Source organism: Xenopus laevis, chromosome 8S, assembly GCF_017654675.1.
Source record: "Xenopus laevis strain J_2021 chromosome 8S, Xenopus_laevis_v10.1, whole genome shotgun sequence".
NCBI classification, from domain to species: domain Eukaryota; kingdom Metazoa; phylum Chordata; class Amphibia; order Anura; family Pipidae; genus Xenopus; species Xenopus laevis.
Genome location: NC_054386.1, coordinates 84,786,841 through 84,908,736, shown reverse-complemented (window position 1 = coordinate 84,908,736; position 121,896 = coordinate 84,786,841). Strand labels below are relative to the sequence as shown.

The 121,896-nt window shown below is 39.2% G+C and overlaps 3 protein-coding genes across 6 annotated transcripts; all 3 read left to right on the top strand.

Annotated features, from left to right (window-relative positions):
* Window positions 1–10,377: 10,377 nt before the first annotated feature.
* On the top strand, window positions 10,378–27,279 carry cyp2a6.1.S (cytochrome P450 family 2 subfamily A member 6 gene 1 S homeolog). Of its 2 annotated transcripts, NM_001086141.1 has the most exon segments (9): window positions 10,434–10,633; window positions 11,299–11,461; window positions 12,982–13,131; window positions 13,719–13,879; window positions 14,868–15,044; window positions 19,312–19,453; window positions 22,620–22,807; window positions 26,351–26,492; window positions 26,864–27,279. In NM_001086141.1, coding segments are annotated over 9 exon segments (1,491 nt in total). In that variant the 5' UTR covers window positions 10,434–10,450; the 3' UTR covers window positions 27,049–27,279.
* A 4,561-nt stretch (window positions 27,280–31,840) lies between these two features.
* Window positions 31,841–64,586, top strand: cyp2a6.2.S (cytochrome P450 family 2 subfamily a member 6 gene 2 S homeolog). Of its 3 annotated transcripts, none has more exons than XM_041575312.1 (11): window positions 31,841–31,856; window positions 38,827–39,138; window positions 42,783–42,945; window positions 46,061–46,210; window positions 47,925–48,085; window positions 50,585–50,761; window positions 52,224–52,365; window positions 54,457–54,644; window positions 61,009–61,150; window positions 62,963–63,216; window positions 63,656–64,586. In XM_041575312.1, the coding sequence occupies exons 2-10, from the start codon at window positions 38,959–38,961 to the stop codon at window positions 63,142–63,144; spliced, it is 1,485 nt and encodes a 494-aa protein (XP_041431246.1). In that variant the 5' UTR covers window positions 31,841–31,856; window positions 38,827–38,958; the 3' UTR covers window positions 63,145–63,216; window positions 63,656–64,586. The 3 variants fall into 3 exon arrangements, with proteins under 3 accessions (XP_041431246.1, XP_018088811.1, XP_018088812.1); XM_018233322.2 differs by lacking the exon at window positions 31,841–31,856 and adding an exon at window positions 34,097–34,221; XM_018233323.2 differs by lacking the exon at window positions 31,841–31,856 and adding an exon at window positions 34,210–34,342.
* Window positions 64,587–83,652: 19,066 nt separating this feature from the next.
* Window positions 83,653–97,401, top strand: cyp2a6.11.S (cytochrome P450 family 2 subfamily A member 6 gene 11 [provisional] S homeolog). Its single transcript, XM_018233324.2, has 9 exons — window positions 83,653–83,984; window positions 86,023–86,188; window positions 87,967–88,116; window positions 89,602–89,762; window positions 90,842–91,018; window positions 91,400–91,541; window positions 93,800–93,987; window positions 95,531–95,672; window positions 97,158–97,401. Exons 1-9 carry the CDS (start codon window positions 83,802–83,804, stop codon window positions 97,337–97,339), a joined length of 1,491 nt encoding a protein of 496 aa, XP_018088813.1. The 5' UTR covers window positions 83,653–83,801; the 3' UTR covers window positions 97,340–97,401.
* The last annotated feature ends 24,495 nt before the right edge of the window (window positions 97,402–121,896 follow it).

Here is a 121,896-nt window from a genome sequence, read left to right as displayed (position 1 = left end):
ATATTTATACATAGTTATCATATCACCCCTTAAGCGCCTCTTCTCCAGCGTGAACATCCACAATTTGGCCAGTCTTTCCTCATAGCTAAGTCTTATCTAGATAGGTACACATAGGCCAACAGTCTGACTTGATGCTGGCCTAGGGGCAAAACAATAGAATGAACCTGATTTGGAACAGAATGTGAGTGGCCAAATTGTGCAAAATTGAGTTTGCTGTATATGACTTTACAGGCCCGGATTTACAAATGGGGTGCCCCAGGCTGTCTCTGCTCATCTCCCCCTCTCCGTCCGCGTCCCCTTCCGCATCTTTCTCCCCTTCCCCTCTGCGTTTCCCTCCCCTTCCCCCTCCCCTTTCTCTCCCCTCCCCGTCCGCCTCATCTTCTGCTTCCCCTTCCGCGTCTCTCTCCCCTCCGCCTCCCCTTCTGCTTCCCCCTTTGCATCTCTCTCCTCTCCCTGTCCGGCTCCTCTTCTGATTCCCCCTCCACGTCTCTTTCCCCGCCTGCGTTCCCCCCCCCTTGTGCGCAGCGTGCGCGTATACACATTTCTTGAATATGCGAAGTTGCGCATGCGCAACTGTGGCTGGGCGGCATGCAGTCCCTGAATTTCTGCCGCCCTAGGCCCAGGCCTTTGTGGCCTTGCCAAAAATCAGAGGCCTGTGACTTTAGGGAGGATAAGTAGGTGAAAAGGAAATTGCACATAATCTTGTCTGTGTTAAAGAGATGTGTTCTTGGTAGTGTGTGCCTAGAAAAGCTATGTGTAAGCTAAATAAAGGAGTTTATAAAAAGCATTAAAACATGATTTTTGGAAAGAAGCAGAAAGCAGAAAAAGAATGAATATAATATTGGACTAGGCAAAGTAAATAGAAATGGCGCTATCTGGCCCATAGGAGTGGAAAAGATGTTTAGTAACTTCTAGAGGGAGAGCAAAAGAAAGGGTTGCAGTGGAACAGCAGAGGGCAGCATAAGAAAAGAACATAGAAGAAAGGCGAGAGACCCGAAAATGTGTGACCTAGAAATTCCTCAGTGCGGTGGATGAGTCTGAGAACGAGGGTTTGGATAAAAGAACAAAGTCTGGCAGTGAAGACCAAACTATTCATGGGGAAGGCTGCAAATTTATGGGGGGAAGGGTGGGGGGCTGACAACACTGCAAGCCATTGTTCTAGAATAAGGTTGGTGGGACCTAGTTTTGGTACACAAACCCTAGCACATTACATGGCACAGCAAGGTATACACATAGCAGACAGGAAAATGATGAGGTTTTTGTACTCGCATGAACCTGTTTGCATGAACTGTGTATGAATCTTGGAGAGAATATAAAACCTTTTGCTGAAATGGTATTATGTTACATAATTCAATATTATTATTGTAGTTTGTTTTTGTTTTTTTAGCTGACCTGAGCAATGCAGTAACTAATTCAAAGTTTGCTACAGGTCTAGAGATGCATAGCAACCAATCACATATACCAGTGAATATTTCCTGCTGACTGGTTGTAAGTAAGTTTGCCACAATAAATTCCTTTTCTATAGAAATACATTTTTTCTGTGGAAACTTAGCAGAGACATATCAGAACAAAGGGAATAGTGTAAGTAAGCTATATCTTTGCAAGGTACATTTTTCTTATGCAAACAACACTATTTAAATAAGCAATAATAATAATAACCAATGAAATGACATCAGTTTGAACAGTGATGTTCAGCAGTATTAACTAAGGCTCATAGCATAAGGGATGTATTTTCTGCTGGTGTATTTCATAGAACAGAAAGGCACCCAAGTCTGACGGAGGAGCCTGCCACTATGTTAACAGAAACCACCTGTCTCCAGCAGCCAGAAAATGTGCATTTGAGCATTTTTTTGGCTAAAATCCACCTGTCACTGCTAAGGACAGTTGGTTTCCATTAAAACTAATGACACGCTCCTTGGCTGGTTTCAGGCGCTTCTTTGCTGGCCATGACTAGAGTATGACTTGATGTCGCTTCCACTGCCACACCCCAGAAATACTTACAATTCACATTTTTGGGTAAAAAGCCGGGTTGGAACTAGGAGTAGGCAGAGTAGGCACGTGCCTAGGACGCAAAGCTTGGGAGGTGCCAGGCACATACCTTTTACTGCTGCCTACCCCAGTCCAGTTTACAGAGTCCTGCTCTTTCCAGTTCTGCACTGGTTTGTGCGCATGCGAGTGCGTATGGGAGGGGGAGTGCGTACCTGAAGGCGGCCAGTCAGTGTACATGCACGTTCGTGTGTGGTGGAGGGGGCGCTGTGGCTGGCTGGGTTGCCTGGAGTGCCCGGCCCTGGTGAAAAGGCTGCAGCTTGCTTTATTAATAACATTGCATTAACTTATTATAAGTTTACTCCAAAAACATACCAACGTTATAACACTGAATAACATCTGTGTAAAAACCACTAGCCATATAACAATTAGCAATAGTCACAATAACTTCGAAATACCGTTCATAATCAAAACCCGTTAACCAGCCTAAGACTAAGCCTCCACCACCTACTTCCTCACCTACTGTGCCTCCTTGCCCCTAAGCCTCGCCCCAGGCCTATCCAACACCAACCTCACTTTACCTTACAGTGCCCTTTTTTCTTTTACACAGTAGGGCAGCCCCACTATGCCAATGCTGCGACATACCAACCCCCCCCATCTCCACAAGGTGGGAGGGACGCTGTTTGTTTCGAGGCAACGCGGGTTCCCACACTTTTCCTTGCCTATTTAAAGGAGAAGAAAACCCAAAAGTTAAAAAAAACCCTACCTTACATAGACCCCCTCCCTCCTCCGCCCCAGCCAAAGTGTTACCCGGGCAAATGGCCCCAAGTCTTTACTTACCCCTCTGTGCAGATTTTTTCCGGCGGAGTTCACGGGCGCCATCTTCTTCTTTTCGGTAATCTTCGGAATGAGACCGGCGAAGCAGCCCATACGCAGTTGGAGCACTTTTCTGTTCTGCGACAACGGTCTCATTCTGAAGATTACCGAATCGGCTACACTACAACTCCCATAATGGAGCTCCCCACCCCTCCCCTCATGTGCCCCTTCCGCTCCACCTGTCCCAGGCTTGCTTTATTGGGCTTCTGAAATGCTGGTGGAGAATACATCCCATGTGCCACGAGCCTAAGGGATTGATCATACAACAATCTTTTGACTTTATTGTAATCTGATCTATTTGGACTGAATCAGTAGAGCTTAACACTGAATATCTATGAATTGCAACCACACCTTCTGAGTGCTGTGACAAGTTACGCTCCCCATAGACGCGACGATTCTTCTTGCCGAACGACCGATTTTAGGGAAGTCCGACCAATCCTTCGAAATTATCTTGCGGTTAGTGGTATTCGAACGATTGTACATCTTACGATTTTTCGTCCGACATCTGTCAGGAAATTGATCGGCCAGGTCAAAAAATCTTTGATGGTCCCAGTGCAATGTATCTATGTTTGCAGGGCCAAGCAGGCAGCTCCCCTTTGTTTTCCCGGTAAATTGGTCTTTTTAGTTGATGGTAAATTCGTACGATCGTACGATTGTTCTGAGAAGATCGTGGTCTCACGATCAGGATCTGATCTTTTAAAAATCTCAACATCTATGGCCAGCTTTAGATCTGACTGTCCGAGTAACAGCAATATGCTTCTTCATGTTTACTAAGCCATATGGATACACATCTGACATCCATGCAAGCCTTATTCATATGCAAAAAAAAAGGTAACAATGTCAAACCCAGATTTGTGGGAAGGCCACAAAGTCCCAGTTGTTAGGGATGGCTAATAATGCTTCTAAACTTCTTTTTCATACACCAATTGGAAATGTTATTTGCAACAGTGCACCCCTTTTCCATTGGTGTGCTGCCGCTACTTCTTCCATTAAGGCATCATAATGGCAATTTAATAGAAGAAGAGAGAAGTGGTACCATGAAAAGAGAAGTGGTGCCATGACTGTCGGATGTGGCAACGGGTTTCGTGCCTCAGACAGCAGCAGCCCTAGAAAAGCCCCTGAATAAATATTTCACAGGAAGATTGTATATATCTGAGTCTAAATAAACATTCTGTTTTTAGATGTTTAGATGTTTTTAGAAGCGTATGGAGCACCTCTGATCCAGGTGTTCCCAAGAGATCTCATTTGCACTAATGTCATCAGGATCACACCAACACACTAGATACCAAGACTTCTGGAGGGACATCACTGCCAGTATTTGCCTTTCTGCTTTGTTTGCTGCAAAACATATTCTTTGAGTTCTCTAGTGCCAGCCGTACTGTGTTTCCAGTTCAGCTTTCTTCTTGATCCTCTTAAAAGGTTGTGGCCCTCCGTTTCCCTGACAAAAAGGAAGCATTAAGGGTAAACTATATCCTAAACATTGCAGGTCTTTACAAAATATATTACTGAAAATATCCCATATGTAAAAAAAATGTTTCATTCAAATAAAAGTTTTTTATGTATTGTTTTCTTATCATAAAGTACCATTGGATAATCACATTTTCACAATTTACCTTGCTTCTAGACATGGGCTCATTAAAGAGGATGTTCACCCTTATAATATTGTTTTATTAATAAATATATGTGGCCATTTAAGCAATATTTACAATTTGTTTTAATTTAAAAAATATCTATATTTTTTACATAGCTGCCTGGAAAGGTAGAACTGCATTGATCCTTAGGTCTCTTCTGTTTGCCCAAGCTATGGAGATAACTGACAACTTGGCTGTGTATCAGATGAATGACTAGCAGGATGGAAAAAGAAGGGTCATGTGCACTAGTGAGTATCACCTGTGCCTCACACGTGGGGGAGAGTCATGTAACCGGTCGATTTACCAGAGTCCCAGCCCCAAAACTAGCGCCACTCACTCTTCCACCTATAACAACTAGTGATGGGCGAATGTATTCGCCAGGCACGAATTTGCAGCGAATTTGCGAGATTCGCCGCCAGCAACTAAAACTGAAAAAACGGACGCCGGTGTCAAAAAAACGCGCTGTTCGCAAATTTTCGCCGTTTCACAAATTTTGCGGCGAATCGAAACGGTGCAAATTCGCCCATCACTAATAACAACCACCTTTTGCTTCTGGAGGAGCCCTCTGCTATTCAGGTGCTGCCAGATTGAGAGTTCTGGGCAGGTAAGGGATCTGAACATTGTAATGGAACACGGAGTGTGGTCAAGGGACAGGCCGGGTCAATAGCAATCAGGAGAAGCAGTAACGATTCAAGAGACGAGAGTAGTTGAGGTCACAGGCCCGGGTGAAACACACCAATATCGCAGTACAAAGCAGGATCCAAGAGAGTAGTCAGTACATGGGCTAAGGTCATGCAGTGGACTAGACAAGGTCACGGACAGGCAGGGTCAGGAACAGATCAGAGACACTAGAAATCGCACCCGGGAACTATTGAAAATATACCTACGTTGGGCAGTGTGTTATTGGCCATGGCCCCAATTTTGCCGCAAGCATTATGATGTCGGATGCAGCACTCTCAGCAAACCCGGAAGCGGCGCAAGCACACGTCATTTAGGATTCGGTGCTCGACTAGGAAGCATCACAGGAGGAAAGAAGAAGTGGCAGACATCCCCACTGAGAGTGTGGTGGGGTCCCTGCAGAGAGTATGGCGTGCATCCTCACCGCACTACCACTGGACCGACAGATATTCTCACAGGTTGATAGATATAGGAAATTCATCTTTAAAATATTTGCCTTTTATACAAAATAAATCGTTCATAAAATAAATGGAGAATGCCTTTACTGAGCAGGTATTATGTATACGCAGGGTGGAACTAGGGGTAGGCAGAACAGGAAAGTGCCTTGGACACAAATCTAGGGATGCACCAAATCCAGGATTCGGTTCGGGATTTTTCAGCAGGATTTGGATTCGGCCGAATCTTTCTGCCCGGCCGAACCGAATCCAAATTTGCATATGCAAATTAGGGGAAGGGAAATTGCCTGACTTTTTGTCACAAAACAAGGAAGTAAAAAATGTTTTCCCCTTCCCACCCCTAACTTGCATATGCAAATTAGGATCCAGATTCGGTTCGGTATTCGACCGAATCTTTCACGAAGGATTCGGGGGTTCGGCCGAATCCAAAATAGTGGATTCGGTGCATCCCTAGGCATACAAGTTACTTACATGTGAATGGTCCGCATCTACCCTTGTGGTGGCCCTCCGTCGACTGGACTCTGCTACAGACACAATGACAACGTCCAAAGTAACAATAGTAAGACGGGAGCCTTAACAACCACGGGTAGTGCTTGAATAAAAAAAGTCTTTATTACCAAGCATCTTTAAAAACACAAACAGGTATCCTCCTGGAGCTCTTTAACTAAACCATAACGTGTCTAGTCACCTGACGTGTTTCGTGCCTCTCTTTGGCACTTCATCAGAGGTGCATCCCTACACAAATCTAGGGGGCGCCAGGCATGTACCTTCTCTGCTGCCTACTCCTATTCCAGTCCCCTGTCTCAACTCTCTTCATTCCTGCTGCTCTGTTCCCCTGTAATGGAAGCCACGTCTGTTCATGCACGCGTCTTTGTGCATATATGCATGTTTGTGTATGCTTGCACATTCATTCACTTGCGCGTCAGGGGTTGGGAGGCGACGCAACATCCCAGTTACATAGGGTGTCCTTGTTGTAATGGGCCTAATACAGAACTTGGCAGGGTGGTTGGGATTACAGAATTCGGTAAGGTACTTGAAGGGTCATATAATGTGTTTGCTGAGCCCAAAGTAAAACAGAAGTTCTGTAATCACTGCAAATATAAAAGAAAAAATTAAGTGGAGCACTATATACAACAATATATTCCAATGTTTAACATAATAGTTGTGCTGGACATATGTTATTCCTATTGTTTTAGTTGATTTTATTTTTAATTCTCCTGCAGATCTATATCACTCAAGTGTCTGACCTTTTATATATTGGTAGATGACATTTTCAAAATGGATAGACCAAGATCTGTCTTGGGATCGCAGGATGGTTTGTTAAAACTCATCATCAGCCTGAAATACATCTTTAGGGAGTCACAAATGTCCCAAATCAGCCGAAACTTCTCATTATCTTGCCTTAGGGCAGTGATCCCCAACCAGTAGCTCGTGAGTTGCTCTTCAACCCCTTGGATGTTGCTCCCAGTGGCCTCAAAGCAGGAGCTTATTTTTGAATTCCAGGCTTGTAGGCAAGTTTTGGCTACATAAAAACCAGCTTCACTGCCAAAAAGAGCCTCAATGTAGGTTGACAATACACAGGTGCTACTAAATGGCCAATCACAGCCCTTATTTGGCACCCCAGGAAATTTTTTCATGCTTGTGTTGCTCCCCAACTCCTTTTATTTCTGAATGTTGTACACGGATTCTAAATGGTTGGGGATCCCTGCCTTAGGGATAGGACACACCTATGAGCTAGGATGGTAAGAAGTGCAAACTGCACCCTGGAGCACCATTTATATCTGTAAGCTGCACACTATGGGTTTTTTCCAATCTTTTTATTTTTTTTTGTAATACATATGTTACAGTTGTCACAGAATATTGTTTACAACAAATAGTAAGTTGACATATAAGATTACATATTAAATATGACAGTTCTTGGTAACATAAGGAAAACAAAAAAAGAAATAATCAAACAAAACAAACATTTGTTACAATACATAATTTCTTGGCTCGCAGAACCACTTCGTCATATATTCCAAGGATATTGTTTACTAAATCTCGAGACATGATTCAACTTACCCTGCATAATGGTGCAACAGTAAGGGGCATGCATGTGAGTATGTGCATAATATCTAGTGCGTAATAGCCAAACATTGGAAACATATTTGCAAATTCCCTGCAGATTTTCAAATTCAGTGCTGTGTGAGAGTGTGCATTACCGCCACCTAGTGGAGTATATTCAATTTACAGCATTCACAAGACCAAATTTTCAGTTATTTAGACTAAAACTAACTGTAATAAAGTGTTATTCACTTAAAACAAATGGGTTTCATTTTATAAAAATGCTTTGCACTGATGGGGAGATTTAGCACAGATGCTATACTCAGGCAATGAAGGGGTAACATTTATTCTGATGCTTTGCAGGATTAAGAGGTCAGTGCAACGTCTGCACCTTTCTGGTCCCATCTGTCTCTCTGCTCTGATGGCTGAGGCTGAGCCCAGGTATTCCTTGTCTGTTCACCAGGGCTATCTCAGAAAATATGGTAGGTGTGCTATTTTACTGTATACAGAAAACTCATGTCATCAGGGCAGGTCTCCTGCTGTGTGTGTGTTGTTGTGAGTGTCTATGTTTCTTAGGTGTGCAAATACAAATTATTAAGTACATTTTAACCACTCCAAAATGACAAGAAATAAATAATAGAAGCATATTTTTACATAATAGAAGTACAAACATACAGGGACAAATATGGAATTTTAATATATACACAATAACTTAATACAAGCAGCAAAAAACAGTTTATTCAGAATCCTCAGCCAAGGAGAGCTCTAATCCTTATCAACATGGCAACCAATATAAATAAAATAACTAATATGTGGGTAGTTTGTAAATAGTGTGTATGAAAATGCAGGGAATGCACCTTGACACAACCACTGATATACAAAATTGTATGTGGGTATAAATCTGTACGGACCAATTTATTTGTTGGTTTTTTTCTGGACCTCTTACAGAACTATGAAGAATATGATTCTAACATATTAAATGTAAGCAAATGCTTTCTCAGAACTATAAAAATAAAAAATTAATGTAAATGACCCTAGCCAGTTGGATGTTTGTATAAAGTAAACTGCTGTATTTAGCTGTATTCTGATTTCCCCTAACGTATATAGAGATGTAAGTTTTAGAAAATAATGTATTTCCTAAAAAATAATATAAATGATAAATAAACCCAATAGGATTGTTTTGCCTTCCATAAGGATTCATTATATTCTAGCAGGTATCAGGTAATACAGAGAAATTAGCAATTTATTTACTTAATTATAACAGTGTTATTTTGACTAAGAAATGTAATTAGTAACATAAATATATTAAGCCAAAACATTATTTTCTAAAACCAAAGGAGGAAAAGGCGGGCATAATTATATGTGTTATGGCAGCTAAATGGTTTCTCCCATCATAAACTGCAAAATAAGACAAATTACCCCCAAATTAAATGACATAACAGCTGGGGGCAGATTTACTAAGGTTTGAATGGTAAATTAGAATTTTCGAATTTCTTCTTTGGTCAAAACTCACAATTTCAAATTTAAAAGCACCAACTCAAATTTGAATGTGAGATTTATCACACCTCGACCCTGGAAACAGTTCTTCTAACTTGAATATTCACCACCTAAAACCTAGAAGTCAATGGCAGAGGTTCCTTGAACTATTTGAAGATGTTAATAGTAGTGATGAGCCAAATTTTTGTGGCCACACTCTCTAATTACTAGGGATGCACCGAATCCACTATTTTGGATTCGGCCGAACCCCCGGATCATTTGTGAAAGATTCGGCCGAATACCAAACCGAATATGAAACCTAATTTGCATATGCAAATTTGCATATGTGATTAGTTATCACATATGGAGGGCCCCAAGGGGGTGTGGGCTTGGGTGCGATCACACCCCTGTGTCTCTGTCTCTGTTCTAAATTGAGCACAGGGCGCCTATTGGTGCAGGCCAACTCTTGAGCTATCACCTCTAAAGGGGGAGGTAGTGCCAGGGTTTCCACAGCCAATCACTGAGCATCAGAACCAGAAAATGTTTTTTGCAATTACATCTGATGTGCACTGAAGTTCAAGCACAACTGAATATGTTTTGACACATCAGCCAAAATTGCATCAGGTGCAGTTTCCCTTGGTGACCTTTGTAATACTAAAATTATATAAATACATTTCCGAATTACACTCACAGCTTTTAAAAATGGACACACAAGTATAAAAAGTTCGCACAAAAATTTTTTTGCACACATACTGTAGCCAAGAGGGAATTATATTGTCCAACATGCTGATTAATATACCTACATCCGGTAGTACTATCGATTGGTCGAATAGTCGAATGATTTTTAGTTCGAATCGTTCGATTCGAAGTCGTAGTCGAAGTAGCCAATTTGATGGTCGAAGCAGCCAAAAAAAAACATTCGAAATTCAAAGTATTTTTTCTACTATTCCTTCATTAGAGCTAAGTAAATGTGCCCCTGAGTGTGGAAACTTTTTTTGTCCCTCTTTTTATTTCCAAAATGTTGGGAGCTATGAAAAATCCTAAGTAAACGTAATGGAGTGCAAAGATATCTGCTCGGCAGTAGATGCTCGCATTTAGGACAAATCGGCTGGCCGGTAAGGGTTAAAACGTCAGCTTTGCTGTAGGTCACTTTTTGTTATGCAAGATCTGTACATGTAACCCTACACCCAATATAGACACACCTCCGCAGCTCTCACATTGTGTGTTCTGCATTCTTAAAGTGTTAAAGGTTGGTTCACAATAAAGACACAGAGAAAGAGCTTTTGGAACGTTATTAATGTTAGCATGGTAATGGATTCTGCTGGGACGATTCTTCTCAGTTTTTGTGTCATTCTCCTGCTTTATGTATTAGTCAAATGGGGGGGCAGCAGCAAACATAAACATCTGCCCCCCGGACCAACGGCATTTCCATTGCTGGGCAATTTTTTACAGGTCGGCTTTACAGAAGTTCCTGCGTCCCTTGTTCGGGTGAGTTTGGGTTTAGAAGTACAGTTTGCGATACAGTAAACTAGACATTTATATAAAAGTTTGCTCTGTCTTTGGCTTTGAATTACACATATACTGCATTTATAGGATGTTAGAATGCTCATTGTTTCAAACCATATTTCCGAAGCAAACATGCACACGTAAAACCGATGCGTGCTCGTTTCGACGCACATTTGCGTTTTTTTTTTAATGCGCGTCTTTTACTTTTGATGATATGGGCCAACGGGGCCCACAAGAGCCGGGCCCACCGTGTTTTTTCCAGGAGTCCCGCCAGCCCAGTCCTACCCTGGTTGTGGCATAAATATTAAAATGATACCGTAAATCCAGGGGCGTAACTACAGAGGTAGCAGACCCTGCGGCTGCAGGGGGCCCAGGAGGTATAGGGGCCCTGTCTGAAACGTTGCCGATTTGTTCGGTCAGAGCCCATGGCTTAATAAAGGCTTTTTAAAGAAAAGAAAAACCGTGAGTGGTGCCATCTACGATATAAAAATTTGGCAAACAAGGTCCTAATTCCTATACAACTTAAATAAATATTGGTTAAACCTCTAGACACTTTGGGGGCCTGAAAAATAATTTGCTGTGGGGCCCAGTGACATATAGTTAAGCCACTGCGTAAATCTTATACTGAGACTTTGTTTTCTGTTCAGCTAAGTAAAACCTATGGACCTGTGTACACCGTGCATCTGGGTGGTCATCGATCAATCATCCTCACTGGGTACGATGCTGTGAAGGAAGCATTAATTGACCACAGTGATGTTTTTAGTGACAGAGGAGATGGAGGGGTTTCACAGATGCTATTTAAAAATTATGGTAAGAGAACGAGTATTTTCAATCTATTTCTTCTTATTTGTTGTAGTTTTTTTTCCTGATGCTGTATCCATAAGCTGTTTTTCATAATGAAAGAATAAATAATCTTTTCAATACACATAGGGGCACATTAACTAAGTTCGAGTGAAGGATTCGAAGTAAAAAAACTTTGAATTTTGAAGGTTTTTTTGGCTACTTCGACCATCGAATAGGCTACTACGACTTCGACTTCGATTGGAACGATTCAAACTAAAAATCGTTCGACTATTCGACCATTCGTTCGAACGATTTTTCCTTCGATCGTTCGATCAAAGTATTTGCGGTAAATTCTTCGAATTCGATATTTGAAGTCGAAGGATTTTACTTCGAGGGTCGAATATCGAGGGTTAATTACCTTAGTAAATGTGCCCCCTATTGTCACCATAAAAATCTTCAGTGGTTTTAATATTATTTGTAAATGTAACTGCTATTGAATGCAGTATGTGTCTGGCTGTTTATATTTTTGGTTCTAACTGCAGAAACAATGTACTGTAGCAGAAGCCAACTGAACTGGAGGAATACTGACTTTTACCACTCCGTTGTCCAAACCAATGAATAGAAAGGGATAAACAAATTCTGGTTTCAGCTTCAGTTACATTTACAAATGGCTTTATGCTAGCCCATAAATTCCATATTCCATTCAAATAAAAGGTAAAATCATATTTATATAAATGGTAGCAATGCTCAGCAACAGTGCAGCTGCACCACCTGGCAGCTAAAGGGTTAAACATACATCAGAAAAACAAAGCATGTAAAGCATATCCCACTTACCTACTGTATATGGGGGGAATGTAACGTTGCAAAGAGAAAAACAAATTCACCAATAAGAATAAAAAAACACATCTCGCAATGTAATATTGTTCCTCAAACTGTTATTGCATTGCGCATTGCGAATTCTAATTGCGCACTCTTAAGAAGTGCTTGAAGGTGCCGTAATCTTTTGGAGCAAACGACTTTCAATAAGAAGTTTTATAACATTTTCTGCTCATTGGCGCAAACTATAAAATTCGCAAATGGTCTTCCACTGTCGGAAGTGGTCTGTAAACAGTTTCCGCAAAAGCTATATTAAAAAGCAAAATTTTTTGCGCAAAGGCATAACTTTTCGCATTGCGAATAGTTTTTCCTTTACCGACTTTTATTACATTCCCCCGTTTGTGTATTAACAAAAAAAAATTCCCTTCTCATACAGTATACAGTATATTATGTATGAATATTAAAAGACTCCTTAGAGTATAATAGGCCACAGGCCTGTTGCTCATTAAACGTTTCTAATATTCTTATAATACACAAAAGCATATCCACGTAGAAATAAGCACAAACAACCCATGAGATTTAACGTATAATATGTAATAACATCGCTTAAGAGAAAATGAATATGATTGCCTCATGGAACAGTTTCACTGTTTCATTATAAATGACATTGTAATGGGTCTTTAATCACAAGAAGGTTCCTTTCATTTATAATATGTATTTGCGCATTTTAGGTGTTATTCTGAGCCACGGAGAGAGGTGGAAAACAATGCGGAGATTTACTCTTACGACTCTAAGAAATTTTGGGATGGGGAAGAGAAGCATTGAAGAAAGGATACAAGAGGAAGCCCGAAGCCTGGAAGAAGCCTTTCTAAAGAAAAAAGGTGGTTAACATTTGCAGTTATAATAAAGGGGATATAAAGCCAAGAGATGTAATTGTTCAAAGTTTTCCAAAGGTACCTTTACACAAATGTCCTGTGTTTATTAGTTCCTGAAATATTAGCAGTTTTAGACAACTGCCATTAATGTTCAGTTTTAGACTGCTAATAGCAGGCTTTCAACTTTTTTGTCAGAGTACCAGTGACCATATCTATGGCTTTCTTTGAAATTCCTAAAAAATTTTAACCCTAGGGTTAAGCCAAAACCTGGCATTAGAATTTTAAAAATGCAAGTAACCACTAAAAATAGAAAACAAATATAAAAGGTTATACAGTGTATAGTGTATAGTGTATATATATATATATATATATATATATATATATATATATATATATATATATATATATATATATATATATATATATATATATATATATATATATATATATATATATATATATATAATGCTGTCATGAGCTAAAGTTTGGCTGAGCAAATGTTTCCTGTGCTGATGTCTCAGAAAGGTTCTACTCTCATTTTACTTACCCTTTAAGTCAAACCACTGACTAATTTTTTTCATCAATGAAAGCAGATGAACCATTTGATCCAATGTACCTGCTGGGACTAGCTGTCTCCAATATCATCTGTTCCATTATTTTTGGGGAGAGATTTGACTATGAGGATGGGAAATTTATGACTCTACTTATGTACCTTAGAGAGTTTTTCCAATTGCTGAACTCTTTCTTTGGAATGGTATGTACAGTATCTCTTTATTCCTTTATCCATCTGTATCTCTGTTTATAAATCTATCTACTCAACCATCCATGTATCAATCTGTATATATTTCTATCACTGATGTACTATGATCTACCCACCTGTGCACCCACCAAGCTATGCATGTACCCACCTACCTATTAAACCACCCATCACTCATCCACCCAACTAAACACCAATATTCTCATATAAATATCTACCCATGTACCATTATAACCTATTCACCTACCCATCTTTCCATATGCCTACCCATCTACCCACCTTCCCACCACCAACCCACATCCACCTATACACTCACCCACCTATGCATGAACCTACCTACCAAGTACCGATCAACACACCTTCCCATCACACCAACCCCCAACTACCCCCCATCAAAACTACAATCAACCTATTAATATACTTACCCACATGGCCACCAAACCAACTACTTCCAATTTATACACTTATGTGGCTCCCTGATCACCCACCAAACCACCCACCCACACATCTATTCAGCCATCTATACATATACCCACTTGTCTACTCACCCACCCACCTACACATGTACCCACACATTTATCCACCCATCAATACCAACTCAGATACCTGTCTACCTATGTAACCATGAACCCATCCATCTATTCACAATATCTAGTTATCTACCTACCCATTCAATTGCCCACTCACATACCCATCTACCTATCCAGCTACCACCTATTTACCCATCTGCCCACATCGCCACTCATCCTATGCATCTACCCACCTATTCATCCACCCACAACCTACCATTCTATCTACTCGCCAAACTACCCATTCATTTACTCACACCTCCACCTTCCCATCTACCCAACCAAACATCTCCCCCAACAATCTTCCCATATTTTCACCTACCCATCCACCTAAATAGATACCCATCTATTCTTCTTACCAACACACCTGCCTTTATATCTTACTCAAATAACAATATTGCAATTTTTTGTTACAGCTTTTCAATTTCTTTCCAAACATGTTTTGCTACATTCCTGGCCCCCACCAAAAGCTTTTCATGTATTTTAATAAACTAAAAGAGTTTGTGAGGGATGAGGCAAAATCTCACAAAGCTACGCTAGATGCAAACTGTCCAAGAGACTTTATTGACTGCTTCCTGATAAAAATGGAGGAGGTGAGTGTTTGTGGAAGTTTGATTAGTTGAAATCTTTAACTATAATGAATATAGCTGTTCCCAGACTTTATACTGACTGGCAATATATGTACCATCTACTGTAATTTATAAGGCTATTTAAGACACCAAGTTCCATGACCATATCAAAACACAAGGTTAATAAAAAGCCTAATAGCCCATGCTACTGTTTGTGTTGAAAAATATGGGAGAATGTGTGCTTTGGAGTTGTAGTTTAGAAGGCTGGGAATTTCTTTCAAGATGTGCTGAAGATGTAGTTCGGCAAGCTGGATATCCTTTTCAGAGAATGCTAGGATCCGTAGTTTAGTAGGATGTCACTCTTTGTAGAGGGATTATGGGAGGTTAGACATAGTGCTTATGTGAGGGGCACTGGAATTTGTATCCGTCCAGGCCATGATTATCCCATTATTTTTCTGAGGGCACCCACCTTGCAGTATTCTGGGTACAGGAGTATAGAACCCTATGACATGAGCACTATTCCCACCACTTCTGCTGCCAAGTATTTTAGGAATGCATGGCTTATATAGGTAATAATGTAATCATAAATTATAAGGATATTATAAGTCAACAAGGAGTTCCATTTCCCTTTAGGAGAACAAAAGCCTTAAGATGAATATGACTAGAAATGGCATATTTTATATACTGTATTACTGGATTTACTTCACCAAGCGAAAGATTCAGCATCGCCTCTGAAGTTTTTTCAGTGCATCCGGTGGGCTCTAGGACCGCTCCTGGCTCTGCCCCTCCCACTCTTCTCCTCTATTCTCGCACTGCTGCTGCTGCTACTGTGTGAGTGTCCCAGCTAAGCATGGAGTACTCAGTGAGGTAATTAAGCCCCCTGCAGTGGGGGGAGGGGTTCCCGAAGGGGGCAGGGGGGCAGCCCAGTCCTGTCCTGTAGGGGGGCAGTGCAGTCCTGTCCTGAAGGGGGGGGCAGTCCTGTAGGGGGGCAGCCCAGTCCAGTCCTGTAGGGGGGGGCAGGCCAGTCCAGTCCTGTAGGGGTGGAATGTGCCACACTAAGTTCGGGGAGAGTTATTGCAGGTGAAAAGGCCAAGGAGAAAGGCCCTGACAGAAGTCTGCAGTTTTCTCTGCTAGACTTTCCCATGACTTACTTACTCTTACTGACAATTACAGGGTCTTTACTGAGTCCATATTAACAGAGACTGTCCTGGGCCCCTCTGAGGTGAAGTTATGGGTAGGACAAGTGGCAAATCACCTAATGAGGTACAAGGAGTGAGAAGCAAATACGCACTTACACGCAGTTTATAATATCATATCAACACCTTTAAAGGGGTGGTTCACCTTTGCGATAACTTAGTATGATGTAGAGAAGGATATTCTGAGACAATTTGCAATTGGTTTTCATTTTTTATTATTTGTGTTTTTTTTAGTTATTTAGCTTTTTATTCAGCAGCTCTTCAATTAGCATTTTAAGGAATCTGGTAACTAGGGTCCAAATTCCCCTAGCAACCATGCACTGATTTGAATAAGAGACTGGAATATGAATAGGAGAATCTGAATAGAAGGATCAGTAATAAAAAATTACAATTGTAGCCTTACAGAGCATTTGTTTTTTTAGAAGGGGTCAGCGAGGCCCATTTGAAAGCTGTAAAGAATCAGAAGAAAAAGACAAATAAATATGTATTTATATATAAAAAAAAAAATAATGAAGACCAATTGAAAAAGTTGCTTAGAATTAGTCATTCTATAACATAATGAAAGTTACCTTAAAGGTGAACCACCCCTTTAATAGCAGTGGAGATAATGGCTCCTCCTGGATAAAGTCTCAGTTTATTTTTGTGTTTTGTGAGGCGGGATCATTTGAGACATTTCATTTAATTCCATTAATTAAAAATTACTCTAAAGTGCTAATGTTGCTTTACTGTAATATAGGGATATTAGAAGTCACTGAGGGATTCTGTGACCATATAAAGGTACAAGGCTGCAGGCTGATTTATACAGGGAACTCTGAGTATCACTCATGTATTATAAGGGATAATGTACCCCCAAGGCCACCATCAGGGGGGGGACAAGCGTACCGGGCCCGGGCATGGAGGGGGGCCCAGCAGCGATGCATTTTTTGAAGATCCGGGCCCCCCTTACGAGCGCCCGAGCCGTACGTCTTGCCTCTTGCGTTGCTGAATGTGGAAGTGCCGAAAAGCCGAAGCCGATGCGCCGAAAAGACCCGAAGTCACGGAAAAAGCCGAAGTCCCGAAGCGCCGAAAAGACCCGAAGTCACGAAGCGCCGAAAAGACCCGAAGTCACGAAAACAGCCGAAGTCCTGAAGCAGCGCAAAGACCCGAAGTCACGAAAACAGCCGAAATTGAAGTCCTGAAGCGGTGAAAAGACCAGAAGTCACGAAAGGAGGCGAAGTTGAAGTACTGAAGCCATGAGTTCAATTCTACTGAACACCAGTTTGTGTGTTTTTTTTTGTTTTAATCCCCTGGCCACCAATGTATTATTTTAATATTCTATAGGCCCCTGCCACCAATCTTTTTTTTTGGCGGCCCCAATTTTTTTTAACTTGTAAGGGGGCCCCTGCCACCAGGTTTTTTCTTTCAAAAAAATTTTTTTTTTTTAATTTTTTTTGGGGTCCCAATTTGTTTTTAACTTATAAGGGGGCCCCTGCCGCCAATGTTTTTTTTTTTCAAAAAAAATTCTTTTTTTTTCAAATTTTTTTTTGGGGCCCCAATTTGTTTTTAACTTATAAGGGGGCCCCTGCCACCAATGTTTGGGGGTTTTTTTACATTTTTTTTTGTTGGGGCCCCAAGTTTTTTTTAACTTATAAGGGGGCCCCTGCCACCAATATTTTTTTTTTTTTTTTGGGGCCCCAATTTTTTATAAGGGGGCCCTGACCATCAATAGCTTTTTACAACTTGTGTGGGGGGGGTTACTTTTTTAGCGCTAATATCTGTGTGGTCTTTTAACTGCGATGTGGAGTGGGCGGGATATGGGGTGGAGCTTGGTCGTCAGTGTGGGCGGGGCCCAGGGGGCCCCAAAAATTTTGTTGTGCGGGGCCCCTTGATTTCTAATGGCGGCCCTGTGTACCCCGTACTGTAAATGATAAGGATATTAGAAGTCACTGAGGTGTTCTGTGACCATATAAAGGCACAAAGAATTACACTTAAGTGAGAAAGCAGCTCTTTATGCACACAATGTTTTTTTTTAATTTTACCCCAATATATGAGTGGATGTGTACAAGATCATCACACGTTTACATGTGGGCTGCTTAGATTTTTTTGCCCGGGCTGCTGAGTATTGCATTTTAGGGCTTGTCGCATAAACTATCATATAAACTGATGCCACAGCTTACTGAATTAAATTCTGATGTTAATTGTGTTGGTTTCTGAGCTGCCATGTACCAATAATCTGAATGATTTACATCAGCCTTATATTGTGACATTCATATTGTATAAATTCAGCGTATTGTGCATCACTCCTTAAACTAAAGAAATTAACAGCAGCACAGAGCATGTGCAGTGAATCAGCAGAAAATAAGATAAGGAGCTACTACATCTTTGGAGGCACAATGGCTAAAAGGGCTGTGGTTGCCTCTGGCTGGTACAGAAGCCCAAAGCATAATGTACAACATTTCTACCCTACTTCTTAAGTTTAATGGGTTCTGTCATAATTTCTATGATGTTGCTTTATTTCTAAATTGCTGTTTACACTGTAAACAATTCACTCTACCGTATAAAATGTTATTCCTATTTTTTCAAGTTTTAATATTAGTGTATAGGCAAGCATATCAGGTCATTGTCCCTGTGCTTTCAGAAAGAGCCAGCACTTCACAATGGAACTGCTTTCAGACATGCTTTTGTTTCTCCAACTCAATGTAACTGTAGGAGTCGCAGTCAAATCAAATCAATAAGGTGCCACACTTACACACAAATTCGCCCATCACTGCTCCTGATGCTGCTCTCTGCATTGATCTTGTGATTTTTTTTTTGATTTTTTTTGTTACATTAGTGTATATTACCAGTGCACCATTTGCAGCTATTAGGCTTGGCTCTCAGATGTTTGGGAGTCCTGTACTATACATTGCCACTAAACAGTTAGTATGCTTAATTTTTTGCCTGCAAATAGAAAAACTCTCCACTGTGGAAAATGAAAACATGGAGAATTATGGCACTTTTGCACTTGAGAAATTAAGTAAATGAGGCTTATGATAAAGCTCAATACAATTTAGCTGTTCTGATTTATGAACTCCACAAAGACAAATGCACAGATTTGTCTTCTTGCCTTTCCCCAGGAAAAAATTAATCCTAACAGTGAATTTCACAATGAGAATTTGTCTGGAAACATCATCGATTTGTTTTTAGCTGGGACAGAGACCACAAGTTTGACACTGAGATATGCCTTACTTATTTTACTCAAGTACCCAGAAATTCAAGGTAAGCTATTTCTTTGTGAATCACCAGCAAAATCCTCATATCTGGGTATGAGAGCCCCAAACCGCTAGCCAAGGGTGGTGCAATCGATAAACGTATGGCCAGTAGTCAGATTTGTTATAGGGGACATATAGCATATATTTCACGATGCATTAAACCATGTAAAATAATGTAAAATAGAAGTAATAGTTTTTATTTAAATACCTTTTGGGTCAAAAACGTCTGTATTAGCTTGAAAACTGTGCTCAGCCCTCCCCCTTCGCAACTTCCTGTCTAGAAGTTTCCAGTATGAGGCTGTGGAGCCGCTGGCACCTTCTGCCTAAGTTACTGAGCAGCAGCCAATAAGGGAAGAGTGGGCGTGTTTGTGATGTCACACAAACTGCAGACATCAGATCACCCTTTCCTTTCCTTGAACTGCTCCTGTTCCTTTCTCTCCTGCTCTCTCTGCCCTGTTCATTTAACCCCCTCCCTGCACTACTTTTTTCTCTCCCTCCCTTCCCTGTTCATTTAACCACCTCCCTGCACTGTTCGTTTCTCTCCCTCCCTGCCCTGTTCATTTAACCCCCTCCCTGCACTGTTCGTTTCTTTCCCTCCCTGCCCTGTTAATTGAATCCCCTCCCTGAAGTGTTCATTTCTTCCCTCTCTGCCCTTTTTATTTAACCCCCTCTCTGCAGTGTTCCCTTTTCTCCCTCTCTGCCCTGTTCATTTAACCCCCTTCCCTGCAGTGTTTGTTTCTCTCCCTCTCTGCCCGGTTCATTTATCCCCCACTCTACAGTGTTCATTTCTCTCCCTCTCTGCCCTGTTTTTTTAACCCCCTCTCTGCCCTGTTCATCCCCCCCTTCACTGCTTGTTCCTCTCACTTCCCCTGCTATAATTGGTACAAAAAAGAAATGCAAACTGCTGTTTAAATAAAACATAATCTGCTACTAAAAGTATTGTATTCTTTTCAGCTGCATTAATGCTCTCGCAACTCCCTGCACCTGATCATAAACTGTTCCAAAACAGCTGCATTTATTGCCTTGCAACTAGGGATGCACCGAATCCAGGATTCGGTTCAGGATTCGGCCTTTTTCAGCAGGATTCTGATTCAGCCAAATCCTTCTGTCCAGCCGAACCGAATCCGAATCCTAATTTGCATATGCAAATTAGGGGTGGAGTGGGAAATTGCATGACAAAACAAGGAAGTAAAAAATGTTTTCACCTTCCCACCCCTAATTTGCATATGCAAATTAAGGTTCGGATTCGGTTCGGTATTCGGGGGTTCGGCCGAATCCAAAATAGAGGATTCGGTGCATCCCTACTTGCAACTCCCTTCACCTGACCTTAAACTGTTCCAGAACAGCTGCATTTATTCCCTTGTAACTCCCTGTATGTGATCATAAATTATTCCAGAACAGCTCCAATTATTCCCTTGCAACTCCCTGCACCTGGCCGTAAACTGTTCCAGAACAGCTGTATTTATTCCCTTGCAACTCCCTGTAATTCAGCATAAATGGTTCCAGAACTGATGAATTGATCCCCTTGCAACTCCCTTCACTTGATTATAAATGTTACAGAACAGCTGCATTTATTTCCTTGCAACTCGCTGTGCCTGACCATAAACTGTTTCACAATAACAGCTAAATTTTTCACTTGCAACTCCCTGCACATTATCATAAAATTGTTCCAGAACAGCTGCATTTATTCCAATGCAACTCCCTGCACCTGGCTGTAAACTGGTCCACAAAAGCTGCATTTTCCCTTGCAACTCTCTGTAGCTGATCATAAATTGTACCAGAACAGCTGCATTTTTACCTTGCAACTCCCTGCACCTGGTCAGAAATTGCCCCAGAACAGCTGCATTTATTCCCTTGCAACTAACTGCAATTAAACATAAATTGTTCCAGAACTGCTGCATCTATTCCCTGGCAACTCCCTGCACCTGATCATATACTGTGTCAATATGCAGGAAAACAAACCTACAGCTGCTGTTCTGGAATTTCATAACAGTTAATACTAATGTACACTGTTTGAACAACCTTATCATTTAATAGAGGCAGGGAGTTGCACAGTGTATAACAATGCATTATAGACAATGTCCAGCTGGGCAGTTACATTTGTGACTGATGCCTATTTGCTGTGGAACACAGGACAATACTGTTGTACTTTAAAGGAAAACTATACCCCCCAAACAATGTAGGTCTCTATAAAAAGATATTGCATAAAACAGCTCATGTGTAAAACCCTGCTTCATGTAAATAAACCATTTTCATAATAATATACTTTTCTAGTAGTATGTGCCATTGGGTAATCATAAATAGAAAATTGCCATTTTAAAAAATAAGGGCCGCCCCTTGAGATCGTAGGATTCACTGTACTCACAAACATACCAACAAACCATACATGTTAGGTCACATGAGCCAATTAACAGACAGAGTTGTGTCTTTTGCTTCCACACTTCTTCCTGTTACAGTTAGAGTTGAAGTATTTCTGGTCAGGTGATCTCTGAGACAGCACAGAGACCATCATGAAATGGTGGCTCAAGGCAAGAGATGTAAAAGGGCAATATTTACTTAAATATATATTCCAGTTTGGTAAGATTCTTTAATATGTCACTTAATATGATATGAACTATCTGTTGCTTAAGTGTTCATTTTGGGGGTATAGTTTTCCTTTAAAAGAAAATATTACTATGACATGTATTACATTTTGTATTAAACTTCACATCCATTGCTTTATGTTGAGCATTTAAGTTATATTAAGTGAATGATCAGGCAGCAGCACAAGACAGTTATGCGTAGGCTGGGAACACACAGGACAGAGGATGGGAGGGGAGGAGTAGGAGTGTCTCTTCAACCTCCTACGGGAAGTGGTCACATCACTGACAGGCAAAAATCACAGGCTAGTAAAGAAACAAAATGTGGACGCACTAGGTACATATCCACCTGACGTGTTCGGAGGAGCCTCAACCCGAACCCGCTGGTCAGCGCATCTGGAGGTAAGATTAGATGCCCGACCAGCGGGGCGGGTTACAAAAATATTATACTGGCCTCCACTGAAGGATTTTTTGAAATAAACATTGTAAAACACACACAATCTATTTATACATTTGGTAGAATATCCTTATAGAATGATATTGTTTAACTGGGCGTTTGTGTGTACATTTTTAAACAAGTTTGGTCTTCTTTAGAAAAGGTCTATAAGGAGATTGATCAAGTTATAGGCCAAGGCCGCTGCCCATCAGTCGAGGACAGGAGCAAGATGCCATATACTGAAGCTGTAATCCATGAGGTTCAACGATTTGCAGACATTATTCCACTTGGATTGGAACATGCAGCCAGCAAAGACACAATCTTTAGAGGATATTACATTCCCAAGGTGAGGGACTTGTTTACTGAGTTCTACAAACATATATAGATTACAGTTGCTGGCTTTTAAACTATGCACAGATAACAAAGCCTGTGGACCTTGTCCTGTTTAGCCCAGAGGTTATGGTGTCCATGATTTCCAAAAAGAATTTCAGATATTGATTCGTCAGATCACAGAACAGTTTTCCACTTCACCTCTGTCCTTCTTAAATGATCGTGTGCCCTGAAAGGTGGTTGTGTTTCTGGATCATGTTTATATATGATTGATTTCTTCTTTCCAAGTTTTAACTTGCATTCATGGATGCAACAACAAGCTGTGTTCAAAGACAGTGGTTTTGGGAAGTATTCCTGAGTCCACGCATTGATTTCAACTACAGAATCATAATCATGAGAGCCAGTATTGACTTTCAGCCTTGTTCATTGCCTACAGAGATATCTCTGGATTCCCTAATATTATATACTGTAGAATATGAAATCCACAAATTCTTTACAATTTTATGTTGAGGAACTTTATTCTTAAATTGTTGTAATTTGTGGCCACAGAGTGGTGTACCCCTCTCCATCTTTACTCCTATCTGGGATCCACTCTTTTTATACCCAGGCATGTTACTGACCTATTGCCAATTGCTGAGATGTTCTTCTGGGTGTTTTTTATTATCAGCATTACACAACTTTTCCAGTCTTTTGTTCCCAACTTTTTTGAAACATGTTGCTGGCATCAAATTCAAAATGATCATATGTTTTTCAGAAAACAACATTTCAGCATGTAATATGTTGTCTTTGTACTATTTGCAATTTAAATTTTTTTCATTTTTTACAAAATGGTCCAACTATTTTTGACAAGGGGTAGTACATTTCTAGATCTGGAAAACATCTATGATCTGCAAGCAAACATTGTCTCAATTATACTTAACAAATGAAAAAAACTTGCATTTTAGCAAAATTAGCTTTTTAGCACTTTAAAAATCTCTTTTTAGCACCTTTTATATACCACGACTCCCTTGTCCCGTTAGTCCCACCTAGGAGACAATAAAGATATTCAGGTAGGATCAAACAGGCCACAACTTTTATTTACAAATAACAAATCATATTTATAAAACAGTTAAACAATAATAATTGTGAGAGCATAGATAACACATGTGACCTTCAGAATGCTTGCCAAACCACTATGGGCTGCCCGCCAGGCTGCCATCTTTTGCAACAGTTGGAGTTGGATCACCTAGTAAGAGTGGGCAACCAAATATATCACTCTTGGGACCCCTCGCTTAAGGAGACCATACACCATTGTTGCATTTGGGCTTTTGTTTGTCTTCAAGCTTTAAAGGAGAACCCTTAATTAAAAAAAAAAAACCCTACCCTACACAGACCCCCCCTCCCTGCTCCCCCCTCAGCCTAGCTGTTACCCCTGGTAAATGCCTCTAACTCTTTACTTACCCCTCCGTGCAGATACAGGACATCGGAGTTCACAGACGCCATCTTCTTCACTTTGGTAATTTTCAGGAAGAGAGAGACGCATATCACAGAATGTGCAGTTGGAGCAATCTTCCGTTTCGCGACAACTGCACATGAGCCAAAAGTCACAGAAATTGCCGAAGTGCCTGAAGAAGACCAGAAGATTACCAAGAAGATGGCGCCCCTGAACTTTGATGCCCAAAATCTGCACCGAGGGGTAAGTAAAGAGTTAGGGCCATTTACCAGGGGTAACAGCTAGGCTGGGGGAGAGCAGGGAGGGGGTCTATGTAGGGTAGGGGAGTAGGGTTTTTTTTTAATTAAGGGTTTAGTTCTACCTTAAATATCACAAAACAAACCTCTGCTCACCACCCCAAGCCAACCTAAAGGAAAGGTATGTGGGTAGGATGCTGTGCACGATGCTGACCTGAACAAAAAGGCCTCTGTTCTCTGCTGCACTAACTAGTACCCCCTGCAAGCCTCAACATGCTGACCTTCCCTTGGCCCTGTACATCAGTCCCTCTACCTGCTCCATAGCCTGTCCCACTAGCATTTGCTTCATTAAGCCAGTCCTTGCCTGCTACCCCATATGGACCAATTCCACCATACATGTTTGCCTATCCCACTTTTAAGCCCAATCAAGACACCATCTACCTATGATGTGCTCCCAGTCTTATATCAGTCATTTTGCACATAGCTGTCCAATGCAAATTGTTTACTAATAGGGATACAGTTATGCTGCTTTAAAGAAGACTTATGAGAGTGTTCTGGAGTGATCTTCCTTTCCAATGTGCAACCCCTGTTGGACACATGATGAATGGAAAATGTGCAGTAAGCTTCACTATACAGGTATCTGGGATCTGTTATCCAGAATGCTCATAACCTGGTGTTTTCTTGGATAAGAAATATTGCTTCATTTGGAAGAGGCAGATTTATCAAAGGTCAAAGTGAAAATTCAAATTTCGAATTTAATTTTCAAGGTTTTTACGGCCAAAACTGTCAAATTCTATTAGGGAATTATTAAATGGCATGTAAAGGCAAAAAGATAAAATACCGTTTTTACTTTCTTTAATGAAAAAGAAACCAATCTCCAATATACTTTAATTAAAAAATGTGTACCGTTTTTATAAGAAACCTGACTGTATGCAGTGAAATTCTCCCTTCATTTATTGCTATGGATAGGAATTGTCAGACGGTCCCTAACTGCTGAGTAGGGAAACAATCATACTTATGAACAGCAGGGGGAGCCTCCGCCTTACTTCCCAGCCATGCAGAACTCAAGCAGCTTTGTTTTTGACGTTCCTTAAGCAGCCCAGATCACACTGAGCATGTGCAAAGTCTTTGTCTTGCAAAGATGTTTAACAAAGTTACAAGATGGTGACCCCCTGTGGCCAACTTTGAAAGCATAAATCATTTGTTTGATTAGGCTTGTGGTGCAGCAAGTTCATGTTTATGTTTAGTATACAAAATACAGCATTTCTAGCCTTATTCTATTTTAGACTTTACATGCCCTTTAAAATTAGATTTGAGTTTTAAAAAAAAAAAAATCAAAATTTATCATACATTGGCTCTTTAAGAACTCGAATTTGACTATTCGCCACCTAAAATCTGCCGAATTTCTGTTTTAGCCTATGGAAGACATCCTGGGATAAATTTAGAGTTGTCTGCAATCCTCCTGACATTCGAGTTTTTTTGTTGGAGAATAAAATTTGATTCAAATTTGAATTTGATTCAAGTTTGCGGGTCGATCCTCCCTCGACCATGAATTCGAAATTCGACCCTTGATAAATCTGCCCTAAGTCTTCTAAAATAATTTCAGCATTAAATAAACCCAACAGGAGTGCTCTACCTCCAATAGATTAATTATATCTTAGTTGGGATCAAGTACAAGCTACTGTTTTATTATTACAGATAAAAATACAATCTATTATTTGATTAACACAGAGTCTATGAGAGATGGCCTTCTCATAATTTGTAGCTTCCTGGATAAAGGTTTTCTGGATAATGTATCCCATACCTGTATCTCTGTTTTTTGTTTTTTTTAAAAAGTTGTTCAAAATGCAAAGCATTACTTTTAACATGTTTTATTCTTTTTCTATTGTAGGGAACTTTGATATTTCCAGTACTAACCTCTGTGCTTAAGGATCCTAAATACTTCAAAAATCCGGATCAGTTTGACCCTGGGCACTTTCTAGATGAGAATGGCCTCTTTAAGAAAAATGATGCTTTTCTCCCATTTTCCTCAGGTAGGAACAGTAATTGAGTTGGATACCTCTGCTGAGAATTTTCAAAGGTGTTCTATGAGCATCACCATTATCTTTGCAGATGTCATATAAATATCCCAGAAAAATATACCATAACATTCATGAGGAATACTGTTATGGGATGATCACATATATCACAAAGTTTGCCCATAAGAATTTATTTTTATTTTGCACCATATATAGTTAGAGCTTCTTCTTAGATTTTGAATATTCTTTAAAATGCATATAAAGGAAAAAATGGAGAAATGCACAGCTGAAAAAGTCTAGTTTACATATGCATTGATGTTAATCTTGGTGTGATATCGCCTTGGTATGTTTGACTTTAAATAGTATCCTCTAACTTTATCTTCTAGGAAAACGTATGTGCGCAGGGGAAGGACTGGCTCGGATGGAGCTCTTCATATTTCTTACTGCCATTTTACAGAAATTCATTTTAAAATCCACTGTGGATACAGGAGATATTAAAATTACCCCAGAACCTAACACCAATGCTTCACGACCGTGGCCCTACAAAATGTATGTCGTCCCTCGTAGCTGAACCATGATCTGATGAAGACAAGCACTTTAGCATCACCAATGATCTACTGTATATTTTCCAGCTATAATGATAGTCTAAATAATGCACACTTTATGAAATATGATCTCCCTTGTATGAGCCTTTCTAGAAATCTTTATTTTGTTTAGGTTAAAAAAAGGTCTGTCACCCTATAAGATAATTCCAAATACTTTTTTATTTCTGTTAACAAAATAAGCTTTACCTATGCTAAAATGAAAAAACAGTCATACCTTTATTCTTCCAGGCAGGCTCAGATTTGTTGTCGTTAAAGGGATACTGTTATAGAAAAAAAATTTTTTCAAAATGAATCAGTTAATAGTGCTGCTCCAGCAGAATTCTGCACTGAAATCCGTTTCTCAAAAGAGCAAACAGATTTTTTTATATTAAATTTTGAAATCTGACATGTGGCTAGACATATTGTCAATTTCCCAGCTGCCCCAAGTCATGTGACTTGTGCTCTGATAAACTTCAATCACTCTTTACTGCTGTACTGCAAGTTTTCCCCCCAGCAGCCAAACAAAAGAACAATAGGAAGGTAACCAGATAGCAGCTCCCTAATACAGGATAACAGCTGCCTGGTAGATCTAAGAACAACACTCAATAGTAAAAACCCATGTCCCACTGAGACACATTCAGTTACATTGAGAAGGAAAAAGAGCAGCCTGCCAGAAAGCATTTCTCTCCTAAAGTGCAGGCACAAGTCACATGACATGGGGCAGCTGGGAAATTGAAAAAATGTCTAGCCCCATTTCAGATTTCAAAATTGAATATAAAAAAATCTGTTTGCTCTTTTGAGAAATGGATTTCAGTGCAGAATTCTGCTGGAGCAGCACTATTAACTGATGCATTTTGAAAAAAACATGTTTTCGATGACAGGATCCCTTTAAGATAAGCTTTGCATTGTTCCTAAATCTCATGTGCCAGAAAGAAGGACATAATACACTCACCAAGTGTAGGATTTGTCAGATTATATGAAGTTTAGTGATGAGCGAAAAATGTCAGCCTGTACAGTCCGTTTTACCAAATCTGTCTGGTTATGATAGTTTGAACACATTTCTGGGAGTTTTAGTGCAATGTTTTATGTTATAACAGTTTTGTTAATGAAAGTGAATTGCCCTAAGATTTTAGTCTCAGTTCTCCCAAGGGACCTGCTTATTATAAATAGTTACAATAGTTTCTTTGCTTATCTTAGATTGTTACAAACGTACCCAAGTACAGCTGCTGACTGTTCTGGGCTTTATACCAAAAAGCCACTTTAAGTTTAATTAAGTTTCAGGAACTTTGTACCTTTTTCTCGAGTCCGTGCAGGAGATCAAAGAGAAAGTCTGAACATTTCAGAAAGAAACCCGTGACTACAGGCTGAGCTGTCAAAATCGGGACTGTCCCGCAGAAAACGGGACAGTTGGGAGGTATGCCACAGCTGCTGTTATACTGATGGCATCCTCAGCTGAGAAGCCAAGCCACCCTGCTACATGGGTAAGTTGGGAGGCTAAGGCTATGGACACACAGGCTGTTGTCAGTGGCTGTTTTCTGCCTGAGTAATTGGGCTGACCTCAGCATGTTTGCGACCACACACAGGCTGATCAGATTCAAATCAATGGAGTGGAGGCACTGAGCAGATCTGCTTTTCTCAGCCTGCAAAATTACTGAAAAAGCCTGTGTGTCCATAGCCTAAGTAAAAAAGTGTGGTATGGCCATCTCTCCTTAAAGGAAAACTATACCCCCAAAATGAACACTTAAGCAACAGATAGTTCATATCATATTAAGTGGCATATTAAAGAATCTTACCAAACTGGAATATATATTTAAGTAAATATTGCCCTTTTACATCTCTTGCCTTGAACCACCATTTCGTAATGGTCTGTGTGCTGTCTCAGAGATCACCTGACCAGAAATACTACAACACTAACTGTAACAGGAAGAAGTGTGAAAGCAAAAGACACAACTCTGTCTGTTAATTGGCTCATGTGACCTATAGTGATGGGCGAATTTGCGCCGTTTCGCTTCGCCGGAAAATTCGAGAAATTCCCGCGAAATTCGCCGGCGGCCGTTTTTCGACGCCGGGGGCACGTTTTTTCGACGCCGGGGCCCGTTTTTTGCGCCGGCGTCCGTTTTTTCGAAAAAAAATTTGCGGGCGTTTCGCGAATTTATTCGCTGTCGGCGAAACGCGCAAATTCGCGCCTGGCGAATAAATTCGCCCATCACTAGTGACCTAACATGTATGGTTTGTTGGTATGCTTGTGAGTACAGTGAATCCTACAATCCCAAGGGGCGGCCCTTATTTTTTAAAATGGCAATTTTCTATTTATGATTACCCAATGGCACATACTACTAGAAAAGTATATTATTATGAAAATGGTTTATTTACATGAAGCAGGATTTTACATATGAGCTGTTTTATGCAATATCTTTTTATAGAGACCTACATTGTTTGGGGGGTATAGTTTTCCTTTAATTCTTGGAGGAAATCAGTACTGAGAGTTGTTTATTCACCCATGGAGAACAGTGCCACGGATAGCGCAGGAAGTGCATTTTGAAACATATTTAATAATTTGGGCAATATGATCCTGTTTACCATATTAACCCCTTCTCATTAGGTTAAGTGGGAGTTGGGCCCAAATGGAAATTTTGTGACTAATATCGCTGACCAGGGGGTTTACATTTAAGGCACAGTACTTAAGGTCCCCATAGACGAAAAGATTTCTCTTGCCGAACGACCGATTTTCGTGCGGTTAGTGGGATTCAAACGATCGTAGATCTTACGATTTTTCGGCCGACATCTGTCAGGAAATTGATCGGCCAGGTCAAAAAATCTTTGTCGGTCCCAGTACAATCTATCTATGTTTGCAGGGACAAGCAGGCAGCTCCCCTTTGTTTTCCTGGCAAATTGGTCTTTTTAGTTGATGGTAAATTAGTACGATCGTTCCGAGAAGATCGTGATCTCAGGGTGAATCAGCATCCCCAAGTATTTGAATTGTTTTACCTGGAGAAGTGGCAGGGCCGGACTGGGGGTAAAAAGCAGCCCAGGCAAAAAAATCTAAGCAGCCCACATGTAAACGTGTGATGATCTTGTACACATCCACTCATATATTGGAGTAAAATTAAAAAAAAACAAAAACATTGTGTGCATCAAGAGCTGCTTTCTCACTTAAGTGTAATTCATGTCAAATATGTTAAAGATTCTGCAGCCTTATGCCTTTATATGGTCACAGAACCCCTCAGTGACTTCTAATATCCTTATCATTTACAGTAGGGGGTACATTATCCCTTATAATACATGAGTGATACTCAGAGCTCCCTGTATAACTCAGCCTGCAGCCTTGTGCCTTTATATGGTCACAGAACCCCTCCGTGACTTCTAATATCCTTATCATTTACAGTAGGGGGTACATTATCCCTTATAATACATGAGTGATACTCAGAGTTCCCTGTATAACTCAGCCTGCAGCCTTGTGTCTTTATATGGTCACAGAACCCCACAGTGACTTCTAATATCCTTATCATTTACAGTAGGGGGTACATTATCCCTTATAAAACATGACTGATACTCAGAGTTCCCTGTATAAGTTAGCCTGCTGCCTTGTACCTTTATATGGTCACAGAATCCCTCAGTAACGTCTAATATCCCTATATTATAGTAAAGCAACATTAGCACTTTAGTGTAATTTTTAACTAATGGAATTAAATGAAATGTCTCAAATGACCCCGCCTCACAAAACACAAAAATAAACTGAGACTTTATCCAGGAGGAGCCATTATCTCCACTGCTATTAAAGGGGTGGTTCACCTTTAAGGTAACTTTCATTATGTTATAGAATGACTAATTCTAAGCAACTTTTTCAATTGGTCTTCATTATTTATTTTTTATAAATACATAGTTATTTGTCTTTTTCTTCTGATTCTTTACAGCTTTCAAATGGGCGTTGCTGACCTTTTCTAAAAAAAACAAATGCTCTGTAAGGCTACAATTGTAATTTTTTATTACTGATCTTTCTATTCAGACTCTCCTATTCATATTCCAGTCTCTTATTCAAATCAATGCATGGTTACTAGGGGAATTTGGACCCTAGTTACCAGATTCCTTAAAATACTAATTGAAGAGCTGCTGAAAAAAGAGCTAAATAACTCAAAAACCACAAATAATAAAAAATTTAAACCAATTGCAAATTGTCTCAGAATATCCTTCTCTACATCATACTAAGTTATCGCAAAGGTGAACCACCGCTTTAAAGGTGTTGATATGCTATTGTAAACTGCGTGTAAGTGCGTATTTGCTTCTCACTCCTTGTACCTCATTAGGTGATTTGCCACTTGTCCTACCCATAACTTAACCTCAGAGGGGCCCAGGACAGTCTCAGTTAATATGGACTCAGTAAAGACCCTGTAATTGTCAGTAAGAGTAAGTAAGTCATGGGAAAGTCTAGCAGAGAAAACTGCAGACTTCTGTAGGGCCTTTCTCCTTGGGCTTTTCACCTACAATAACTCTCCTGAACTCAGTGTGGCACATTCCACCCCTACAGGACTGGACTGGGCTGCCCCCCCTACAGGACTGCCCCCTCCCCCCTTCAGGACAGGACTGGGCTGCCCCCCTTCAGGACCCCTCCACTGCCTCACTGAGTACTCCATGCTGAGCTGGGACACACACACAGCAGTAGCAGCAGCAGCAGCGAGAGAACAGAGGAGAGGAGTGGGAGGGGCAGAGCTAGGATGGGAGATATGACGGAGGAGCGGTCCTAGAACCCACCGGCTACACTGAACAAATTTCAGAGGCAATCAGCGCAGTGTTTCAGGTGAGAATCGGCCCACTTAAACAATATATCGGGCGACCCCTCTGGCAAATGCCCCAAAGACACAGATTGTCAGTCCGGGCCTGAGAAGTGGTATAACCTGGCTCTGAGGTCCATGCTGGGATATGCCTGTTGATGAGTCCAGATGCTCTGCCAAAAAGGCTGACTATGTGTAATATCCTATTCAGCGACTGGTTCAAGTCTTTTAAATATATGATTGTCATCTGCATATATGGAAATAATTTCCTCTAATGTGTCAACAGTCCAGCCATGTAGGTCAGGGTCACTTCGTATCATTGAAGTGGTTCAATTGCAATAGAAAATATGTACGGGGATAGAGGGCATCCCTGTCTCGTGCCCCTAGTTAGTGGAAAGGGAGAGAATATCCTGCCATTAGTCTGGATCCTGGCTGTGGGGTTTTTACTGTATATAACAAAGTGGCCCTTTAAAAAAACTGAGGCCCACAGCCCATATGCTCCATAGCTGCCCATTTTAGAGAATCAAAGGCCTTTCTGATGTCAAGTGCTGCTATTACGCCAGTATTTCAGGTGAGGGTTAAGTTTTCAATATAACCTGCATATGTTGACAGAGGTAGCATTTCCTGGCATAAAACCAGTGTGATCCTGGTGAATAAATGTTTCTATGACCTGCACCAGTCTTAACGCAAGCATTTTTGCTAAAATTTTAGTATCCAAGTTAAGTAGGAAAATTGGCCTAAATATAGCCCCCAGTTTTGGGAATTGGTAATATAAGGGTCTGCTGTGTAGTTGGAGGAAGGTGGCCACTAGTAATAGCTTCTTGTTACACATTTAACAATCTAGCTGCTATAAACACCTGATGGCATTTGTAAAATGTTATGGCAAAACTATCTGCCTTACCTTCATCATCAGAGATAGGGCTATCCAAGAACTGCATTTGTGAGACTGGGGCGTGTGATGTCCTGAAGGATCTGCATGGGTTGGACCACCTTCTATCTTCCCTCACTGTCTTACTCTCCTAGAGAGTACTATAACAATTATATTCCTGACACTCACTAGCCTCATTCACAGGGTCCCTGCTCCCGACTTCCACACTAGAGATTCAGGTCCCTCTAGTGCAAACTGGTTTACTGGGCCTTGTTGTACCCAGGCTCCCTGGAAACATCCAGCTGGATCAGCAACCAGAAGCCGAAAAAGGAAAACCCTCCCCTTCTCACCCACTATACCAAAGTGTGACAGGAAGTGGTCACAGCACCTCTTGGCCAATAACTGGGATATGTAAATTAGCTACATGGGCATCTGCCCAGCAATGAGGGAGAATGTAGGGATTTAAAGCCATAGGGGCACATTAACATACATATTTCTTCATACATAATTTATGCGTATACTGTATTTATGTACATCACTGTTTTTACGCATATACTGTATTTATCAGTGTAAGTGTAACTTTTCTTAGTACTGGAGATTCTGCTTCGGTAAGTATGTGGATACTAAGGTTATATATAGAATTTATACCACCTTTACACCCACATTTTTTTTATTATTATTGATCAATCTTTTTCCCCTTGGAATGCGTGTAAATTGCAAATATTTCTCCAGGCTAGTGGTATCCCACCATAATCTAGCTTCTCTATTCATTCCATTTTCCAGGCGGTACATTTTTGTTCTTAGTTCTCAATCTGTATTTATAGGGTTGATTCCCTCCAATGTAAATACCTCTTCAAGATCAATTGTTCTCTTTCTCCAATTATTTAAAATCTCCATAATGGCTATGCTGCACAAAACACCAGGTGGGTACAAAGTAAAACAGATAAAATTTTCTAAGAAGTGAGTGCGCTCCTCTCTTTTATAGACAACAGGTTCACTTATACTCAGGGCTGGAACTAGGGGTAGGCAGACAAAGCTGGGGGGGCGCCAGGCATGTACCTTCTCTGTCGCCTACCCCATGTCCGGTCCCCTTTCTCCTAGACTGTCGCTGCTTTCTATTTGACTAATCCGTGCATGCGCGCATGAGCACCAATTTACGCATGCACGCGCTCAGCCGGCACCTCGGCCGGCCAGATTGCATAGGGCGCCTGGCTCTGCTTATACTCTCAAGGTACACAGGAAGCCTCTGAGGAAGTGTATTGTACCTAAAACGCGTTAGTCCATGCCAATGAGTCTTAAATGTAAGTCTGGATTTATCATATTGTGTTGAATTGATTAAAATCTTATGATTGTATTCCGATTCTTGTGCTGTTTTGAGTGCTGCGAGTGTAGAGAGTACTAGGACCCTGCAGACACTTGGAGGAAAGTCAAATGGGAGGAGGGGAAGCAAGCTACAGATCTTTGTTTGGAGGAAAGTGATACTGCTGGGAACTTATACAAGGTGGAATTTCTCCGGACTCAAAGTAAGTTGCTTAATAGCATGCAGGGCTGCTGCGCTATGAACGTGATTTTGTTTTGGAGGGATCACAGGTGGAGAAGCAGGACTTGCTCACCCACCACTACACTTATACTTTGTTTTCAACTGTAAGTATCCATCATATTCTCACGCACTGTAACATAGGCCTGGTTGTATCAGGGCGTTATAGTTTTAATCAACATGGGGATGCTGGGAGGACTGGCTCCTAGTCTGCTTTCTAACATTCACTGGCTTCTTCCGGAGTATTGAAGTGGTATTGGGTGCCTTCCACAATCCTAAGGTTAGCAGGGTATAGGAGGGCATATTTGTAGTGAAAGTCCTGAAGTCTTCAACCATAATGAAGGTGCTCCATTTTTATTTGCAGAGCAGTCAAACATACCTCCCAACTGTCCCTTTTTCGGAGGGACAGTCCCTCTTTTGACAGCTCAACCCGCAGTCCCTCATTTGTACTGGAAAGTCCCTCTTTTCTCTGCACTGAACACCCAGGAAAAAAAAACAAAGTTTCTCACTTAATTGGCTTTTAGCAGAGAGCCCAGAACAGCTAACAGGTGCAAATAAGATTTTGTAACAATTTTGAGACACAAAAACACCGTTTAGATAAGGAGAAATATTTTCAAACTTTCATAACCTGCCAAATTTTGTAAAACGAACATGGTAATTAGGGGGTGTGGCCACAGAAAGGGGTGTGGTCAAAACATTTGCTGCGCTATGTGCGGAAAAAAATATTTTGTCCCTCTTTTTACTTCCAAAATGTTGGGAGGTATGCAGTCAAATACTCCTAAAAAAAGTATTATAAATTCAGCACTATTGTGCTGTAGCTCCTCTCTGCTCTGTGATGCTCTGAGTATGGAGTCTCTATCCCAGTAATTTAAAAGACGCAACAGGAAAGGCCTTGGCAGGGTACCAGGTTGTGGGTGGGTGGGGCAGTTACTCTGCTCGACAACAAAGTGCTATGAAAGGACGTTTGCATTAAAGTGCTCCTAGAGTCAGGCTTTGATAAATTTGAATGTGTTGTCACCTTCAGAATGATCTGATTTTTGTAATCCTCCAGCAGCTCCACTTGTTGCTTGACTTGTTGTGTTAGGCTGCATAGCTGGGCCGATACTGGGGCTTGAGATGCGGACCTCCATTTCTCTGACGTGTTCACGGATCATATGGACATCTGCTTGCAGGAGTGACAGGTCAACTTTAAGCTCCTCTATTTGTGTGGAAGATTCAGGTGCCTTGTTGAAATGCCTCTGAGGAAGGCGGACCCAGGTCGCCATCTTTGTCAGTAGGCCATGGTGGAGTTGCATTCAGCTGGTCACTCCTTCTGGTAAACTGCTCCAGGATTATTTGCTTTGGTCCATATTTCCCCATTCTGGGAATGTAAGGGGTGCCAGTGGTGGGTTTATCAGTGCTGTTAGTTGGGGTTTAGGAGGTCTTCAGAGTCAGAGTGCTATCACAGTGGAGCGCTAGCTCTGCACATCTTACTCCAATGCCATGCAGGACATGTTACTCCTAGTTGGAACGCAAATACGTTTCATACATGTCACTTCATGTGTTGTGGATGAAACACATTCGCGTTCCAACTAGGAGTAACGTACTTACTCTTCCGCATGCTGCAGAGTGTATGGCGGATGTGATGTCACATGCCATCGATGAGTCGAAGGGAGGTAATGTGGGGATCTTAAAGGTACCGGTATTTAAACTACATAAATGCACGCAATCATTCTGCCCTTTTTATCCTTTGTTGTACTTTATGGATTTTTCCCTGATGAAGACCACTCTGGTGGTCAAAACACATAGGGCCCATTGCTGATTTGTGAGTGTTTTGATGGAAATAAATTTTGACCTTTTTATAACTGAGTGTGCAATCCTTATGTTTGATTTTGGATTTAAGGCACAGGGAGGCTTCATATGGTCGGTCTCCATCGGATTAGTGCCTTAGCATCAATTAGGATGTGCGCCTTCCAAATTATAGTCACTTGAGTGGTTAAATGCATAAGGATAAAGATGCTACTCAGCGAGTGGATAGAGGTAGAAGGTTTGTGGTGGGGGCTCAACAGTCTCTGTCTTCTGAACCCAATTTATATACAGAGATTAAAGTTCTTCAAAAATGAGAAAAAAAACAAAAAACAATGGCCATTCAGCTAGGCCAAATTGTGAAAGCAAGGGCCTGGATGATAATTTAACTCATTAACACACAGCATAGGCAGGCACTCAGCCTCTACTTGCAAGAGTCCCTGAGAGCCAAAATCTCTTAATTTACAATGAGGGTCCGCATACCTCCCAATCCTCTTTTGACAGCTCAAACCTCAGTCCCTCGTTTTCGTGACAATATAGGTGTAACGCTTTCCTGGCCTATCCCGCCAATTAGGGGTTAAGGGTGTCCAGCTAGTGTATGAGCATGGGTTACACTGTGAGACTACACTCAGGGCGAAGCCTTCGCTAAATGGAAGCTTCCCCTTTATGATGGTGTAAAACTACAACCCACAGGCTAATTAGTGTGAAAGATAGAATAATGGACGCCAGGAGGTTCTTTAGATAGTGAAAACAAGTGAGATGGTTTATTAGCACAACAATATGCAAAGCAATTGACCACAGGTTTACTCACGCAGGAGCTGTAGTAGGAGTTAGCATATCACAGAGGAGAAAGGATAGCATTGATGATGATGCAGCATGTACAGATGTCACTCCTCAAGTCAAACAGTAGGAAGAATATCTCACTCCCAAAGACCAGCGACCAAAGTGAAACAGGATCGATCAAGTAGGGGTCAGGCAGTGCTCTGCTAAACTGAATTCCCTATCACTGAGTTCCCTACACTAAAGGCACCTTAAAAGCCTTTGGGAGGCTACTCCCTGCTATTCTCCTTGTTGGAGCACAGAACTGCTCATGCTACCTTAATCTGGCTATCTCTCTCTCCTAGAGAGACTATTACAGATCTGCCCTAATAATAGCTAATCCTCATTCACGGGATTGCCTGGTTCCCGACTTCAGCACCAAAGGTACAGGTCCCTTTGGGGTAAATGCTTACTGGGGCCTTGGTGATCCCAGGCTCAATGGGAAACACCTAGCAGCACAGACACCAGGAGCCAAAGAGGAAGAGGCCACTCCCTACACAGCACTATATAGCAGTGTGGCAGGGGAGTGTCATTACACTCTTTGTCCAATAGGTGCAGTTGTTACACTTTACCAGTTAGAAGGGCTTGGCCCAATAACAAGGGAAAAGAGAACTTAAGCAAAGGTAGGGGATTAACTCTATAGGAGCCTAATAGATCCTATAGGTCCCTACATAGGTATCACTTCTACAATACTTTTTATATTTGTTTTTTATTGTTGTTATTTTTGCTACTGGCTAACACGGTGCCACAGTTTTCGTTTGTACTGGAAAGTCCCATTTTTCTCTGCACTGAACAGCCATATAAAGATAACAAAATTTCTAACTTAATTGGCTTTTGGCAGAGGGCCCAGAACAGCCACATCTGCAGATAAGATACTTTTGTAACAATTTCGAGATAAGCAAATAAGTAATTGTAACAATATAAGATAACAGGTCCCTTGGGAGAAGTTAAGCTGGCCATAGATGTTGAGATATTTAAAAGATCAGATCCTCATCGTGAGACCACGATCTTCTCGGAACGATCGTACTAATTTACCATCAACTAAAAAGACCAATTTGTCAGGAAAACAAAGGGGAGCTGCCTGCTTGGCCCTGCAAACATAGATAGATTGCACTGGGACCAACAAAGATTTTTTCCTGACAGATGTCGGCCGAAAAATCATAAGATGTGCGATCGTTCGAATTCCACTAACCGCACGATAATTTCGAAGGATTGGTCGGACTTCCCTAAAATCGGTCGTTCGGCAAGAAGAATCGTTGCGTCTATGGGGAGCTTAAAGCTCACAGCTTAAAGGGCAATTTACCTTCATTAGCAAAACTGTAATAACTGGGGAAAAAAACACAGAAATATGTTCAAACTTTCATAACCTGCCAAATTTTGTAAAACGAACATGGTAATTGGGGTGTGTGGCCACAAAAATGGGTGTGGTCAAAAAATGTGTCCCTGTTTTTGTTTCCAAAATGTTGGGAGATATGGTCCCACAGCACCAGGAACTAAAGAGCGTCCGTAATAATGCAATCAACCTGACAATAATATGTTAGTCGGAAAAGACTGAGAATTCACTATAAATGTGTGTAGGAGGTGTGTGACAAGCAAAGATGATCACTTGTTGCTGACACTGGCCGAATACCTAGGTGGAGTACACAACATATAAAACGAAGTGTAATATGTAAGATCCAAAGATTGGGGATGTATTTTATATTTGCTGTTGATGCAATCTAAAAAAAAATATTTGAACAGACATGGAAAAGGTTATTGCAGTCCTGACATGTAATCTGAGGAAATATTAGGCTTTTGTATTAGGAAGAAGGAAGTTTCTGTCAGACATCAGCGATGTCATTTAAAGAAATAAGAGAAACAGGACAGAAAGCATTCTTGTTGTCACATGTCTCTGTTTACACGTACAGTATAGTCTGTGTGCCGTTATAAAGCATGTGACTAGTGTATTGCTGTTTGTAACTCCAACGTTTATGTGGTTTCTATGTAGGTAAAAAGGTTAAACACACCCTCGTTACCAGTCACATGCTGGGTGGGATTATTGCACTACAAGCGACAAGTAAACAGGCTGCTTTCATTATATACAAGACTTCCTGGGTGAATAAGAATTCTGTCTGCAACAATGGACCTTGGAATTACTTGGTCCCTAATCCTAATGAGTATTGTCAGTTTCCTCATTTATTCCTTCACATGGCGGAGAAGACTAAGGGAAAAAAACATGCCTCCAGCACCACCCCTTCTACCACTGCTGGGTAATATGCTGCAGATAAGTGCCAAGGAATTCCCACAATCTCTAATAAAGGTGAGTTATTGTATGACCTGCCTTCTGCTCATGCCATAGTCTCTCAGTAATGTATTTGTAATTGTTTTCATTCATGACTGAAATAAAATACAAAATGTTATTTATTTTTAGGAAGTGTGATTTAAGCATTTTGCTTCTATGTGACAAATTCTTTTATCTGTAGAATATCATTGACCCCTACGCAATATTTGTTTGCAGTATCTTACCTGTGCTGGAGGTATAGCTGCCTTAAACTCAAATTGCTCTTAAAGGGCACCTGTTAGCCAAAAATATGATTAGTAGATTGAAATAAAATTGGCTTCTGCACCAGTGCTAGGACACTTGCACTGTCCAGGAGCTCCCAGTGTGAGCAACCATGTCATGCAGAGCGCATGTGCATAATGAGCAAATTGCAGCATTTGCCCATTATGCACAAGCAAGTGCCACAGTATGGATTTCGAACTGGGAGCTCCCTCCTAGTACGGGTGTCCTAGAGCTGGCAGGGGCAATTACTATTGAGAGGTAAAAAACTACTGTTACTCCCAATACGAGTGTGGGCTCTATTACCCCACACCTATAATTGGGAAAAAAAATTTCAGCCAACAGGTGCCGTTTAAGAAAAATATGTCAGGGAGACTATACATTAGGCACAGTGAACTTATGAGAGCTCATCTATAAATAAAAGAATGAGGGGAAAGCTCAAAATCACATGCTAAATTGCTGTCAAATGCTATCTTGCATCTAAAAAAAATCACACATTTAAGCAATTTATGGCACTGTGCATCACAGCTAAAAAACTAACACAATTCACACTCACATCTTAAAAATGCCACTGCAGCCAGTGCATTTTTGTAGTTGCCTGAAATTACTGCATTTTGCGCCAAGTTGGTAAATGAGCTGTGTTGGTGCTATATGAATTTTCTAGCAAACACACAGATACATGACTTCCAAACCTGCATTCTGTTTGGTAGGCAATATTGAGTCTGGGACTCCTACAGCTCTAATCATAGGAAGATTCTTGTTGAGGGGGCATGATGTTGGAGATTAGGCTGGTATTAGCTTTCTGATTCATTCCACACATGTGCAGTTTGGTTGATGTCAGGGCTCTGTATAGATAAGAGATATGGGGAGTATTACTTACACTCTTCAGGTGTTGTTGCATACGGTGGTGCTATTCCTAAGGGCTATTCCACACGGGGAGATAGCGACGCGTTTGCGGTCGCGGCGACAAAGCGCCGCGACCGGCGCAGGCGACAGTTTTGTATGGGCGCCTATGTAAAAACGCCTGTGCTAACCACACGAGGCGATGCGCTTTTCAACAGTCGCCTGAAAATGCCTCGCCAGGCTTTTTCAGGCGACTGTTGAAAAGCGCATCGCCTCGTGTGGTTAGCACAGGCGTTTTTACATAGGCGCCCATACAAAACTGTCGCCTGTGCCGGTCGCGGCGACTGTCGCGGCGCTTTGTCGCCGCGACCGCAAACGCGTCGCTATCTCCCCGTGTGGACTAGCCCTTAGACGTGGGGCCACGTCCACATTCAGCAAAATTTCACAGGAAAGGCAAGCACTTCACTTCTTGCTGTGCAAATAATCCTTTATTTTAGCCAGTATTACCACTCGTACAGAACAACGTTTCGAGGGGTTTGCACCCAGGCCCGGATTTATGGCGAGGCCACATAGGCCCGGGCCTAGGGTGGCAAAAATGTAGGGACGGCATGCCGCCCAGCCGCAACCCTGCCCCCATAGTGCTCCCGTGATTTAAATTGCGATCTATGTCGCTTCACGCAGCCGGCGCTAGGACCATGTAGTGCCGGCAGCGGCGGGGGGGCATGCGCAACAGAAGAAGTCGGCGCTTGGACAATGCGGCCTTGGGGCACCGCAATTTGAAATCTGGCACTGTTTGCACCTCCCTTCGTCAGGGCTCTGTGCAGGCCAGTGAGACAAGTTTCCAGTAGGCAATGGCCTAGTGCCTTCATAGAAACAGATATAGTTACCAGCTTGCACACCCTGGCTCTCCAAATCGTATATTGCCCGGTGCCTGGCTGAGAGGGCTTCGGAAACCCACAAACTTCCAGAACAAATAATTCCACCGGCTTGCAGGTCTTTAGTTGCAAGCAGGGACAACCCTTGCTGTATTTTTATTTGCGTGATGCAACGTTTCGGGGTGATCCCCTTTGTCAAGCAGTTCAATATTTTGTTCACTATGTTAGTACAAACCTTTAAAATGTATAGCTCATTACACAGTGAGTTGTATTTAAATATATCTACAGTACATACTGTATATAAATATGTATACGTGTATTGATAAACTATTAACTTTTGTTAAGGGAAACAATGTACACAAAAACAAAATTGCTTCTGAACACTTTTGCAATTTGCATTATTATTTTTTTAATTAATTAGCAGATTATAACTACTAATATTGTAATTTTACAGCAGGAGCGCTACCTGCTCTTCTGTACAGCTGGCTGGCTGCCTGAAAATTAAGTTACTGATACAGGAAGCGTTACACTATGATTAGAGTTCAGATTTTTCTTAATGGAGTAACTAAATACCAACAGGCTCTCATAATGGTATTTACAAAGTTTTTTTATCTCCGGCACACCACTTACTTGTATTCATAGGGTGCATTAAGTCCCAGGCTGCGTCCAAGTCAAGCAAGACTATTAGCGGAAAGAAGCACACCACAATAGAGTCCTGCAGCGGGTCAGGTACCCGCGGGTTACCTGCAAAAACCTGCAGTACCGTGCGGGTTGAGGGGAGAAGTTCTGGGTGTGGGTAAAGACGTGGTTCTGCGGGTTTGCATGTCGCGGGTCTTCTCAGTAGCTATATTTACTCCTTTTTTCTGGTCACGGCTACTTTCGATGACGTCACTTCCGGTTTACAATGACAGCACTTCCTGTTTTACTCCTTTTTTTCTGATCATGTCTACTTCCGATGATGTCACTTCCGGTTTAAAATGACAGAACTTCCTGATTCTTGATGGTCAGCGGGTCCGGGTTGAGGATAAGGTACTTGCGGGTAGGGTCGGGTAGCAGTTCGAAGCGGGTAAGGTTGCGGGTCCGGGTTGCAGATTGCAGGTTGCGGGTCGGGTACGGGTCCCAAAGAATGGACCCGCGCAGGACTCTACACCACAATACTTTGGCTCCTGCCTTTTAAAACATTTATTACAGCAGTAATGTGGCACAAGCTTTTGGGGAACAACCACTTATTCCCCTTGATTGCACCAAAGGAAGGCATACACCCATTTCAATATAGGCTCAATAAATAGGGCCTGTGTTAAACCTTGTAAATCTTTTCGAATCCTATTTGTAATTAAGATATATTTGTGGTTTTTTTTCCTGCATGAAACCACACTTTCGGAATTACTTCTTTCAATTCGCTGTTGCTACAGATGAAACTGTTAAAATATAGGCAAATGTGGATTTATTTTTATTAAAAAAAAAAGGTTTTTATCTTCAACAGGTATTAATTGTGCACATGTTAAAGTTATATACAAGTGTATACTTCCCCTTTTATTGTGATTGGAAAAGTCACAATCATATATCACTACACATATCACAAAAAGGTATATCATAGTAAATACACTTTTACCCCCAAATAAATAACTAAGATACAGGTGAATTGTGTTACTACAGCTTTAGTGTTGACTGTGCTTTTTTCTGCAGTTGAGTGAGAAGCTTGGGCCAGTCTTCACCGTCTATTTGCCCAATAACCCTGCTGTGGTATTGGCTGGTTATGATTGTATAAAAGAGGCACTGCTGGACAACAATGAGTGTTTTGGAGCGAGAGGGAAGTCTCCACTTGGGTATCTATTATTTAAAGATTATGGTAAGTATACTCTCAAGATGACACCATTTATATAAAAAAGTTTGATGGACAGTGGCACAAAAGGTGGTCTACAAAACTCTGCACTAAATACTGTATGCAATATTAACTTCCGGAAGAACTGCATTATACAGTATGAGGAGTACTCACACGTGGCACATAATAAAATGAAATGCAAAGACACTTTTTCATGGTCTTAAAAATGAAACATATAGTGCACATAGCTTCTTTCACCCACTGTACCCACAGTGTCCGTGCCCCTCTGTATCAAAGGCACCAAAGCATCGCCACATCAGCTTATTGTTTTCCACATACATTGCTTCTCTAGACACGAGAGCCAGTAAAATCACTGCATAGACATTGTATCGTCCCCAAAAGCTTAGACCCAATGCACAGGATTGAACAGCCACAGTCCACTGTGCAGATTTTCAGACAAGTCTTAGTACAGCGTCTACAGTCAAGAATGTCCCTTCACAGTGCCATGTATCCCATAATGCCCCAGCCACTGTGCACTCATAGCCAATAATGCCTATTACCATCACCCCCAAAATGCCCCAATAAAATACCCCCCTGTTCTTAGCTCTATTTAATTACAATATTGTAGACAACTGTGCTTCTTTATCCTATGATCCAGAAACCAGAACTCTCTCCATTTGATCACCAGGCAGCTGCTCCCTCCTTGTTGACATGACATACATTACCTATGGCACACCAGGGAGATAAACAACATATGGGGAGTGGGGGAGGGGACTGCAGTACTGGCATATTATACATATACTGCAGAGAAGAAACAAGTCAGTGTTTACCCATATTGTAGCTGCACAACTGAAGATTCCACCTGTGGAGAATCATATTGCTAGGCTGTGAAAGAAAATTCTTTATTGAACATTCATAATTTATTTTTATCCATTGTATTGGGCATTACTGTGTTTTCAAAAGTGACTAACCCTATGTGAATAGCCTTATAACATCATCAACATACAGAATTTTTGCCAGTTCAGCTTATATATTGAAATACGTATTCCACTTACCTTTAAAAATGTTTAGCTCTGGATAAGGGAAAATTGTATCATACTTGGCATGGTTTACCGTGACCTTAGCAAGGTCAATACAGGGGAATGTACACGTGCCCTAACTACCTTTTGCTTGTTGGTACCACACTCCTGCAAACAACAATACAGAATAGCTTCAAGAAGCAGCACCCAGCAGTAAAGCTATTCCCAAAGCAGAGAAGATGTGCAGCAGCCATGAGACCAGCTACAACCTGCCAGCATTTAGGTAAAAAAAAATTACAGCACCTTACCAAAGAATTATGGTAGACCCTAATCATGCAGAGATTAGTGGAACACTGTAAAGGGCCTTCTTCAAGCCTATCATAGAGCCAACCTCTGAACCATCTTAAAATAACTTACATTCTGACTGGTCTACCACATAAAATAAACTCAGAGAGCCCTGTAGGAACACAAGGCATATGCTATTTAACAAACGTTTTAGGCACTGCAGCACACAAAATACCAGATTAGAATACTGCTAGATTCTAGAATCTCTACAAAACTCAGAGGAATGAGTTGGCAGCCGATTATAAATCTTGGTTATACCATGGTCCAATAATTACTACAGGTCCAGTAAAATTTATGGATACTTTCCATAGCAAGTGAAATGTTTCAGTACATAACACAGGACTGAAGCAGGTTCTCAGAGGTTACTACATGACTCTGCACTAACTACTATAACACAATGCAGAAAAGTTCAATTCAGTGGGGCTCATTTATCAACACTGGGCAAATTTGCCCATGGGCAGTTACCTATAGCAACCAATCAGTGATTAGCTGTTTGAAAGCAGCTGCAAGTAGAACAACAAATGCAGCAATCTGATTATTACTGCCCATGGGCAAATTTGCCCAGTGTTGATAATTGAGCCCCAGTGTGTCAGCGAGTAACCATAACATAGTTCTGGCGCCATACCCTGTAAGTTCAGGTAGAGACGGGGCGACCCCTAGCTGAATACCTAATTACATTCAGCTGAAGATGCCCAGGTATGTAACAAACAATCAGACAACTTACCTCTCTAGTGCACTACACCATCCCAAAGTTTAAAGACTATGGGGTGGGGTTTCAGTCCCATTTGCCCAGCGGGACAGGTAGGCCAGGGGGGAGGAGGGAGGGGAAGCAACACAGGGGAGGGGGGAGGGTTTTTGCGCCCACTGGGTTTCCTTCTCCTTTAAGTGCATTTGATTTTTCTGATGCTAAACTCGGTTGCCTTACAGTAAACAGACTAAAGGTGGCCATAGACGCACAGATAATATTCTACGAAACAAATTTTCGTACAATATTCTGTGTGTGTATGGTGGGGAAAGATCCGACCGATATCGGCAGAAGACTTGGATATTGGCTCATCGTTCGGGCTGGACTGAAAATTTTGATTGGGTGCACCCAAACATTGGCCATTGTTAGTGCTGAATATCAGATACAGAAAGAATTCTATTGTTTCTATCAGTATATCTGATGATTCACCTCTAAATGTGTGTATTGAAACTAACGCTCTTTCTTGGAAAGATCTTTTTCAAGAAAGATTGTAATTGTTACGTCTATGGCCACCTTAAGTCCTGTACTTATTGTCTGGTCAGTGCCAGTAACCCCTATCAAAAAATCAACGGGCAGCAATTACTAACTGTTGTAAAACACTCATCTGGTTGTTGTAGGTGGCCACACATAAAACAAACCTACTTACCTCTTTTGTTCTTTTGGGAAATGAATCACTTTATTGATCACATATTTTACTGCATTTTACTTTCATTCTTTCTGCAAAAAGGTTCAATATCTTGCCCTACTTTGTTTTCTCTTGCCTTTTGCTGAAAAAGAAAATCATATGCCTAATAAATATAATGTATACACTGAATTATTGCATTTTTTTTTTTTTTTACAAACATTTGTCTTGAAAAGAAATTATAGTGTTTTAAAGAGGACCTTTGCCCGTAAACAGTTGCAGAGGTCTCCATGAATAAATGTACAGATAAACATTAATAATAAAATAACCCCCTCTGTAATTCTTTACATCTATTTACCACATACTTACTGCATTTAAAAACCTGATTATGATTGTTTGTGATATTCACAGGAGTGTTATCCAGCAACGGGACACGGTGGAAGCAACTGCGACGCTTTTCACTCAGTTGCCTAAGGGACTTGGGGATGGGAAAAAGGAGCATCGAAGAACGCATACAGGAGGAGGCAAAGTACCTTGCTGAAGAACTCAGACAGCATGCTGGTAAGGGAAGGCACTTTTAAAATGTGGAATCCTCTCCTATAAGTTCTAAATTCCAAAGTTTTTGAAAATAAACTTTGATTACTATGTGGCTGATTTAACAACGTCTGAATTTTTTCAGCAAATTTGAATTCAAATGTTTTGTTTTTTTTTCATTTAAACTCACAAATTTGAATGAGAGTTTCCAAAAATCAAATGTTCGAAATACATTAAGCGCAAATAATTAAAAATGTAAAATTGTACCATCTTAACGCATACAGTCATGTACAGTAGAAGTCAATGGCAGTTGAAATTTAAGCATTTTGTTTTTTAATTTTTAAAAACTATTTTGTTATAGACCCATTGAAAATCAATAGCAGAATACAATTCAATGCGTTAACATTTTTTATTAAATAAACATTTGTGTGTTGCAAAATTGAAGTTTATTTGAATTTAAAGGGATACTGTCATGGGAAAAAAAAAATTTTTCAAAATGAATCAGTTAATAGTGTTGCTCCAGCAGAATTCTGCACTGAAATCCATTTCTCAAAAGAGCAAACAGATTTTTTTATATTCAATTTTGAAATCTGACATGGGGCTAGACATTTTGTCAATTTCCCAGCTGCCCCTGGTCATGTGACTTGTGCCTGCACGTTAGGAGAGAAATGCTTTGTGGCAGGCTGCTGTTTTTCCTTCTCAATGTAACTGAATGTGTCTTAGTGGGACATGGGTTTTTACTATTGAGTGTTGTTCTTAGATCTTAGGCAGCTGTTATCTTGTGTTAGGGAGCTGCTATCTGGTTACCTTCCCATTGTTCTTTTGTTTGGCTAATGGGGGGTGGAAAGGGAGGGGGTGATATCACTCCAACTTGCAGTACAGCAGTAAAGAGTGATTGAAGTTTATCAGAGCACAAGTCACATGACTTGGGGCAGCTGGGAAATTGTCAAAATGTCTAGCCCCATGTCAAATTTCAAAATTGAATATAAAAAAATCTGTTTGCTCTTTTGAGAAATGGATTTCAGTGCAGAATTCTGCTGGAGCAGCACAATTTTTTTTCCCATGACAGTATCCCTTTAAAACAATTTTAAAATTGACACATTTAAATTTTGATATACAGGCATCCCCTGGTCTCAGATGCTTTCAGATGCACAGGTTGGAAAAACTGATTTCAGAGTTATGTCAGATTCTTAGTCCCAACTAGTGATGGGCGAATTTATTCGCCAGGCGTGAATTTCGCCGCCCGCGAATAAATTTGTAAAAGTTTGCCAAAAAAATGGATGCCGGCGTCCGTTTTTTTTCGCCAGCGAATGTGCACCGGCGTCCGAAAAACAGACACCACATCAAAAACGAGACGCCGGTGCCGTCTTGCGAATTTTATACAGTTTCCCGAATTTTGGAGGAAATTCGCGAATATATCAGCAACACGCGCCCCAAATTCGCCCATCACTAGTCCCTACAATTTGTTAGGACTATAACAATTAATACAGCCTTTACAGCATTTAAATGTATATAGAAAATATGAATAGTAGAAAATGTGGATACTTATTTTTTTCTGGGAAATAATATAAGAAATTAGGGTCCATTTTCAAGTGCGGATCTGGTCATGGAACTTTTGTGGCAGTCATTGCAATGAAACTGCGCCATTCGTTAGGTGCAATTGGTGTTATAGAAAACCTAATTTATTCAGGTACTTGCATGTGAAGTGGTGCAAAGCTAAATTAATAATTTGTATTTCCAGATACTCCAATTGACCCCACATACCTGCTAACCTTGGCTGTGTCAAATGTCATCTGTTCAGTAGTGTTTGGAGAACGCTTTGACTATAAAGATGAGAAGTTTATGACTTTGATTTCTTTGCTGAAAAAAGTCACTTCTGATTTGTCCTCTGCATGGGGTATTGTAAGTAGAGCATATTTATTTTCCATGTTGTACGATAAATAGTTTTGAGTTGAAGGAAGCAGTATCCCCGAGTCCTTTTTGAATACTGGACTCCTATGTAATACACCTTGTCCTCTATCATGTACCTTAAACATATATGTAAAACATTCTGGCTTGGGATGCACCGAATCCAGGATTTGGGATTAGGCCAGGATTCTGATTTTTTCAGAAGGATTCAGATTCGGATGAATCCTTCTGCCCGGCCGAACCTAATCCGAATCCTAATTTGCATATGTAAATTAGGGGTGGGGAGGGAAATCGCGTGACTTTTTGTCACAAAACAAGGAAGTAAAAAGTGTTTTTCCTTGCCCACCCCTAATTTACATATGCAAATTAGGATTAGGTTCGGTATTCATCTGAATCTTTCGAGATGGATGCGGGGGTTCGGCCGAATCCTAAATAGTGGATTCGGTGCATCCCTAATTCTGGCTACATTCTGAATTGAGAAAGTTAGTCTGACGCAACATCTTCAAGGAAAAAGAAAATACAGCAAGTCCAGTTGAATTGACTTATTACTATAGATATTTGGAACCAACTCTGAGGAACTTTATATGTCTTACAGATGCAGCAACTGAGTTAAAGGGAGCCATAGAACAAACATCTGCTTCAGGGCAAACCCTAGTTTACAGGAATCCCTGATGCACAAATGAAGGGCCATGAATAGAAGTTATTATACTGTGCCTGTTTGGGCACAGGCTTTATTAAAGGGATCCTGTCATCGGAAAACATGTTTTTTTCAAAACACATCAGTTAATAGTGCTACTCCAGCAGAATTCTGTACTGAAATCCATTTCTCAAAAGAGCAAACTGATTTTTTTATATTCAATTTTGAAATCTGACATGGGGCTAGACATATTGTCAATTTCCCAGCTGCCCCCAGTCATGTGACTTGTGCCTGCACTTTAGGAGAGAAATGCTTTCTGGCAGGCTGCTGTTTTTCCTTCTCACTGGGACATGGGTTTTTACTATTGAGTGCTGTTCTTAGATCTACCAGGCAGCTGCTGCTATCTGGTTACCTTCCCATTGTTCTTTTGTTTGGCTGCTGGGGGGGGAAAGGGAGAAAGGGAGGGGTTGATATCACTCCAACTTGCAGTACAGCAGTAAAGTGTGATTAAAGTTTATCACATCACAAGTCCAGGGGCGCGCCGCCAACGAGGCGAGAAACTCGCCTCAGGCGGCACGCCGGAGAGGTTTCCAGGGGCGGCAAAAAGCCGCTCCTGGTACCTTTAAGAGCCGAATCTCTGGTTTTTAAACCGGAAATTCGGCTTTACTAATGCGAGAGAGCGCAATAGCGCTCTCCGCATTAGAGTTCCTGCCTCCCCTCCCGACTGGTAAACCGGGGAGGGGGGCGGCATTGCAGGAGCCGCCTCAGGCGGCGTTTTCCCCTGAATCGGCTCTGCACAAGTCACATGGCTGGGAAATTGACAATACTGTAAGTCTAGCCCCATGTCAGATTTCAAAATTGAATATAAAAAAATCTGTTTGCTCTTTTGAGAAATGGATTTCAGTGCAGAATTCTGCTGGAGCAGCTCTATTAACTGATTCATTTTGGAAATTTTTTTTCCCATGACAGTATCCCTTTAAGTTTCACACAGTGAAACAAGACTATTAATCTCAGAAATACAGCAACATTGTACAGAGTAACACCAAGAAATGAGGCTTATTTATTTGCTGCAAAAAACCTTTCCATAGGAGATGCTAGATCATAGAATGCGGGAAGTGGAAGCAACAGGTAGCCAGATTTTTAAAAAAATCAGTGTACTTCAGGGCATTTACATGTCAGGCGGTTATGTAGATTAACCATGTGGGGGTCTCCCGTTGACTGGACTCCGCCTCAGCCCAATTCAGTGGAACTCAGTTGAACAGAAGATGAATGGGGGATTTCCCAAGCCACGGGTTAAATTCAAAAAAACTTTATTGTCAAGCTTACATTGAAACATACACAAGTATCCATCATGAGACTTTTTCCTAAACTATAACATGTCTGATCACCTGACGCGTTTCATGCCTCATTCTGGCACTTCATCAGAGGTGCCCCAGTTCATCTTCTGTTCGACTGATTTTTTTTAAAAACCAAGCTTCCTTGATTGGTTGGAGGTGAAGACAGAGGCTGGAATGCAATAATTTTCAGACTGTTGGAATTTAAATCCCCATTGTTGGTCCAAGATGTTGATTGTCAAGCATTCTCTTAGTTCACTACAAAGCTGCATATCAATAATCAAAGTGCTGTGTGTGTTTAAAGAATTATATTGTGTACACCAAGCAGGCTGGTGCATTTGATGACACAAATAGAACTCATTAATAATATAAGCCAACCCATCTCCAGCTAACTCAAAATATATAACTGGATATATTATATTATAGTAAAAATAGTATAAGTTGTGTATAAAATGTGCAGGGTTATAAAACGAATGCATGAATACAAAATATTTAATATTATATTTTTTATTTTTTTTGTAGCTTCTCAGTCTATTTCCTAAAACCTTGTCCCGAGTGCCAGGCCCCCCACAGAGGATTTTTAGAAACTTTGACAAACTGAAGGCATTTGTGGCAGAATCTGTGAAAATCCACCAAGAAACACTTAATAGTGACTGCCCACGGGACTTCATTGATTCTTTCCTGATAAAGATGGAAAAGGTAAAATAATAGCCAAATCATCATTTCAGCTCATTGATTCAGAGAGAAAGTGTTAAAAGGTACCACAGACCTAGGGACATAATTTATTTAAAAAATTCAAATTTTTTTAAATTCGGGTGAATAGGATCGACCTACAAACTTGAATCGAATTCAAATCAATTTAGTTTCAAGTTATTTCACAAAAAAAAAAAAAAAAAGGTTTTCTTCAAGGAGCCTATGGGAGGTCCCCCATAGACTAAAACACCAATTGGGCAAGTTTTAGATGGCGAATAGTCGAATTTGAATTCTTAAAGGGACAGTACATGATACATTTTGAATTTTTTTCAAACTCAAATCTAATTTGAACTATTCCATAGTCGAACTGCACTAAAATAAACCTGAAATTAGAATTTGAAAATTCGACCCTTGATAAATCTGCCCCCTAGTAACTAATCTGTTGTAGTGAATACAACCATACAATAAATACTACTATTTGACTACTTTAGTCCAAATTAGATTTGAGTTTGAAAAGAATTCAAAATTTACAGTACATGATACATTTTGAATTTTTTTCAAACTCAAATCTAATTTGAACTATTCCATAGTCGAACTGCACTAAAATAAACCTGAAATTAGAATTTGAAAATTCAACCCTTGATAAATCTGCCCCCCTAGTAACCAAACTGTCGTAGTGAATACAACCATACAATAAATACTACTATTTGACTACTATAGTCCAAATTAGATTTGAGTTTGAAAAGAATTCAAAATTTACAGTACATGATACATTTAGAATTTTTTTCAAACTCAAATCTAATTTGGACTATTCCCTAGTCTGCCCCCTAGTAACCAAACTGTCGTAGTGAATACAACCATACAATAAATACTACTATTTGACCTCAGTGTACAAAGTTGGTTTACAAATCGAATTAATGCTGTTAAAATCAGATGCACTATAGCAAATTAAAAGTGCTTGTATTTGGTTCTAGTATAAATAGTAAAGGGGACATACAGTACTTGCAGCCATTATAGGCTCTGGTTGTATAAACAAATACAACGTGTGGAGTTTCAATAAAATATAAGAGCCTTAGCAGTCTATGCATAAATACGAGATGCTTCACAGTATGCTAGGTGAATAATATTCAATATGGCATAGAAACTTTGTGCCTCTATAACTGCTTGGACCAGCTGAATGGATATTGAACTTTGGAGGGGGGTTGCTGGCAGGCAGCATATTATAAGTAGGTCATTGAAAGCTGTACAGGGTATAAAGGTCAGGAATTTTATTGCTTTGGTTGATCCCTTGGGCAGTTGCAAGATGGCCTTATACTTTTGGTATAAGGGAGGATGACCTAGGGCCAGGAGCATGTGCTATCCGAAGTGATTGCAAACTGAACTGTATCATATAGGGCAGCATCTAGATAGATGAAAAGTGCTGTTGTTTGTTTTACCAACACATTTTCTGTTATATTAAAACTCACAGGAAAAGAACAATCCACAAACCGAGTTTCATCTTGACAACCTACTTGGGACTGTACTTGACCTTTTTATTGCTGGGACTGAAACCACAAGTGTAACTCTGAAATACAGTTTTCTCATGTTGCTAAAGTACACAGAGTTTACAAGTAAGAATCAATTTATAATACAAAAAAAAATCACAAAACTGCAGACTCCTCACAAAAATGCAATTGTAATACGAGTTGCTACATGACCCACTGATATTAATTATGAATTCTGCACCTACTACAGGCATGGGACCTGTTACCCAGACCTGGGGTTTTCCTGATAAAGGATCTTTCCGTAATTTGGATCTTCATACCTTAAGTCTACTAGAATATAATTTCAACATTAAATAAATTCAATAGGATTGTTTTGCTTCCAATAAGGATTAATTATAACTTAGTTTGGATCCAGTACAAGACACTGTCTTATTATTAAAGAAAAAAAGGACATTTTTAAAAAATTTTTTGGATAAAATTTACTCTATGGGAGACAGCTATTCCATAAACAGAGCTTTCTGGATAACGAGTTTCCAAATAGCGGATCCCATACCGGTACTGTAAAATTTTATAGATGTACTGATTTCTACCACATTCTTTTTACTGAACTTTACCATTACATTCATATATCCTAAAACTACAGCTCGGGGTATACATCTCCAATCCAAGAGCAAATTAGAGGCAACTGAAACTAAAGAGGCTCTTCTAAACATCATAGAGACTAATAACACAATTGAAGAACATTTGTCGAAAAACAGCACAATCTGGAACAACATAGGCAATGCACAAAAGTGTAGTCCAACACAAGCTCATTTAGGCTTTTAGATTAAAAGGTGTCTGAACAGCTCCATCAGGCAAGACTTGAAAAACCTTCAAATACTATTCAGTCTCAGAAACTCAGTTAGTTTACTGCTGGTGGACAGGCTAGAATCGAACACTCCTGAAAATACAATACTTATCAGTGCCAGGGCACCTAGGCGACCTGGCCGATTATGTTGGCTAAGATGTGTGTGTGCGCATTTTTGGAAGAGCGCACAGCCAGAACAGAGGAATAGCTGACACAGGTGGGGGGGACACAAGGGTCCAAACTAGGAAATGGTGGCAGAGAAAGTACCGCGCCTGGTGCCCCTCCACCTTTGCACTCTAGGTACGTGCCTCTTCTGTCTATACCTAGTTCTGGCCCTAGTACTTATTCTTTACCAATCAAAATTAATACCAAAGACATATAAAAGTTTTCGAATTTAACTACTTTAGGGACTGTTCAGGTATATAATCTTTAAGAAACCTTTTAAAGAAGAACTAAACCCCGCTTTAGCCAAAAGTCCCCACTGGCACCATACGCTGGGCCCCCTGCCTCCCCCCTGCATAGTCTTACCCCTGAATTGTGTCCCCTCTAGAAATACTGACCACACATGAAGAGTCAGCGCAGCGGAGCTCACGGGCGCCATCTTCGGCACTTCTGTATTCTTCATAATGTGTGCGCCGAATAGAGAGAATACAAGCAAAGAGCACCGTCTAGCCACCCAGATTTGCATTTCTATGAGAAGTTGCATTACTTGACCAAGAGATTTCCAGACCCACAGGTTATCTACTCAAATGTAATAGGCTAACATATCCTAATTTCAGATGCGATCCAATAAGGAAACATGGCACTAAAATCTAAACACTTCATGTTGGTGGTGTATTTTTGTAAAGATAAATGCTTGAAAAAAGTCCCAGAATCTTGACTTAAACATTGAGAACGTGTGAATTGTGAAAAACAGTACAAGACCTGGAGTGATCATTTAACTCACACTCGTCAATCCTTTCCAATATACAGTACAAAGAATATTTACATCCAATTCACTTTTTTTTTAAAATGCCAATATTTTCTGTGCAAATGTTTCTTCATATATCACCTGCTTCTTTGCAATTGCAATTTACATTAATTTTATATTTTAGGCATTTTCTTAAATATATGAATTTTTAGATTTCGAACACCAGGCTTTTGGCCAACTACTTGAACTAAAATAGATTAAGCCAGAAAGACAGTAAAATTGACAGTTGCCGTCTTGGCTTTGTTATAAAGTTACAGTCTTTATTTTATGTTACAATGAACATTTTAAACATTTTATATATATATATATATATAACTGATACGGTCTGTCTAATGAAAAATGGATTCACATTTAAAAGAGGTCAGTTGCTTCAGCTTATTAAGATCTTTTTGGTTGGCAGGAAAGACAATGGAGGAGATAGATAATATTATTGGACAGGATCGGTGTCCTTTCTATGAAGATCGTATGAAGATGCCTTACACAAATGCTGTTTTCCATGAGATTCAGCGAGTGGCAGATATCGTACCATTTGGAGTACCCCATGGAACCACCCACGATACAATATTTCGAGGATACAACATCCCCAAGGTATACAGCAATGAGATAAGATTAGTTAAATAGTCCACAAACTGAAAGAATCACTGTGAAATTGTTTACGCATTTCTAAACTTTGAATATACTATAAATTAAATACTGCGTTCTATACAGTTTCTTTAGCCATTCATGAAAATGTATCTACGGCTCTAGTGAACGTTATGTGAGTTTACACACAGGTCCATTCTTGCCATGAAGCAAAGTTACAGCCTTGCCTTTGGTGGCAGTGTACAGCAAGTTGTCGCGTAACTAAACCAAAATCTATTTTTTAAACCTGGAATTTAGCTCTTCACGTATAGAAAGCATTATTGTGCCCTCTGCACTAGTGATGCATCCCCTCCTCACCCCTGCACTGACAATGGTAAATTCAGGGGAAGAGAGGTGTGGCATTAGTTCAACACTTTTCTGACTGTTAGGAATATTTAAACTGCAGAATATCCTTCAGCGCTTATTAATTTAAAAAATATTATTTCTGGTGTTTCTCATCCTGCCCAACAGAAAATGGCATAACTATAAGTGGAGAAACATCTATAAGATAGTGAGGCCTGTTTAACAATAAAGGCAGTAGCAGAAGGATTTTGCAAAGAAGTGAAAAGATATGTATTAGGAAATGTATAGCCTAACGCTTTTCATGCCAAATGAGCACTTACTCATAGGCTTGAAAATACTTCTGCTACTGCTTTTATCGTTAAACAGGCCTTACTATCTCATTGATTTTTATCCACTTTCTATTAGTAGTGAGACCACACCATATTAATCTTTATATTTTGTATCTGCTTATATTTATGAAACAGAAATACACATCTTTCTTTTTTGTTTATTTATGTAGTAACATAACTATAAGGACAAAGCTATTTGGGTAGTGTTCTAATCCATGTTTCTTGAAGTGCATGGTGTGCTGTTTATACAAATAGCCTGTAGATGTCACAGTGCACAAGACTTATACTGTGGATACTTTCTATACAGCTCGTGTTGTTAGAGTTGCTTAGTGTTGTGTAATGGCTGCATGAGCCTGCTAATAAAGCACTGTTATACTCTACTCATCCTCGGCTACCAAAACATAACAAATATAGAGACAAGATGTCTCTTCTACCTCTGCAGCAGCCTGCTCCTTTTCTCCCAAACCCTGGTGAGCCTACCATACCTTTTACTGCTTGGATCCATATGTCTGAAAATGACATTATTGCTGCTGACCAAGGGGAGATTTCTGCTGCTAGAAAGTGTGTTTACTTATTCACTGCCTGGAAGCAGAGGGACAGCGTATATTTGATACATTAACATTACCTGATGAGACTTATGAAACTGCTCTTACTGCTATAAAGAACTTTTTCGTGCCAAGAGTAAATGTGGTTGCTGAAAGATATAAATTCCACCAACGTGGACAACGTAATGGCGAAGCCACAGAACAATTTGTAGCAGCTTTAAGAGAGCTGGTTGTTACCGGTGAGTTTGGGAATCTAACAGATGAAATGTTAAGAGACCAAATAGTGGGGAAAAAAAAAACTCACCTCATATTAGAGAGAGACTTATCCTAGAGCAGGATTTAACCCTTGCAAAGGCTATTACAGTTGCTAGCCAAATTGAAACAGCAGTGGCAGAGGCTAAAACTCTCAGTCAGGGAACTGCTGGGAATGTACAGATTGTGAATTCAAAACTGTGGCCTAATGATGCACAGTCACAGGCAAAATACAGTGCTAAGGAAAGAGATTCACCTACACTGCAAAACCGTGCAGCAAATACAAATAGAAAATACTGCTTTCGCTGTGGTTCAACACAACACACTGCAAATCATGTTACATGTCCTGCAAAAGCTAAACGGTGCCGCAAATGCAAAAAGGTAGGACATTTTGCTAAGATCTGCCGTAGTTCTGCTAAAGATGTTCATGAAGTCACTACTACAAATGTTACAGTATTAAGTGTGGATAAAGCTGGTACATTTATTCCAGATAAGTTTATATGCACTGTCAATGTCAATACTGCTTCTGCTAACAAGGGACACTCCATTAACCTGATGCTTGATACAGGTTCAGCTGTTTCTATACTACCAAAGGATGCTTTCTTGAAATACTTTGCAAAAGATCTGCTTGTTGCACCTGCCCTGAGACTGGTCAGTTACTTAAAGGATCCAATCCCTGTGCTTGGTTGCTTGCCAGTGACTGTACAATTGAATCAAATACTGCAAGGGTCAGCAACCTTTACTATCAAAAGAGCCATTTTGCCCCCTCTTCCACTAAGGAAAAATAGTCTGGAGCCACAAAACATAACACACCTTATAAACGTTTAAAAGTTTTAACCTTTTTTTAAAAGAAGTTCAATGTGTATGTGTAGGCCTACTATGAAATAAATTAAACACACTGAATAGCCCTATTAAATGCTAGTGTTCTCATCTGTTTAAAGGTGAGGGCTATAGACGTCAATAAAATATGCGTCGCATCTAGGGTTGGGCGAATTTGACCTGTTTCATTTCACCAAAAATTTGTCGAAATGTCGCCAACGACCATTAAAGTCTATGGGCGTCAAAATAATTTTGTCGTGCAGTGAAATTTTTTTGACGCGCGTCTTTTTATTTTGACGCACGACGCCATACAAGTCTATGGGCGTCATTTTTTCGGCGAAACGAGTCACATCCACGTCTATAGCCCTCACATCTGCTGCAGTTGGACTTTGGAGGTTTCTCTAGTCTTGAGTGTGCGACCACGGTAAGGACCATGATGCATCATCTTGCTGCGGCTCGGTCTTGTCTGGGATGCCTATACATCCCTCGTAACTGCTGGTGGCTTTTTATGCTGCCTGCAGGTCCGAGGGCTGTATAGACGACGTGACATGCAAAGCCACAAGACTGAGCCGCAGCATGCGGGATGAAGAGCCGCATGAGGCTCTGGAGCCGCGGGTTGCCTACCCCTGAAATACTGCAAAATGTGACTTTTACATTGTGACTAAGGGAACTCCTATACTTGGAAGGGATCTCTTTGCTGCATTAAACCTACAATTAGTTGATGGTCTCATTACTACAGCACCAGTGTCTGCCACACAACCAGTGTCAAAAATGTCACCATAAAACAACACTTCACTGGGTTGTACAAAGAACTTTGTATATAAAGTTGAGTTGAGACCAGATGTAAAACCAGTACACCAGAAATTGAGGCGATTGCCCTACTCTATAAGGGAGACTGTATCACAGGAACTAAAGAAACTGGTAAAGCAAGATGTGATTGAAAAATCTGAATCCTTCAATGGGTTTCACCAATTGTTGTAACAATGAAGAAAACTGGAGGTATTCGATTGTGTGTTGATCTCCGTGAACCTAATAAAGCAGTTGTTATGGATAATCATCCCTTGCCACACATAGAGGAAATATTTTCAGAACTCTGAGGAGCAAAATTCGTTTCTACTCTAGATCTTCAGAGTGCTTATCATCAAGTATTACTGCATGAGGAAAGCAGAGACCTCACTGCATTTATCACCCATAATGGTTTGTTTCAGTTCAAGCGTGTACCTTATGGACTGGCTTCAGCATGAGTTGTTTTCAAAGACTGATGTCTTCTATACTCCATGGCTTACCTGGTGTAGAATACTGCTTGGATGATATAATTGTCTATGCTCCAACTATGGATCTTCATGACAAGTACCTAAAAAATGTTCTGAAATGCATTGATTCTGCAGGACTGAAACTGAACCTTTCCAAATGCCCCTTCAAACAAACTCAGCTGTCATTTCTGGGTCATATAATTTCACAAGATGGATTACTGCCTGACCCTGACCATGTCAACACTGTTACACAAGCACCTACTCCATCTGATTTCCAGACCTTTCTTAGGTCTTACTTCATGGTATTCTAAGTTTATTTCCAACTATGCTTCAGTTGTGGAGCCACTTAGAGCACTACTACGTGGAACTTTAAGTCTGGTGTGGTCAGAGTCTGCTCAACATAGCTTTGAAATAATGAAACAGCTAATTGTGAACAGTCACGTGCTAGCTTTATTTGATCCTGCACTACCCACTATGGTTACTACAGATGCTTCAGACTATGGCGTTGGTGCAGTTCTCATACAGATCCATGCTGATCATACAGAGAAAACTGTTTGCATTACAGAGGCAGAGAGAAGCTCTAGCATGTGTTTGGGCAACAGAAAAATGGAGAACCTACCTATGGGGTAGAGAATTTACCTTATGCACTGATCATAGCCCTTTAACTACACTGCTTACTACAAAGGGACTAGGAAGAGCTGGAATGCGTATAGCTAGATGGTCAGCAAGGCTACTGAATTTCAACTACAAAATGCAATACAAACCAGGTTTGAAAAATGTTACTGCTGATTGTTTGTCACGTTTACCTTTACCTGCAGCTTCTGATACACTGGATGAGGACATAGAAGTTGTAGCATTGACTGATTTACTATCATCTACAGTTACAGCTGCTGATTTTAAGCAAGCTTGCCTCACATGTCCAATTCAAGTAAAACTACAGGAAATCTTACAAAGAAAATGGCCAAATGCTGAGAAGAAACTCAGTCCTGATCTTTAACATTACTACAGGATTAGACATGAACTGTCCTTAGTAGGTGGCTATGTTATCCGTGGAGCTCTGTTTACTGGTACCAGAGACCTTGAGAGAAAAGCTCATACAACTTGCACATGAGAGTCATCAAGGAATTGTACATACAAAACAAAGACTATGAGAACTATACTGGTGGTCAGCAATGGATTCTGATGTGGAAACTGCCATTCATTCTTGTGTTACTTGTCAGAATCATGACAAAACAGCTATCACACATACACCACCACTTCAGCCAGTACCATTTCCTGATTCAGCATGGGAAAAACTTGCTATTGATACTGTCGGCCCTTTTACAGATGCTCCTATAGACTGTAGATTTGCTATAACCTTGATACACTATTACAGTAAATGGCCTGAAATTGCATTTGTTTCTCATATAACATCAGCTACAGTAATAACATTTCTGTCTACAGTCTTCAGCAGAGAAGGTAATCCAAAGGAGTTAATATCAGACAACGGACCATAGTTTGTCTCATCTGAGTTTGAATCCTTACTGAGAGAGAGGAATAGTGTGCATAGGAAATCTTCAGTGTATTACCCACAAGCAAATGGAGAAATCGAGCGATTCAACAGAAGTTTGAAAGAAGCACTACAGACAGCAAATCTTACTGGGAAATCTTGGAAAGTATTTACAACAGAGTTCCTACATAACTACAGAGCAACATGCCATGCAACAACCCAATTATCTCTAGCTGAATTATTACATGGCAGACAGATGCGCACTAAGTTACATGTTGCAGACATCAAACTTCCACAAAATACTGTGCCTACAAAATCATCTACTGCTGACATTGTGAAATGTCAACAAGCCAAATGCAAGGCTTATACAGACAAAAAATGTTGCGCCAGAGACGTACACTTTCAGCCTGGATCTTTAGTCAGAATTAAGAAACCAGGAACACTGAAACAAGGACAATCTAAATTTACTACACCACTTGAAGTGAGACGCCAGTGAGGACCATACACATATAAACATCTGATGAACGCATATGGAATGCAAGTCGTCTTGCTCCTGTTAGATTTGACTTTGGAGAAGCTCCATTTGATGAAGGACATTTTCCTACCCATGATGTCAACTGCAATAGGCCAGAAGAAAGTGAACCTATAAGGCGTACTGAGAGAATCAGAAAAATACCTGCATGGACCAAGGACTTTGTTATGTGAAGAATGTATAATATTGTTATAAAATGCATACTGTTTAATTGTTGCTGTTTATTATAGTTGTCCAAATGCTTTTCTACTATAGGGGGAATATGTGGTGTTTATACAAATGGCCTGTAGATGTCACTGTGCTCAAGACTAGTGATGGGTGAATTTGGAGCGTTTAGTCACTTCTTAAAGGAACAGCAACATCAAAAAATTAAAGGGTTTTAAACGGATAACATTACAATGTACTACTGCCCGGAACTGTTAAATGTTTTGTGCTTGCTTCAGAAACACAACTATAGTTTATATTAAAAAAAGCTGCTGCGTAGCCATGGGGCAGCCATTAAAGCACAGGATACACAGTAGAAAACATATAAGTTCAGAAGACTTTTCATTGTATGTGTACAGAGCTTATCTGTTATCAGCTGTGTATCCTTTGCCTTTCCTCTTTTTTTCAGCTTTGAATGGCTGTCCTCCTGGCTACATAACCTTTACCAGTGCCAAGCAGCAGTACATTATAATGTCATTCCCTTAAAACATTTTAAAATTATTTGGAGTTACTTTAAGAGAGAATGCATAAGCTGTAATAATAATAGTCATACTAAGGTTACGTTTGTGGCTCCTGAATGTTAATGTTAATATTCTCTTTTACAGGATACTCTAATATTTCCATTAATGACATCAGTGCTAAAGGACCCCAAATATTTTAGAGACCCAAAACAGTTTGACCCCGCACACTTTTTAGATGATAATGGACGTTTCAAGAAGAATGATGCCTTTCTGCCATTTTCTATTGGTAAGAAGAACATGCTTAGTTATGCTCTATTTATGTTGAAATGTACTGTAGATACAAATATACAGACACAGGGAACTATTAACCAGTATGCTTGGGGCCTTGGGATTTAAAGATAACCTGTCTTTCTGATCAACATACCTTACGTCTGTTGTTAAGTGTATTGGTTTCATGCAGCTTGGTTATCCTCATGCACAAGGTATTGTTATATTATTACAGTAAAAAGGAAATCGTTGGTAGAAATCACACTCACAGGTCTTACGATAAAGTATTAGCTTTTCATCGTAAGACCTGTGAGTGCAATCTCTACCAATGATTTGCATTTAAACCACAACTAGTGATGGGCGAATTAATTCGCCAGGCGTGAATTTGCGGCAAATTTGTGCGATTCGCCGCCAGCGAATAAATTCGCAAAACGCCCACGAAAATTCGCCGGCAAAAATCCGCCGGTGTCAAAAAAAAATGTTCGGGGCGTCGGAAAAAACGGACGCCAGCGTAAAAAACGGCCTGCGCCGTTTCGCAAATTTTTAACCGTTTCGCGAATTTCGCTCGAAATTCGCAAATTTTTCGTCGAAACGGCGCAAATTCGCCCATCACTAACCACAACATGAACTGCACCCAGGCTCCAGGTTTGGAATTTGTTATCCAGCTCGGGACATGGGGTTTTCCGTATAGCGGATACTTCTGTCATTTTGTTCTTTATACCTTAAGTCTACTAAAAAATCATTTAAACATTAAATACACCCAATATATTTGTTTTACCTCCAAGAAGGATTAATTATATCTTAGTTTAGATCAAGTACAAGGTATTGTTTTATTATTACCGAGATAAAAAGGAAATCATTTTTAAAAAATTACAATTATTTATCTAGAACAGAGTTTATGGGAGGTGGCCTTCCCATAATTCTGAGCTTTCTGGATAATGTGTTTCAGGATTACAAATCCCATACCTGTATACATGAATAAAGTAAGGTTTTTTTTATAGTTTTTTTCTTTAAAATGAAGTCTATGGGAGATTGCCTTCCCATGATTTAAAGCTTCCTGGATAACAGGTTTCTGGATAAAGGATTCCATACTTTCGTATATATACATTTGTCTTTAAAGGAACAGTGACACCAAAAAATGTAAGCGTTTTAAAGTAATGAAAATATCATGTAGTGTTGCCCTGCACTATATATATATATAAACAAGCTGCAATGGCGGAAATTGAAAAAAGACTATATGGCACAGGTTAAATAGTAGATAACAGATAACACTATTATGTTCTACAGAGCTTATCTGCTGTGTAACCTGAGCCTTTTCTCCTTTGAATGGTTGCCCCCATTGCTACACAGCAGCTTGTTTATATAAACTATTGTAGTGTTTCTGAAGCAAACACACCAGTTTTACCAGTGCAGAGCAACACTGCATTATATTTGTATTACTTCAAAGCACTTTAATTTTTTGATGTCACTTTTCCTTTAATTAAACTAGTGATGGGCGAATTTGGCTCGTATCGCAGAAAAATTTTCTACATCTTGATGCCATACTTTTGCATATACATTGATTCTACAGAGGTGCAGTATTTCTCAAGGTTCTCTAAAAGTTCCAAAAGGTCTCTTGATGACATGCAGAAGCTACACGAGATGCAGAAAGGCTATTTTACAGGCTGAACCTACAATTCCTGAAACAAATCTTCTTAATATCAACAGAATTATAAATGTTTATATTAGTTCCTTTATTTGGTGTTACATTAACTGCTTTTCCCCAAGTGTTGTTTGGAAGCTCTTCTTAGTACCATCAAAAATTCATAACTTTTTTATTTGCATCAAACAGGAAAGAGGAGTTGCCTTGGAGAAGGCTTGGCACGTATGGAAATATTTATCTTCCTTACAACTATTCTGCAAGCGTTTAACCTGAAGTCAGACACTGCCAATCAAGACATAGACATAACTCCTGAACCAAATAAAAACGGGACTCTACCGAGAGCATATAAAATGTATTTTGTTCCAAAATAAAGGAAGTCTTTGCGTAAATAGCCAAACAACTCAAAAACTGGAAAATTGCCAACTAGGCCTGACCACCAACATCACTGTTTAACTTAAAGGAGAAGGAAACCCAGTGGGTGCAAAAACCCCCACCTCCCCCCCCCCTTCCCTGTGTTGCCCACCCTCCCTCCTCCCCCCTGGCCTACCTGTCCCGCTGGGCAAATGCCCCTTACTTACCCTTCTGCGCAGGTCCAGTCCACGGAGTTCACAGACGCCATCTTCTTCCAAGCGATCTTCTTCCTGCTTTGACCGGCGCATGCGCATTAGGAGCATTTCGCCGGTACGGATCTACTGCGCATGCGCCAAAAGTCACGAAGTGAAATTGGAAAACTTTGTGACTTTTGGCGCATGTGAACTCCGTGGACTGGACCTGCGCAGAAGGTTAAGTAACAAGTTAGGGGCATTTGCCTAGCGGGACAGGTAGGCCAGGGGGGAGGAGGGAGGGGAAGCAACACAGGGGAGGGGGGAGGGTTTTTGCGCCCACTGGGTTTCCTTCTCCTTTAAGTATCTGCTCTTGTTGCTGATTGGAAACAGATCCCTTAAACATGTTAAGAATAAAAGATACTCACAATTAGGTAAAGAAAATCTCACTACCCCCTCATAAAAACTCAACCCGACCCCAGGCAGCATTATGGAATTATTAGGAAACTCATTATAGAACTGCTGTCTGAAATTCATAGCAAATTCTGATTATACACATATATGAATCTGAATTCCTGACAGTGTCCAGCTGTTTACAAATGGTACCATTTATTACTACACAAGACAATGGTAAAGTAAACTATATAGTCACCTTCCAACACATTTTTTCAGTTCATTTAGTTCACCAGAAATAAAAGCTTTTTTTCAATTTCTTCCTATTTTCTATTTGTGACAGTGTTTTTCTAATATTAAAGTTTTATTTTTCATTATGTGTTTCTGAAGCAGGTCTGGGAGGTGGGTGATGACTCTGTATGTAACTTCTCTAAATTGATACATGAGTTGATCATGACATTTATTATCTTTAACCCCTGTGTTTCATTAAAGTCAGCTGTTAAAAAATGGTAAAAATGAAAAGATGGAAAGCAATTTTTAAAAGTCTACTTTTCTGGTGAGCGATCTGAAAACAACTGAAGCAAAAAAAGGTGTTTGGAAGGTGAAGAGCACAGAAAGTATGCTTAGTTATCCCCTCCAAAACTCAACACTGTATATTAATGAAGATTAAAGTGTCACCTTTTTTGGACAGTTTTTGGAGCTGGTAACAGAAACGCCTGACCTATGAGCACAAGTGCTTCAGAAAATTTACCTTGCCTTATTATAAAAATGTATTTGTGGTTTAGCACATGAAATGGGTCTACTTCTAATCTCGATTCTGATTTTATAGCACGTATATTAACATATAATTCAGACTAATAAATCCAAACTTTCTAACAGCCTGCTTTCATTTTTTCAGATTTCATTAGTGCAAGATATTGGGACGTCTCTCTAAAAAAGGGTTGAAATTGGTGAGAAGTGCTAAAATGAGCAGAAAAGTTCTCTGCAATGCAATAAATTTAGTGAAAGGCTTTTGAAAACACAGGGTATTAACATGCATCATACTACTGACATTGCATTGCTTCAAAACCAAAAACAAGAGGCGTTAAGTCAATTACTTTTCAAGCTTGACAAAGGGGTGCAACCCCGAAACATTGCACAACTGAAAATAAAGACACAAGGGCTTGTCCCTGCTTGCATTAGCCTTTGAGTGCCAGTAAAACCCTTTCAACTATTTGTCCAGGACGTTGCCGACCCCTCTATCACTGTGCAACAGGCTGGTAATTTTGGAAGGCCAGGGTGTGCGAGCAGTGTCTTATATCCTATATGCCCCTAGGAGCTCCCTACAAAGGGCCACTTTGGAACAAAGCACTATTCCCAATACTTTGCTGCATAATTTGTTATGGTTATCCCCAAGGGATCGCCCACCAATATTGAATCCATTTATAGCACACTCAGGGTTTGGAAATAAAGAAAAAAAAAACCTATGTTTTATATCTGACCATAATCCAGCTATAGACCTATTTGGCAACCCAACCTTTCTCCCAGGTCTCAGGCCAACATTCTTTCAACGGTGATTCGAGCAGGGACTAACAACTGTTTATAACTTCTTATATGATGGTAAAGTGATATCAATTACTAAACTGTGCAAGAAATATGACCTTCCCAAAACTGAACACTATTTACGAATCAAACATTATATTCAGTCACTTTCACCAGCTACAAGCTATGACAACCCCTCTCAATTTGAATTATATTGTATTATATACCCCCAAACTAAAAAGATAATCTCTACCTTTTATGACAAATGGTCTAATGTGACTCTACCCAAAGACCTGAAATATGTGAAGGCCTAGAAAAGAGAGTTAAATCTAACCCCAGAGGAAGAAGACTAGGAATCAATTTTCTATAGAACTGCCCACTGCTCTATCAGCTCAGGAATTTAGGAACGTTTCGAACTAAAAATCGTTTGAATATTCGATAGTCGAAGTACTGTCTCTTTAAAAAAACTTCGACCACCTACTTCGCCACCTAAAACCTACCGAGTATCAATGTTTGCCTATGGGGAAGGTCCCCATAGGCTTTCTAGCCAATTTGGGATCGAAGGAAAATCGTTGTATCGTTCGATTCGAAGGATTTAATTGTTAGATCGAACGATTATTCCTTCGATCGAATGAATTGCGCTAAATCCCTCGACTTCGATATTCGAGGTAGAAGGATTTAACTTCGAGGGTCGAATATCGAGGGTAAATTAACCCTTGATATTCGACCATTAGTAAATGTGCCCCTAAGTGTTTAATATACTACACTATATAAATTTTCTGTTATTCCCCTTCCTCAAAATACTTGTTATTTGAGGAATACAGCGAAACTCGTTCTATGAAGACTTTAGATTTCATGTTGGAGCCTCTAGCTTTATATATTAAGTTTTCTAATGTGCATAGATGAATAACTTCAGACAACCATTGTGCATAAGTAGGAAGCAGCGGGGGTCATTTATAAAGTCTGAGAAGTGCATTTTTATTCGCGAATGGTTGTATTGCCCGTGTTTTTTTCCTGAACCCTAAAATAATGCATTGCCGGCCCATCTTTCCATTTTTTGCAAATTCGCATTGCACAAAAATATTCGCAAATGGCTCGCAATATGTGCAATAACATGCCTTTGTAGAGTGACATCTGGGAAATTCAGGGGAAGTCTCTGGGAATATCTGATGTATCTCACCAGGAGTGTAATATGCTCTAAGGACAAAATATAGTTGAATCAGTCTGTCCCTGTTATTAAAGGAGACATAGTATAAATGAAAACATTTTGTAGGAAAATTATAAGTAAGATATGGTGTTGTTTTTACATAGTGCTAAAAATTAATATTATCTTTAGAAATAGCCCCTCTAGATGTTCACTATATTGTATCAAATAAGAGATGAGCATGTCCCGCCAGAAGCACAGTAGGAGGGGGACAGCCAATCACAGCCCTGCAGTCACACAATCAAAGTTGCGGTTCCCTATCAGGTCCTGCTAGCTGCTGATTGGTTCCTGTCCTACAGTGCAGTGAGCTGAGTGTCGTTGGCTCCCCTGAACAGCCTGGGAATTCAGGGAGCAGGAAGTGGAAGAGAAGGGAGGGACTATTAGGGTTTTTGCAGAAATATTCAATAAATCAGCCTGAAACACTACTAGTTTTTAAGCACAATTCTTCTATATCCAAATGAGTGTAACACACTGGTACATTCTTATTTTTTACACAACATGTCTACTTTAAGAGAAACCATAAGCTGAGATGCTTACTACAAGGCTGCTGACTGGAAGAAGCAACTAAAAGCAAACAAATAAACAGAAAGTATTTGTTATTAACTGTTATTTTAAAGTAAGGTTTGTATATTTAAGTACTGTGTTTTTTTTCTTGTCATGGGTGCTAAATAGCAAAGTTTGGTGTGCTATTGTACTTCCAGCAAGTTTGTCACAACCTGCTTTACTTTGAGGTTAGTTTTCCCTCAGTTTGAGGTGGGTGGGGGTTGATTAGTTGCATCTGAACAGACTGTATAAATAGAACTCCTGAGACTCCAGTGGAGCTTGCTCTTCTACAGGGTTCCCACAGCAGTCTATGTCGAAAGGTGCAATATACAGGGCAATCATTGGCCACCAGTGTTTTTTATGGGGGGGGGATGACATTTTGTCAATTTCCCAGCTGCCCCTGGTCATGTGACTTGTGCCCGCACTTTAGGAGAGAAATGCTTTCTGGCAGGCTGCTGTTTTTCCTTCTCAATGTAACTGAATGTGTCTCAGTGAGACATGGGTTTTTACTATTGAGTGTTGTTCTTAGATCTACCAGGCAGCTGTTATCTTGTGTTAGGGAGCTGTTATCTGGTTACCTTCCCATTGTTCTGTTGTTTGGCTGCTGGGGGGGGTGATATCACTCCAACTTGCAGTACAGCAGTAAAGAGTGACTGAAGTTCATCAGAGCACAAGTCACATGACTTGGGGCAGCTGGGAAATTAACAATATGTCTAGCCCCATGTCAGAATTCAAAATGAAATATAAAGAAATCTGTTTGCTCTTTTGAGAAATGGATTTTAGTGCAGAATTCTGCTGGAGCAGCACTATTAACTGATTCATTTTGGGGAAAAAATTTTTTTCCCATGACAGTATCCCTTTAAGCTTTAGTTCTCCTTTAAACACCAATGTGATCAAATATTCTTTATCTGTCTATCATCAGTGTTAGGGTGAGTGAATTTGTTTTGCCTGATACAAATTTGAAGCAATATTCGAGTTTTTGTGAGTAGCGAGTGCTGCCAAAGGTAGTTAGTAAGAACACAGCTGTCTTGCACCTTACGCCCACTAGTTCTGCCTAGATGTAACATATACATGACAAGCAATCTAGTGGGTCTAGCATTGTGCGTTTATATCATTCCTAGCTCCTGTTTATACATATATACAGTGTTTTGAGCCCGATGCATAAAACCTTCAGAGGGGCCTTTAAAGGAGAACCAAACCCTTAATTATAAAAACCCCTACTCCCCTACCCTACATAAACCCCCTTCCAGTTCCCCCCAACCTAGGTGTTGCTCTGGTAAATGCCCCTACCTCTTTACTTGCCCTCGGTGCAGATTCTTACTGGCCCCATCTTCTTCTTTTTGGTAATCTTTGGGAACAGACCGGCGTATGAGCTCATGTGCAGTTAGAACAATCTTCTGGTTTTCGACAACTGCGCATGCAATGTGAAAGTGACCAAAATTGCTGAAGCGCCGGAAGAAGACCCGAAGATTACCGAAGGCGAAGATAAGAAAATGGCGTCCGTGAACTGCGCTGCACAGAATCTGCACCGAGGGGTAAGTAAAGAGTTAGGGGCATTTACCGGCTGGGGGGAGCAAGGAGGGGGTTTATGTAGGGTAGGGGATTTTATAATTAAGGGTTTGGTTCTCCTTTAAGTAAGAGAGTGGCTGGAGAGGGGAGTTTTCTAAAAAAACACAACCACAGGGTCTGCTTCTTCTATAGTTATCCATTGAATATAGCAAGTGCTGCATACAGGACCCCACCATTAAGTTTTGAGTTTTGAATTTGCACATTAGGACACATAATACATATTGGAGTAAATGGCTTGCTCTGCACCTGTTTTCTTGTACTTTGCACCTTTTGCCAGTATAATAAGTGAACACTATACCTTTTATATCTTCTCTCCATGTCATTTACATTTCTAGAGATGTCTTTACAAACTTTGGTTGTTCTCTTTTCTTAGTGTAAATTTGAGCCAAGATTGTTCAGTGACAAACAAAGTGACCACAGATGTCACGTTGAATTACTGTACTGTAATGGGATATTTGCTTTTTTTGATGAAGAAAACAAAATATGTTCAGTGAATGGTTCACTAATAAATTTAAATGTTGTATTGTCTGTATTTATGCTTTGGTTGTTAAATGTAAATATCAAATGTCTTCACATTTCAATAGCTTTGAAAGAAATATGGTCCTGTATACACCCTCTACATTGGCCCCAGTCCTCTCATAATCCTTTGCGATTACCAGTTAATTTAAGAAGCCTTAAATGTCCAAGCAGAAGAATTCAGTGGTCGGGGGAAAATATCATCTTGAGATCAATATTTTGAAGGATATGGTGAGTTTTCAGGCTATTTTTGGGCATAGTTCCTTGTATAACAGTCCCATGACAAGACTCCATTCACCTGTATATGGGACATCTGGGAATATGTTTCTGTGTGTGCATTTTATATGTACTATACTTGGGTAACTATCTAAAGTAAAGGGCGTCGCGTAAAATAATGTCTTATTAACTCTAATTATCTTAAATAGAAATAGTGCTTTATTAAAAAGTTAAAAAAACTTGGCCATCTCATTTGTAGTATAACCTTCAAAAGTCATGAAAAAATTAATAAATACATTTTAGACTTGCCAAGAAATTCATCCCATACATAACTTTCAGACCTATACACTTATGTATACAGTCTTAATCCAGGACAATAGAACTTCATTGGAATTCTTGTGATTGATAACTTTACTCCCCCTGGGAAATTTTCTGCATGCGCCCATGCAACTTCACCTCCAGTTACATAACTTATATTTTCTGCCCCATTGCTGTCTGCACACCAGAGCTGTAGACTGCAGTGCATGTCTGCATTTGTACCTATCTGGACTCAATGATTGGGTCACCAGTGGGAGCAGGAACCAGAGTTCTATATCTAAACTTGAATAGAGAAGATGTATTCACCAAGTGATACAGAAGGCTTAAAACTTGTAATTGCTATATAGTAAAGTGATATTAGGCACATTTCTCTTTCTGTATGTTAAAGGAGAAATAAAAGCTACCAAAGCAGTTTATTGCCAATAGATTAGCCACAATAGTGCAAGCAATAACACTATATTTATTCTGCAGAAAGCTCATTTGTTTGTTTGTTTAGGATAGCAGCTGCCATATTAGCTTGGTGTGACATCACTTCCGGCCGTCTGCTCACTCATAGCTCTGGACTCAGATTACAGCAGGGGTGGGGGGAAGAAGGAGGGGGGATATAAAGCAATTCCTTGCTGTGGGGATGACACTTTGGGAAGTATGTAAGAAATTATAAGAACTGTTAGAGAATTACTCTTTTATTGGCACCATAATCTACAGGTACATTATAGATGCTCTAAAAGATAATGTGCAATGTGCCAGATGCGATTTCAGACACAAACTGTCTTTTCTTACTCATAATGCAGCATCTTCCCCTGTAATTCCAGTATGACTGCGTCTGTCCTGGGTTAGTGGAGGAAGAGTGTTGCTGAACTAGAATACTCAGGTGAATAAATCAGCTGGGTGCCAGTGGTTCTTAAAACAGATGATAACTCTGTAATACATCTCTGTGTAGTACAATTATTCAACAGTAAATCATGAATACAGATTCTAGCAGTGCTTGCTCAAATCAGGTACTAATGACAGACCCTACAAGTTGACAGGGCCGGATTTACATAGTGGGCGCCCCTACTCTGCCAGGTGCACCCAGAATTACTAATAATTCTACTATCCTTATCAGACCATCAGACTGCTCACTAGCTACCCTGAACTAACTCTCGCTTCTACAGCTGGTTATGGTGCACAGGAGTTGTTGGGTGCAGAGCAATGGGTGCACAGTTATGTAGCAGCTAAGCACATGGCAGCACTTTGTACTAGATGTTCCATTAATGGTATGTGGCAACAGGAAGTTAATTTGGCTTGTGCAGTAACTGATAAAAAAGTAGTTAATTTTAAATCCATGCAGTACAACCATACTTATAACCAGCTAAATATGTTCCAAAATATAAACACACACACACACACAAAATCATAAAACAAGATAGATGTATGATAGATCGATAGATAGATAGATAGATAGATAGATAGATAGATAGATAGATAGATAGAAAGGAAAGGAACTGGTAATAAAGCAACATGTTTTAGGGCTACAGCTGAATTCGTTTGCTGACATGATTAGGAGGATGGGATTGCATTATGCATCCTGAAAATGATGGCCAAAAATGGCAGTATATAGGGTCAGCATGGGACTCTCCAGCTGTTTTGTATATAACCATTAAACCTCTAAATATAGCAGAGATTTACAAATACCTATTGTCCTGATGGTGCAACTACCCAAGCACATTTCTAGTTAATTCTAAATTTACAGTGGGCCAGAGCAAAGGTTCAATAATCCCAATATAAATTGCAGCGCTAGGTTCATTAGGTCATTCATCGAGCCCTATAAGCCTCTAGGGTTGTATACATAAGCAGTCAGAGCTATGTGCATTTGTGGGCCTTTTGAATTATTACCCAGAGTGAGGTATATTCCATGGGTCAGAAGGGAGCACATTTTCATCAAACTAAAAATGCTGTTCTTCCTCCTGATTCATTTTGACATTGCTAGATGAATGTTATAGAGACTGTGTCATTTTAGAAGTTACTGCAGCTACAATTCTGCAGCCACGGGTCTTGTCTGACACCAAAGTGGCTAACAAACAGTGCCTGGGATTGTGGGGAAGTACTGGGAGCAGAGGGAACCCAGGGGCTAATGACATAAGGGGTGTAGGATTGGGTACTGGCACTGGTATATAACTGGAAGGCGCTTCCCTCCTCTTTCGGCATCACTTGGCAGCATGTCTGATCTCCCATAATGGTGGCCGATCTTCCCACCACACCCCCTGCCCATTGCATTTTTATATTATATGTTATTTTGTTACTGAAAGGAGAAGGAAAGCTACAGAGGCATTTTATTGGCAAAAGATTAGCCACAATAGTGCAAGCTAGAATGCTATATTTATTCTGTAGAATGATTACCATACCTGAGTAAACAGCTCTAGCAGTTCTATCTGGTTGTTTAGGATAGCAGCTGCCATATTGGCTTGGTGTGACATCACTTCCTGACTGAGTCTCTCCTTGCTCACTCATAGCTCTGGGCTCAGATTACAGCAGAGAAGGGAGGGGGGACGAGGAGCAAACTGAGCATGCTCACGCCCGGGGCAATGAGGTTTAAGCTGAAAACAGGAAGTCTGATACAGAAGCCCATGTGTACACAATAGAAGGAAATAAATACTGTGTTTCTTTTGACAGAGGACTCAGAGCAGCATTACTTTTTATTGGTATATTTATATAGACCTTTCTGATAAGGCTTACTTAGTTTTAACCTTTCCTTCTCCTTTAAGAGTGTAGAGGAACTTACTTGCATTTTTCAAATTGTGCTATTTGTACTACTATTTGGAGGGATTTTGTCACAGCTGCTGGAGGGTAATTGAGTTTGGTCTTTGCCATTTGGGTCTTGTTAAAGGGTTTCTCTTTACATGCCTGCCACGCCTGCGGTGCCTGACATCTGGGATAACCTATGTTACATGGCAAGGACAGTTATCTATTTTGACTAAACATGGTTCAATGAAGCTGAGGCTGACCTCCACCCATTAAAGGGAAAAAATAGTCTGGTGTCTTCATTTCTAATTTTAACTAGATCTGTTACAATGAGAGTGTTTAAGTTACACACATGCAACTGCCTCCCCAAACATGCACACTAATATTGGGTTTCAGTTGCATTGTGGCCAACTTTGCACTTATATTTGCTTTGTAGGAAGTATAGCGGGATGTCACCTTTCTTGTTTTTTTGTATTTTGTTTGATTGATACAAAATGTGTTTTTTATTCTCTTGCTGTTGAATGAACTTTCCTTCACTGTGCAGCATATTTATTTTGGACAAAGGTTAGAATTAATCTGACCAGAAGCCATTGTCTGATAATATAAATATCAAGGGCCAGAGGCTACAAAGATTTGTTTAAGAAAACATGGACACATCATGGTTATGGACACTGCAACTGTGTCTGCTGATCTCCTGCATGTTAATCTTTTCTACCTGGAATAAAATAGAAAGCAGAACCTTGCTGCAGGACCCACTCTCATCCCTTTCTTTGGAAATGTCCTGCAGATCAAAAGGGGAGAGATGGTAAAATCATTACTTGAGGTCGGTGATTAAAAAAGAGGTTAAACAAAACCTTTATTACATTTTCTCCAGTCATCTTATTGTATTGATTAAAGGGAAAGTAAAGTCTAAAATAGAATAAGGCTAGAAATGCTGTATTTTGTATACTAAACATAAACATGAACTTACTGCACCACAAGCCTAATCAAACAAATGATTTATGCTTTCAAAGTTGGCCACAGGGGATCACCATCTTGTAACTTTGTTATACATCTTTGCAAGACCAATACTACGCACATGCTCAGTGTGGTCTGGGCTGCTTAGGGATCGTCATAAACAAAGCTGCTTGAGTTCTACATGGCTGGGAAGTAAGGCGGGGGCTCCCCCTGCTGTTCATAAGTATGATTGTTTCCCTGCTCAGCAGTTAGGGACCATCTGACAATTCCTATCCACAGCAGTAAATGAAGGAAGAATTTCACTGCATACAGTCAGGTTTCTTATAAAATCGGTACACATTTTTTAATGAAAGTAAATTGGAGATAGATTTCTTTTTCATTAAAGAATGTAAAAATGGGATTTTATTTTTTTGCCTTTACATGCCCTTTAAGTAGTATCAAGTCTATAAAGCATATTCTTATTTAGTCTTTCAACAGTAGCTCTGAGATCATTTGCTAACCTCCATATGTATTAAATGCACAGACTTTTTTAGGGTGCAGTAACCTATAGCAACCAATAGGATACAGTATTTGCTTTGTAAACAGGTGACCAGTAAATACTGTCTTTTGATTTCTATATGTGACTAGACCTGTGGCAAAAGTTGCACCGTTTATTAGATAATCATATTTGTGTGTTAGAAACATAGTTTGCTGAAAAACCACAAGTCTCAAAGTCCTATTGGATGCTGTCCTAATGCTGGAATATAACTTTAACAGATAACCCAGGATAACTTTATAAAACCAACTATTTTGTAGAAAATTAATTTGTAGTAGATCAAAAGAGAAATTCCTAGATCCACTTATATGCAAAAGATATAATTCATAAATTAATTATCAGTCAGACTGGCCCAGACCCACTCCCTGCCCTTTATGCCCCTTACCTCCCTCTCTGGCTCCGGTCGCAGCAAAAGGGACAGGCATGCATGTTCGTGGGGGGGTTATGGTTGCGGCAGGGGTCCAGATGGGGCTTTGCAAAGGAGGGACCCCTAAAATAGCAGCCCTGGTCGGCCCCCAAGCCCCCCAGTATAACCATGTAAGTCAGGAGTGCCCATACTTTATTAATGTGAGGTTTACATTAAGGGGCATATTTATCAAGGGTCGAATTTTGAATTGAAAAAACTTCGAAATTCTAATTCAAAAAGACCAAACGAAATTAACTTTTTTTTTGGTTGAATAGAACCATTTTCGATCGAATAGGTTTGTATTCAGCCAAATTAGAATCGTACGAATCTAAGGAATACTGCATTTGATCGAATTCGATTCGAAGTTTTTCCACAAAAAAACGTTGATTTTTCATAGTCCATCAATCGACTCCAAACAGGTTCTAGGAGGTCCCCCATAGGCTACAACAGCAATGTCAGGGGGAATGTGGGGAACTACATGAAATAAAGGCTGGCAAAACCTTTATCCACTACACATACAATGGACAAGGTGACTAACTCCTCAGTAGAGATTGGTGGAAAAGAAGGTGGGCCAGGTTCATGAACAACAGACTAAACTTTTTGGCCTATGCCACCATCTTGTCCTAGTAGGTTGTTATAGGATGCACACCACCTGAGGAAATGCTTGGAGAGTCCTAGACAAGAAAGCAGAGTCCAATTTAAGGTGGCCATACACGGAGAGATCCGCTCGTTTGGCGATGTCGCCAAACAAGCGGATCTCTCCCCGATATGCCCACCTTGAGGTGGGCAATATCGGGCTGATCCAATCGGATCCTAACAAATAGTAACGGGTGGTCGGATTGCGGGACCGCATCAACGAACAGATGCAGCCGCGATCCGACGGGATTTTTAGTCCCATCTGATCGAGATCTGGTCTGTCGGCAGCTTTTATCGGCCCGTGTATGGCCACCTTTATACAATTGAGCCAATGGCCAATACAGTCAGGCTTGCAGTAGCCCAGGGGAAGATCCAATATTCTTTCAAGCCTTGTGGCTCAGAATAAAACTGCGATGTGGTGGGTTTTTTATTGGAGCCCTTATTTTTTTATTTATGCTGTTTAAATAGATCTGTGACCTCAGGTCTTTTTTTCAGATGAAGATTAATTATATGTTTGTCTTTGTTTTATATATGTCTATAATAAGGGTAAGAAAAATCGACAGCGTTAACAGCAATGGGAATATTTCCCCCTTACATTCATACAAATAGACAGAGCCTTAATTTAGTGGGTTAAAAAGTTGAACTTAATATCTTGTTTTTTAAGAACATGATAAGAGTTATTGTTATATGTTGTTTATGTCTATGACAAAAAGATATAGAGGCAGGGTCCGACTGGGTCTTCGGGACACTGGGATAAATCCCGGAGGGCCACGGCTCTTGTGGGCCCCACTACTAGCGCAGACTCGCTCCCTGCACTAATCTACTTGGCACCACTTGTGTGTACTTGCAGCGAGGTGCAGGGGAGGCGGAGGAACTAGAGTTGTGACAGGGGACCCTGCATACGGGTCATTTACCAAAGCTGTTGCTTTTCTGCTTGAAATCACTACCCAACACTGCATTTGACAGCACTGTATTCATGTGGGACATGAGGCATATGAGGCAGTAGCAGATGCAGGTGAAAACAGGGCTACTTACCGCTGTCCTATGGCAAATAGTGTGGACAAGAACGGCTCTGCACCTGTGGAAGCTTCATTCTGCATCTTGTACTTGATTCTTTTATGCATTTCAAGTTGCAGAGCACAGGCAGCCCCCTGGACTGGCTGGCCTGTTAAAGGGCATAGAATAATAAAAGGGATGAACGGAATGGTATATTAGCTCGATATTATATAAGTTTCCTCTTTTTAGACAAGGTTAAACTGCACACAGACAACATACTTTCCAGGAACAAATGTTATCAATACTTCTGCATTAGGAAACAGAGAATTACATCAGCATGTCAACATACACACTAATACACATGTTGCTCTCGTATTATAGAAGGACTCATTTAGCATAAATTAATACTAGGGATGCACCAAATCCACTATTTTGGATTCAGCCGAACCCCCGAATCCTTTGTGAAAGATTCAGCCGAATTCTGAACCGAATCTGAATCCTAATTTGCATATGCAAATTAGGGATGGGAAGGGGAGAACATTTTTTACTTCTTTGTTTTGAGGCAAAAAGTCACGCAATTTGCCTCCCCGCCATAATTTGCATATGCAAATATATTCGGTTCGGCCAGGCAGAAGGATTCGGCCGAATCCTGCTGAAAAAGGCCGAATCCTGGCAAAATCCCGAACCGAATCCTGGATTTGGTGCATCACTAATTAATACCTTACCATACTATAGGCTCAGTCATAACATCTGATATTTACTTGTTTATCTTGTTTATGGAACAATACTCAAGGGTCATCTTACCCTCATTCAGCACAGATCAAAAAATGATATTTGATATGAATATGTTTTTACCTTTAACAGAAAACAAGGTTTTTGGTGAGAGCTATTGCCCATTGATAATCTTATAGGCTCATATTGACATTCGCTGTCTTTGAGCAACTGTACAAGATGCAAACTCTCCTGCATGGTTGTAGCCAATGTTATATATTCAGCCTCACATGAAGACAACTGTGTATTGGTTCATTGACTTCCAAGAAAGCAGTGGACCATTCTTATTTAGACAAATAAATAGTACCTTTTAAGTATCTCATCATATGGTTAGTTACAGTTCATTGTTGTTCATTCGGTATTGTAACAGATTACTGATCACCAGCTCATATCTTTCTTAGCACATGTTGTCACATTTTGGTTTACAATCTGACACACCTAATTTTACAAGTATCTTTTGATATATATTTCCATTGATTTATCTTTCAGCATTGCCATCTGGAAATAAGCATCATGATCACTTTTTTGATGCACAGGTGCAAGCCCCACTTTTACTCTACAGGTCACAATCACATCAGAGTTCTGGACAGCACTCCCAGGAAACTCCTGTTTAAAGGGCAACTGTCATGGAAAAAATGTTTTTCCTCAAAACACATCAGTCAATAGTGCTGCTCCAGCAGAATTCTGCACTGAAATCCATTTCTCAAAAGAGCAAACTGATTTTTTTATATTTAATTTTGAAATCTGACACTGGGCTAGACATATTTTCAGTTTCCCAGCTGCCCCCAGTCATGTGATTTGTGCTCTGATAAACTTCAGTCACTCTTTACTGCTGTAATGCAATTGGAGTGATATCACTCCTTCCCTTTCCCCCCAGCAGCTTAACAACAGAACAATGGGAAGGTAACCAGATAGCAGCTCCCTAACACAACATAACAGCTGCCTGGTAGCTGCCTGGTAGATTTAAGAACAGCACTCAATAGTAAAATCCAAGTCCCTCTGCGACACATTCAGTTACATTGAGTAGGAGAAACAACAGCCTGCCAGAAAGCAGTTCCATCCTAAAGTGCTGGCTCTTTCTGAAAGTACATGACCAGGCAAAATGACCTGAGATGCACCTACACACCAATATTATAACTAAAAAAATTACACTTGTTGGTTCAGGAATGACATTATATATTTTAGAGTGAATTATTTGCCATGTAAACAGTGTCATTTAAACAATTCTTAAAGCACCTATTGCAAATCATATGCACAGTCATAACTGTGTATGTCTATAATTGTTTTGGTAATATGCTCTCAATAAATATACATCTCAAATAGAGCTCTCCAGTTTCTTTCAGCAGTCCTATTGTTATGGGATGAGTACGGTGCTGATGTGTCTTATGCCCTTCTTACTGAGCAGTGACTAGAAACTCTTTGCCAAGAATTCTGTGCCAGTATCAGACTTTATAGGCTCCCAAGTCCCTTTCTGTGGCTAATTTGGTATCACTTTTATTTTTAAGAAGTGCGGGTTCCAGCACCATGTAGCTGCTGCTTCAACAAAGAAAATGTCCTGTGTATTTGTGGAGATATACAGTGCATTTATTAATGTTGCTTTTACTACATTCCCCTTGTTATGAGTCAGGAACACTTCTGCAATAGATACACCATATCGACTTTATTTTATTTAGTTTGTCTAGACATGCTCTAGCTTTGTGGCCCTTTTGGTAGCAGTCGAACCAGACAAGTTTGAGGTTGTCTCTCTCTCCCTCTCTGTTGTAATTGAGGTGCTGACCTTAATCACATTATCAGTGTTTGTGCTGGCACAGTTTTTTATAGTACTTCGAAACTTCCTAAAGGAAAAGTAACACAAAAAAATTAGTGTTTTAAAGTAATGAAAATATAATGTAGTGTTGCCCTGTACTGGTAAATCTGGTGTGTTTGCTTCAGAAACGCAACTATAGTTTATATAAACAAGCTGCTGTGTAGCCATGGGGGCAGCCATTCAAGCACAGGATACACAGTAGATAACAGATAAGTACTACTATAGTTTATATAAACAAGCTGCTGTGTAGCCATGGGGGCAGTCATTCAAGCACAGGATACACAGTAGATAACAGATAAGTACTACTATAGTTTATATAAACAAGCTGCTGTGTAGCCATGGGGGCAGCCATTCAAGCACAGGATACACAGTAGATAACAGATAAGTACTACTATAGTTGATATAAACAAGCTGCTGTGTAGCCATGGGGGCAGCCATTCAAGCACAGGATACACAGTAGATAACAGATAAGTACTACTATAGTTTATATAAACAAGCTGCTGTGTAGCCATGGGGGCAGCCATTCAAGCACAGGATACACAGTAGATAACAGATAAGTACTACTATAGTTTATATAAACAAGCTGCTGTGTAGCCATGGGGGCAGTCATTCAAGCACAGGATACACAGTAGATAACAGATAAGTACTACTATAGTTTATATAAACAAGCTGCTGTGTAGCCATGGGGGCAGCCATTCAAGCACAGGATTCACAGTAGATAACAGATAAGTACTACTATAGTTTATATAAACAAGCTGCTGTGTAGCCATGGGGGCAGTCATTCAAGCACAGGATACACAGTAGATAACAGATAAGTACTACTATAGTTGATATAAACAAGCTGCTGTGTAGCCATGGGGGCAGCCATTCAAGCACAGGATACACAGTAGATAACAGATAAGTACTACTATAGTTTATATAAACAAGCTAATGTGTAACCATGGGGGCAGCCATTCAAGCACAGGATACACAGTAGCTTGTTTATATAAACTATAGTAGAGTTTCTGAAGCAAACACATCCATTTTACTAGTGAAGAGCAGTAGTGAATTATATTTTCATTACTTTAAAACACTTTCATTTTTCTGTGTTATTGTTTCTTTTTAAGTGGGAATCCTACACCATTGGTTTCTTCCTTCTATTCTGGGGGACATAATCTGTTGCCATTTTTAACCGAAATGATATGTTAGCTCATCTCATATAAATCCCCCCCCCAACTTGCTTTCCTCTCTTCAACAGGGGCCAATTGGATTGATACTTCTGCATTAGGAAACAGTGAACATGTGACATGGCATTACATCGGCATGCAAGTACAACTGCTAACACTCATTTTAACAGTATGTATATGTAACCCCTTTGCATTGTATTGGTCCGACTCTCATAACATGGGCTGACCCTGTGAACTTTTTTAGTCCTTGTTTGAAAAGAAATTGGCAAGAAAACCTATGACTAGTAACACTTTGACCGTTGTTTGAATAACAGGGCAACAGAGGCCGCTGGCAGTTACTGAAACATTATCTGTTTATCCAGCTAATAAGGTAAAGGTGGCAGGACAGTATCCTTTCCCAGTTCAAACACTGTATCTGCATGTTATGTCAATAGTGCTGGGGGAATTTGCGCCGTTTCGCCAAAAAATTAGCAAAATTAGCGAAACGTCGAAAAATTCACAAAATGGCGCTGTTTTTGACGCCGACACCCGTTTTTTGACACCGACGCCCGTTTTTGATGGCAACGCTCGTTTTTTACGCTGGCGTCCATTTTTTTGGACGCCGCCGACAATTTCTTTTGGACGATGGCGAAGTGTTGCCAGCGAATTTTCACGGCCATTTTGCGAATTTATTCGCTGGGGGCAAATTCGCCGCGAATTCGCACCTGGCGAATAAATTCGCCCATAACTATATGTCAAATCTGGGAAAGTGTAAAATCAGGGAAATGTGTTAAAGTACTGAAAGGATATAAGAACAGGAGTCCATTATACTTTGAAATACAATATTTACTGTTTTAATAACAAGGGTTAAGTATTGCAGTGTTAATGTTACACTATGGGGGGTGTGTGCAAAGTCTGTCTGTCAGTCACATACACAACCTAAAGCAATAGGTGATTGGTGCAGGACTGTATAAGGGGCAGACTAATTGCAATTGACCATTTACAGGCAGAATAATGGCAAAATATACATCTGTTTAGACCTCTTTATTTCACAAATAATAACATTCATAGAGGAAAAAAAGCAGTTTTTGGGAACATCAGGGCAAAATTTTGATGTAAAATCAGGGAAAACATTACTGAAAATCAGGGAAATGCACCCATTGAAATGCATTATAAATTGGTGGGACCAGAAATAAAAAATGTAAAATGCGGGAAAACGTAAAATGAGGGTACTTTATTTTCTGTAAGATGTAAGTTATACATTATATTTGTCTGGCTAATATCACCTTGGTGGTGTCAGTGTTTGACCTAATAGGGTGAGACCATAGAGTATTGATCATATTCTTTTGTTTTAAAACAACACTAAATTACTACCTATTGTTTATGACCATTTTGCAGAATGACTCCATTTATTGTAGCAATATTCTATTACTTTAACAGCATAGTTTACTTGTTGCCCTTCAGTTGCTACATAAATAAATGTACCTGTTCTAAAATTCCTGGTTCCCATTCATTTATATCTTCCAAAAAAACACAATATTTTTGATGACCCTTTTCTGATTTATTTTATCACAATAGTGCTACAGAAATGCAAATTTTGTGTTTTACCCAACAATATAACGAGTATGAGTAGGTCCTACCGAATAGTGATGGGCGAATTTGTCCCGTTTCACCGAAAAATTTGCGAATTTCCCACAAAATTTGCGAAACGGCAAAAAATTCATGAAAAATCATGAAATCAGAAAGTTCCCGAAAAAATCTTGAAATTTGGATGTTTTCACTCAAAAAATTTGAAATTTGAAGGCTTTCACAAAAAATCGTGAAATTTGAAGGATTTCACTCAAAAATCGTGAAATGTGAAGGTTTTCACAAAAAAATCGTGAAATTTGAAGGATTTAACTCAAAAATCTTGAAATTTGAAAGTTTTCACTAAAAAATCGTGAAATTTGAAGGAGTTAACACAAAAATCTTGAAATTTTAAAGTTTTCACTAAAAAATCGTGAAATTTGAAGGATTTCACTCAAAAATCGTGAAATTTGAAGTTTTCACAAAAAAATCATGAAAATCGGAAATTGACGAATTTATTCACTGGCGCGAAACGCGGGAATTTGAAGCGAATTTGTGCCAGGCCAATATATTCACCCATCATTACTACTGAGGCACGGCTTACTGCTATGTAACTGCTATAACACCGGCTGACCCTGCAAACTCTATTGCCCTGGCTATAACAGAAGTTGGCAAGAACAGCTGAGTCTGTTAACTAATACTCAGAACACACTGTTCAAGCACCAAAGGGCAGCAGAGTTTTCTGGCAGTGATCAAATCATGCGCCCTTCCCTGGTTATCAAGCTAATGGGATAAAAGTTCACACTGATAAATTTATGGACAAACAAACAAGAGCTCATTTATTTATGCAGCACAATAGTACCGCTGAATACTGTATGGAAAGGACATGGGCATCCCTTGCTATGCCCCTACCTTGTGTGATATTCATGACTTGAAGTGATTGGCGAATAAATTCGGCAGGCGGAATTTTGCGGTGAATTTCCAAGTTTCGCCGCCAGCAAATAAATTTGCGAAACTGCTGCAAAAAATCTGCTGCGTCAAAAAAATTTGGGCGTGCATCTAAAATTGTTGCGCATCAAAATTATTTGGACGCCCATTGACTTTAATGCATTTGAACAAAATAGGCGTGCGCATAAAAATTGACGCAGGAGTCGAAAGTAAAAATAATTTTGACGCCCATTTACTTCAATGCGTTTCGCCAAATTTTCACCGTGAATTCGTGAACTTTTCGTCGAAGCAAACCGGGACAAATTCGCCCATCACTAAAGCATAAGAAAAGCTGACATCTCGGATAACAATAATGTTCCTTTAGCCCAAATTTGTACTCCTTATAACTCCAGCACCTGTACTTATGCTACAATTATTACCATATAGAATTAGGCGTGTGCATAAAAAGTGACGCAGGAGTCGAAAGTAAAAATTATTTTGACGCCCATTTACTTCAATGAGTTTCGCCAAATTTTCACCGTGAATTTGTGAACTTTTCGGCGAAGCAAACCGGGACACATACGCCCATCACTAAAGCATAAGAAAAGCTGACATCTTGGATAACAATAATGTTCCTTTAGCCCAAATTTGTACTCCTTATAACTCCAGCACCTGTACTTATGCTACAATTATTACCATATAGAATTATGTACTTATTGTCAATTCCTCTTAATCTTAATGACATTTGCAACATATATGAAAACTATGATGAAGCAGTTTTAGGCAATTTGCCATCACCCCCTGCTCCTAAAAACTGTGGGAGACAAAGCATCCTGAATTCCCGCTGCCATGAAAATCCAATACATTTTGGGGCTGATTCACTATGGGTCGAATATCGAGGGTTAATTAACCCTCGATATTCGACTAGGAATTGAAATCCTTCGACTTTGAATATCGAAGTCGAAGGATTTAATGCAGAAAATTTGATCGAACGATCGAAGGATAATTCCTTCGATCGAACGATAAAATCCTTTGAATCGAACGATTCGAAGGATTTTAATCCAACGATCGAAGGAATATCCTTCGATCAAAAAAAGTTAGGCAAGCCTATGGGGACCTTCCCCATAGGCTAACATTGACTTCGGTAGCTTTTAGATGGCGAACTAGGGAGTCGAAGTTTTTATAAAGAGACAGTACTTCGACTATCGAATAGTCGAACGATTTTTACTTCGAATCCTTCGATTCGTCGTAGTCGAAGGTCGAAGTAGCCCATTCGATGGTCGAAGTAGCCCAAAAAAACCTTCGAAATTTGAAGTTTTTTTACTTCGAATCCTTCACTCGAATTTAGTGAATCGGCCCCTTTTATAAGCCTGGAAAAATGAACCACAGGATAACTCCAGCCACCTTTGAATAATGTACTGTACATGGCATTCTTGTTTATTCAGTGAAACAAGCTTTGCAAAAAAATCTCGCCTCCAAAGCAGAAACGTAATGAGAGACTTAGGGCAACAGGGGGCACATGGCAGGACAAATATATTTACACACTCACAGGTGAAAGTGTCACACCTATGAGATTAAACTCCTTGAAGAATTACATAAGGAATGTTCTCGATAGACAAAGGGAGGACAGCTCTTAGGTAACCCGTGGGCAGCTTTCCAAATTCTGCCTTTTAGCAGGGCTGTATAAATACTAGAAGCAAAAACAACAGAAGTAGTGGCTGCAGGAAACGATAACCAGCATGGAGATCCTGGGAGCAACTGCCGTGCTGTTGGTAATCTGCGTACTTTTCCTGCTCCTAAATACGATACAAGTTACACGGCGCCAGGGCAAGGGCAAACTGCCCCCAGGACCCATACCCATACCCTTCCTGGGCAACTTTCTGCAGCTGAAAGGCAAAGAGATCTTCAAATCCCTTATTGAGGTAAAGATGCCATTGAAGCATGCCGCTTACACGTTTTAGACTCATACAGTACAACAAGTTTACTAGATCTTACTTTTTCGTTGGTTTTGCTGACTACAAACACTACAATCATTTTTACTCTTAAAAACATGGCACTCAAAAGCACCGTGTTGGCTATTTTCCTACACAAGTAAAGTTGTTCTGTATTTAAATTGTTTGTAAGATTGACCATATAGGTATAGATCTTATATACACGATGAATGGTACATTATTACCATGAAAACCATGAAAACTTTTGTCGTGCAAGTAGGATTGTTCGTAGAAAAATCCAGTTTTTTTTTTTAGTTTTCATCTGCAAGACTTCAGTAGAATTAATATCTTTACATTACCTCAAGCAAGCCTCCTTATCTGTTTCACTCTAAGGAGCACATTTACTAAGCTCGAGTGAAGGATTCGAAGTATAAAAACTTAGAATTTCGAAGGTTTTTTTGGGTACTTCGACCATCGAATAGGCTACTACGACCTTCGACTACGACTTCAACTTCGATTCGAACAATTCAAACTAAAAATCATTTGACTATTCGACCATTCAATAGTCAAAGTACTGTCTCTTTAAAAAAAACTTTGACTACATATTTCCCCACTTTAAACCTACCGAGTTTCAATGTAAGCCTATGGGGACCTTCCCCATAAGGTTTCTAAGCTTTTTTTGATCGAAGGAAAATCCTTCGATCGATGGATTAAAATCCTTCGAATTGTTCGTTTCAAGGATTTAATCGTTCGATAGAACGATTTTTCCTTCGATCGTTCGATCGAAGTATTTGCGGTAAATACTTCGACTTCGATATTCTAAGTCGAAGGATTTTACTTCGAGGGTCCAATATCGAGTGTTAATTAACCCTCAATATTCGACCCTTAGGGGCCGATTCACAAAGGGTCGAATATCGAGGATTAATTAACCCTCGATATTCGACTGGGAATTAAAATCCTTCGACATCGAATATCGAAGTCGAAGGATTTAGCGCAAATAGTGCGATCGTACGATCGAAGGATTATTCCTTCGATCGAACGATAAAATCCTTCAAATCGAACAATTTGAAGGATTTAAATCCAACGATCGAAGGAATATCCTTCGATCAAAAAAACTTAGGAAAGCCTATGGGGACCTTCCCCATAGGCTAACATTGAGTTTGGTAGCTTTTAGATGGCGAACTAGGGGGTCGAAGTTTTTTTAATAAGAGACAGTACTTCGACTATCGAATGGTCGAATAGTCGAATGATTTTTACTTCGAATCCTTCGATAGTCGTGGTCGAAGTAGCCCATTCGATGGTCGAAGTAGCCCAAAAAATACTTCCAAATTCGAAGTTTTTTACCTTCGAATCCTTCACTCGAAGTTAGTGAATCGGCCCCATAGTAAATGTGCCCCTAATTGTTAATCTAGCACAAACTGCATTTCAAGCAGCAGAAGCGTAGTAAATGTTTATCAGTGATTTAAAAGAACTAATGAAGCACAAAAAAAATAATCAACCCTCGATCTTGAGAAACGGCGGCTGAGATCCTGGAAGAATATCTAAAATCCCTGCCATGAAGGACAATGGGTTTGTGAAATAGAAGGTTAATAGAAAGTGTCGTATGAGTTTATATTTCTTCATGCAATGCAACAAAAAAATGGCAATAACAATTACATTTCAGGCAGGAGGGGAGTCTCTCAGTCTCAGAGGGTAGAGAGTAGATGGATTTATTACAAATCTCAATTATGTTTCCAAATTTAAAAATGTCCATTTTAATATCAAAATAAAACTACCATAAATAACATTTTATATCATGCACAATATACACTGTGAAGCTCTGTATTTTCCATTTTTCCATTTGCATGTGTTACATCCATCGATAGGAAGAAAGTTTTGGATAAATCTTGTGCGTGGTCACAATAAAGAAAGGTTAAATATGAATAATTGACTGAGAATGGGAAAATGTGAATATGTATGGCATGCTACATATTTGTTTATTACAAATAACTAATTATTATTATAACATATTTTCCTTCTACATCTATAGCTGAGTAAGAAGTACGGCCCAGTGTACACCATCCATTTGGGCATGGAGCCAGTTGTGGTTTTGTGCAGCTGTGACATTGTAAAAGAGGCTCTCAATGAAAACGGAGATGAATTTGGCGCTCGTGGGTATATGCCGCTACTGGACAAGATATCCCAAGGAGGTCATGGTATGACAGTTTAAGAGCTATTTTTAGTTTTTCAACAAATAATTACACACAATAGACTTTAAAGAGCTTAGAAGCTTAGATGCTGCAAAGGACTTCAATATGTCCATCAAGACCTCGTGCAGATATACATTTCTTAGCTACGTCACCAAAAGAGTAGATGTTTGCCCAATTGGTCCATAGATGTGCTGGGCCAATGGTATTTTATAAAACTACCAGATGGGTTTCTAGACAGTTTTTTTTTTTTTCTAAATCTGACAAGTTTTATTGGTTTTTCAATAACAGTGAAATGGAAAAATATATGATTGATTGAACTTTTTTGTCCTATTAAAGGATCAGTAACATCAAAAAAAATTATAAAAATATGTTTGTATACAGTGGCGGAACTACCGGGGGAGCAGGGGGTGCGAGTGGGCCAGGGCCCGCACCCCCTCAGGACCCCCGGCAGACCGCGCTCCACTGAAATGCGGGCCGGACAGAGGGGGCGTGGGCCCAGCTGCGCGTCACGCACCAGGGCCTGCCCCCTCTAGTTACGTTACTGTTTGTATACTACGAAAAAAAACTACCAACACGTATTAAACTTTAAAAGTCTTTATTTAGAAATAACTCAACTTAAGCTCCTCTTCAGAAAAGACGATCGGGTGATCCATTGTGCGTCGCTCGATTTCTCCTCCCTGTCTTCCTTAAAGGAGATAGCCAGGGACGATGTCTTTTCTGAAAAGGAGCGCAAGCGGAGAGACTTGGTAAGTTTTTTCTAAATAAAGACTTTGCAATTTTAAGTTTAATATGTGTTGGTGTTTTTTTGTGGTATACAAATGAATTTTTAAAAAAAATTTGATGTTTCTGGTTTCTTTATTAAAAGAAAGTTTCAGAGAAAGAAAACAAAAGAATAGAATGAGAAGAGAAAATTTTTCATTCGGATATTGTATCTGTTGGGCAGGCTATTTGAAAGGCCCCATATAAAAACTAATAAGGGGTCAGGTTGGCTTCTTTTATTGACCTCAATTAGTAGTTGTCTGTATTACTCAGGTGACCTAGAAAAGTATGTGTGATAGATTTAATTTCCAATCTGTGAGGGTTAATATTGGAAAATATATCTATGGGAAAAAGGCATACATACATTAAGGGGGATTTTTATTAAAGCTTGATTTTTTTTCCCATTAATAATAATAATAATAATAATAATTTGACCAAAGTCCCATCCACGATCTGGTTTAATTTTATAACAATTCGGATCAAAAATTGTCGATGTGCGACAAAATCTTGCAACAATTTCAAATCATGAAACTCTGAAATCCGAAATTCTTCGGATTATCAAACGAAAAATTCTAATTTCAGCGTCAAACAGCCCGATTCAAAAATCATGAAGGCAAATAACATGTTCCAATTGTTAAAGGGACCATCTGCCATTGACATCCGCTGGAGTATTTTCAGATTCTGACTTTTGGTAGCTTTGGAGCATAATAAATCTCGGGGGGAAAAATTCTCCTCTAAACATTCAAGTTTTTCCACATTAAAAACTCAACCAGAACAATTTTAAGTTTAATGAATAGGCCCCTTAAAGTCTTGTGGCAAAATTAAACTTTGGCAGCAAAAATTTTAATTTGCTACCATTTTAAAATATACTGTAGATAATGCCTGAGATTTTCATTGCTCCCTTCTATATATGCTGTATATCACTCTGCAGTGGGGCATTCTACCCATGCAAGTGTTTAGTTCCACTTGTGTTCCACTCTACAATATGTTCTGCAGCTTTGCACCTAATTACTCATTTCTTTTAGGGGTTGTTGGTAGTAATGGAGAACGCTGGAAACAGCTAAGAAGATTTTCCCTGATGACCTTGAGGAATTTTGGGATGGGAAAGAGAAGCATAGAGGAAAGAATCCAAGAGGAGGCTCATTTCCTTACAAAAGAATTCAAAAACACCAAAGGTGGACATTTCCACAATACATAACATTTTGATACGTTCGTTATCGTATGTAGAATGTAAAACGGACACAATCTATCAGAAAAGACTGCAGTTGAATTATTAAAGTGAATCTCATAACTTAGCAAAAATAAATTAGACTTACAGAAGCGAAAGCTTTTAGAAAAATTATTTATTTAGTTTTATAACAAACTGCCATGGTCAGTCATGGTCCACCATGACCATGACTGTCAAAACACCATTGCCCAACTGACATGGTTTCCCATTTTAAAAAATGGAAAATGTTCAGCCTTAGACAGACACTGTCTATACCAGGCAGGTATTGGTAGAAGACAAAGAAGTGAAAACCCTTGTGTGCCATCAGCCTTGGCATTTTTCTTTCACACTTTAATTAACTGTATATAAAATGCATCCATGTCCAAGTGCAGGAGCAGATAAGTCCTCGTGCCTTTTTGGGCATATCAGATGCCTATGCCATTCTGTCTAAAGAAAGTCCCTTATTTTCTTGGCTGTACTTGTATACAAGAAACTATTACCCAGCTTGAGCAACTTTTATACATAAGCTCCTGTTGTTGCAACCACCTACATCAGGCTTCACACTGCAAAAGTAAAAGACGTATCATAATTCTGCAAGTGTGTTATATATTATATTAAGGAATCACTGTCAAAAATAAACCTGTGGGGACTAGATATTTTGATTTAGGGGCACATTTACTATTGGTCGAATATCGAGGGTTAATTAACCCTCGATATTCGACCGTCGAAGTAAAATCCGTCGGAGGATTTACCTCATTTCCTTCGATTGAACGATTGAAGAAAAAATCGATTAAATCCTTCGAATCAAATGATTCGAAGGATTTTAATCCATCGATCAAAGGATTTTCCTTCGATCCAAAAAAGCTAGGAAAGCCTATGGGGACCTTCCCCATAGGCTAACATTGGTGCTCGGTAGGTTTTAGGTGGTCGAAGTTTTTTTTAAAGAGACAGTACTTCGACTATCGAATAGTCTAATGATTTTTAGTTCAAATCGTTCGATTCGAAGTCGTAGTCGAAGGTCGCAGTAGCCAATTCGATGGTCGAAGTAGCCAAAAAAATACTTCGAAATTCGAAGTATTTTTTATTCTAATCCTTCACTCGAGCTAAGTAAATGTGCCCCTTAGACATCAATCTGTGAAAAATTGTTTTTTAAACAATTAACTTAGTTCTGTTAAATAGCTCATTTTCTCAAAAATATCAACTAATACTGTATGTCACTAGCTGTCAACTCAACATCAATGACTTTTTATATTACAATATTTATTTCTGAAAGGACTTTGATGGCAGAAATGCCTGTGTACCATAACTCTTAGCACATGTTCTGGTACCTGGTTATTATAACCAGTTATGAGATTAACAAATGAAGAGAAAATGACCCGTAAATATACTCATATAAGACTGATGTTGATCACTCATCTAATAAATTAATCTAGTTAATCTGTCTTTAACCTAGGCAAGCCTGTGGATCCAACATTTTATTTTAGCAAAGCTGTTTCCAATGTAATCTGCTCCATTGTATTTGGAGACAGGTTTGAATATGAAGATACAGAATACCTTAGACTCCTAAATCTCATAAATCAAACTTTCAGAGGCTTCAGTTCAATTTGGGGACAGGTAAGCATTTCTCTTTTGTTAGTGATTTATTATTACATGTTATTTTTATATTCATTGATTGATTATTTTCTCTAGATATTAAAAATTAATAAGCTTTGCTTTTCAGGTTTTAGGTTCAGTTTTAGAAGAAATAACTGGAGGGGGGAAAAACTGCAATTAAGATAAAGAATATTTATTTCCCCAATCCCAACCCTTGATATAAATTGATATAAATATAAATTGAATAAATTAATGTCCATGAATCATTAGTCCAACATGGCACAGCCATTGTCAGGATCTAACTGGCCAACTGGGACCCTTGATCCCTGCTGTATGTCAGTATAAACTGCTGAGAGTACTTGGCTACTTTAGTATGTGCTGCAGGTGGCTTGCTCTGGACTGGGAGGGGTTGATTTATCAAAGGTCGAAGTGAATTTTCGAATTCAAAAAAATTTAAATTTCAAGCTATTTTTTGTGTACTTCGGAATATTCCAAATTCGATTAAATTTTGAAAAAAAATTCGGAAATTCTAATATTTCGAAATTCATCATGTACTGTCTCTTTAAAAATTCAACGTCGACCATTCACCATTTAAAACCTGCCGAATTGCTGTTTTAGCCTATGGGAGACCACCTAGAACCTATTTTGAGTCAATTGTTTGGACTTGAAAAATAAAAGTTTTTTTGGGAAAAACTTTGAATCGAATTCGATCGAATGCGCTATAATTTCAATTTGTACGATTCTAATTCGGCCGAATACGGACCTATTTGATCGGAAACTGACCAAAAAAAACTTTGACTTAATTTCGTCTGGTCTTTCTGAATTTTCGAAGTTTTTCAAATTTGAAATTCGACCCTTGATATATATGCCCCTACGTGTATAAAGAGCACAGAACCCATAACTTAAAGGGCAAGCACTGTCATTGGTAAATGAGTAAAAACCAGGTCTAATGAATTATTTTACACTTTGGGGAGAAGATAGATACAATGAATGAATTCATTAAATATTGGTTGATTCAAAAGTTTTGGTTTATTAAAATAGTTAATCTGATTTATTTCTTTAAGTATTGTTTAAAGAAGCTCTAACTTTTTTTCTTTCAGTTGTACAATATATTTCCAAAAGTCATGGGTAAGCTACCGGGGCCCCACAACACAATTTTCAAAAATGTTGATGGTCTTCAGGAGTTTATTCTGAAGAGGATCAAAATGCACCAAGAGACTCTTGACCCTAGTTCTCCTAGAGATTTTATTGACTGTTTCCTCATAAAAATGCAACAGGTAGGTTCATATTATCTAGGAGAGGAGAATGCATGTGAAACTAGCGATAGAGATAGATATAACTTGTAAATTAAAAGGATATTTGTTCAGCTAGCTATACACTGGCCGACAGTGGCTACCAATTGGACCACCCCAGATCTAGCTGGCAGATTACTGGCCAATTTTGGGACCAAAAAATGGCAGTCTGCCCAACTAGAATATGGGTTCTTTTGAGCAGGTTGTAAATGTTAGGTTTTTTAAATATTTCATCATAAAAAAACAGGTTTTGTAATTGTTTACATTCCAACAGACACACTTGGAAATTCAATACAGTAATAAAAATTAAATTTTTATTTTGGATGATGACAAAACCAGTTAGTTTTTTTTTCTCTTTTGCTTTAGGAAAAGGATGTGCCCCAGACTGAGTTTCACATGGTGGGTGCTGTTAATACCACTTTTGATCTGTTTGGTGCTGGAACAGAAACTGTCAGCACAACACTGCGATATGGCCTGTTAATTCTCCTCAAGCACCCAGATATTGAAGGTATATGGAGATGTATGGGCTTGTTTAAGATTCATTTATAATATATATTATTTTGGAGATGTCCATCTCTAAGGGGGTTATTTATCAAAGTCCGAATTTATCTCAATATTTTCTGCTACAAACTCTGATCGATTCCGCTTGGGTTTTTATGCTTATTTATTATCACATTTTCCGAAAATTTGCTTTGTGGGAAAAAATCAGATTTTCACGATTTTTTCAGATTTTTCATCCGATTTTTCAGATTTTTTCTGATTTTTCACCCAAAAACTCAGATTTTTGCCCGAAAACTTCAGGGTATTGCATGAAACCCAGTGCAAATCAAAAAATCATTGGGACTTCTCCAATTGACTTATATGCAACCTCGACAGGTCTGAGATGCCGGATTTTCTGACTTTTCCATCCTTTATTTAATAAATTCTTAAAAATTAATGATTTCTTTTAAAAGCCCGATTTTGTTTAAAAAAATCACAAATTGATTTTTGCATTCGGAGTAAATAACCCCCTAAGCGTTTCAATGAGGAGAAATCTTGCTTCCAAGCAAGGGACGTTATGAGGCATGAAACATGCAAACATGAAACATATATATTAATGTATATTGTATATATACTGTATATATAATATATATATATATATATATATATATATATATATATATATATATATATATATATATATATATATATATATATATAGTGAATAAAGTACCCCCTCTTGTAAAATATAAGGATATTATTAGTTACCGAGGAGTTTCATGACCATATAAAAACACGAGGCCGAAGGCCGAGTGTTTTTATACAGGTCATGGAACTCCGAGGTAACTTCTAATATCCTCATATTTTACAACTGGGGGTACTTTATTTATTATAATACACAAATTTTAGTGAGTCATGTGACAGAAATTACATCACTATTCACCGTTTATAACTGATGACATCACTACTCACCGTTTATAAGGATATAATTTACAGGATATTCATGGCTTTTGTGTATTATATATATATAATACACAAAAGCCATGAATATCTTGTAAATTATATCCTTATAAACGTTGAGTTCTGATTTATCAGTTATAAACGGTGAGTTCTGATGTCATCAGTTATAAACGGTGAGTTCTGATGTCATTTCTGTCACATGACTCACTGAAACTTGTGTATTATAATAAATAAAGTACCCCCAGTTGCAAAATATGAGGATATTAGAAGTTACCTCGGAGTTCCATGACCTGTATAAAAACACTCGGCCTTCGGCCTTGTACTTTTATATGGTCATGAAACTCCTCTGTAACTTATAATATCTTTATAATACACAAAAGCCATGAATATCTTGTAAATGATATCCTTATAAACGGTGAGTAGTGATGTCATCAGTTATAAACGGTGAGTAGTGATGTAATTTCTGTCACATGACTCACTGAAATTTGTGTATTATAATAAATAAAGTACCCCCAGTTGTAAAATATGAGGATATTAGAAGTTACCTCGGAGTTCCATGACCTGTATAAAAACACTCGGCCTTCGGCCTCGTGTTTTTATAGGGTCATGAAACTCCTCGGTAACTTATAATATCCTTATATTTTACAAGAGGGGGTACTTTATTCACTATATATTGTACAATAGTGATGTGTGCAATGGTGGTAGAAAATGTATCTCCCACAACGGAGCCCACCTCTATTCTAGGTTCCTACAGCATTTTGACTTCTACCCTTTGGCATACAGTGGGGCATGACACAATACTGAAGGGAACCCAAAAGGCAAGCTCTGAAGTATGTGGCTATATAATTTACTGGTTAGGGCTGCTCTACATACAAAGAAAAACAAATGGAAGGCACCCAGACTTGAAAAGCTTGAGTACCTGTTAGTACACAGACTGAGGATGAGACATGCAGAATACTTGACAGAGAAAAAATTGTCCCAAGGAAATTAATAAAAAGTTAAATAAACCTATTAAACACTCAGTAAATCCACTTATTCAACAATCATTCAATACACAGAGCTTGTGCTGAACAAATGTTATGCCTATTGCTTTGCCTATTGTTATATTTTATGAAATATGGAATTTTTTTATTTATCTTACATCAAAAGCCAAGTCGCATTCTACTTCCTGTACAGTCAAAACAAATCACCAGCCCACTGAGAGGCTAAAAGCAGAGCTGGAAGAAAAGAGGTTTAGGAAATGTTTGTTGCTGTGATTTGTAATTTTTCAATGTTGCATTTAGCCAAAAATGGATTGGAATGATGAACCTTAAACTTTTCCCATAGAGCGAATCCATAAAGAGATCGATAGCGTCATTGGCAGGAATCGTGCTCCATGTATCGAGGACCGTTCCCGCATGCCATACACAGATGCTGTTATCCATGAGATCCAGAGATTCATTGACATTATACCCATGGGACTTCCCCACAAACTGACATGCAACGTTAAGTTTCAGGGTTATTGCATTCCAAAGGTGAGAATTCAGTGACCCCCCAATCAAAACTTTCAGACACATATGTGTTATAACATCAATAATATTTTAATTAACAAAAGATGAATAATTTATTGAATATACTGGCAGTGCAAATTAGTGATGGGCGAATTTATTCGCCAGGCGTCAACTCACGGCGAATTTGCTGGTTTTGACGCCAGCGTCAACGCTTTTTCCCATTTAAACGTACGCCCATTTACTTTAATGGCGAATTGTCGCCAGCGTCAAAATCAATGTTTTGTGAATTTTTCGCCAGTTTTGCGAATTTTGTGGGAAATTCGCCTAATTCGTGGCGAAGCGAAACAGGACCAATTCGCCCATCACTACTAACAACAAATTGTTTAGGCAATTATTCTGACCCACAGATTTAAATATATGCATTATATATTTATACATTCTAATTTAATGTTGATTGAGCAGCTATTGTGAAATTAAATTGGGATTTAGCCATGCCCCGGCCAGAAATGATGCCTGAATGTGCACAAAGGGTCACAGAGTTGCACCCCTTTGTACTTTTGGCCTTCTAAAAAGTTTAGTGTATAACTTTTTTAATTTTAAAATAAAATATTTGAAATAAAAATATTTAGATGTAATTTACTAAATCAGGTGCTAAAGTTTAATTTACAGTAGACTGATCAAACACAATTTGAATTGGTTGCTACTGGTCATTACACTGATGTACTTAGGGGCAGATGTATTAATGCTGTGGCCTTCAGTTCCTAAAACCACAAAAAAAAAAAAACACAATCGACAGCAAGCAGAGGTATTGGGATGCAGAAACCTCACCTGACTTTAGGAATGGGAGACTCAAGCATTAATAAATCAGCCCTTTAGTGTTGGAAAATTAGTCCTTTTGTCTTTACTTTATTAGAGATTTCAGGTATGTTTTGGCCAGCATGATACACTTTAATGTAAAGGGGAACTCCACAAAAACATAACTTAAGCTTTTAGAAAGTAAACATAATTTCAGGCAACTTTGCAATGTACATCAATTAAAAAATATGCAGACTTTTTATGATTTTTAATGGTTTCTGGCAGTTCCCTAAGCCTAGCCCCCTGCTCTCCTGCTGATCTCTCTGACTACTTTGCTGAGCTGGCTGACTACTGTTACTTTGTATCAACAGCCATCTGTCCTTAGCCTGCATCCCCGCAATTCCCTGCACATGTGATTTCAATAAGGAACAGAACATCACAGTGCAATGCATTGTGGGTTATGTAGTTCCTACATGCTGTCTGTAAGCTGTGGAGAAGTTGTTACAATTTGTAACATCAGTGTTTAGTCCCTCCTTCACTGCCAGGATTTCAAATGATGCAGAAAGAGAAGAACTGTTAAACAGCTGGATTTCAGCATAGAAAATGTATTCCTACTTTTTGAAGAAACAGGTAACTGTGGTGGGTATATTAGAGGTTGCTGTGTTATGTAGGCCTCTGTGGGCTGGAGTTCCCCTTTAATTTAAATAAGTTTTATTTGGGCAATATCATAGTTCTTACAATTCATGTAAAAAGTCTTCTAATTCATTTTTAGGGTACCACAGTATATCCAATGCTCAGCTCTGTTCTGCATGACCCAAAGCAGTTTAAATACCCTGATTTATTCAATCCTGGGCATTTCATAGATGAAAATGGAAAGTTTTGTAAGAACGATGGATTCATGCCTTTTTCCTCAGGTATGTACATTATTGTAAAATTATGGAAATTGGATTACATAATTGCTTAGCCAGTCTTTTAACGTGAAAAAGCTGACTGCTTACCAATGTATTTGCCACATAAGGGTTAAGCCACACAAGGAGATTCTGGGAGATTTTGTCGCCTGGCGACTAATCGCCTCGTCTTTTGAGCGACTATCTCCCCGAACTGCCTCGGCGTTTTTCCCCATAGGTTACAATCCAAAGTCGCCTGCGCTAATGCACACGTGGCGATGCGTTTTCTGTAGTCGCCCTTTGGTGTTTTATCTTAGCCTATGATTAAGTGCCCCCTGTGGCACAAAATGTGTAAGGCTATTTGTCAATAGTTGTGTAAGGAGTCAGTAAATCAAGAATGCTTTTAATTTAAACTAACTGATTTTTGACATCATCATTTGGTAGTCCTGGATGTGCCAGTCTGTATCCTGGGTGCTTTGAGTAGACACATGGGGGCAGTATCCTGGGTGCTTTGAGTAGACACATGGGGGCAAATTCACTAAACGACGAAGCACCTAACGCTAGCGTGAATGCGCATTTTCATTAATTAGGCGATTCACTAACGGACGCTGGCGTAAATTCGCTAGTGTTACTTCGCACCCTTACGCCTGGCGAATTTGCGGACGTAACTACGCAAATTTACTGACGTACAAATTATTCTGAACGCTACCTTTTACGCCAGACTTCCTTCGCCATCTCAGACCAGGCGAAGTGCAATAGAGTAGATAGGGATTGCTTCGAAAAAAGTTAAAACATTTTCTAAGTCCCAAAAAACGCTGGCGTTTTTTAATTTTTTATGGGTGATAGGCCATTTCCTAACTCATGGCAACTTAACTATACAGTGGGCAAAACAATCATGTCTGCATCATTGCAAGTGAAGTGTCTACCAAGCAGCTAATTTTACATTCAGAGGTGGCAAGAACATGGGTGTCATAGACAGGGTGAACCACAGTAATGGAATTCCCTTAATATCACAGGTGACAAGGTGCACTTGTGCAGCAACCCATAGCATCAAATCAGCAGTTCGTTTCAATTAGTCTAGTGGAGCTGAAATCATGTCATTAATTGTGTTGTTAATCCAATCAAGTGGAGCGCTCACCTCCCTGAAATACACTTTTGTAGTGCCAGGTGCTGTACTGTGAGACCCACTCCTGTCACTGGGTCAAATCGATATCCAAAAAGAAAGCCAGTAGCACACTGAGTCAGGTTGCAGTTGTGTTCAAAAAGAATTATTTTATTAAGCCCATATGCAAAAAGGCTTAATTGTGTTGTTGTCAAAGCTGACGGGCATGTTTATTATGCTATGTAAAACGAAATTTGCCAATAAACTGTGTTAAATAAATGGAGACGGTGTGCGTAATCTCATGCCATGCGAACGTCAGATTTGACGCCATTATTTTACATTGTTCTGGCGGAAATCACATAAGAAAAAACTCATAAAAATGTTACACCGTTTTTTTGTTACCCTTACAGGGAAGAGAATATGCGCTGGGGAGGGTCTGGCTCGGATGGAGCTCTTTCTGTTTATTTCAACCATTCTACAGAAGTTTACCCTGAGGTCTCCAGTAGACACAGAGGACTTGGACCTTACACCTGAGTTGAGTGGCTTTGGGAATGTTCCTCATCCGTACAAGCTCTGCCTCATTCCTCGCTAATGTATTGGATTCAGTTTAATTTGTGTCTCTCTATCTTACAGTAGTTGGTACTGAAGGCTATCAAGAAAATGGGTGATCATGCTAGTATACCTTCTAGATCTTAAAAGACCAGTAATATAAATTTTTTTTTTTAATTGTTTTTACTTAACGGAAGATAAAAACACCAAGACAGTTTTAACTTTTAATTCTCAGAGTTTATTAAGAAATTACTTACCGATTCTCTGCTTGCGCTCCTCTTCAGAAACGGCGACAGGGCGACGATCCATTGTGCGGCACTCGATTTCTCTTCCCTGCCTTCTAAAGGAGATAGCCAGGGAGGAGAAATCGAGGGCCCCACGATGGATTGTTGCCTTGTCGCCGTTTTGAAGAGGAGCGCAAGCAGAGAATTGATAAGTAATTTCTTAATAGAGACTTTGCGAATTTAAAGTTGGTGTCTGCCTTGGTGTTTTTTTTTTCGTTAGGTAGAAACAAATTTTTTTAAATTTTTTTATGTTACTGGTCCTTTAAAGGGGACCCGTCACCCAAACAAAATTTTTCCAAATCCTATTTTATCATGTTAGTCAAGCAAAAGGAACTTTAAATACACTGTATAAATTATTTGAATATTGTTTTCATCAGTCTGGGAACTCATAATTATATTAACCAGGAAGGAGCCATTTTGTGGACACTGTTATTAAGGCAAGTCTTGTATCATCTGAGTATCTTGTTTGTGCACTTGGGGACAGGGACCCAATGTCCATCCCCATGCCCTGGTTACACAATTAAATCGTTAAGAGAGCTGGGGGAATGTGGAGAGAACAGTAACATCTAGGAAGTGCTGAATGGAAAGTGAAAGTAATTGTTTGCCCCGCCTCTATGCCTAGGCATAGAGGCGGGGTAGGCAATATTTGATTGACAGCTGATATTTTTAAATGAGTTTACAACAGCTATGAATGCTTTAATAAAAAAAAGAACTTGGCTTTCATATTTAATTTAAAAAGGACTTTTATTATACAGATTTTTATGTCTGGGTGACGGGTCCACTTTAATAAAAAAACACTTTAATAAAAAACAAAAAAGACTAACTAACATTTATATGTTATATGTGGTACCTGTGGTACCTGTTATCCTGAATGCTCGGGACCTGGGGTTTCCGGATAACGGATCTTTCTATAATTTGGATCTTCATACCTTACGGGGCAGATTTATCAAGGGTCGAAGTGAATTCGAGGGAATTTTCGAAGTAAAAAAATTCGAAATTCAAAGTAATTTTTTGGATACTTCGAAAATCGAATAGGATACTATGACTTCGATTCGAAGTAAAATCGTTTGAATATTTGACCATTCGATAATCGAAGTACTGTCTCTTTTAAAAAACTTCGATTTCAATACTTCGCCAAATTAAACCTGCCGAAGTGCTATGTTAGCCCCTCTAGAGCATTTTTCTACGTTTTTGGAAATCGAAGTAAAATCGTTCGATCGATCGCTGAAATCCTTCGAATTATTCGATTCAAAGGATTTACCATAATCGATTTTACTTTGACCGCAGAATACCCAAGTTCGCTGAAAAAAACTTCAACTTCAATATTCGAAGTTGAAGTATTTCAATTCTATGGTCGAATTTCGAAGTATTTTTAACTTTGAAATTCGACCCTTGATAAATCTGCCCCTAAGTCTACTAGAAAATAATGTAAACATTAAATAAACCCGACGGGCTGGTCTTGTTTTCAATATGGATTCATTATATTTTCATATATTTCATATTTTCATTTGGATCAAGTACAAGGTCTTGTTTTATTATTACAACGAAAAAGAAAAATCATTTTTAAAATCTGGATTATTTGATTATAATGGAGTCTATGGGAAACAGCCTTTCCGTAATTCTGAGCTTTCTGGATAACGAGTTTCCGGATACAGATCCCATACCTGTACTTGTTAATGTGTTAATGTGGATTGATACAGGAATGGGTGCAATAGTCAAGCACTTGCTTTATGTTTCTTTAGTGTCGCTAACATACCAAAAGTGTGTCATGTGGAGTGGGTTCTACTACATGGTGGTTTAGTACTACAACATATGTTTTTAGTAGATACACAATTTATAGCTTTACTCCTTCAATTTAGTAGACAACATAGCACTACAACATAGCGATCATACAACCAACATAGTTCTGCTTTGATCTATATATGTTTAAGTCATTTTATTAAACCTTTAATTCTTATTATAAAATACACCAAACACTTCTTTAGATATTCAGCAACAGTATTTACATTGTAGCAGACATTTTCTGTGTAAAGCTGGCCATACACGTGTTTGATAGCATCCCCAAGTGAGCAGATCTTTTCCAGATTTTACCAAATATGGCCGATCATCCAAACTGGGATGATCCAATCATTTGGCCCCCAGGTCAATGAACAGATCCTACTGTGTCTAAGGAGATTTATCACGTGAGGCGTTGCCTGTGCTCCAATGTGCTCCTTGCAGGATTTTGCATGATATTGGTCAGGCTGGCCATTAGAAGGGCTCCATACATGGGCCAATAAGCTGCAGACTCCTTTTGGAGGAGTCAAGATGGTAGCCTATATCAACAGGAGTATGGCCATCTCTAAAGCTTACAAGATATAAGAAACTTTCCATTATGCCTTTGCATGCACAGTAATAGTGACATACAACGTCCAAAAAAAATGTGGAGGTGCAATTGCTGCTAATGTGAAGCAGTATTCAAATTAATTATTACTTCTTTCTGAAATGATACTATTTATTTGTATTTTATTTTATAAAGGACAATTTCAGGGCTTTTTCATGGAATGCATTGTTCTTTCTTAGCTTTGTACAGCCTGCTAAACTTATACCCCCATATGTAATATAAGGCACTAAGTTTGCCCAGGAGCATTAACCCATGACAGCCAATAAGACTCTTACATTTAAACAGGTGACTAGTAAATGCTACCTGCTGATTGGTTGCTATGGGTTACTGCCCCATGGCAAACTTAGTGCCTTTTATTACATAACCCCAATAATCATTTATTATATACTCTGACCTTGTAGTTATATTATTCATGATATAATATAAATCCTATCCAATAAAAAATATTTAGTTACAAAAATGTGTAAGTATGTTATTTTGGTCACAACAAGCAAGAAACAGCTCTGACTGAATAAAGCTTGAAGTTCATTAAGGCACATTTAGGAGCAGATTTATCAAGGTTCGAGTTTCTAAAAACTCCATAAACTCCCATATTCGAAATTCGAAAAAAAAAAACGACAAGTCAAAATTTATTTAAAACATTTAAAAATGTATGGTAAATAGGATCGACTAGCAAACTCGAATCGAATTGGAATACAATTAGATTCAACTTTTTTAAAATAAATAAATACAAATTTTGATTTTCAAAAGTCCACCAAATGACTACATATTGATTGTAGGAGGTCCCCCATAGGCTAAAACACCAATTTCGCAGGTTTAGATGAATTCTTAAAGGGACAGTACATGATAAATTTCGAAATCTAGATTTTGATTTTTTTTTTTTAACTCAAATCAAATTTGGACTATTCCCTAGTCGAATTCCACTAAAATAAACTCGAAATCCGAAAATTAGAATTCTCAATTCGACCCTTGATAAATCTGCCCCTAAGCAATCCTTTCATAAAGAAATTATCTGTTTGATAGAAAACATCTTATTGGATACTATGGGTCACTGCACCTGTGCAATTTACATATTTATATTACATATGTGGAAGAGATATAAAAGATCAACCAGTTCATTTGGGATTGTTGCGTCTGGGTTTACATTCAAAGATTGACACCAACATTTTAAGACAAGACCACCTTACCATATAGTTCACATGCTCCACACTTCTAGTATCTTCATTTCCATTTAAAATTGAGCAGCTCACCAACAAGGCCTTTAAGTTCTTTGTCCTTCCAATATTCCTACTTTGGTCATAAACAAATCTGTTTCGCTTCTGAGTTTCCTGCTTTCTTTGACTTACATACCTTTGTTATTCCATCTCTTTAATTCATTTTATTAATAGAAAACTATTGCCTCTTGCCCTAAACCACCGGAAGACTAATAGCACATGCATACTTCAACATTTCTGCACAATCCATTGTTATTTGCTATGACTGTCTGCACATTCAGGTAGCAGAAGGCAGTGGACTGGTTCTTTAACACCAGTGGAGAAAACTTCCTGTTTGCCATCAGCCTAATGATAGAACCACATAATAAATTCTTAATTTTTTGGGGTTTTTTGTCCATTGAGTCCTCAGTTGCTTGGCTTTATACTGCTGAAAATGGCACAGACACAGCTTTTCTAAAGGGTAATTTATGGCAAGAAAATATCCCACTTGTTATCTCCTAAACATTATATGGGATTTCATCTGTAGCCATGATGTGGTTTCAATGGCAACTTGGCCATGTTTCTCATTTGTACAGTTTGTTTTTATCTGCCGTTATAGTAACACAGTAAGTTAGGTTGAAAATAGACACACTTCCATCAAGTTCAACCTTTTAAGTCTATATATAAACTACCTAACTGCTAGTTGATCCAGAGGAAGGCAAACACCTCATTTGAAGCCTCTCCAATTTGCCTCAGAAGTTGGGTTGCCACCCGGCCGGTATTTTACTGGCCTAGCCAGTAAAATACCTGCCAAGGCCGGGGCCGGTATTACAAATTTACCCGCAATGTAGCTGCTGGTAAATTTGTAATACAATCAAAAGGAGCCCTCGGCTTGCCCCCAATCGCCCCCAATCCCCTGCAACTTACCTTTTCTTTTGCCTCTTCTAGCGTCCGTGGTGTCCGTGGCGTGGGCCCACCCCTTTTGCCGCCACACCCCGCCCTTTTGATGTCACGTCCCGCCCCTTTGAGGCCCCGCCCCCCAGCAGCCGGTAAATTTTTTTTATAAAAGGTGGCAACCCTACTCAGAAGGGGGAAAATTTGCTTTCTGACTCCAAGATGGAAATTGGACCAGTCTCTGGATCAACTTTTACTATGAGCTATCTTCCATAACCCTGTATTCCCTCACTTGCTAAACACCATCCAACCCCTTCTTAAAGCTATCTAATGTATCAGCCTGTACCACTGATTCAGGGAGAGAATTCCACATCTTCACAGGTCCCACTGTAAAAAAACACCCATCTAAATATTTAGCCGGATCCTCCTTTCTTCTTATTGGAATGGGTGCCCACTAGTGATGTGTGGGCCGGCCCAATACCCACAGGGCCCACGGGTTTACCTGAGGGTTGGTCGGGTTTGTGCCGACCTTGCACCCCTATTTGCCACCGTGTACTGCCGGCTTCCAACTTCTGGCTTCCAGTTTTATAGCCATGTGCCTGCTCACCCCTCCCCTTTTGTGACATCATCAGCAGGTAAGGTAGCGCAGGTCTATAAAGGGAACCCGGAAGTGGGTTGCTGGCGCTCGAGGGTGAAGGGAGGGCCTACTAGTAAAAAAAGTGTTCCAGAGATTATTATATGATCCCCATATATTGTTCTACATAGTTATCATATCACCCCTTAAGCGCCTCTTCTCCAGTGTGAACATCCCCAACTTGGCCAGTCTCTGGGCCCTTTCCAATGTCCCGTTTAAGAGCTGGAATCGAAATCTAAATCCATCCAGAAAAAGCCCTTTGTGTTTCATAAATAAACAAGCTGCTTGGTGTTTAATAGCTAACAAGGCCTATCTGCTGTTGTAAGCAGATAAAGTCTAGTCAGCCAAATCAGTGTGTTTGTTTTCCAAATGAACAATTATGCAAGTAAACTAAAAATTTTTTTAAACCCTATTCATTTATAGGGCAATTGTAGAATGCTATGGATTTTTTTTTTTTGACAAATTGTTAACCTCTGATCTTAGAAATATATATTATATTATATATATCTATATTCTATTAAGGTATAGAACAAGAATAATGCCCACACATAACCCAGTATCCCGCATTTCCAATCGGGTACAAGTTGCAAAGGCAAAGGCTCAAGTGCTTCTGCATCTTGGATTAAAGCAAATGACCCCTTACATGAAATAACCTGGATGAAAAATGTATAATTTCCTGTGATCATTTTTAGTAATCTAATGTGGGCATTTCAAAAAAGGTAGAGAAGAATTTTGGTGTCTGGTGTCTAATCACCCATAGCAACCATTACAGTGGGCTCATGTGTAGGGCATTATATTAGTTTTCTTGTCTTTAGTAAGGTTCCTTTGTAAGAAAAAGTGGTAACTTCAAGCATTTGCACAAACATTTATAATAAAGACGTCCATACAACTTTAAATTACCTGCCCTATGCAAATTGACCTAAGCGCAAGATCACTAGCAAAAATGCTTGCACTGCCGATGTAATGCTAACGAAAAATCGCCATCATTTGGCGCCCAGGGCGCAACTTCACATTTTAGTGAATAAGCGTAGTGGTAGCGAATTTGCACCTGTTGTAGTGGTGCGATGTGTACAAAGGGATCGCTGGCAACAATTCGCCCTTTAGTAAATCTGCCCCTCTCATCAGGATTCTATCCTGTAGCGAAGTTTGTATCAGTCATGGTTTTGTACTATGACTTCAGACCTTCACTTTGTCTTTGCTTTCAGATGGTTAATTGCCTTGGCAAAAGGGTAACATTAGGAACTATGAGGGGAGATGATGTCACATAATAGGTGGGACAATGAGGGTTTAAATTTTGTATCTTTATTGACGTATGTTTGTATGGTTAAGCATCTTGAAAAAGGTTGTAGACCATGAACCAAACCATTGATGTATATAATAGGCTGTATGTTTGCTGAATTAATGGTGAAAAGAACAAGAATGGTGTGTATGGTATGTACATGATATATATATATATATATATATATATATTCTGTGTATATACAGTGTATGGAAATATATATATATCCATCTCAATCATGGATTAGTCTTAAATGTATCCCTTTTGATCAAACTCATGCACATATCTAAATTTTATATATTCTAGGAAAAAAAACACTGACATTTTAATTATAAGAGGATGCTGAAGACCACCGTAAATGGGTTTTTTGCTGGAACAGAGACAGTGGGATCTACCTTGAGATACAGCTTTCTCATTTTACTGAAGCATATAGGTAGAAGCTAGCTCTTCTGAAGAAAACGTCAAACAAAAAAGAAAGTGACCAGTGCTTTCAGTACAAGTCTCTCTTCCATTAATACTTGTTATTGAGTTGCTCATTTATCAATTTTGCAGCTCCTAAAAACAAAAATGTCATGCTCCACAATCCCTTTTTAAAGAAAACCACCTTTTTTTGCCTTTAGAGAAAGCTCAAGAAGAAATAGAAAAAGTGATTGGAAGAAATAGATGCCCATGCATGGATGACAGACGCAAGATGCCAACGTTGCTATTTATTGAGATTCTGAGATTTGATGACATTGTCCCCATGAGTGTCCTCCATACTGTATCTCAGGATATTGAGTTTCGGGGCTATATTTGGGGCTATACCAAAGGTATACAATTTAGGGATACAACCAGCATCACCTGAAACTACTTACATTAAACAACAACGTTTAATCACTCTGAACAAAACACTTAGTCACACTTTATGCATGTTAATCTAATTAATTTGGGGTATTTAGCATATTCTTTTAATCTCTTTGAAACACTTAAGAACAGAACAGTTTGTTTTAGAACTAACAAAGCCACTCCCTGAACAGATTGGCACTACACCTTAGTGAAAGAGTTCTCATTGGCAACACATTGTTCAACTATTATGAAATATTACGGGGCAGATTTATCAAGGGTCGAAGTTAATTCGAGGGAATTTTTGAAGTAAAAAAAAAAGTAATTTTTTGGATACTTCGACCATTGAATAGGATACTAAGACTTTGAATTTACTTCGAATTTGATTCAAAGTAAAATAGTTAGAATATTTGAATATTCGATAATCGAAGTACTGTCTCTTTAAAAAAACTTTGACTTCAATAGTTCGCCAAATTAAACCTGTCGAAGTGCTATGTTAGCCTATGGGGACCTTCTAATGCATTTTTCTAAGTCTTTACACATGTAAAATCGTTCGATCGTACGCTAAAATCATTCGAATCGTTTGATCGAACGATTTTACTTTGATCGTTCCATGGCCAAATTTGGTGAAAATTCCGTCGACTTCGATATTTGAAGTCGAAGTATTTTAATTAGATGGTCGTAATTTCGAAGTATTTTTTACTTCGAAATTCGACCCTTGATAAATCTGCCCCTACATGTTTGTTGGCTCGGTTCTGTGCTATTAAAATCCATATTTCACCATTTTGCCATGGCTCTGTCTCAAGGATAGTTCTGTGTTTACATATTTTGTGTTGCTAGATTTTCAATGAAAAAATAAATATGATACAATACATACCATACAATAAATTTCACAAACCAACCTAAATGATTTTTAGGACATTTGTTATATACAGTATATTGGGTTTTAACTTTTAGTATGCTATAAAATTACTAAGTCTTAATTTTTCATTTATTTGCTTTCTTCTTCTGACTTTTTCCAGCTTTCAAATGATGGTCGCAAATGCTCTGTAATGCTATAAATGTATTGTTATTGCTACTTTTGATTACTCGCCATTCTATTCAGGGCCTCTTCTATTAATATGTCAGTCTCTGAGTCAAATCACTGCATTGGACCCCAGCAACAAGACTGCTGAAACCGCAAACCGCTGAAACCGGAAACAACAAATAAAAAATAAAAAACAATTGCAAATTATCACTCTCTACATCACACTAAAAGTTAATATAAAGGTGAACAACTCATATGTATAAAAGATATAACTATAATAAAGGGTAATTCAGTTTTAAATTATGATGTAGACAATGATATTTTAAAACAATTTGATCTTGGTTTTTTTTTTTTTTGGAGTTTTTGAATTATCTAATATTTTGTTCAGCTGTTCTTTAGTCCAATTTGCCCTAAGGGTGATGACACAATTGGAGATTTGTCGCCAACAGTTAAAGCTTCACTACCACAGACAACATATCTCCCAAAAAAAACTTCCATAAATTGACATTAAGGGGGTTATTTATCAAAATCTGAAATTTTCTCTGACCAATTGCGCACGGACTTTGCCCCCTATTTTTCAATAAATAAAATCATGACAAAATCCAAATCATATGAATTTTTTGGATTTGTCAACGAAAAACTGCAACTTTTTCAGATTTGACGCCCAAAACCACAAAATCTTTGTATTACTGAACGAAACCCACTGCAAATCCGGATATCTTCAAAATGTCAACGGGACATCGGCCATTGACTTCTACATGAACTTGGCAGGTTACAGTACTATTTTTATTCGGACTTTTAACACCATTAGGGTTTAATAAATCTCAAAAATTGTGTTTTTCCCCTTCCAGAAAATAATCCCCTAAAATCGCAACAAGTCTATTACTCATGCTGATTTTGCTTAAACTATATAAAAAAAAACATTTATAGTAAATTGAAAAGTTGAACTATCCTTGTAAATATAGATGTAGCTGCAGGTGCAGGTAGCTGCTACAAACTCTGATCAAATCCGATCTGGTTTTTTACGCTTATTTATTATAACATTTTCCTGAAAATTTACTTTGCAGGAAAAAAATCTGATTTTCGAGATTTTTCTGATTTTTTTTCAGATTTTCACGATTTTTCACCCGAAAATTCCAAAAACTACGGGGTATTGCGTGAAACCCAGCGCACATTAAAAAATCATTGGGACTTCTCCCATTGACTTATATGCAACCTCTACAGGTCTGCAATGCCGGATTTTCTGATTCTGACATTTCCATCCTTGGGGTTTAATAAATTCCGTATAAAAAGTCAGATTTTATATAAAAAAAAAATCATGAATTAGTGATAGAAAATATAAGAAATATTTCTTTTCACGAGTTCCATTAAAATACCCTAATGAACAATTAGTACATCCTGGGGGTTATTTATCAAGGTCCGAATTTATCTCAGTACTTCTAAGTTGGAAATCCGAGCAACTCCGATTGCCCAATAGGACCCTAAAAAATAGGGTCGGGCAAACTTCAGAGCTTTCCCTGAAAACTCTGAATTGTTCAGAGGTTTGAGCAAAGTTTTTGTCTGAGTTTTAAGCGCAGAAACCACAAACTCATTGACTTATGAAGGACCTCAAGAGCTTTTAGATGCTTGGGTTTTGGATTCTGAGTTTTGAGACCATCAGACTCGAAAAATTCGTAGTAGTTATTTTTCCTCCGAAAACTACAAATTATTTGAGGTTCGGATATTCGGACCTTGACAATTAATCCCACCTGTGTGTTTTTTCTAGGGTCTAAATATCATGCCCTTGATCTGTTCTGCCAAGTATGACACTAAAAAGTGCAAGAACCCCACCTCATTTGATCCTGCTCACGTAGTCGAAGTTTTTTTAAATCGAATTTGGCCTTTTGCGGTTGAAGTAAAATCGTTTGATTAAATCCTTCAAATGGAAGTAATGGAAATATCGCCATAGGCTAACACAGCACTTCGGCAGGTTTAATTTGGCGAAGTATTGAAGTCGAAGTTTTTTTAAAGAGACAGTACTTCGATTATCAAATGGTCGAATATTCGAACGATTTTACTTCAAATCGAATTTGAAGGCGTAGTATCCTATTCGATGTTCGAAGTATCCAAAAAAAAACTTCAAATTTTTTTACTTTGAAAATTCCCTCAAATTCACTTTGTCCCTTGATAAATCTGCCCCTAATTATTGTGTCACCTGTGGTACAGCACAATCCAGTTGTTTACTGTAGTAATTGTCTTGGTAACAGTTGTAATCACAACAACCAAACCTTTTATGCTTAGAACAGAATTGATCTAGGGAGAATTGTCTTTATAAAGTTGCCCTTCCCATTGGATTAGCTGATTCAGCAGTTTGGCAGGTTTTATTTGGGCAAAGAAGCCGAACTTGATGGACGTGTCTTTTACAATCTCAGTTACGATCTACTGAAATGGGAAGGTTATTATTATGATTCAGCTATTGATACTCTGTGACAGTCTGAAGTATTAGCATTTCTCTGAAGCTGACCTCTAAGATGAGATTTTACATGTTATATTTTTAGGAATTAGAAATCCCATTGGCTGGAAAGCTGTTTGATTTTGGGCCTAGATTACATTTGTATTGTTATAATTTATATTACAGGTCTGGGACCTGTTATCCAGAATGCTCGGGACCTGGGGTTTTCCGGATAACGGATCTTTCCGTAATTTGGTTCTTCGTGCCTTAAGTCTACAAGAAATTCATTTAAACATTAAGGGGCAGATTTATCAAGGGTCGAATTTCGAAGTAAAAAATATTTCGAAATTCGCCCATCGAATTAAAATACTTTAAATATCGAATTTGAACTTTTTTCATCGAATTTGTGTATTCTGAGGTCGAAGTAAAATCGTTCGATCGAACAATTCAAACGATTTTAACATACAATCGAACGATTTTACTTCGACTTCAAAAAACGTAGAAAAATGCTGTAGAAGGTCCCATAGGCTAACATAGCACTTCGGCAGGTTTAATTTGGCGAAGTATTGAAGTCGAAGTTTTTTTAAAGAGACAGTACTTTGATTATCGAATGTTCGATTGTTCGAAGTATTTTCACAAATTCGCTGGCGAAAAATCCGCTGCGACAAAAAAAATGGTGCGTATCAAAATTGACGTGCGCATATAAATTGTGCGTCAAAATTATTCGGACGCCCATATAACTGCATTTGGACAAAATAGTTGTGCATATAAAAATTGTCACTCGCGTCAAAAATTGTCGCTCAGCTGATTTTGGCCCTGTCTGGTCCCAACCTAAAGGGAAAGCTGTTTCACTACCAACCATCTGTTAATTTATAAAACATGGCACAATGAGGACTGACCACATAATTCATATTGACTAAAATCTTCTACATAATTTATATTGACTGAAATATCTTCTGTATTCTCCTGTATTAATACATTCAAGGATATAAATGCGGTCAACTCCTTGGTTCCATGTAGTGCTCAATAAAAAGGGTTTGAGCCTTGGTAAAGATGTCATTTGATGATTTCATCAAAAGAAAGTGAGTGTAGGACAGAGCTAACCATCATAACACAGCAGTGTATCGACACAACTCCCTGTTTTGTTCAAAATGGAGGGCATTTTTGTAGCTGTTCCTATAAAGCATATTAAAGGGATCCTGTCATGGGAAAACAGTTAATAGTGCTGCTCCAGCAGAATTCTGCACTGAAATCCATTTTTCAAAAGAGCAAACAGATTTTTTTAAATTCAATTTTGAAATCTGACATGGGGCTAGACATATTTTTATTTATTATTATTAACATGTATTTATATAGCGCCAACATATTGCGTAGCACTGTAAAGTAAATGTGATTATTCAACTTAATCACATGAATTATATACATAGAACATATGGAGTTACATACATCACAATCAATGCAGGTACAAAAAGGTAAGGAAGGCTCTATGCAGAAAGAGCTTACACTCTAAAGGGAAGGGAGTAATACACAAGGTGTGGGAGTGGGCAAGATCGAATTAAGTGGGTGAGAAATGTGGTATTGTATGTGGTGTTGCGTTTGGTAGTTAAGCAGAGTGAGGGTAGGCTACTCGAAAGAAGTGCGTTTTCAGAGATTTCTTGAAAGCAGAAAGGTCAGACAGACCGTGGGAGAGCGTTCCAGAGGAGGGGTGCAGCCCTTGCAAAGTCTTGAATGCGAGCATGTGAGGAGGTAATGAGAGAAGAGTTGAGTAGCAGGTCAGTAGAGGAGTGTAGTAAGCAGTTGGGTGAGTATATAAAAGCCGTATCAGTTAATAGTGCTGCTCCAGCAGAATTCTGCACTGAAATCCAATTCTCAAAAGAGCAAACAGATTTTTTTATGTTCAATTTTGAAATCTGACATGGGGCTAGACATATTGTCAGTTCCCCAGCTGCCCCAATCATGTGACTTAACTGATACGTTTTGAAAAAAACATGTTTTCCCATGACAGTATCCCTTTAAGGTTGTTTAACATACATTACATTGTATAATGTGAGTATTGATCTATTCTCACCCTAGCTGGAGTCAGGTTAAAGAAGCTGAGGGGAAAACAATTAAAGGTGTGTGCACTTATTTTTTGGTTTGGCACACCCTTAAAATGTGGCTTACCTTGTCATTTATGTGGTCACACCCACATTTCACACATGCTTATTCATTTATAAATGTTTAAATGGTAGGAACAAATTTGTGTCTGTTACCTTTGAGTTTAGGTGGTGGTTCCTTTTTGAAACATAGTTTAAATCAGACATCACATTGTATTCCCCCAAGTGAGAGTTACAAATGATTTAAATATGTATTACAAAAAAGCAGGGTTGCCATCAGGGGGGCACAGGGGGCACACCTATACCGGGCTTAAAGGGGGCCTGGCTGTGCTGCACTTTTCGAAATAGCCGGGCCCCCCTTGACAGTGTCAAAGCCGCGCTGCCTCTTCCTGAACCGCCGAAGAGCTTAAAAGCCAAAGTCTCAAACAGCCAATGTCCCGAAGTCTTGAAAAAAGCCGAAGTTGAAGTCCCAAAGCCAAAAAAAGACCCGAAGTCACGAAAGGAGCCGAAGTTGAAGTCCTGAAGCCAATGTGTGTGGTTTTTTTTTTTTAACCCCCTAGCCACCAATGTATTATTTTAAACCTCTATAAACCCCTGCCACCAATGTTTTTTTAATTAAATATTCTCTGGGGCCCCAATGTTTTTACAACTTGTAAGGGGGGTCCTGGCACCAATGTTTTTTCGAAATCATTTTTATGGGGGGCCTGTTTTTTTTTAACTTATGGGTGGCCCTTGCCACCAATTTTTTAGAAAAAATACTTTTATGGGGGGGTCCTTCCTCCACAGCTTTTTTTGGAAAAGTTGCTCTCGATAAAACCATCGAGCTTCAACATTATTCAGACACCCATTGACTTTAACACTGGGGTCAAATTTGATGCGAGCATCAGAATTGATGAGAATTTGCGTTTCGCGAATTTCACAGGAAATTAGCAAATTTTTCGGCAAAACTGTCCCATCACTGCATATCACACATCTGGAAAGATATTTTTAAAAAAGCCTATCCCAAGTTGAAACAGATTGGAGCTGCCTAAATTCCATTTTAAAGAAAACAAATAGCAGATATGAGTTGATATTTGCACCTGCTGCATGTTAGAAGAACTGTAAAAGGTTCTAGAATACAGATTAGCTTCTAGTAAAATGCAGATGATATGCTATGACAATTTTATATTGTCTAAAAGAAGCACCCTCGGGAAGTTGCGCCTGTGTGACTGCAAAGGGCACCATAAGCAAGAAAGGAAGGTTAGTTATTGTAGCCTGCATCAAAGGGGTTGTTCACCTTCAAATAAACTTTTAGTTTGACGTAGAGAGTGATATTCTGAGACAATTGCAATTGGTTTTCATTTTTTATTATTTGTGGTTTCTGAGTTATTTAGCTTTTTATTCAGCAGCTCTCCAGTTTGCAGTTTCAGCAGTCGGGTTGCTAGGGTCCAAATTAGCCTGGCAACCATGCACTGATTTGAATAAGAGACTGGAATATGAATAGGAGAGGACAGAAAGATGAGTAATAAAAAGTAGCAATAACAATAAAGTTAGAGCTTAACAGAGCATTTGTTTTTAGATGGGGTCAGTGACCCTGGTTTGAAAGCTGAGAAGAATCCAAAGAAAAAGGCAAATAACTAAAAATACTATAAAAAAAAATAAATCTAAATAAACCTATTGAAAAGTTACTTAGAATTGGCCATTCTATAAAATACTAAACGTTAATTTAGAGGTGAACCACCCCTTTAACTGTTTCCAGGTTATAGTAGAAAAATTGAACATATTGTAGAACTTGGCAGACTCTATACAATGCTTTTTAAAATTGTTGAGGGGAACCCCCATCACTATTTTGCACAAGATGCTCTTTACTAGTGATGGGCAAATCTGACCAGTCTCGCCTCGCCAAAAATCCGCAAAATGGCCAAAATGCATTGAAGCCAATGGGCGTCAAATTTTTTTATGTCGCGCGACAATTTGTTTTACCCTATGGGCCTCATTTTTTCGGCGAAACTCAGCAAAAAATTTCATGATCATCACTACTATTTACCCTAAAGCTGCCCATAAACGTGCAGATATGATCATATGAATCTTTGTTTTGTATGATTTTCAGACTGTGTTTGGAGTGTCCCAACATTTTTCATGCGGTGGGAATCGGTTAATCAGACAGGTTAGAAAATTTCGGCTACCGATTATATCTCTGCGCGTATTTCCAATCTGACGATATCAGTGGGAGACTGTCACCAGCTTTGGTCGGACATAACTTTTGTACGATTGCTGTCAGGGGCAGAACATCGGCTGATCTGTTCTTTTACTACTTTATTTGATTTGAATGGTTAGTGGCAGGTCAGGAGATTGGGACGTCCGATTGTTCGTCCAATATTGCAGGTATATCTGCACGTCTATGGCCAGCTTAAGGCTGTCCCACTACAGAAGAAGGAGACTTAAATCAGCACTAGTGATGGACGAATTTGGGGTGTTACGCTTCGCTGAAAAATTTGCTAATTACCCGCGAATAAATTCGCCCACCACTAATCAGCACAAAAATACCTGTTTCAGAAGAAGAGAACCTACTTCATTCACAAAGGATAATGGCAATGTAATGGTGAACAAATGAAAAGTACTGTTCATGCTACTGCATTCAAAACATTTAGCTGATTTCAAGCTGCTGAAAAATAATACACAGATGAGCAGGGCCGGATTTACATAGCGGGCAACCCTAGGCCCCCTAACGTTGGTCGCCCCCGTCCCATCCCTTTTATTCACACAAATTTTCACAATCGGAACCGGAGCAATGGGGATTAGCACGCAGGAAATAAAAAACTATCGTATCTCCTAAGCAGCATTTCTCCCCCTTAAAAAGGTGGCCTTTCCACAAATCCAGGCCTGCAGATGAGAAAACATCTTTCATTTTTCTAAACTCTGATACAGTACAGCCAAGTATCTAAAAGAACACTATCCTCTAGTTCTTTTTCTAGTGTCTGGTTAGAAATGTACTTTACGAGCAGGGAGGAGAACAGCATGTGTATTATAGTGCAGACTGTGAATCCTGCATTTCATGGACTGTATTTTGTGGAAACTTAGATGTGGTGTAGAATTACTACTTGATATTTATTTTGTGGGTGGCATCTAAAGTGTTTGGATTGGAAGAAATGTGTTACAGCCACTTTAGTAATAGTGGGCACCTCATTTAGAACGAGGGAGACGCTCATTTTTGACACTGAGAGCCCCCGATGCAGCTGCTGAGAGTCCCAAAATGCTGTCCATTTTGGCTACAGGTCAGAAAAATTAAATCAGTGTTTCTTAACATATTGTATAGTGTTGAGTGGGATAGTGTGGTAGCCGTATCACCATAGAAGAGAGCTTAGTTTTATTATGGATGTGGAATTAACATCTTAAAGGAAAACTATACCCCCAAAATGAACACTTAAGCAACAGATAGTTCATATCATATTAAGTGGCATATTAAAGAATCTTACCAAACTGGAATATATATCTAAGTAAATATTGCCCTTTTACATCTCTTGCCTTGAGCCACCATTTCGTGATGGACTGTGTGCTGTCTCAGAGATCACCTGACCAGAAATACTGCAGCTCTAACTGTAACAGGAAGAAGTGTGGAAGCAAAAGACACAACTCTGTCTGTTAATTGGCTCATGTGACCTAACATGTATTGTTTGTTGGTATGTTTGTGAGTACAGTGAATCCTACGATCCCAGGGGGCGGCCCTTATTTTTTAAAATCGCAATTTTCTATTTATGATTACCCAATGGCACATACTACTAGAAAAGTATATTATTATGAAAATGGTTTATTTACATGAAGCAGGATTTTACATATGAGCTGTTTTATGCAATATCTTTCTATAGAGACCTACATTGTTTGGGGGGGTATAGTTTTCCTTTAAGTATGTTCAGTTATATGTATTTAAACATTAAATGCCTCCTACCCCACTGCTACCTAGAATACACTAGGAAGAAACAAATAGGTGATTAAAATATAAATGGATTTTATTCAAAGATGCCATAACTGCATTTATTATATAACAGCCCTCTATTCTGAGTATTTCTGAAACGTAATTAGCAGAACTTTAGGTTTGGGCAGAGAGCAATTGCAACATGATTTTAAAATACCAGGCTGTTAGGAGAATTACTGGGTGTACAATGTGAAGCGGTGTATTTTAAGATTTGTCACAGAGGGATTTGCATCTCATTGCTCTTGGTTTTTTCTAAAAAAAATGTATGTTATACTTTGCCTGCCACTAAGTGGTTTTCTTTCTCATCTGATGAAGAAATACAAATGTTTAATCCTTGACATATCAGTGCAGATGTTGCTGCGTTTATGCTCAGTATAGGAAAATATATTATAGGAGTTGTTTATAGCGATGGGCGAATAAATTCGCCTGGCACGAATTTGCGACGAATTTCCGCGTTTCGCCGCCAGCGAATAAATTTGCGAATGTCCTGTAAAAATTTGCCAGCATCAATTTCCGATTTTCACGAAATTGAAGAATTTCACGATTTTTGAGTGAAACGTCCGATTTTCAAGATTTATTTGTGAAAACCTTCAAATTTCATGATTTTTGAGTGAAATCTTCAAAATGTCACGATTTTTTTGTGAAAACCTTCGAATTTAACGATTTTTGAATGAAATGTCTGATTTTCAAGATTTAGGAGGGAAAACCTTCCAATTTCATGATTTTTGAGTGAAAACCTTCAAATTTCACGATTTTTGAGAGAAACGTCCAATTTTCAAGATTTTTTAGTGAAAACCTTCAAATTTCACAATTTTTGAGTGAAAACCGTAAAATTTCACGATTTTTGAGTGAAATCCTTCAAATTTCAGGATTTTTGAGTGAAATCCTTCAAATTTCACGTTTTTTTTCGGGAACTTTCCGATTTCACGATTTTTCTCGAGAAATTCACCCATCACTAGTTGTTTAGCTTTAAGTTAACTTTTGATATGATGTAGGGAGTGATATTCTGACTTAATTTTCATGTTTTATTTTTTGTGAGTTATTAAGCTTTGTATTCGGCAGCTCTCCAGTTTGCAATTTTAGCAATCTAAGATAATTTGCAATTATTTGAATAAGAGACTGGAATATGAATAGGAGAGGCCTGAATAGAAAGATGAGTAATAAAAAGCAGCAATACAAATAGATGTGTAGCCTTACAGAGCATCTGTTTTTAGATGGGGTCAATGACCCCCATTTGTAAGCTGAAGAGAGTCAGAAGAAGAAGGCAAATAATTGAAAAACCACAGAAAATAAATATTAAAGACCAACTAAAATGTTTCTTAGAAATGGTCATTCTATAATGTACTAAATGTTAACTTAAAGGTGAAACACCCCTTTAAGGGTCTAGACTACAGCCATAGTGACAGTCACATAAAAATAGACACAGTCCTTTTGCATTTGACTGTTAAAGATGTATGCTTCCAAAGCAACTTCCCCTGTTGCAATGTCAGACTGGACCACCAGGATAATAGAAAAAACTCCCGGTGGGCCCAGGTGTCAGTGGAACCTCATGCTGTTAAACATTTGATCTACTTTATGGTCATTCTCTATTTCTATGAGAACAAAGAGGCTAAATAAATGGAATAATAGATTATAGTATGTAAAGAAAAGAGACTAGAATAGAGGCAGAGTGAGTAGAGGAAGAAAAGTAGTACTGAGTGTGGGCCCCTGGTCTAAGGTTTTTGGGTGGGTCCCTGGTGTCCCAGTCCGACACTGATCTGTTGGATACCAAAGATCTTGTCAAGTCACTGGAAGATGTAAGTAGGCTTTCAATGTAAATTTGAAATCTGTAAATACACATTTTCTAACATTATCTGTTATAAAAAAGTATAATCAAAATTAGTATCTCCTTGAAACTTATACATATACAAACGCAGGCCCGGACTGGCAATCTGTGGGTTCTGGCAAATGTCAGAGGGACTTCTATAAGGTGCCATAGAAAGTCAGTGCTGGTAGGGGTTGTTTGGGCCTCTGTGTGGACTGATTGGGCCTCTGTCTAATTCTCAGTCCGGACCTGTACGTATATAAACACATAGGGGCCGATTCACTAAATTCGAGTGAAGGATTCGAAGTAAAAAAACTTTGAATTTCGAAGTATTTTTTGGGCTATTCGACCATCGAATGGGCTACTTCGACCTTCGACTACGACTTCGAATCGAAGGATTCGAAGTAAAAATCGTTTGACTATTCGACCATTCCATAGTCGAAGTACTGTCTCTTTAAAAAAAACTTCGACCCCCTACTTCGGCAGCTAAAAGCTACCGATCTCAATGTTAGCCTATGGGGAAGGTCCCCATAGGCTTTCCTAAGTTTTTTTGATCGAAGGATATTCCTTCGATCGTTGGATTAAAATCCTTCGAATCGATTCGAAGGATTTAATCGTTCGATCGAAGGAATAATCCTTCGATCGTACGATCGCAGTATTTGCGCTAAATCCTTCGACTCCGATATTCGAAGTCGAAGGATTTTAATTCCTAGTCGAATATCGAGGGTTAATTAACCCTCGATATTCGACCCTTAGTGAATCAGCCCCATAGTGCTTGGTCCACAACTTGTGTAAGACAAGAACAGCCTGAAGGAGGTCATTTAAGGTCAGAAGTGGTCTGTTTATTTGCAAATCTTCTATGAATGCTAGACTGTTTTGAACATATTTGTATTAATCTGTAGCCAGTTTAGAACTAATTAGAACTCACTGTTAAATCTCAATGGTGCCCTGAGCCTTAAAACGTAACACCACACTAAATAAAAAGAGTCCAGTGAGGCATTACTCTACTAGGAACATGTGCAATAGAGTAGATAGGGCTTACTTCAAAAAAAGTCCCAAAAAACGCTGGCATCTTTTCCTTTTTTAAGGGTGATAGGCTGAAAAAGATCGTAAATTTTTTTGGGAGTACCCTCCTTCCCCCCTACATTTCTAAACATATGGCACCTAAACTATACAGTGGGCACATGTATAGGGCAAAAGAACAACTCTATTTTAAAAGAAAGGGGAGAATTTTAAGTGGTCTTTAGCTTTACAAAAGGGAATGATATGTTACTGTTTCCCCACTCCATAAGTGTCCACTCAATCCAAACACTTTTGCAACACCTGCCCAGATGTGCATTTAGCTGAAGCTAACCAGCCACCGTCTGATTATATCATCCATGTAAGCTCTTTTTGCACAGGGCTTTCCTCACCTTTTGTACCGGTATTGGTTGTGATGTCTGTAGGCCCATATGTTCTATGTATGTAATTCATGTGACTTAGTTGTATAAACACACTTACTTTACAGCACTGCGAAATATTTTGGCGCTAAATATATACATGTTATTAATAATAATAATAATAATAAAGTAATTTTCATATTTGCTTTATCTTTGAGAATTAGAGAGGCTCCAGAGAAGGGCAACTAAGCTGGTAAAACGTATAGAAAGTCTTAGCTATGAGGAAAGACTGCCCAAATTGGGGTTGTTTCCGCTGGAGAAGAGGCGCTTAAAGGAAAGGTTAAAACTAAGTAAGCTTTATCAAAAAGATCCACCTAAATATACCAGTAAACTCTCAAAGTAATGCTGCTCTGAGTTCTCTGTCAAAAGAAACACTGAATTTCTTTCCTTCTATTGTGTACACATGGGCTTCTGTATCTACTTCCTGCCTTCAGTTTAACCCTTTGCCCCGGGCGTGAGCATGCTCAGTTTGCTCCTCTTCCCCCCCCCCACCCTCCCTTCTCTGCTGTAATCTGAGCCCAGAGCTGTAAGTGAGCAGGGAGAGACTCAGGCAGGAAGTGATGTCACACCAAGCTAATACTACAGCTGCTATCTGAACAAACAGAGAGCTTCTAGAGCTTTTTACTCAGGTACGTTAAAACATTCTACAGAATAAATATAGAATTCTAACTTGCACTATTGCAGCTAAGCTATTGGCAATAAAATGCCTCCGTAGCTTTCTTTCTTCTTTAAGGGGTGATATGAAAACTATGTATAAATAAATAAGGAGATCATATACTAATCTCTCTAATGCTTTATTTACCAGTAGGTCTTTCAGCTGACACAAGGTCACCCATTCCGATTAGAAGAAAGGAGGCTCCGCCTAAATATTCGGAAGGGGTTTTTTACAGTGAGAGCTGTGAAGATGTGGAATTGTCTCCCTGAATCAGTGGTACAGGCTGATACATTAGATAGCTTTAAGAAGGGGTTGGGTGGTGTTTAGCAAGTGATGGAATACAGGGTTATGGGAGATAGCTCATAGTACAAGTTGATCCAGGGACTAGTACGATTGTCATTTTGGAGTCAGGAAAGAATTTTTTTCCCCCTCTGAGACAAATTGGAGAGGCTTCAAATGTTATTTTTTGCCTTCCTCTGGATCAACTAGTAGTTAGGCAGGTTAAAATAGAGTTCAAATGTTGAGGTATGTATTTTTTCAACTTGTTACTATGTTACTTCATGTACTTAGTTATGTGAAAAAGCATGGCGCTAAAAATGGTTACTATGTAAAGATTCGTAACTATACAGGAAGAGAAAGGAGAAATTAAAACAAAACTTAAACCACAATGTTGTAAATTTTACTGGGTGTACATCCAGTTCAGAAAATGAAAATGTAAATATAAATACAAAGTACATCTGAAATTCTGCTTCCTCCTTATTCAGTCCACTAATCCATTACTGTGGCCCTTTAGTGACCCACAATCTTACAATGAAGTGTGTTGAAAAGGATAAGGCAGTTATAAAACAGAATTCTGCATGAAGAACAATAAGTGTGATCTCTTGCCTCTGCACGGCAAAATAAACCTTTCTTTAAACCTCCTAGGCACAAAGAGTCGGTAATCCAAGCTGCAAATACTGTATTATCTAAATCCGCAGATCAAAATATTGGTTTTGAAAATAAATATCCTTGTGAATAACACTACAAGGATTTCTTGTAACACGAGAAGAGACACGGAAATCACAGTAAATGTAAGACAGACGCTATTAACCCTTGAATTCATTAAGGTTGTTATGTAATGCATAGGCCAAGGCTTGTTTAGAAATGACATGTAACAAACAATTGGTTCTCCATATCTGTATCTTAGTTGACATATCTTGGTGCACAAAGTCATCTATAAATGCGTGTCGGTAGCTAATAAATCTGCACAAATCAGTTATAATTCTTCTTATTGCCCTGTTAACTCACCATAAAGTGGTGAATTTCTGGATTTCCTTATAATGCAAACCAGCAATCCTTTGCAGACATTCCTCAAACTGGGATCATTTATAAATACGTAAATTAGAAAATCAGATTATGTGATTTTTTTTTAACACAAAGAAACAGAATATCAGAAATTATTATAGTCAGCTATATTAAGATGCAGGTATGGCATCTTGTATGCAAAATGTTTGAGACCTGGGTTATTCTCAACAATGCTACTATAGAGCATTGTGGGGCAGATTTATCTAGGGTCGAATTTCGAGGGTTAAAAACCCTCGAAGTAAAATCCTTTGAATTCGAATATCAAATTCGAAGGATTTTAGCGCAATCGAACGATTTGAAGCGATCGATCTAATGATTTTTATTCAATCATAAAAAGTGCCCAAAACCTATCTACAATGTCCCCATAGGCTAACATTCAATTCGGTAGCTTTTATTTGGCGAAGTATTGAGTCAAAGGATTTTTCCATTTCGATTATCGAATGGTCGAACGATTTGTACTTCGAATCGTTCGAATCATCCAATTTGATCGAATTTGACCAACTCGATGGTCGAAGTACCCAAAAAGTTACTTCGAAATTCGAATATTTTTGGATTCGAACTATTCACTCGAGCTTAGTAAATCTGCCCCTAAATGTAAAAAATAAGCTTTCTTTACAGTAGATTAATGCTAGTTAGGTGCAATACTGTTTGATAACTCAACGAGCACGTACTCCTGGAGCCGGCCGATAAAGTAAAAACAAAGTTCATTCCATATTAATTACACGTCCTAACACGTTTCATGCCCGCTGATATGTAATCATAGGTACCTATGATTACGTATCTGTGGATACAAAACGCGTTAGGATGTGTAACTTTTATCAATATGGAATAAACTTTGTTTTTACTTTATCTGCTGGGTCCAGGAGTATGTGCTCATTTTGTTTGGTTTTGTATTCTCACCTCAAGCTACAGGTTCGGGGCACGGCACCCAAGCCAACTGCCGTCCTTGGTGAGTGCGATAGAAGCTGATATTCATCTTTTCCATTGGGTGAGCTACAGTTCAACTTTACTTTAAAGCCTATTCAGCGCCGAATCAGACTTAGAAGCCGCCTGAGGCTCCTGCAATGCTGCCCCCCCCTCACCAACTTACGTGTCGGGAGGGGAGGCAGAAACACTATTGCGGAGAGCGCAATTGCGCTCTCTCGCAATAGTACAGCCGAATTTCCGGTTCAAAAACCGGAAATTCGGCTCTTAAAGGTGCAGGAGCGGCTTTTTGCCGCCCCTGGAATCCTTTCAGGCGCTGCCGCCTGAGGCGAGCGGCTCAGCTCGCCTCATTGGCGGCGCGCCCCTGAGCCTATTGCATTGCTTGGAGATATATGGTTCCATGCAAATTATTATTTGATCAGTCATTTAAAGTGCAAGGATTAGAGCCGGTTGTACCCGTTTATTATTTGTTTTATAACTCAGTCAATAGAGATGAACTCTATGTTAAAACAGATTAGCCTGGTAAACAATATAGCCGCATTCATGAGATTTCTGTATAACAGATCCTATTATAAACCCTCACATTTTTTAGGATTTGTCTTCTCCAAAGGGGATAAATAGAAAACCCTCAGTTGTTTTGCTTTAACCACATCGAGAAACTTTGGAATGGGGAAAAGAGTGGAGGAGCGAATTTTGTGTGCATAGCATTACTTCTCATTACGGTCTAAGCGTTCTTTATGCAAATGTCAAGTATGTCAGACCTGGCAAGTGAAATGTTTTCTTCTGATCATATAAGGCTTTTCCTATTTTTCTCTGTGAATAAAATAATTGATGATCACAATAATTTAATGCTATAACTCCATTTCTCTGTGCAATGTATTTTTAATCATAAAACATCAATTATTGTGACTTATTGCAGTTGTACAACATATTCCCAGGGGTTATGAAATATTCACCAGGACTACACAACCGAATTCTCCAAAATTTGGAAAAAATGAAGCTCTTTGTACTGAACATTTTAAAGAGCCACAAAGAAACATTTCAGCAAGACGGCTTTCTTGTAGAGATACATTAAGTGAGTAGAATATTAAAATAAAAATCAGTTTGTTGTTGTTCCTAATATGGAGTAATGATGGGCGAATTTATTCGCCAGGCGCAAATTTGCGGCGAATTCCCGCGATTCGATGCTGGCGAATAAATTCACAAAAACCGATGCGAAAATTTTTTCGTAAAAAAACAGACGCCGGCGTCAAAAAAATGGACGCCGGCACCGTTTCGACGAAACGCCCCAAATTCGCCCATCACTAATATACAGTCATACTTGTACAGTTACTAGAAATTATCATTTTTAGGAGAGTTTGAAACCACTCTTTCTTTGTTCTTTGGGGGAACCGAGACTGTCAGCACCACTCTGAAATATGGAATTCTTTATACTTATG

Excerpts from the sequence above, each read along its gene's own strand:
- cyp2a6.1.S (XM_041574071.1), top strand. The coding sequence starts at position 10,451 with ATGGTAATGGATTCTGCTGGGACGATTCTTCTCAGTTTTTGTGTCATT. Across the intron at positions 11,462-12,981 it reads GATGCTATTTAAAAATTATG|GTGTTATTCTGAGCCACGGA; the intron begins GTAAGAGAACGA and ends TGCGCATTTTAG. Across the intron at positions 19,454-22,619 it reads CAAGTACCCAGAAATTCAAG|AAAAGGTCTATAAGGAGATT; the intron begins GTAAGCTATTTC and ends GGTCTTCTTTAG.
- cyp2a6.2.S (XM_041575312.1), top strand. The coding sequence starts at position 38,959 with ATGGACCTTGGAATTACTTGGTCCCTAATCCTAATGAGTATTGTCAGT. Across the intron at positions 46,211-47,924 it reads AGAACTCAGACAGCATGCTG|ATACTCCAATTGACCCCACA; the intron begins GTAAGGGAAGGC and ends TTGTATTTCCAG. Across the intron at positions 61,151-62,962 it reads CTTTCTGCCATTTTCTATTG|GAAAGAGGAGTTGCCTTGGA; the intron begins GTAAGAAGAACA and ends TGCATCAAACAG.
- cyp2a6.11.S (XM_018233324.2), top strand. The coding sequence starts at position 83,802 with ATGGAGATCCTGGGAGCAACTGCCGTGCTGTTGGTAATCTGCGTACTT. Across the intron at positions 86,189-87,966 it reads GATATCCCAAGGAGGTCATG|GGGTTGTTGGTAGTAATGGA; the intron begins GTATGACAGTTT and ends CATTTCTTTTAG. Across the intron at positions 91,542-93,799 it reads CAAGCACCCAGATATTGAAG|AGCGAATCCATAAAGAGATC; the intron begins GTATATGGAGAT and ends CTTTTCCCATAG.